This window comes from Ipomoea triloba, chromosome 6 (genome assembly GCF_003576645.1).
Source record: "Ipomoea triloba cultivar NCNSP0323 chromosome 6, ASM357664v1".
Taxonomy (NCBI): Eukaryota; Viridiplantae; Streptophyta; class Magnoliopsida; order Solanales; family Convolvulaceae; genus Ipomoea; species Ipomoea triloba.
This window is the reverse complement of record NC_044921.1, coordinates 22,775,449-22,905,161: the sequence shown is the minus strand read 5'-3', so window position 1 is coordinate 22,905,161 and position 129,713 is coordinate 22,775,449. Positions and strand designations below refer to the sequence as shown.

At 36.2% G+C, this 129,713-nt stretch overlaps 19 protein-coding genes and 3 long non-coding RNA genes across 39 annotated transcripts; 10 read left to right on the top strand and 12 right to left on the bottom strand.

The window, feature by feature from the left end:
• Nucleotides 1-8,090: 8,090 nt before the first annotated feature.
• LOC116023064 (probable nucleoredoxin 2) lies at nucleotides 8,091-10,765 on the top strand. The gene is made up of 3 exons (XM_031264024.1): nucleotides 8,091-8,435; nucleotides 9,306-9,806; nucleotides 9,908-10,765. The coding sequence occupies exons 1-3, from the start codon at nucleotides 8,241-8,243 to the stop codon at nucleotides 10,520-10,522; spliced, it is 1,311 nt and encodes a 436-aa protein (XP_031119884.1). The 5' UTR covers nucleotides 8,091-8,240; the 3' UTR covers nucleotides 10,523-10,765.
• Nucleotides 10,766-12,431: 1,666 nt separating this feature from the next.
• Nucleotides 12,432-16,638, top strand: LOC116021555 (calcium-dependent protein kinase 29-like). The gene is made up of 8 exons (XM_031261985.1): nucleotides 12,432-13,254; nucleotides 14,780-14,923; nucleotides 15,105-15,257; nucleotides 15,470-15,585; nucleotides 15,674-15,841; nucleotides 15,933-16,060; nucleotides 16,146-16,245; nucleotides 16,332-16,638. The coding sequence occupies exons 1-8, from the start codon at nucleotides 12,606-12,608 to the stop codon at nucleotides 16,404-16,406; spliced, it is 1,533 nt and encodes a 510-aa protein (XP_031117845.1). The 5' UTR covers nucleotides 12,432-12,605; the 3' UTR covers nucleotides 16,407-16,638.
• A 37-nt stretch (nucleotides 16,639-16,675) lies between these two features.
• LOC116021554 (LRR receptor-like serine/threonine-protein kinase FEI 1) lies at nucleotides 16,676-25,392 on the bottom strand. The gene is made up of 14 exons (XM_031261984.1): nucleotides 25,157-25,392; nucleotides 23,663-23,888; nucleotides 23,073-23,208; nucleotides 22,474-22,545; nucleotides 22,325-22,396; nucleotides 21,964-22,035; nucleotides 21,214-21,285; nucleotides 21,020-21,091; nucleotides 20,459-20,556; nucleotides 19,695-19,859; nucleotides 19,245-19,577; nucleotides 18,648-18,893; nucleotides 17,982-18,115; nucleotides 16,676-17,430 (listed from the first exon to the last, which is right to left on the bottom strand). The coding sequence occupies exons 2-14, from the start codon at nucleotides 23,754-23,756 to the stop codon at nucleotides 17,212-17,214; spliced, it is 1,785 nt and encodes a 594-aa protein (XP_031117844.1). The 5' UTR covers nucleotides 23,757-23,888; nucleotides 25,157-25,392; the 3' UTR covers nucleotides 16,676-17,211.
• Nucleotides 25,393-27,770: 2,378 nt separating this feature from the next.
• LOC116023685 (probable aspartic protease At2g35615) lies at nucleotides 27,771-29,103 on the bottom strand. Its single transcript, XM_031264688.1, has one exon. The coding sequence runs from the start codon at nucleotides 29,101-29,103 to the stop codon at nucleotides 27,826-27,828; it is 1,278 nt and encodes a 425-aa protein (XP_031120548.1). The 3' UTR covers nucleotides 27,771-27,825.
• Nucleotides 29,104-30,098: 995 nt separating this feature from the next.
• Nucleotides 30,099-31,556, bottom strand: LOC116023684 (aspartic proteinase CDR1-like). The gene has a single exon (XM_031264687.1). It carries the CDS (start codon nucleotides 31,455-31,457, stop codon nucleotides 30,099-30,101), a length of 1,359 nt encoding a protein of 452 aa, XP_031120547.1. The 5' UTR covers nucleotides 31,458-31,556.
• A 2,539-nt stretch (nucleotides 31,557-34,095) lies between these two features.
• On the bottom strand, nucleotides 34,096-35,409 carry LOC116023683 (aspartic proteinase CDR1-like). The gene has a single exon (XM_031264686.1). The coding sequence runs from the start codon at nucleotides 35,407-35,409 to the stop codon at nucleotides 34,096-34,098; it is 1,314 nt and encodes a 437-aa protein (XP_031120546.1).
• Nucleotides 35,410-39,331: 3,922 nt separating this feature from the next.
• Nucleotides 39,332-39,865, bottom strand: LOC116023682 (aspartic proteinase CDR1-like). Its single transcript, XM_031264684.1, has one exon. The coding sequence runs from the start codon at nucleotides 39,863-39,865 to the stop codon at nucleotides 39,332-39,334; it is 534 nt and encodes a 177-aa protein (XP_031120544.1).
• A 6,449-nt stretch (nucleotides 39,866-46,314) lies between these two features.
• On the bottom strand, nucleotides 46,315-47,715 carry LOC116023681 (aspartic proteinase CDR1-like). Its single transcript, XM_031264683.1, has one exon. The coding sequence runs from the start codon at nucleotides 47,713-47,715 to the stop codon at nucleotides 46,426-46,428; it is 1,290 nt and encodes a 429-aa protein (XP_031120543.1). The 3' UTR covers nucleotides 46,315-46,425.
• A 2,873-nt stretch (nucleotides 47,716-50,588) lies between these two features.
• Nucleotides 50,589-51,917, bottom strand: LOC116023680 (aspartic proteinase CDR1-like). The gene has a single exon (XM_031264682.1). It carries the CDS (start codon nucleotides 51,915-51,917, stop codon nucleotides 50,589-50,591), a length of 1,329 nt encoding a protein of 442 aa, XP_031120542.1.
• Nucleotides 51,918-53,754: 1,837 nt separating this feature from the next.
• On the bottom strand, nucleotides 53,755-55,083 carry LOC116023679 (aspartic proteinase CDR1-like). Its single transcript, XM_031264681.1, has one exon. The coding sequence runs from the start codon at nucleotides 55,081-55,083 to the stop codon at nucleotides 53,755-53,757; it is 1,329 nt and encodes a 442-aa protein (XP_031120541.1).
• A 9,242-nt stretch (nucleotides 55,084-64,325) lies between these two features.
• Nucleotides 64,326-64,822, bottom strand: LOC116023119 (cytochrome b5-like). Its single transcript, XM_031264093.1, has one exon. The coding sequence runs from the start codon at nucleotides 64,743-64,745 to the stop codon at nucleotides 64,341-64,343; it is 405 nt and encodes a 134-aa protein (XP_031119953.1). The 5' UTR covers nucleotides 64,746-64,822; the 3' UTR covers nucleotides 64,326-64,340.
• Nucleotides 64,823-69,193: 4,371 nt separating this feature from the next.
• LOC116023204 lies at nucleotides 69,194-70,590 on the top strand. The gene is made up of 3 exons (XR_004099377.1): nucleotides 69,194-69,592; nucleotides 69,976-70,046; nucleotides 70,339-70,590. It is a non-coding gene; the product is annotated as an uncharacterized LOC116023204 (long non-coding RNA).
• Nucleotides 70,591-70,816: 226 nt separating this feature from the next.
• LOC116023813 lies at nucleotides 70,817-72,334 on the top strand. The gene is made up of 2 exons (XR_004099427.1): nucleotides 70,817-70,982; nucleotides 72,008-72,334. It is a non-coding gene; the product is annotated as an uncharacterized LOC116023813 (long non-coding RNA).
• A 4,229-nt stretch (nucleotides 72,335-76,563) lies between these two features.
• Nucleotides 76,564-78,033, top strand: LOC116023310 (aspartic proteinase CDR1-like). Its single transcript, XM_031264300.1, has one exon. It carries the CDS (start codon nucleotides 76,571-76,573, stop codon nucleotides 77,897-77,899), a length of 1,329 nt encoding a protein of 442 aa, XP_031120160.1. The 5' UTR covers nucleotides 76,564-76,570; the 3' UTR covers nucleotides 77,900-78,033.
• A 2,156-nt stretch (nucleotides 78,034-80,189) lies between these two features.
• LOC116021606 lies at nucleotides 80,190-87,382 on the bottom strand. Of its 12 annotated transcripts, none has more exons than XM_031262053.1 (6): nucleotides 87,014-87,382; nucleotides 86,549-86,679; nucleotides 86,090-86,272; nucleotides 85,860-85,971; nucleotides 84,980-85,044; nucleotides 80,190-83,252 (listed from the first exon to the last, which is right to left on the bottom strand). In XM_031262053.1, the coding sequence occupies exon 6, from the start codon at nucleotides 81,352-81,354 to the stop codon at nucleotides 80,344-80,346; it is 1,011 nt and encodes a 336-aa protein (XP_031117913.1). In that variant the 5' UTR covers nucleotides 81,355-83,252; nucleotides 84,980-85,044; nucleotides 85,860-85,971; nucleotides 86,090-86,272; nucleotides 86,549-86,679; nucleotides 87,014-87,382; the 3' UTR covers nucleotides 80,190-80,343. The 12 variants fall into 12 exon arrangements, with proteins under 12 accessions (XP_031117913.1, XP_031117911.1, XP_031117912.1 ...); XM_031262051.1 differs by having other exon boundaries at nucleotides 86,090-86,191; XM_031262052.1 differs by having other exon boundaries at nucleotides 86,549-86,601.
• A 5,707-nt stretch (nucleotides 87,383-93,089) lies between these two features.
• On the top strand, nucleotides 93,090-94,706 carry LOC116021939 (D-inositol 3-phosphate glycosyltransferase). The gene has a single exon (XM_031262472.1). It carries the CDS (start codon nucleotides 93,109-93,111, stop codon nucleotides 94,561-94,563), a length of 1,455 nt encoding a protein of 484 aa, XP_031118332.1. The 5' UTR covers nucleotides 93,090-93,108; the 3' UTR covers nucleotides 94,564-94,706.
• Nucleotides 94,707-98,751: 4,045 nt separating this feature from the next.
• On the top strand, nucleotides 98,752-110,757 carry LOC116022308 (pectin acetylesterase 8-like). The gene is made up of 14 exons (XM_031262954.1): nucleotides 98,752-98,904; nucleotides 99,018-99,139; nucleotides 99,247-99,329; nucleotides 99,738-99,867; nucleotides 99,956-100,035; nucleotides 100,172-100,258; nucleotides 100,342-100,466; nucleotides 100,567-100,627; nucleotides 100,719-100,772; nucleotides 100,857-100,934; nucleotides 101,247-101,352; nucleotides 101,595-101,740; nucleotides 101,824-101,906; nucleotides 110,406-110,757. Exons 2-14 carry the CDS (start codon nucleotides 99,019-99,021, stop codon nucleotides 110,428-110,430), a joined length of 1,179 nt encoding a protein of 392 aa, XP_031118814.1. The 5' UTR covers nucleotides 98,752-98,904; nucleotide 99,018; the 3' UTR covers nucleotides 110,431-110,757.
• LOC116022309 lies at nucleotides 103,194-104,074 on the top strand. Its single transcript, XR_004099170.1, has 2 exons — nucleotides 103,194-103,404; nucleotides 103,494-104,074. It is a non-coding gene; the product is annotated as an uncharacterized LOC116022309 (long non-coding RNA).
• Nucleotides 107,252-110,757, top strand: LOC116022307 (pectin acetylesterase 8-like). 3 transcript variants are annotated; one of them, XM_031262952.1, is made up of 13 exons: nucleotides 107,252-107,460; nucleotides 107,661-107,792; nucleotides 107,906-107,988; nucleotides 108,339-108,468; nucleotides 108,557-108,636; nucleotides 108,787-108,873; nucleotides 108,951-109,075; nucleotides 109,167-109,227; nucleotides 109,319-109,372; nucleotides 109,452-109,529; nucleotides 109,842-109,947; nucleotides 110,051-110,196; nucleotides 110,323-110,757. In XM_031262952.1, exons 2-13 carry the CDS (start codon nucleotides 107,672-107,674, stop codon nucleotides 110,428-110,430), a joined length of 1,179 nt encoding a protein of 392 aa, XP_031118812.1. In that variant the 5' UTR covers nucleotides 107,252-107,460; nucleotides 107,661-107,671; the 3' UTR covers nucleotides 110,431-110,757. The 3 variants fall into 3 exon arrangements, with proteins under 3 accessions (XP_031118812.1, XP_031118811.1, XP_031118810.1); XM_031262951.1 differs by having other exon boundaries at nucleotides 107,253-107,460; nucleotides 107,671-107,792; XM_031262950.1 differs by having other exon boundaries at nucleotides 107,253-107,551; nucleotides 107,671-107,792.
• Nucleotides 110,758-113,603: 2,846 nt separating this feature from the next.
• On the top strand, nucleotides 113,604-118,492 carry LOC116022691 (pectin acetylesterase 8-like). 3 transcript variants are annotated; one of them, XR_004099260.1, is made up of 13 exons: nucleotides 113,604-113,850; nucleotides 115,813-115,966; nucleotides 116,099-116,181; nucleotides 116,395-116,524; nucleotides 116,622-116,701; nucleotides 116,777-116,863; nucleotides 116,970-117,094; nucleotides 117,177-117,237; nucleotides 117,324-117,377; nucleotides 117,492-117,569; nucleotides 117,691-117,796; nucleotides 117,894-118,032; nucleotides 118,117-118,210. XR_004099260.1 is itself a non-coding variant. In XM_031263520.1 (13 exons), exons 2-13 carry the CDS (start codon nucleotides 115,866-115,868, stop codon nucleotides 118,243-118,245), a joined length of 1,086 nt encoding a protein of 361 aa, XP_031119380.1. In that variant the 5' UTR covers nucleotides 113,615-113,850; nucleotides 115,813-115,865; the 3' UTR covers nucleotides 118,246-118,492. The 3 variants fall into 3 exon arrangements, 2 of the variants coding, with proteins under 2 accessions (XP_031119380.1, XP_031119379.1); XM_031263520.1 differs by having other exon boundaries at nucleotides 113,615-113,850; nucleotides 115,813-115,872; nucleotides 117,887-118,032; nucleotides 118,117-118,492; XM_031263519.1 differs by having other exon boundaries at nucleotides 113,615-113,850; nucleotides 117,887-118,032; nucleotides 118,117-118,492.
• A 266-nt stretch (nucleotides 118,493-118,758) lies between these two features.
• LOC116023678 (transcription factor bHLH52-like) lies at nucleotides 118,759-119,855 on the bottom strand. Its single transcript, XM_031264680.1, has 2 exons — nucleotides 119,112-119,855; nucleotides 118,759-118,929 (listed from the first exon to the last, which is right to left on the bottom strand). Exons 1-2 carry the CDS (start codon nucleotides 119,853-119,855, stop codon nucleotides 118,759-118,761), a joined length of 915 nt encoding a protein of 304 aa, XP_031120540.1.
• A 1,446-nt stretch (nucleotides 119,856-121,301) lies between these two features.
• On the bottom strand, nucleotides 121,302-125,808 carry LOC116022084 (rop guanine nucleotide exchange factor 14-like). 3 transcript variants are annotated; one of them, XM_031262642.1, is made up of 9 exons: nucleotides 125,643-125,808; nucleotides 124,682-124,810; nucleotides 124,334-124,444; nucleotides 123,318-123,710; nucleotides 123,022-123,176; nucleotides 122,874-122,948; nucleotides 122,505-122,774; nucleotides 121,999-122,346; nucleotides 121,302-121,917 (listed from the first exon to the last, which is right to left on the bottom strand). In XM_031262642.1, the coding sequence occupies exons 3-9, from the start codon at nucleotides 124,407-124,409 to the stop codon at nucleotides 121,678-121,680; spliced, it is 1,557 nt and encodes a 518-aa protein (XP_031118502.1). In that variant the 5' UTR covers nucleotides 124,410-124,444; nucleotides 124,682-124,810; nucleotides 125,643-125,808; the 3' UTR covers nucleotides 121,302-121,677. The 3 variants fall into 3 exon arrangements, with proteins under 3 accessions (XP_031118502.1, XP_031118503.1, XP_031118501.1); XM_031262643.1 differs by having other exon boundaries at nucleotides 124,773-124,810; XM_031262641.1 differs by having other exon boundaries at nucleotides 124,707-124,810; nucleotides 125,643-125,807.
• Between the last annotated feature and the right edge of the window lie 3,905 nt (nucleotides 125,809-129,713).

The window sequence follows — 129,713 nt, the reverse complement described above, 5'->3', positions numbered from 1 at the left end:
TATATATATATATATATATATATATATATATATATATATATATATATATATATATATATATATATATATATAAATTGTTTGTATCCACTTTTGACCAGTGGAAAGAGAGTGAGTTGCATAATACGACTTTTACTGATTTAGTGTACTCATGCTCTACTATTTTATATTGGATCCCTTATCTTTACTAATCTGGTTGCACAAATATTGGGTCTCTATTGCGTAATATACTTAAGTTATTAGGCCTATTTAAAGAAGAAAATGCTTCTTTTTTTTTTCTTTTTTTTTTCCTTCTTAAAATTCTCTCATAATTTTTGTTCGACATGACTTATAATAATTGTGTGTCATGAATTGATTAACCTCACTAACTTGTTATTAAATACTAAACTATCCAATGAAATAGTACTATGCCAAGAGAGGTGATTAATATGAAAAAAATTCTGGATAGGTTAATAGCATTACTCATTTAAATATTATAATTTAATACTATGTAATATAAACATTAATACAAATATTATGTTAAATACATTATAATTTGATAACATTGTTATTCAAGTTTAATTGACATAATTATTGTACATATATTAGTGATAGGTTAGTATGTATTAAAAAAATGTCAAAGTATGATCACATCATCGATCTTGTTTTTTGAATTTTTTTTATTTGTTTTTCTTGTGTTACGGAGTACGGAATAATAATTCATTGATACTACGTAATAAAAGAAAATAAATGGTCGTCGCAAAAAGGCAACACGTAGCGAGTTGTCGCATCCGACAGCTCATATAACAATCATAGAAAAAGTTAAAAATGGGGCGATGTCATGTGTTGGGTGCGGCGTTACGTTTCATTCCTAATCTGTTGTTTTTGTTTTTGTTTTTTTTTTAAAAAAAAAAATCTGACTCATTATTAAACTATATTTACTAGATAAATTACTTTTTCATGTATAATAATTTACGAATTACATATGAGATACAAAGTGAAAAGGTATTGACAAGAGTAATTTTTGTTTATAATTTTACGTTAAGTTGGTACTCTAGCGAGGAAGCTCATCTTCTCTAAACTGAGTCATTAAAATGCCAGTACAAATAGATTATGAAAAATATGATAATTCATCCCATCTAAAAATTATTATCACCTGACAGTGTGGGTGTCAGTTTATAGATTATAGCAGACCTTGTTGGATGACAGTGTGGGTGCCAGTTTAAGAAGAATTCGTGCATGTTAATTTTATCGGGTTAGTCTAACACTCTTAACATACATTTTAAAATCACGTTCTAAGAGTTTTCTTGTAATATTCAATACGGAGAAGGTGATGCCCCTTTCTTTCATCTCCTTGAATTTTTATACAATTGGTTATATTTAATATATATTGTTATTTTTATTCTTTAATTATTTTAAATTTGACACAATAAAGTAAAACGCAAAAGTACATATATTGTTACTTGCTCATAATAATACGTGTAAATAATGTTCAGTTAGAAGATTAATCAGTGCAAAATTCTTGCTTTCTATGATAGCTTGAGAATCCAACTCTCAATTGAGAATATGAGATTTAATGGAGAAGCTGAATAATCAACATGGAGGCCTAAAAAAATAAATATGTTTTTGAAGGACTTAATTAAATGGTTTAAGGGTCACCCTAAAAGTCTTACTCTAACGGTATGGTAGATTTTCTATTCCTATTAGGACTCTCTGAGTTTGAGTCACGTTAGGACTAGCTATTCTACTCTACCTGAGACTCCCCTTGTACATATATCTCCTATTCCTCATCATTGTAATTGTTCAATTGAATCAATACAATATTCAGTTCTCATCTGGTATCAGCTATCCTAGGTTTATTTTCCAATGGCTGACGGCTCTGTTAATTCTTCCGAACGGACCGTTTCTAATGCAGCTATTTCTTCTGCGATTTCTTCAGCAGCCGCTTCTCTGTCTGCTGCGCATCACTATGTTAGCATTAAGCTAATAAACAAGAATTTCTTGTTTTGGAGGACGCAGGTTATTCCGTTTCTTCGTGGGCACGACCTCATGGGTTTCGTTGATGGCACGAGCTCTTGCCCTAATCGTTTTCTTCCCGTTTCTGAAGGCTCCTCCGCTGCTGCTGCTCTACCCAACCCGCTGCATGCTCCATGGGTGCGCCAAGATCAGGCGGTCCTTAGCATGTTAATCTCTTCACTTTCGTTGGAAGTCATGTACCTCGCAATTGGTTGCACTATGTCGCGTGATCTCTGGTTGGCACTTGAGCAGGCTCTCGCCTCTTCCAGTCAAGCTCGGATTATGCATATTCTTGGACAGCTGCAAACAATACGCCAAGGTGATGCCTCCGCCGTCGACTACATTGCTCGTGCGCAAGTTATGGTGGAAGATCTAGCTCTTGCTCGCCGTGCGGTTCCTTTGGAGGATCAAAATATGTATATTTTCAGGAGTTTACGTCCAGAATATCACTCTGTCGTAGCCTCTTTGAATGTTCGAGGTCAGCCGGTGCGTCTTCCCGAACTCGCCGATCTCCTTGGCTCGCATGAGTTCGCTACCGGTGATAGCTATGGCGGTGTTCTAGCCCCTGCAGCTGCGGCTTTTGTTGGCCAGTGTGGTAGTGGAGGTCGGTCGCGGTCTTGGCGAGGCGGATCGAATCGTCGCGGTGGGACTCCGTCGCGTGGCGGTGCTGCTTTCGCCGACCAGCAGCAGCAGCAAGGCGGTTGTGTGCAGCGTGGACGTGGCTCGCATGGTGGTGGCAGGTCATGTGGGCGACGTGGTGGTAATTGGCAGCCTCAATGCCAATTATGGCCATCTTGCACCAGCCTGCTTTTCTTTAATTGGCCGTGGACTCCAAGCTCATTTAACATATGCTGAGGATGCGCCGAATCTTGTGTCTGACTCGCATCTTTGGATTCCAGACACTGGGGCGACAAATCACGTGACCCCTGATATTGCTGCGCTCTCTACATCTGAAGAGTACACTGGTGGTGATGCTCTTTGAGTTGGTGATGGTACAAGTTTGCTTATTAGTCATACTGGTCATGCTTCTTTTTCTACCCCGTCTAAAGTATTTAGGATGTCTGATATTTTACATGTTCCTGGTTTGTCTTCCTCTCTTTTATCTGTGCAACACTTTGCAAAAGATAATAAAGTCTTTTTTGAGTTTCATCCATCCTTTTCTGTTGTGAAGGATATAGCAACCAAGGCAATTCTTCTTCGCGGCAATAGTTGCGGTGGTCTCTACACGCTGCCCATTCCAAAAAACAGTCCCCGTGCGTTTATCTCATCCCGTGCTTCCTCTTCCGTATGGCATGATCGTTTGGGACATCCTCATCAACGAGTCTTAGATCGTATTGATCGTTTGGGACATCCTCATCAACGAGTCTTAGATCGTATTCATCGTTTGGGACATCCTCATCAACGAGTCTTAGATCGTATTCTTCGTTTGGGACATCCTCATCAACGAGTCTTAGATCGTATTCTTCCTTTTGGACATCCTCATCAACGAGTCTTAGATCGTATTCTTCCTTTTCGTTCTGTTAGTGGTTCTAGTCGCAATAATCGTTGTACTTCTTCTTTGTGTTCTCGTGTCAATTGGGCAAGTCTGCTCGTTTCCCTTTGCCACGTGTAGACTCTGTTAGTTCGAATATTCTTGATTTGATTTATACTGATATTTGGGGACCAGCTCCTGTTTTGTCTTCTTCTGGTTATCGTTATTTTGTTCTTTTTGTTGATGACCATTCTCGTTACACATGGTATTATCCTATGAAATTGAAGTCTGACTTGTATGCCATTTTTGACAAGTTTCGTGCCTTAGTTGAACGGTCATTCAATCGCAAAATTAAGGCTATTCAGTCTAATTTAGGAGCTGAATACAAAAAGTTACATACTGTTCTTCTTCAGTTAGGGATTAATCATAGACAATCCTGTGCCTACACTCATGAACAGAATGGTCGTGTTGAGAGGAAGCATAGGCATATTGTCGAAACTGGTCTTACTCTTATGGCTCGTGCGTCTGTTCCATCTCGTTTTTGGGACGTTGCTTTTGAAACTGCTGTTTACTTGATTAATAGAATGCCATCTAGTGTTTTGCAGAATTCCAGTCCTCATTTATTGTTGCATAAATCTTCTCCCTCATACTCTTTTCTTCGTGTGTTTGGTTGTCTTTGTTATCCTCACTTGCGTCATTATAATCGTCACAAAATGTCATATCGGTCATCTCCTTGTGTCTTCTTAGGTTATCCTGAGTCTTTTAGGGGGTACAGATGCATGGACTTAACGACTAATAAGATTTATATCTGCAGACATGTACACTTTGACGAGAATGTGTTTCCCTTTGTTAGTAGGGTTGCTGTGCCATCTCCTCCCTCTGTGCAGAAGCCGTGGGCTGAATCGGTTTTACAGGTATTGCCATCTTCTCTTGCTGATTCTGCTCAGGCTGATTCTCCTGTCACCACCACTGCTGCTCCTACTCGTCAAAGAGGACGACCCTGTGGCAAGTCCACACGTCCGACTGTTCTCTCCCATGCAATGGCTACGAGGAGTCGGTCTGTGGCTCCACTTTTGGCTCTCTCTGCTCAGGCTTGTCCTACCGAGCCCACTTGCTACACTCATGCAGTTAAATTTTCTGAATGGCGAGAGGCAATGGATCTGGAGTTCAATGCGCTTTTGCACAATCAGATTTGGGTTCTAGTTCCTCCTCGCCCAGGTATGAATGTGATTGGGTGTAAGTGGGTTTTTCGTACTAAACGTAAAGCTGATGGTTCAATAGAGAGGCATAAGGCAAGACTTGTGGCGAAAGGGTTTAATCAAGTTCCTGGTCAGGACTTTTTTGACACCTTTAGTCCGGTTGTGAAACCCACTACAGTCACATTGCTTTTGAGTTTGGCTATTTCCTCAGGTTGGGTGGTTAGGCAGCTTGACGTACACAATGCATTTTTGAATGGTGATTTGGCTGAGACTGTTTATATGCGTCAATCACCCGGGTATGCTGATGCTCAATTGCCTGATCACGTTTGTCTGTTGAAGCGTTCCTTATATGGCTTAAAGCAAGCTCCACGAGCTTGGTTTAATCGGCTGCATACTTTTTTACTCTCTATTGGGTTTATAGCTTCAAAGACTGATGTGTCATTATTCTATTACTCTCGTGGTTCTGCATGTGTGTATCTTTTAGTATATGTTGATGACATTTTGGTAATGGGGACTGATGAGCTACTAGTGTCTGATTTACTCTCTAAACTGTCTACTGCTTTCAAAATTAGAGATCTTGGTGAACCTGGTTTCTTTCTTGGAATTGAGCTAGTCAAAACTAGCAATGGTGTTATTCTTTCTCAGCAGCGGTACATGTCAGACATCTTGAAACGGGCTGGAATGACTGATTGTAAACCTCTCGCAACTCCTATTTCTGCATCGAAAACTCCATTGCTTAATTCAGATTCATATGAAGATCTAACGAAATACAGGAGTTTGGCTGGTGCTCTCCAGTATCTCACAATTACACGGCCAGACTTATCCTTTGCGGTCAATCAATTGTGTCAACATATGCATGCTCCAACATTGGCTCACTGGGAGCAGCTAAAACGAGTGCTCAGGTATGTCAAAGGCACCCTCTCATTCGGCTTGCGTATAACTCAGTCAAATTCTAGAGAGCTTCATGCTTTCTCTGATTCTGACTGGGCTGGTTGTCCTGAGGACCGTAAATATACTAGTGGGTATGCAGTGTTTCTTGGCACCAATCTTATCTCTTGGGTGTGCAAGAAACAAAAGATAGTTGCAAGATCATCCACGGAAGCTGAGTATAAAGCCTTGGCTGATGTTTGTGCTGGGGTAATATGGATCATGTCCTTGCTGCGTGAGATCAAAATTGATGGCATCCATACTCCCAAATTATGGTGTGACAATCTTGGTGCTACTTATATGTGTGTGAATCCAATTTTTCATGCAAGAACTAAGCACGTGGAGATTGACTACCACTTTGTTAGAGATAGGGTTGCCAATGGAGATATTCAGGTTAACTTTATTTCCACAAAAGATCAATTAGCTGATATCTTTACAAAAGCTTTGCCTAGTCCTAGATTTTCTTTTCTTAGGGACAAGCTTCAGGTTAGTAGTTTACCCTGCGCTTGAGGGGGGTATTAGAACTCTCTGAGTTTGAGTCACGTTAGGACTAGCTATTCTACTCTACCTGAGACTCCCCTTGTATATATATCTCCTATTCCTCATCATTGTAATTGTTCAATTGAATCAATACAATATTCAGTTCTCATCATTCCCACTGAATACATGATGAGGGATAGTTGGAGTATCCAAAGTCTAAAAATTTAATCAAAGGTAATGAAAACTCATTGTCCGCAAAATGTATAGGAAAAAGTGAAGATCTTTTTTAGTACTCATTACTCATTAGTTTGGCGTAACTGGAAACTTAATGTACCAAAATAAATAAATAAGGTAGCATACAATAGTAGAAAGGGGACAGGTGTCCGGCTAATATTGATAGCATCTAGCAGATAATTAAATAGATTTTGGAAGATAGCAGATAATACTCATAGTCACACTTTTGTTTGATGATTTCTTTCTTCTTCACATCTGTCCCCCATTACGTGGCCCAATCCCACGCGAACACCCAACACTTATCTTTTACAGTCAACTATCATGTGGTTCCCAATCTGCCATGCACAGTGCATCAGATCATGCACCGTTTCTCCGCTCGCCACGTTATCTATGCCTGCAACAATGGATTCAACCGTGAGGGTCCCAGCTGCTTCAATTCCTCTGTTCTGTAATTTTAGTAGCGGAGGTAAATCGTGGATATAAATCACAAAAAAATTCACAGTTTAAGTTGTCTGATTGATTATTTGATTCAAACCCACCATACCAATAGGCCGTTCTTATTGGGCTAAACTTGTAATTTTGTGTAGAGATTAATAAGTTAATAATACAAATTTATGTATAACAAACACCTTCTTTAAAATTGATTTGCTATCTCCTAAGAATATCATGAGCCTTGTAGCGTTAGTCTCTCAGAATAAAATGTATAACAGTAATATAGTTGAGCACTAAAGCTATATTACTCATCGTGAACTATAACACAATGAGAGTATATTTTGAATTTTTCGGAAATGTTGACATAATTTTTGAAGAAAAAAATAATTTTCTAGAGATAGAGAGGAAAATTAAAGTTTTGATGTTTTAAAATCAGCAATCAATTTTGCCGAACACCAAGATTTTTATAAGAGATGATAAAATAAATAACAATAAACAATGACATTAATTATTAAAAAATAAATTGAAATTAATTAACGCATCAAAAAATGACATGACCACTCCATTCGATCAGAATTTTATCTCTCGTTCCTGATGGAGCCTACAACTCCTTTTGGAAGGAGCAGAAATGGTGTGTTATAAGCACTTGCATGTGCTTAATCCTCAAAACTTAAGCTAAGTACCAAACTTAGCTCATCATTACCAAGATTAGGCTAATTGAGCTTAATCACAAACCACTACACCATTCAACTTCTCTTATTTTTTTTAGTTTCAAATAAGTCTACTTTAAAAATCAATTACTCATTCACCTATTAAATATTTTCAACATAAAATATATTAATTTTTCCGTCTCACTTCAAAAAATTCGAATCCAAAAACTCAACTCAAATCAGAAGTGAACCCCACATACATTTGTACATCAATATAACTACTTAAAATACTTATCTTTACTAAAAATTTATGACATCTTATAATTATCAAGTAACATCCTGACCAATTTAATTGAGTAAAAATTTGTGTGAGAGTCAATTTGTTACACAGGTCAAATCTTTAATTAATGAGTTAAATATTTAACCCATTAATTAAAGATTCAACTTGAAGTCTTGAGACCCATCTCACACAAGTGTTATCGGAGGTCCCGAACTTCATTTATCGTTTAGTTGAACTAGTAGGTGGATTGGGTGTGCGGGGTGATTGACAAGTGTGGCATACCAATCAACCTACTAAAAGATACGTCGTGAGGTCGTAGTTAGAGAGGAGTGTGGTGCATGGTACACGTTTATAATTTGTCATTATTTGGGCGTCAGCACTCGGCACATATTGGACTTTGAGGGGATGACTGGTGAGGTGTAGCTAATTAGAGGAGAGAGAAGAATGCTACGTGTTACATCCTCCTAAATGTTGATGGGGATGCATGCTTTGCTGCGCCCGCAATCATTCAGTGAACAAAAACAACATCAAAACTCTTGAGAGAGAGAGAGAGAGAGAGAGGGAGAGGCGTGGCCATGAGGGAGGTGAAGGAGCTTGAAACCAACGGCCATGGTTTCAACTTGAAGGTTGAAGAAGATGGAGAAATCAAGAAAATGTTGGTTGCAGCTGAGGCGGAGAAGGAGAAGGAGATGGTCTCTGCTGGGTCGACATTCTTGTCTCTTCTCGCCACCAAAGATCGCGACTTTCTCCTCTCCCCTTCTGGAACTCAGGTAGGTACAGAATAAAGCAATTTTGAAGCTCTGGGATTCACTTTCTTAAGTTGTTTAAAACCATTTCCCTGTTTTCGAATAATTTGCAGCAGGGAATAAGGTTTCCATCGGCTTGATTAATTTCTTGATTGAAATGGTTTTAGTTTGGATTAACAGTGTTATATTGATCTGTATGTATGTTTGTGTAGCTAGACCTCCAATCCTGCTAATGTTATGTAAGCATAAGGTGGACTGTAGCCCCCCAATTATCATTTCCAGAAATACTTTTCCTAAAATCATAGGTGTTAATAACAGGGTTATTTGTGATGGGTCTCACATTAGTTGCTGATTTTTTAGATCAATATATAAGAATTGAGTTAAACATATATGAGGGTTAGTACCAAATGCGTCCCACATTAGCTACTGATTGTCCGGGACAATATTAAGACCTGGGTTAAACTTTAGTACCAATGCATGGGTCCCACATTAGGCTAATATATAAGACTTGGTTAAATGTATAAGAGGATTAGTACCAGATGCGTCCCACATTAGCTATTGATTGTCTGGACGAATATATAGGACTAAGAGGATCAGTACTAAATGCGTCCCACATTAGCTATTGATTGCCTAGACTAATATATAAGACTCGGGTTTTATGGTATAATTATGTTTGGGTTTGTATCAGTACATTTGATATATTATGCTCCAAATGCATGATTCTATAACTTCACTTTAATGTGACTACTGGTTCACTTGGAAAATAACATGATTGAAACAAGGTTTCAGAACCAGGATGAATACAGTTTGGAAGGTAACACATGACATGCCTCTGAATGCCTTGAATCAACTAGTGCTTCTCACCATAATGAAAGTGGTTATTTGGTGCCACAGGTGAAAATTTCTGAGCTTCGAAGCAAAGTTATTGGTATATATTTTTCGGCTAACTGGTATGCGCCCTGTAAAAAATTTACCCAAGTGTTAGTCAGTGTCTACAAACAGTTTAGCCGCTATTACACCTCTGGGTTTGAGATAGTCTTTGTTTCGTCTGATGAAGACTCGGAGGCGTTTGCTGCTTACCGTGCATCCATGCCTTGGCTTGCAATTCCGTTTTCAGACCTGGAAACGAAGAAAGCCTTGAACCAAAGGTTCAACGTCGAGGGCATTCCTTGCCTGGTTGTTCTGCAGCCTAACAATAACAAAGATGATGATGCAATAGTTTATGATGGAGTTGAACTTGTTTATCGGTATGGGGTGGAAGCTTTTCCATTTACCAAAGAGAGGTTGGAGAAGTTGCGTGAGGAAGAGAGGGAGAAACACGAAAAACAGACTTTGAAAGACTTACTAACAAACAGCAATAGAGATTTTGTTTTTGGCCACTCCACAATGGAAAAGGTAAGTACATACTTAGCATTTAGCAAGAATGCTAAATTCCAGCTTGGGTGGACTTAATGCTAACACAAAATTGCAAATTGTATATCTTTGCGTTATTGCAGGTGCCTGTCAATTCGTTAACTGGTAAAACAATCGGGCTGTTTTTCTCAGCCAAATGGTGTGTCCCGGGGTTGAAGTTTACATCCAAGCTAATCTCGGTCTACCAAAAGATTAAGCAGGGGCTAGTATCGGGCGAGGATTTTGAAATAGTTTATGTCTCGAGTGACAATGGGGAAATGGAATTCGAAGGTTATTTCCAGTCCATGCCATGGTTAGCACTCCCTTTTGGTGATCCAAATGCCAAGAACCTAAGAAAGTATTTCGACATTCGAGGGATTCCCAGCTTGGTAATCTTGGGGCCTGATGGCAAAACTCTGAGCAAACAAGGGAGGAACCTTATATGTCTGTATAAAGAAAATGCATATCCCTTCACACGGGCCAGAATGGAGGCGCTCGAGAGGCAGATGGACGAAGAGGCGAAACGCCTTCCAAAATCGAAGCACCACGAGGGGCATCACCACGAGCTAAGTCTGGTCTCAGAAGGGACTGGCGGGGGACCTTATATATGTTGTGAGTGCGACGAGCAGGGGCATGGTTGGGCTTATCAGTGCCTCGAGTGCGGGTATGAAGTGCACCCCAATTGCGTGAGGACCGTCGAGGATAGCCAGACCTCCTAGAGGTAATCAAACTAGACCACCTTAGTGGACTGGTTTTAGCAGTTGTGCTTCTTAGAGTAAGTGGATAAAGAATGGAATGAATATGAGATGAAGAGAGGAGATGATGTTTGTTATCTTTGTTGTTTCTGTAATTGGGAAGATTAAGACACATTCCCTTCATGCAGCCATGGCGTTTTCAGCTTTGTTGTATTAGTACTCTGTATTATCTATCAATGGTTAAGTTTTAATTTGTTTAGTCTGATATATATTCTGTAGAAACGTGGTGTCGTTTTGTATGTGGCCCAGCCCAAACCAACAAACATCCCACAACCGTGACAAAACAAAGATCTTTGGGCTTCGTTTGAACAGCACATGTTTTCATATGAGAATTCGACCCCCTAACACGTTTCCATGACTTTCGGCAAATTAACAGCTACGTGGACCATAATCAAATATACATTATTTTTGTACTGAATGTACATTATTTTTATATTATAAAAATAATGTACATTCAGTACACAAATAATGTACATCCCCTGAATATAATGTACATTATTTTTATACTAAATGTACATTATTTTTATATTGAATGTGCATTATTTAATAGTATGGTCCAGAGCTGTGTGGACCATGATCCACACAATAATGATTGATGTCTTTAGTCTTTGTCTTTGAAGAGTAAAGAGTTAGTTTGATCCATCATTAAAAAGTCTTATTTTTTCTTTTTCTTATAAAAGGGGACGGACAGAGCGTTTGAGAATATGTAAATCATGATAATTCAATGAAGGTCGAGCTAAATTTCCCATCATTATAGCTGCCGAGTTTCAAATCTTACTTATCTTAAATACTGTCTACTGAATTAGTGAGTTAAATATGTACAGACATCTTAAAATCTTTCTTTAATAAGAGTGTGGGGGTTTGAATCTCACAGAAACCCCTTGTGCGCTATACAGGTAGAGTAGTTATACCATGGACCAGATTCACCTTATAAGGTGAATCCTAGTCCTAAATTGTGTATTTTTAGTATTGAAATTGTGAATTTTTAGAATATAAATTGAGTTTCTAAGTCAAATACATGACACCTGTAGAATGGAAGTTGTAAATACAATACCGGTCATCAAATCCTAATATATTAATATTGTGGTACTACGGTATTTGAAAGAAACTTGTGAATATAAAAGTAAATTATGAATATTTAGTATGTCAATTGTGTGGACCTGGGTTCATAGGATAATTTGCGGTACAAGTAAGGGGATGTTTGGTTGGGTGGAAATTGTTTTCCTTAGAATGGAGGAAAATATGATTTGTGGATGTTTGGTTTATGGAATTCAAATTTGAGGAAAACAAAATCCTTGTTGGACTAAAAATTTTGTTTTCCAGGGAAGATGAGAAGAAAAAGTGATATGGATGAACTATTTTACCCTTTGTGTCATTTGTTAATTTTTTATTATTTTTCTTAAGTTACAGGGGCATATAAGTCTTTATACTCGTTATTCCTTACAATTTTAAATCCAATCAAGCAATGGAATTAGTATTCATAATAATTTTTCTTTACCAATCAAACAATAAAATTCATTTTCCTAGTTACTTTTCCATGAAATTTCACTTCTATTTCCCTACAAATATTTTATGTGAACTAAACATGCCTAAGAGTGGAATTTGAGAACTAACGAGATGACTCACACAATTCACCTCCTATAGAGACTTTTAGGCAGGATTCTAACTTAAATAACAGTAAAATCGAGACCTAATCGCTGCAATGTTGTGCGGGTTAAACAATTATAACATTAGTAAAAAAACATAGATACCAGATACTGTATACAAACAAAGGCAAAGAATATTAGTAGAGAAAGCGTATGAAGTTGAAAAAGGTGCCAAAACCCATTATATATACATATATATACATATGAAGCTAGCAGCAGGACAACCGGAAAGAAAGAAAGAACACTCGAAAGGCAAAAGCAAAGCACCTTAAAAACCACAAGTTTCATTAACTTCACCCATTACACTTCCTTCGATAACCTATATATAAATCCCCCATTCTCTCATTTCTGTCCCTTCCATTCCATTCCACCCCGTTTCTTTCTCCTCCCTCTGCAAAAAAATGGGGCTCTGCTGCTCAAAAGTTCGCGAAATCCCAATACTCTCAAGCTCTTCCGCGTATCGCCCAGTCCCCATTGTAGAACAACAAACTCAACCCCCACCGCCGGCGCCGCAAAAGCCAATGGCGTCAGCTTCCGAGGTGGGGCCCATTCTGGGAAAGCCGTATGTGGACATTAGAACAGTGTATGATCTTGACCGTGAGCTGGGGAGAGGGCAATTCGGGATCACGTATTTGTGCACGGAGAAGGCGACGGGGTTTAAATACGCGTGCAAATCGATTTCAACGGCGAAGCTGGTGAGTCCCAAGGACATTGAGGATGTGAGGAGGGAGGTTTTGATGCTGCAGCATTTGACTGGGCAGCCCAATATCGTGGAGTTCAAGGGGGCGTATGAGGATGGGGAGAATTTGTATGTGGTGATGGAGCTTTGCTCCGGCGGGGAGCTTTTTGATCGGATTACGGCTAAGGGGAATTACTCCGAGAAAGAGGCGGCGAGGATTGGGAGACAGATTGTGAATGTGGTTCATGTTTGTCACTTCATGGGAGTTATGCATAGGGACCTTAAACCTGAGAATTTCTTGCTTGTTAGTAAAGATGATGATTCTCCCTTAAAGGCCACGGATTTTGGACTCTCTGTCTTCATTGAAGAAGGTAAACTTGAAATTTCCATAATCCATTCTTTTTTTTGATAGTACTATTGACTCTGTTATAACTGTTATAATTTAGTATGTGTTCATACATACTTTCTCAACCTATAGAAGCACGGAGAGTCAATGCCCATACTGGGGCTTGAACCTGAGACTTCTCATTTGAGAAGCCACAGCTATGCCGCTAGACCTTAAATTTATTGAGTTATGAATATGATTAATTGTTGAAACTTTAGAAGACATTAGTTTACTATGTTCAATTCATAGGACTTCATCATCATCACTATGTCCCCCATATTAGCATTGCCAGCTATGAATTTCACTCATTCTTGCCAATAATCCTACTTTACACTACAAGGATAGCTGGATGAAGATATCTTGTTTGTATGTAATTTCATTCAGTTTAGTCTTAAGAAAAAAAAGAAGAAGATATTTCCCCTTCTTAGGAGTGAAGTCGTCTCTCACATTTAATGCATATTGTTCGGTTTTCTCCATGTTAGTATTTTTTCTCCGGAAGGGATAGTAGTAATGGTCTTGTTCTCCGAGTCCAACATTCTACCATCGAAACGTGGTGTTGTTGCGTCCTCGCTACTAGTTATAACTTTTGGTGTAGTGATAATCGATTGGTCTTAACAAGTCTAGTTTGAATTAATCAAGACTTCAATGTGGATATTAGAGTGTGTAGTCCAATCGTTTACTTAGCTTATATCTTTAATAAGTTAATTAATGGGAACAGATAGCTTGCTGATAGTTTACTCGGTTAAGATGCTTGTTTGGCGTGGTTTTGTGGTTAAAGGATTAGAATGAAGAATTTCATTTGTAGTCAAGTGGAGAAAGGGATCAAAAAGGAAGAATTTTTGCATTTGATATGATTGTTAAAAAGGAGACTTTGATAGTGTTGGGACCTCTGTGACAAACAAAAATCATGTGTGGGTAGATTTTACTTTGGGCCAAGCATGACCGGGTCAATACGAGAGTGACAGGTCAACCAGGTCAAGGATTGTTTTAATTTCCTTGTCCCTATCCATAACCAGATGACAGTTACAACCCACAGTCTTAGGTTAACTTTTCCTGTGACTTTGTGTGGCATATGCTATCGTGTTTCATGGGCATGAGAATATCCTGTCACTTGGATAGACCAAAGTTATGATATGAAAAGATTCATAAAATGAAAAACTACTGGATGTTGTTGCTTTAGATTTGGTTCTGGGAGAAGAAGAGAGAAATGGAATGTTATCTTTCACAGCAGAAAATAGTATCTATACCTACTAATAAGCAAGTCACCATCTAGCTTTAAATCTGAATGTGGTCCCAAATGGTGAAAGTTATGATTTTTGAAATATCATATTTACATAAAAACTCATTCTGTATGTTCTAATGCAACAGTTAAAATCTAGTAAGCCTCTGTTAGTGATACTGTTAGTGTATAATAAGAAGGAATCAATTTCTGCCTGCTATTCAAATTTCGAAGCGGTGGCAATGAACATCAATTTTCATAACCGTGAATCTAAATGACAATCATTCTTCAGGTCAAATATACAAGGATATTGTTGGAAGTGCTTACTATGTTGCACCCGAGGTGTTGCGTCGTAAGTATGGCAAGGAGATAGATGTATGGAGTGCTGGAGTCATTTTATATATCCTTTTGAGTGGATTTCCTCCATTCTGGGCTGGTAAGTGGAATTTTTGCGTAGACTTACTGAGCAGTTCAGAGATTTACTGCATGTCTAGCCCCATAAATTGTAACATGTTATCGAGCTTGTTTGGCGCCCAGCTGACTAACCTTGGCCCAATCTTAGATTCTAACAACTTTATTTCTTTGTCTTGATAATCATCCTTGTAATGGTGCCCTAGAAACTGAGAAGGCCATATTTGAAGAAATTTTGAAGGCCCAACTTGATCTTGAAAGCTCTCCCTGGCCATCCATATCTTCCAGTGCAAAGGATCTTATCAGAAAAATGTTGACAGTGGATCCCCAAAAACGGATAACTGCAGCTGAAGCCCTTGGTAGGCGCATATTAACCTTAAATTTCTCTTACCAGATTTCTGTTTTGAAAGTTGTGCTGTCATCTTGTATTCAGAATACAAATGTACTAACTGGAAGTAGATAAATGAGTGTTAAATCTTGCTTAATGCCATAATTTTCAAATTTTCAAGTATTGGATTATAAATTATGGTGTTAATGATCAGTAAAGTTTAGATCGTGCTACATGATACAGAACATCCATGGCTCAAGGAAGACGGTGATGCATCGGACAAACCTATTCATAGTGCTGTTTTGATCAGAATGAGGCAATTTAGAGCAATGAACAAGATGAAGCAGCTTGCTCTAAAGGTACCAGTTTAATAGCCACGCCCCCTAAAGTTTGGTTGACAAGATTGAATATAGATGTAAGACGGAAATCACACCATGTTACTCGTAGGTCATTGCAGAAACCATGCCAGAAGAAGAAATAAAGGGGCTGAAAGAGATGTTCAACAACATTGACACTGATAGGAGTGGCACCATCACATACGAAGAACTTAAAACCGGGTTAGCTAAGCTGGGATCCAAGCTCCCAGAGTCGGAAATAAAACAGCTGATGGATGCCGTAAGAACTTCTAATACTCATATCTACACACACTGCACAAATCAGTTTATCGCTAAGTTGAGGTAGGTAACATAGTATCATACCATCTCAGGCTGATGTTGACAAGAGTGGGAGTATAGACTACATTGAATTCATTACTGTCACCATGCATCGGCATAGGCTTGAGAGTGAAGAGAACTTGCACAGGGCTTTTAATTACTTCGATAAGGATGGCAGCGGGTATGCTTTTTACTACGTAGTATTTTTCTTTTTTTGAAAATGTCATTTCCAAACGTTCTATAACTGTGCCATTTGTGTTCACCAGATACATTACCAGAGACGAGCTTAGGCATGCTATGACAGGATATGGCATGGGCGATGAAGCTACAATTGATGAGATCCTTAACGATGTGGATACAGATTTCGTAAGAAAAATTTATCCTCATTTCTATACTAGTTTCATCTGTCGAGGCACTAAAAGTTTTTACTGGGGATAAATTTCACCTTGTAGGATGGGAAGATCAACTTTGAGGAGTTTGTGCAGATGATGAGAAGGGGAACTGTGGACGACGGGCAACATGCATAAGTAATTTTCATACTGTTTTACAAGTTGAGTTATTTATACAGTCTCACATTCTGGCTTTCTTGTGTTGATTGTAGTAACTCATTCTTAATGCCATGTGAGCTTATTATTATTATTTAAAGAGAATTGTATATTGGGTTTATATGAAGTATGAGCACATTCTGCAGCTAAAACTCATCGACCAGTGTAATATACAAAAATAATGATGATGCATTGTAATTATGATTGTGCCAAATTTAGTGTTGCAATATATCAACGTGACAGCATGGATGTCTAAATCAAAGACAGATAAACTGCATAGTTCTCAAACGAATTGATGCAATGCCAGCAATCGTATTATGCAGTATAATTACAGAAATCATCCTATTAATCTAGAAAAGGGCAAGTTCCAAGGGAATGCAATTCTTTCATATACAAATAAATTTAGAGACATTAAACAACAATAAATTTAAAAGCAGAAAAAAAGTGAAGGCCTAGAAAGAAAGAAAAAGGGAAGTAGGAAATGAGATGAAAATTCTAATGCAGATGCTAAATCCCTAATGAACATTGCATACACGTGGAGGAAGAACACGCTTGATACATCCGACCAAAAACAAGGAACCCAAAAACGAGTACAAATACCTGAACCCCAACATGACATACCTGCTGCTCTGTATGGATCATAAATCTGAGTAAACAATTAAACAGAGCAGAAATTGATGATTGCAGATTGTGGGCTGATAACTTGATATCGACATTCGTGATTAGCTATGTGCATTTTGTTGAATGAAGCAGCAGAAGCATATCTCCCTTGCTTTTTGATACTCGTTCAATCAGAGTTTGAGTCATAGAAGTCACTGGGGCATGGCGTCATGACTTCAGATTCAAGTTTCTGGAGTACCCTGTGCATAGTGGGTCGATCCTCTGGGTTAGAAGAGACGCATTGTATTGCAATTGAAAGCAGGGCATCAAGGCTTTCTGGCTGCATGCCTTCACAGAGTGGATCAACTATGTCCTGTGGTCTGTTCTCAGTGACCAGAAAATTTAACTGAAATATGAAAAAGGAATGTATTAAACAAGACAATTTTATATAGCACTGGGAATCTTGTATCCTAGAAATGTGGGTTCCACAAAGGCTGAATATTTCACAACCAGAAATGGATTTAAGCAAGGCAACTGAAATAATCCTAGTTTGTTGATGGTTGCTCCACTTGTTGCCTCAAACTAGAGCTGATTACAATCAGTTTTTTTTTTTTTTTTTTTTTTTTTTTTTTTTTTTAATAATAATTTGAGTTTAATTTTAAACTGTTGTTGAGAGTTTATAGAATCTTTTTAAATTCAAACAGATTTAGTTTCTTATTTCCAGTAATAAGTTTGGGCTAGTTTGATTGTTTGTTGTTGTTGTAGTTGTTTTTGTTTTTTAATAATTGGGACAAATACTAGCTTTCTTCTTACCCTTCTTGATATCTAGTATGCAGTACTACTAAATACTAATATCTTTCAATTATGTGTTGGGATCTAGCAAGTAAATCTCCAAGTGGCAAAAATATTTTTAAAACAATAAACAAAAAACAAACTAAAAACAATAGAGAAGCATACCCAGCCAACAATGTTTAGGCCCTTCTCGATGAAGGATGCATCGGTTGGACGACTTCCACTTAATATTTCAAGCACCAGAACCCCAAAACTGTATACATCTGACTTTTCTGTGGCTCTACCACTCTGCATATATTCTGCAAAAGAAAGGGGGTATTAGAGAAAAACCCACATCACTGATGGAAGAATCAGAAATCTGCAAGTGCATTCCAGATCCAGATATTTGAAGGAAAAGAATACAAATTATGATGCAGAAGAGAAGACAATAAAATTTAAGTAGACCAATCTAGCAAATGTTCATATGTCCAAAAAATGACAAATGTGTGGATAAGGATCCGCATCAAAGGCCTTTAATGTTTTCTGGTGTCTCACATTCCTAGTGCATATTGTCTGTATGCCTAGCATGAAAATTATGCAGCAAGAATGCATGTCCTACAGTAGGAAAATCAAGGAACAGAGTTCAAAAGATTTTGTGCTACAAATCATGTAATTTCTATTTGCCTCTAGCAATCATCTCAATCAACCAGTCAAGGTGTTCATCATGCGTGTCTGCACATGAGATTACTAAAAGAATTGGAGTCGCCAATAGGAGTGTCTATGAGACCACATCCATATTTACCATAAGCACAATAAACAGAAAATGATAATAATGTTCATTCATCATCCAACCTGGAGCCAAATATCCAAATGTGCCTGCTACAATTGTTGTTTTGTGAGACTCCTCATCTTGTAGTAATTTGGCCAATCCAAAGTCAGATACACATGCTGCAAAATTACCATCAAGCAAGATGTTGCTAGACTTTATATCACGGTGTATTATCCGAGGTGAACAATCATGATGCAAATATGCCAGCCCTTTTGCGGCTCCCATGATTATAGTTACTCGTGTATCCCAGTCCAATTGCTCAGATTTCTCTGCACAGGAGTCAAGACACCAAGCAATTACTTCCACAAAAGTTTCACTCAAGAATGCCAAGAAAGGGAAAAAACGTAAACAAACAAACAAACAAACACACACCCACTTGACGAGGATACAATTAATCAGTTAATAGAAATCAACAAAAGAAATTACTATATTATATTGCAGTTAAAAATCTAAACAAAGTTGATTGATACTCAATTGTATCGGGAAAATGACAATTGCTACTAAGAACATAAAATATCTCCATTCCATTTCCATGTCATTCACCCGTGTTTATTATTTGATTTTAAAAAATAAATGCACATTATATGATTATGATATAATAGTGGAGAAAGTGTTCTTACCATGCAGAACTTCGTCTAGGCTGCCTCCAGGTAAGAAATCATATATTAACAACTTTGATGTTGGAGAATAGCAATATCCTCGCAGATTTACCAGGTGCCTGTGTTTAATGCTTCCAAGAATTTCAAGTTCCCTTTCAAAAAATCTATCTAAGCCCTCATTCATTTTGACAATTCTTTTCAAGGCAAACACCTTGCCATCATCCATTGCAAGCTTGTATACCATCCCAAATCCACCAGAACCAATAATGTGTTCTTCATTCAGTGTCTCCAACTTCTTTATAATATCCTTTGAAGAGTATGGCAAATCTCCATGGAACATTACGATTGAAGCACCTGAAAGCATGGGAACTTGTAAGGTCTTTGATAAAGGAACAAAATAAACTGCAGAGCAAAGGCCACAATAAAATGAACTTTAAATTCACTATTTATATTTAAGTGAAGGATAGACACCTGCACCAACATCCATCGCAAGGCTTCTACCGTCATTTTTACCCAGCCTCTTGTAGAGGAAGCAGCCCCAGAAACACATCAATGCAACCAAAAGCAAAGCACCCACAGTGGCCGAAGCACTTATAAGCATTCTCTCCGAATATTTTTTCTTATTTTGATTTTGGGCTGAAAAATAAGAGATAATAGATTTTGTTACAATGGTAAGAGACTTTTAAAGGTAAACAGGGAAATGAAAATAGATTGAGTGGTAAATAGATAAAGAGAGAGACAAGTGTGAAAGAGAGAGAGAGGAGATACGTGCAAACACTAAAACTTAGCTGTTAAATTAAAAGTCATTTGAGAGTTGAGCTTTTAATTAACTGTATACCAAAATAACAAATAAAACTCTAGTGTGTATCATAATTGAAATACTACTTGGCTGGGCCTAGAAATTCTCAGTAGAGTGTTAATATGAGACAAAGAACATAATTCATATACATAACCCAACAAATATACATGCAAAAGTCAAAATAATATTAGCACAAGGAAAAAGGTTTGTAGATATGAGGATGCCAAGTCTGTTGGCCAATGGCATTCGTACTATTTAATCGGATATGAATTAGTTTCCTTGCTTGAAATAGCATTTAGGTACTTCCTATATAGCAATAGAACGGACATCAAAAAAAAAAAAAGTAATCCTTCATAATGTATAGTTGTTGTAATCTGGCAGACAATCAGAAGATAACCTCATGGGAAATTTCACTAAATTTAAAATGATGATTTACCAGAAATAGGAGGCTGGGAAAATGGCATAGAACCTCCAGCACTACTTTTGCATAGTGCATTAATTTGCTGACCACACAATTTACGATTTCCAAGAAAGCTGCAAATAAGCATTAGAGATCAGCATTTAAAAGATACATCTTATGTGCTCTAAGTTGCAAACATCAAAATTCAAGCTTGTTAATAATACTTATATGAAGGCACTCTCTTTGTGGCCAAAATCCCTAACATACATTTTCTACCGTACCCAATTCTTTCAGGTTTTTCTTTATTCAATGGGAATCAACTGCACCAGAGTAGGCACACCATTATATATGCATTTCCACTACATAAGTTGTTATGATCAAAAGACATTGTGCATTGTATCTGCACTAAGTTAAAACTTGAAAGATAACTTAACAATCCCAACATTATTTGCAATTCTGTTTGGAAAAATGGCAAATCCATGCCATAATGGATGAAGTAACTGTTAACAGAAGAACTAAAATACAACAGATTGTAAAATGGCATTGCTGAAATATGTCGCACTTATAAATCATAATATTTTACTAGTTGTTACTTACGAGTCACTAGGGAAGTTGGCAAGACGACCATCAGAAGGTATTTGTCCAGTCAGGAAATTATTTGACACATTGCTGTCCACATTGTGTGAACAAAAAATAAAAATTATTATCAAGAGAAAAGAAAGATAAAAATGAAAATGAATTGTGGTGTTCAAACTTCAAAGTAGTAATCGATATGGAATAATTTCACTCACAATGATATGAGCTTGTCTAACTTCCCAAGTGATTGCGGAACATTTCCACTGAGAGAGTTACTAGAGAGATCCCTGCACAAAGCAAATTATCATTACTAAAGATCCCTGAAATTCATTGATTGGATTACCGAAAACTGCTCAGGCTACCAATCAGAATATATCATGATTTGCTGTTAATTGGGGACTGCTAAGTGCCACAGCTTTTGCTCATTCAAACAGGTTGGTCTCATTGCCATGTAATAGGTTATTATTATCAATATGTAATGCATGAATTTATACACAAACGTACATCAAAGAGAGATATATGAATGCTCTTTCTTTTGACAGTCAAATCAAGTGCATAAACAGAAGTAATTGACAAGAGGACCTACACAATTATACATCTTTGGGAAAAGAGTGCCGAATATTACTAGTACCAAACTTGGGCGTGATGATGATTGATGAGTGTCAAAATATGTAACACTCTAATTGGGAAATAAAAATATCTATCATACCCTCAAGAACATTGACAGTGAAGAACTTGATGCTTATCTCCATTATAATTTTAGAAATTAAATAAAAAAAAAAAAAAAAAAAAAAAAAAAAANAAAAAAAAAAAAAAAAAAAAAAAAAAAAAAAAAACATCTGCCAGTGCAGTACCAGACTACCAGGTCAGACTCAGTTAGTAACAGTCTCCCACACAAGAATGCTGAAACCAGCATGCATAAGCATAAAAATACCAAGCAACTGATGTGAGGAAAAGTATCTCACATATTTTCAAGATCAGGAAAGTTTCCCAGTTGATCAGGAATCAGTCCACTCAAATAATTACCCTGCAAAAACCTGTCATAAAGAGAGATTAATAATCCCGTACTTGAAATGAGCAAGTAATTAAGCAGAAGAATCCCTTATACATAATTAATCTGCACTAACTAGTGATCTTTGACTAATATCAATGGGCAAAAGAGGTATATAATTGTCAATGATCATTCAGTTGAAAATACAAAAGGGATCATTGCCTCCAATCTGTGACCAAAGAGAGTTTTAACTGTAATATAGCCATTCCTCTTCATTTAGCTTTCGGAAATATCAGAAAAAGAAGAGTCCTCACTGCACTGCAGCAGATACTTACAAAGACTTCAGCATTGTACAGTTTCCCAACTGAGGGGGTATTTCCCCATAAAAGTTGTTGTCATGAAGTGATCTGCAAATACAACATTGTGTTAGCAGATTTGCAACAACTGTAAGCATTTTAAAGAAAGTGGAGATAGGGATTCATACAAGAATTGCAACTGTTGTAGTTTCCCGATATCTGGTGATATAGATCCACTCAACTTGTGATTAGGTAGGCTCCTAGATAAGTAAATAACAATAACCATTAGGAGTTTCAATTTAAACTTCTGCATCCAACTAAAATGAATTGAAAATGCTTATAAATTTAAAAATGTGTTTGTGTGTACTCTTAAATTGACAGTGACTTTTCTCTATCAGGTAAGACAAGCAACTACAAAAGAAAGCCAAACACACAAGGCAAACAAGTTGCAATCTTTGAAAATGCTGGAATTATGTTTGAACAAATAGAAAACTTTTGATCTTGAAGAAAGTGGTGACTAAGTTGTCCAACCTTGGAACTCATCATCTGAGGTTGTCAAAACAGATGAATCTCATCCATCAACAATTTCATGGAGTAATATCAGGATAGGATTACTGACCCAACTATTTGAACCAAATTAATACATAAAACATTTTTTTCTAAAGGACATCAAACATATTAAGAAACCAACTTTTGTTTCTTAAGCAAATATGTCGATGAATGTCCAGACCCAAAATACAATATCAAAAAGGATTTAAAATATTTTCAGAATACAAAAGAAACTCACAAGGATGTAACTCGCTTTGATTTGGGGTCACATTTTACTCCTTTCCACCTACATGGGTCAGGATCTTCAGGTCTCCACTGGTGAAGAACATCATCTGAACTAATTATTGCTGTTTTAAAGTTAACAAGTGCTTGACCTGCAAAGACATGTGATGTTCTATATTAACTTGGCAAAAATAGAAAACCTGAGATTCTATTGATAATAGTTGTAGCACGAACTAAAGAGGCTGAAATGAGATGGCTGAGAGTTCCCCTTATGGATAACCAGTATATCACTATTCAATGCATTTCATCTATACAGAAAATGATTACAAACTGAAAAGAAATAAGAGATGATTAGGGAGAAAAACATATCTATATACTCCTGAGAATCTTCATCTATTAACTACTGAAATTTATATTGTATAATACACATGTAAAATCCCTTGTTTAAGGGTCTGATAATGGCACTAGACTTGGATTTTCATTGAATTCATTGAGTATTTCCTAACATGCTCCCAATTCCAAATGTTATAGTTCAATGGAGCTTAACTTCTGAAGTACATAAAGCAAGTAGGGAAGAACATATTTAGCATAGACTAGACATCTTACCATCAGGACTAAGAGGTTGCACTTCTACCAAAATGCAGAGTAACAGGGTGTATAAAAGCAATGGCTGCCCAGAATTCAGACAAAATCTGCCCATTTTGGCACTGGTCAAGCATAGGTTTATTGCAAATCATTTGAGGCAACAGGCTGAGTGATTGCTCCCGTGGACATAAAGTTAAAAACTTGATGATACAAAAGAGAAGCCACTTTACAAAGATATTTTAGCTCCCTGGGAGAACAAAAGCATATGATCATCATCTTGAAAATAGTGAAATGCAGAGAATAATAAGAACATGTTCAGATAAGTTTCTCAATGAATATACTAATTACAGATGCTTCCATTCAGCACCAGAATTTAGATTAAAATAACTGCAGTAAGGCAACTGTATCTACCCACTCAAACATTAACTGAATTTCACAAGCAAATATCATTTTCCAGTGAATTGCAAAACCTATTAAGTTTCAAAGAAATTCAATGGACTCTGTTCTGCACTCCCACTGCTTTTTTGTGGCTATATCTCAACAGATTTAAGGTTGTGACATTGCATAAGAATGCAATGTGGTTAAGTTGATGAAAAGTCAAATCAGGACAACTACTTAACTCAAATTTAACAATATCATAGGAGTACTGTACAGCCAAGAATTATGGGATGAAACATCATTGATGCTAAGTTAGCCTTTCAACTTAAGGAAGCACTTTTAAAAGATAATAATAAATAAATAAGTACAAGGAAGTGTTTACCAATCAAATCCAATAGAGCTAATGAGAATTCTATTCACGAGCAAGGGCTTGCTATGCAACTTAGCAGTTAATGAAACAATTAAGTTAAGCAATGAGAGGAAGTTGTGACATTTCTACACATCCTGTTCTTTTTAAGCACAATTTTCATAATTTCCAACTTCCATCCTTGGAGATAAACCTTAGATCATGTCCCACTGCCCACTCGTGCACATTAAGCAACATTAACCTCTTCTCAAGTTAAGTTCAGCAAGTGTCACTACATTCCTGAATGCATATACAACTTCGTCTTTATATGTGGAAAATTAAAAATAAAAAAACTATTCCGTTTATTGAAAAGCTTAAAAGCTCCATTATGAATTACAAAATCTGCTTCATAAAGGCCTCTATTTCATCAACAATCACTTTAAAACAAGTTAATACTATCGCAAAGTGTAAATTCATCTCACTGTGTAAACCCCCAAACACGGAATTTTACTTGTAGTAAAATTAGATAGCAAAAGAGTTTGCTCGATTACGCAGCTAAGAAATTCCCCCAACTGAAAACAGAAAGCTAAAAATACAAAAAATAAAAGCATACATTCACAGAAACAGACAAACTATCCGCGCAATTCAGATAACTGCTTCGAGAATCAAGCACTGATACGGCGGACAACAATCAAAGCAGTGAACCGTGCGTTTCGTTGAATCCTTTTTCCAATAACTCACATAACGTAAAGCGCGATTGATTTAAATACACGACTAACCAAAGCGAATACCTGGACAGAGTTAGATTCGATCTGTGAAGCAGCGGTGGGAGCTCATTTCAGGCTTTCAGTTCATGGAAAAGAAGAGAGAGAGAGAAGAAGAAGAGAGAGAGAGAGATGGAAAGTTTAGCTGTAAAGTTGAGTTGAGAGCTGTAGTGATAGAAGGGAAACAGTAAAGAACAGTGAAGCAATTTTTCTCTCTCTAGAGATTTTTGGAGATTGCGACAAGCGTTGTAGTAGTAAGTGTAGATAGAGAGAGGTAGAGGGAGACTGAGAATTGATGCTCCGATTGAAAGCCGCATCAGCCTTCCAGCGGAAACAGACAATCATTGTGGAGTGCCTTCGCACGTTACAATGGGTGACCCTCCGCACGTGCGACCGACGCTGCGGTTGTCATCAACTGCCCTCACATTCTGCTCCTTTTACGTTAATATATAATCAAATTCTGCTTAGTGTGTGTGAGTGTGACGCCGGAATTTCATATTCCTTGGATAATGTTTGGAAGAGTCTCATTAAAATAATAAAAATGATTGGATTGGCTCAAATTATTTGAATGAAGTGTGTGATTTATTTTATAAGGTTTTATAAGGATTTGTTGTTAAGCAATTTGGCATACTAATAGTTGTGAGATTATATGTTGGTTCAGTTAATCAGATTAGATTGAATTCTTTAATTTAATTTTTTATAAAATTAGATTTATTATTAATATATACAATTTATATATTGAAAGTAATATTATACATGAAAAATTAAATTTAAAAAATAATTAAAAATTACTCCATACTAAAGAAAATAAGTAAATAAGAAATATAATTAGTTTGACCAATAAATAGTAAACATGACATGTGAAATGTGACATAGTACATAATAAAGTAGATCAACGATACATATTTATTTTTAATATATTATAAATTAATTTTTAGTGTAATGTATGTCTATACAAAACTTTGCAATATATTAAAAATGAATTTGTAGTATATCTTGTAATGCATGGTATAACAATTGCTCTAGTCTAAAGGTCTCTTTATGCATTAATATTATGTTATTTTTCTTCCAAAAAAAATGCGTGTTGTTAACGCAATTAAAACAATTTACTTTCTCAATCACTATATATATGATTAATTAACACCAAGGTGCACAAAAATTTAATTTACACATCACTTAATATTAATCTTTTTAATATAGCATTTTGTATTTTTACCAACTAATCTGAATTAAACTACTATTATACTTGCAGAATTTGACTCTTAATTAAAAATTAAAAATTAAAAAAAAAAACTTAATAACATAATCCACACATACAAAAAGTCAATTATTCAACCTTGCAATCCATTTAGCATTAGCCTTGGCAGATCGTTATTGACTTATTGTACATGAAAATTTGAAGGGCCTACAGCCTACCAGGGAAAGCCGCCTCCCAAGTCCCAAGGGGTGTTGCAAGAAATTAAAACAAAAAGGGATGACTAAGTGAATTTTGCTTCAAGATAGACATTACGACGAACTTTGTGATTGAGTCTCTATTTGAGTATTTGACATACTAACTGAAAAATTAATTAAAATATGAAAGTTGAAAAGTTAGTAGTTAGTAAGGTAATTGATTAACAAAAATTAAAGTATTTGGTAAAATTAATTAATTGTTGAATTAGTTTATGAGTATAAGAAGACATAAAAGAATAAACTAAATATTAAAATTTTGATTAATGAATGGTAGATGGTGTCATTTTTGTAAATTAATAAAAATATATATAACAAGGAAAAAAGTTAAAAAGTTAGGAGTTATTTTGAAACACTATTTGGGATGATATTTTAAAATAATCTACTCCGTATTATTTTAAATTGCGCTCCTCATGGTGTTGGTTGGTTTGATCGAATAGACACTATATAGAGAGGATGGTGTAAGTTGTTAATATAAAAATTAAAGAAAAGAAGTCAATTCAAGAGTAACACAATTTGATTCAATAAGAGTAACGTATAAATTGTTGCAAAAAGATAGATTAACAATACAAATTTATATTCACATTCATTGAGAAATTAATTATTTTTTTTGCCAACTAGATTGCCTCATTTTGTCTGTGATTCATAACTTCTTTGACCCCCACCTTGCATTAAACCCTTCTTATGCGTGGATTTGTGAGAATTGCATAGTCTCATTTTATTTTTTGAGTACTATTGATTCTGTTACAATGTAATATCTATTCATATAGTTTCATTTTATTTAATTTCTAGTTGTTTTAGTTATGTTTTTTGACTTTTTGCATGTATCCCAAAAAAAAAACTCATTCTTAAAAGGATGAAATTGAATTATTCACAAATTTTCACTCAAATTTGAAACTGAAATTCTCAATTAAGAATTCAAAACCGAGCAAGCAATAAGTATTTATATTTATTAATTAATCGATCCTTTGTAATATGAATAGGGTAGTATTAATTTAGATCATTAAGTAAGATTAAGAATACCAATTTAGACTAATAATAATAAGTTAAAATGTGTACTAAATTACCAATAAGTCCAGCCGTTTTAGCATCTCTAAACAGTAAACGCGACGAATCCTTATCCAAAGTAGGTAGTAACTGGAAAAAGTAATTAAGTTGAATTAAACAAAATCCATAATATCCATTCATACTGCATTAATCTCACTACTTAAATCAAACTGGGACTACATCGAATCTATGCATCTCGATCAATACTTAGAACAGTCAGCGGGCTTGAAGCTAACAGTCTTCCCGACCAAATCATAAGCAACAATGTAGTCAACCTGCGCCAGGTTGCCGAAGATGGGATCAAACTCCGTCGCTGGGAAAAGCGTCAGACAAACCACGGTTTGTTCCACAAAAACGAATGTACCGTTGGGTGACAACTCGACATCGGCGCCGGTGAAATGTGCAACGATGGTTGGAACCTCCAAGCCGCCGGTAGTTTGGAAGCAGAGCTTAAAGAGGCCTTCCGGATCATTCACCGGAGTCTTGTTAATCAGGCGCTTTAACTCAGACTCCAAAAGGTCGTAGAGGTCGGGCGGGATATAAGTAAACGTCGTTCCCGAGTCAATGATGATGTTTCCGATTTCCCCGGGGTTAAGGGCGGGAATTTCATGTGACAGGTTCTTTAAGGTTTTGTTTCCAACGCTAATGTTTTCCAGGGTGAGCCAGTAAAAAGTCGCGGGAGATTTTAGGGTTAAGGGAGTCGACACGACGGAAGTATCTGAAGCCATGACGGCGGCGTCGGGGCCGAATGTGATGTGAGTGGAGATATTCAATGTTTGAGGCGGCGGCAAGCAGTAGGCGAATTTTCCGGCGATTGTTTTATTCAACTGTGAGATAAGGGAGACCGGGCCGCCACCTAGGCCGATAATTCCGGATGCGGCGTCGCTGAAGGTCCCACCATTTTGGTGGCCGCAACCGAACGCGAAGTTCGGGAAAGAAGCGTTACCTAGGACCAACGTTTCGGTGGCAATGACCCCGACGGTTTCGGATTGGTCCGCGTAACTATACTGATACTGACAAACATTCCCGGCGGCGCAGAAAAACTCGGAACATAGCGGCGAATCGCACGGCAATGATCTATAAGACGAGCTCTTTTGAGGTTCAAACAGCGGAAAGTCCTGGTCAAAGCAGCGATCGCACGGCCGGCATTGCGTCCACGTCAGATCACTTCCAGTATCGGCAATCGCGAAAGTCTCCATCGGCGGGGTACCCACCGAGAATTTCATGGTGTATTCCCCGGGGATAACCTCGATGTCAACCACCAACTTAGCGGAGCCCACAGCGGCGCGTTTCTTGAAGTAGGCGGCGCGTGCTTGGGAGCGGCGGAAAGAATCCCGTAGAGAATCGAATCGGGAGTTGGAAGCGTTGAAGAAAGGGGACAAAGGGGAGTCACGGTGGATGAGATCGACTGTGAAGCCATTGCTCTGAGCAGAAAACAGATAAAAAACTGCGAATACTGAAAAGATTTTGGAAGCCATTGGTGAAATGGGAAGCCATGGGTGCTTACACTTTATAGATAGTGAAAGCGTCGTAGATGCATGCATGAACGAACATGGAAAGTCGATTGAGTCTGGTGATCTGATGGAAACGTATAATCGCACCCTAAATGCATTGCGACTCATTAAATCCGTCCACACCAAATACAAATAATCGATCAAGTCACCAAATCGATCTTAAGATCATAAAAAAGAATAACATTTTTTTTAGGTGGAGAGAAAAAGACCAGTGGGGTGTGTACTGAATAACTGCCTTATGAGTTGTGACCTGACCTGAGCAGGTAAAATGAGATAAATTAATAGAGATAGGATTTCATAATTAATTTGCTTAAATCGAGAAAGTCAATAGACCGCTCTAGTTAATAAATCAAATTTGGTACATCTCAACCAATATTTGTTGCAAATTTTTTTTTTTACAAATTAAAGAATATTCTTTATCTGTGTTTTCACGTAATTTCTTATATTTTATGAAATCAAATCAGTTACTTTTTCAATAAAGAATTTAGGCATGATTTCACGCAATAATTTAATTTCACATTTTAAGTAATTAAACTTTATCTTCGAGATAGTTTTTAAATGGCAAGAACTTTGAAATTAAAACATTTTGGAAATAATTATTCTGGCCACTTTGTGAAACGATTGGTCAACCAAAAAAAAGTTTAAAATTTATTATTTACTTAAAGTGCATTGACATGTGCATGCCAACAGCCATTTCTCATAATTTTATCATAATTTTGTCTCATAATATATATTCACATTTTTATATGACTATATATATACATATATATATATATACACACTAAATGTATATGTTTTATTGTGTAAATAGAGGGGAATTAATAAGAATTGTAGTTCATTGGATCAGATACCACAGTATGAGTAAACATGAAATCGTAGTATTATTATAATAATAATAATTTATTCAAGTAAATATGATATTGAACGATACAAAATTATTCGATGAATGCCAAAAAAAATCAAAACTTAGAGCAATCAGCAGGTTTAAAGGTGACAGTCCCGGCCACCAAATCGTAACCGACGATGTAGTCTATCCCCGACAGGTTACCGAAGATGGCTACATCTGAACCAATTCTCACCTGCGAGATGACGGTCAAACAGAGCAATCCTTCTTCCACTTCAACGAAAGTACCTTTCGGCGACAACTCCACGTCAGCACCGGTGAAATGCGCAACAATTCTCGGGAACACAAGTTTGTCAGCAGACTTGTAGCACAACGGGAATATGTTTTGTGAATCAGTCACCGGCGTGGCGGGGATCGCGTCTCGTACGGCCGAATAGGTAAAGTTGTATAAATCGTACGGGAGTAAGGTAAGTGTGGTTCCGGAATCAATGATGACGTTGCCTTCAACTTTGGTCTGTTTAACGCCGCCCTCTCGCCGGCCGCTAATCTCGGAGGCAGGAGATTTGACCGTTAAGGATTTCCCGCCAACGGTGATTCGTTCCAAGTTGAGCCAGTAAAAGTTCGCCGGCTTGGGTTTTTTGATTAACGGCGTGGAAACGGCCTTAGCGCCTTTAACCACAGCGTCGGGGCCGAAACTTATACGGCTAGTGGAATTCGCATCCGGCGATAAACAATACACGAATTTCCCGCCGATTTGGCGGTCCAACTGGGAAATAATGGAGGTAACGTCGCCGCCGAGGCCGACAATCCCGGAACTATCGCCGCTAAACGTGCCGCCGTTTTCGAAGCCGCAACCGAACACAACGCTCTTAAACGACGTGTTACCTAACCTAAGAGTTTCCATAGCCACTTCCCCGACAGTAGAGGACTGATCACCGTACGCCACTTGATACCGGCAAATATCGTCAGCGTCACAACCCAAGCTAGCAAAGGAGGTACAGGTAGACGAATCACACGGCACCATTTTGTACGACCTACTCTTCTTCGGATCAAATATGGGGAGCGATTGGTTGAAGCAAGTTTTGCACGGCTTACACTGCGTCCACGTAATATCACTGCCGGTATCGGCAATCCCGTAGGTTTCAACCGGCGGGGTCCCGATGGAGTATTTCATCACATATCCTCCCCCAGCGGGCTTCACGGCGGTCTCGAACTTTGTACTGAAATCGCCATTAATGCGATGATTGATGTACGCCGCTCGTGACTGGGAATTGCGGAAGGCTTGGCGGATATATCCGAACCGCGACTGGGAAGGGTGGCGGAAGGGGTTAAGAGGAGAGTCGGGGTGGATAAGATCAAGGGTTATGCCATTGATTTCTGCAAAAAGCAAGGCAAAAACACAGAAGATCATGAATTTGGACTCCATTGTTGAGGATTGATGGATGGAATGGGAAGCTCTAACACTGCTCACCATTTATAGGAGAGAATTATATTGAAACTACATTGCATTTCTGCAGAAATGGTATGAAGTTTAAATTGGGATAATATCTTCAGTTATAGAAGAAATGTAATTGCTGTCATTATACCGCATTGATTCACGCATTATTGCCTTTTAGAAATTGAATTAGCTCTAGCCTGTAAGAATGATATAAAAACAATCAAATCATGTGAAGCAATGAAAACGTATGTATGTGATTAGAAATCGAATGTACATTCTATGAATGGTCGGAGGAAATTTAAATTACATTCCACTTAATTCCCATCTAATTTCAAAGACAACTAAATTTTGGTTGGAGGGAATTGCAATTCTGCGGAATTGTAATTCACTCATTTTCATGAAATTAGAATCACATGTACATTTGAGATTTTAATTCTATAGATTTTAACAATAAAAAAAAGTTACCACTCTCTTTTTTAACCTAAAATTGATGTCTGATTTTCTCTTTTAGCTAATACCGTGTATTATCTTCGACAACTATCAACAAGAAAGTCGTTCTTGAGCTACCAATAATCATTCTAGCTCAACCTTAATCAAGTATGTTTTTTCTCAAAACTCTCTAATATTTTTTACAATATGTATAGTTTAAGAGATATGGTATATGAGTGGTATTTGAATTTAATATGTAATATTTTTTTGTGTACTTGTCATTTAATAATAACTAGTAAATTACCCGTGCAATGCATGGATTAATTTTTTATATTATATATTTAAATAATAAAATTAAAGGTAAAGTTATAAATAATTATAATATTTGAGAGTTTTCTTATGTAACTTGTAATGATTATTTGATTGACTAGGTTCTTATTTTTATTATTCACCCCTATATATACACTATCTACCTTATTAAGAAACATACATGATTTATTTAATACAAAATAAAGGGTTTGACTTTGTAAAATATCTAATAGTATTTATAATGGTTTATAATATTTTCTACATGAAAGAAACATCCTAAAATCATTGATAAAATATAAAATACACATGTGATATATATACTTACTTGTAAATTATCCGTGCGATGCATGGGTAATCATAATAAACTGATTAATATATTAATCAGTATTATTAAAAAAAAAAAGGAATGGTAAGATATATTAGGAAAAAGTATCAAATAATTAAAATATGATAGGAAAATTATATTAGAGAAATTATATTAGGAAATTGATTACCTAGTATCAATCCTACTAATAAATTTTCCTAACCATATATTTGTAATTACCATTATACATGGATTTAATTGAAAAATTTAATTAGAACTTATATTAATATAGTTTTGGATTATCATCTTGTCTTCTCTCAGCCCCAAGGGACACGATCGGCGATGCCAGCAGAGGCAATGCCGATAAGTCTCATACCATGTATAAGCCGTGCCGTTGTAGACGACGAATCGAAAGTATAGTCACCATAGATGGTGGCCGTTCTCTTCAAGAAGTTCAGGGAGTCCACCAGCAAGAATTTACACAAAACCAATACCACTAGAGCATATATAATATGTAATAATAATTTATTGCTAATTTTATGAATATATATACCTTTCCATTCCCATATATACTAAACATTAGAATTGAAATTCCTAGTAATTTTATTCCTCTAACTAATTCCTTCTCTTCAACCAAACGCCCTGTTATATATAAAGAACTTTGGGTTTTGTAAATATGATTTTATTTTTAGAGCTAATAAATATCCTTGGACACAATTGTCTGCACTCAATAAATTATATTATTATCTTCGAGATAGTTTTTAAATGGCAAGAACTTTGAAATTAAAACTGTTTGGAAATAATTATTCCGCTTTGTGAAATGATTGGTCAAATAAAAAAAGGTTAAAATTTATTATTTACGTAAAGTGCATTGACATGTGCATATATATATGCCAACATTCATTTCTCATAAAGTTAGAGTTATATTTTTATCATAATATTCACATACACACACATATATATAACACTAAGGTAGATGATTTGTTACATTACGAGCTAAAATGGGAGATAAAACTAAAAATAACAAAAATTTTAAGTTGATATAGTTAGATTGCACATTATATTTATGTTTATATTTTATATATGCTCAAAAAATTAAGTCCACAAATAGCCCCTAATATCAAAGTGAAAATACTAAATCCCAACAAAAAAATAACACACACAACATGGTCTAGGGCGGCCTGGCAGGGTTTAAATCAATATACAAATGAGTTTCTTCACGAGTTTTTAACAAACAAGCCTACAAATGTTCACTATAATAGGTTTTAAAATTTGTTCATTAGTTTACCTTAATAAATGAACATATATAAACAAACGGTTATTGAACATGAATAAGAGAAAAAATGATACATCTATTGCTATAAAGTAAAACTATATGATTTAAAGAAAAAAAAAAAGAAATAATATATATATATATATACACACATGCACTACATGTATATGTTTTATTGTTATAGAGAGGGGAATAAATAAAAATTGTAGTTCATTGGATCAGATACCACAGTATGGGTAAAAAAATGAAAATTCGTAGTATCATCCTAATAATAATAATAATTTATTCAAGCAAATATGATATTGAACGATACAAAATTATTATAATGCCAATAAAGAAATTAAAAACAACGTAACAAATCAAAATTTAGAACAATCAGCAGGTTTAAAGGTGACAGTCCTGGCCCCCAAATCGTAACCGACGATATAGTCTATCTCCGACAGGTTACCGAAGATGGCTATATCTGCACCAAGACTCGCCTGCGAGATGATGGTCAAACAGACCAATCCTTCTTCCACTTCAACGAAAGTACCTTTCGCCGACAACTCCACGTCAGCACCGGTGAAATGCGCAATAATTCTCGGCACCTCAAGATTGCCAGATGATGAGTAGCACAACGGGAATGTGCCTTGTGGATCACTCACCGGCGTGGCAGGGATCGCCTCTCGTACGGCCGATTCGAAGCTGGTGTATAAATCGGACGGGAGAAAGGTCAGCGTCGTTCCGGAATCAATGATGATGTTGCCTTCAACACTGGCCTGTTTAACGGCGCCCTCTCGACGGCCGCTAATCTCGGCGACAGGAGATTTGACCGTTAAGGATTTCCCGCCAACGGTGATTCGTTCCAGGTTGAGCCAGTAAAAGGTCGCCTGCTCGGGTTTTTTGATTAACGGCGTGGAAACGGCCTTAGCGCCGTTAACCACAGCGTCGGGGCCGAAACTTATATGGCTAGTGGAATTCGCATCCGTCGATAAACAGTAAGCGAATTTCCCGCCGATTTGGCGGTCCAGCTGGGCAATGATTGAGGTAACGCCGTCGCCGCCGAGGCCGACAATCCCGGAAGTGCTGTCGCTGAACGTGCCGCCGTTTTCGTGGCCGCAACCGAACAAAACTCCCTTAAACGCCGTATTACCTAAGGTGAGAGTATCCATAGCCACATCCCCGACAGTAGAGGACTGGTCTCCGTACGTGACTTGATACTGGCAAACATCGTTAACGCCACAACTGAAGCTCGTGGATGAGCTACAGGTAGACGAATCACACGGCATCGTTTTGTACGAGCTGCTCGTCTTCGGATCAAACATGGGGAGCGATTGGTTGAAGCAATTCGTGCATGGCTTGCACTGCGTCCATGTAATATCACTGCCGGTATCGGCAATCCCGTAGGTTTCAAACGGCGGGGTTCCGATGGAGTATTTCATGACGTATCCGCCCCCGGAGGGCTTCACGGTGGTTGCGAACTTTGTACTGAAATCGCCATTAATGCGATGATTGATGTACGACGCTCGTGACTGGGAATTGCGGAAGGCTTGGCGGATATATCCGAACCGTGTTTGGGAAGGGTGGCGGAAGGGGTTCTGAGGAGAGTCGGGGTGGATGAGATCAAGGGTTATGCCATTGATTTCTGCAAAAAGGAAAGCAAAAGCACAGAAGATAATGAATTTGGACGCCATTGTTGAGGAGAAAGGAGTTGAGGATTGATGAATGGGAAGCTCTACCACTGCTCACCATTTATAGTAGAGAATTATATTGAAACTATGTAGCATTTCTTTTCTGCAGAAATGGTATAAAGTTTAAATTGGGAAAATATCTTCAGTTATAGAAGAAATGTAATTGCCGTGATTAGCATTGATTCAGGGATTCTTTCCTTTCAGAAATTTAATTAGCTCTAGCTAGTAAGAGTGATATATGTTTTTGAATATTGCCTTTTTTAAAGGTATAATTACTTCAATTCGTGCAAATCAATATGGCAATACAAATAAGTCAGAAATGAAATTATATTTTGCATTGTCAAAATGTTGTGAAGTGGATGTTAATGTTACAAATTCGCCTCTCAATGGAGCAGTTTATTGACCTTATTAATTTAATAAATGGATTAGTTATAAATCACACAACCTGATTTACATACTTATCGTTATAAGGTACGACATATTTTTAGATAGGCAAAAACTTGTGTGAGACCGTCTCACCATGATACGAGTCGGGTCTGGTCGGGTCAAGATGTAAATGTATCACTTATATGCACAAACGTCATACTTATATGCTCAAATGTAATACTAATCAGGAATAAAATTTTTGTTACTTATAAGGGTAAATGTAATATTTTTAAGGGAAAATACAATACTTTACATTTCGATTTAAAAGTATTACATTTTTCCACAAAAGTATTGTATTTGCTCTTATAAGTGGGGGGCACTTGTCAACATTACTTATTATGAAAAATGTATTACTTTTTCTCTAATAAGTAACAAAAATTGTATTCTTGATTAGTATTATATTTGAGCATATAAGTATGACAGTTGCACATATAAGTGTGACATTTGCATGGTGCCTTGACCCGACCCGACACGTCTCACGAATAAGGATCCGTGAGACGGTGTCACACAAGTGTGACCTTTTTAGATAATGATGGCGGGTTGATTTTCACTGAAAAATAAGACTCGACGTATGGACAAATTGACCAGATGTCAGACATTCAACGTACACGTGTAAGCAAAATAAAATCATGTGAAGCAATGAAAACGTATGTGATTAGAAACCGAATGTACATTAAGTTCTAATGTTGTATTTCAAGAATACAAAAAAAAAATACAAATAAAAATAGCTAATGGATAATTCATGTTTTACTTCTCTCAATTAAACTTTTACCATTAAATAAAAAACAATCAGTTAAATATAAAAATGTTCAAAATCAAATCCAATCCGTCTAACTTCAAACATGTTTGTACCTTTTCTCAAAAAAGAAAATTTAATTTTGATCACCAACTATCTAAAATCAATTAATCTTCATGATGGGTGATGATCGCACGAGTAGGCTAGTCACTAGTAGTTGTCTTTCGCAAATTACACAATGCATTGTGGACCATGATCATGGCTGATACTACAGTTGTGTTGAACGGATACTGCAGTTGTGTTGAAAAGATACTGCAGTTGTGTTGAAAGGAAACTACAGTTGCGTGGAACAGAGGACATTCATCCGTTCAACACAACTGCAATATCCTTTCAACACAACTGCAATTCCATACGGATGACACGGCCTCTGTTCCGCGCAATTGCAGTTTCCTTTCAACACAACTGCAGTATTCATTCAACACAACTACAGTATCAGTTCCACACAACTGCAGTATCAGTCACGATCCATGGTCCACAATGCATTGTAGACCATGGTCCATGGTATAACGGCTGGTTATCTTTGGTCCAGTTTGATCTGAAATCTTAGGTCACGATTTTCTAACACAACTTATTCTTATATTTGAGAGATTATTATTTTTTATATGTCAATTAATTTGTAATTAATGGCGTGATTATATATATATATATATATATAGAAATTTACTTTCCTATTTTGATTGATAGCATTAAATGCTTTTAATTAGGACTTGTAAAGTGTTGAAAAATCTTTTTTATTGAAAAGAAATACATAAATTTTGTGATCCTTTTAGCAAACTCTTGTAGAAATCAAGCGGGAGGAGTGTCAATTCGGTCCCCGAAGCGATGATAATATTGCCGTCGGCGATAGCCTGCTGGGACCCAATAAGGAGCCAGCAAATTAATTGAACGTCAAATTTTTATTAGTATTTTAAAAGTCAAATTAAATTGTACACGTCAATAGGATACTCCATTGTTACTTTTTTGAGTAAGAGACATCAGCGCCTTCGCCTTCATTGAGGGTCACCACCCATATGAGGGAAACGACTACATGCCATTTGAACACAAGACGCTTAGTTGTTAATATTGGATATAATTTAAATGAATTGGATGGAACAATGGACCTAGATGACTCAATCTAGTCGCTTTAGTCTAGTACAAATTAAAACCATCACAAACCAATTCATAAATAACACAATACATGATAATCAATCATGATCGGTCAACCCAACTTATCAAGGTGACCACCACATCCACATCCTGGTTGTGAGAAGCCTGCACATTAATTGGGAGTCAAGATCAACCCTACAATTATAACTCAATTATATAGCTAGCAAAAGGGGCTTCGCGATATTGAAGTTAAGTCTGATGCGAAGAATGTTGTTCAATGGATTCAAGATGGAACTTTGGGGCGGGGTCCAATTAGACCGTACATTAAGGAAGCTAGATGGTGGCTTAATAGAGATTGGAGGATCTCTATTCGAGTGGTCTACCGACAATCTTGCTTTGATGGGTGCATATCAACAAAACGAGGGGAAGATTCTCACCTGCCCTCCCGCAAGTGATGAGGCCTATCTCAATGACTTGGCGCATGTCACATGTGCTCGCAAAGTGAGGGAGACAACCTAGTGTCCGTCTACCCCAGGGTTCCCCTCCCTTTCTGATTAAATAAAAATTCAATTCTTTAAAAAAAAAAATCGATTCTTTTAGGAGAATTAAAACTATTTACCATACTTCTCGTGTAAACTCACACTGCATAAAGAGATGATTTAAGGCCTCAACATGCAAAGAACAAAAAGGGCAACCAAGGTCGACTCCTACACCCTTTATACTTACTCTTAATTAAAATTATATATAGATGTTATAAAACTTGTTGAATTGACAGCTACAGTCCAAAACGTACACAACGAATTAAAATGCAAACTCAAATGCTAAAGAGCAAAATTAAAACTAGCCTAGATAGAAGCTTAAAATTTGGAGCAATCAGCAGGCTTGAAGGTGACTGTATGGGCTTCCAAATCATATCCAACAAGGTGATCTACCTCAAGATGAATATACCCAAGTGTTGATCTGGAATTATTGCGAAACAAGAGATACCTTCTTCCACTACTTGGAATGATCCTCGAAGTGACAACTCTAATAATAATAATTGAAGGATATAAAATTATGTGATCAATGTAAAAAAAAAAAAAAAAAAAAAGCAAAATTTAGAGCAATCAGCAGGTTTAAAGGTGACGGTCCCGGCCACCAAATCGTAACCGACGATGTAGTCTATCTCCGACAGGTTGCCGAAGATGGCAATATCTGCACCAAGTCTCGCCTGCGAGATGATGGTCAAACAGAGCAATCCTTGTTCCACTTCAACGAAAGTACCTTTCGGCGACAACTCCACGTCGGCACCGGTGAAATGTGCAACAATTCTTGGCACCGCAAGACTTTCAGTAGATGAGTAGCACAACGGGAATGTGCCTTGTGGATCACTCACCGGCGTGGCGGGGATCGCCTCTCGTACGGCCGATTCGAAACTGGAGTATAAATCGGACGGTAGAAAGGTCAGTGTCGTTCCGGAATCAATGATGATGTTGCCTTCAACACTGGCCTGTTTAACGCCGCCCTCTCGTCGGCCGCTAATTTCGGAGACAGGAGATTTGACCGTTAAGGATTTCCCGCCAACGGTGATCCGTTCCAAGTTGAGCCAGTAAAAGGTCGCCTGCTGGGGTTTTTTAATTAACGGCGTGAAACGGCCTTAGCGCCGTTAACCACAGCGTCGGGGCCGAAACTTATATGGCTAGAGGAATTCGCATCCGCCGATAAACAGTAGGCGAATTTCCCGCTGATTTGTTGGTCCAACTGGGCAATGATGGAGGTAACGCCGTCGCCGCCGAGGCCGACAATCCCGGAAGTGCTGTCGCTGAACGTGCCGCCGTTTTCGTGGCCGCAACCGAACAAAACGCTCTTAAAAGACGTATTACCTAATGTAAGAGTATCCATAGCCACATCCCCGGTAGTAGTGGACAGGTCGCCGTACGTCACTAGATACTGGCAAACATCGTCATCGCCACAACTGAAGCTAGTAGAGGAGCTACAGGTAGACGAATCACACGGCATCGTTTTGTACGAGCTACTCTTCTTCGGATCAAACATGGGGAGCGATTGGTTGAAGCAATTCGTGCATGGCTGACACTGCGTCCGTGTAATATCACTGCCGGTATCAGCAATCCCGTAGGTTTCAAACGGCGGGGTCCCGATGGAGTATTTCATGATGTATCCTCCCCCGGAGGGCTTCACGGTGGTCTCGAACTTTGTACTGAATCGCAGCCATGAATGCGATGGTTGATGTACGCCGCTCGGGACTGGGAATTGCGGAAGGCTTGGCGGATATATCCGAATCGTGACTGGGAAGGGTGGCGGAAGGGGTTAAGAGGAGAGTCGGGGTGGATAAGATCAAGGGTTATGCCATTGATTTCTGCAAAAAGCAAGGCAAAAACACAGAAGATCATGAATTTGGACTCCATTGTTGAGGATTGATGGATGGGATGGGAAGCTCTAACACGCTCACCATTTATAGGAGAGAATTATATTGAAACTACATTGCATTTCTGCAGAAATGGTATGAAGTTTAAATTGATCTTCAGTTATAGAAGAAATGTAATTGCCGTGATTATACTGCATGCATTGATTCAGGGATTCTTACCTTTCAGAAATTTAATTAGATCTAGCTAGTAAGAGTGATATATGTTTTTGAATATATATTGCCTTTTTAAAAGGTATTACTTCAATTCGTGCAAATCAATATGGCAATACAATATATATTTCCTATTTTGACCGATAACATTAAATGCTTTTAATTAGGACTTGATTTTAATTTCTTATTAATTAGTAAATATTTGATATTTTATCTAATTAAATTAAAGGAAGACTATATTATTATTATTATTGAAAAATAATACATACTAAAATGGTTTAATTTTTTCCTTTTATAATTCTTATGTTAATATTGGATATAATTTAAATGAATATGACGGGACAATGGACCTAGATGAGTCAAACTAGTCGCTTTAGTCTAGTACAAAACCATCACGTACAAACCAATTCATAAATAACATAATGCATGATAATCAATCATAATCGGTCCAACCCTAATAACCGAACTTAACATACAAGGTGACTATTAGGACTATCTGAGTTTGAGTCACGTTAGGACTAGCTATCCTACTCTAGCTGAGACTCCCCTAGTATATATATCTCCTATTACTCATCATTGTAATTGTTCAATTGAATCAATACAATATTCAGTTCTCATCTGGTATCAGCTAGCCTAGGTTTATTTTCCAATGGCTGACGGCTTTGTTAATTCTTCCGAACGGACCGTTTCTGATGCAGCTATTTCTTCTGCGGTTTCTTCTGCAACCGCTTCTCTGTCTGCTGCGCATCACTATGTTAGCATTAAGCTAACGAACAAGAATTTCTTGTTTTGGAGGACGCAGGTTATTCCGTTTCTTCGTGGGCACGACCTCATGGGTTTCGTTGATGGCACGAACTCTTGCCCTAATCGTTTTCTTCCTGTTTCTGAAGGCTCCTCCGCTGCTGCTGCTCTACCCAACCCGCTGCATGCTCCATGGGTGCGCCAAGATCAGGCGGTCCTTAGCATGTTAATCTCTTCACTTTCGTCGGAAGTTATGTACCTCGCAATTGGTTGCACCACGTCGCGTGATCTCTGGTTAGCGCTTGAGCAGGCTCTCGCTTCTTCCAGTCAAGCTCGGATTATGCATATTCTTGGACAATTGCAAACAATACGCCAAGGTGATGCCTCCGCCGTCGACTACATTGCTCGTGCACAAGTTATGGTGGAAGATCTAGCTCTTGCTGGCCGTGCGGTTCCTTTGGAGGATCAGAATATGTATATTTTCAGAGGTTTACGTCCAGAATATCATTCTATCGTAGCCTCTTTGAATGTTCGAGGTCAGCCGGTGCGTCTTCCTGAACTCGCCGATCTCCTTGGCTCGCATGAGTTCGCTACTGGTGATAGCTATGGCAGTGTTCCAGCCCCTGCAGCTGCAGCTTTTGTTGGCCAGCGTGGTAGTGGAGGTCGGTCGCGGTCTTGGCGTGGCGGATCGAATCGCCGCGGTGGGAATCAGTCACGTGGCGGTGCTGTTTTCGCCGACCAGCAGCAGCAGGGCGGTGGTGTGCAGCGTGGACGTGGCTCGCATGGCGGTGGCAGGTCAAGTGGGCGACGTGGTGGTAATTGGCAGCCTCAATGCCAATTATGTGGCAATTATGGCCATCTTGCACCAGCCTGTTTTTCTTTAATTGGCCGTGGACTCCAAGCTCATTTAACATATGCTGAGGATGCGCCGAATCTTGTGTCTGACTCGCATCTTTGGATTCCAGACACTGGGGCGACAAATCACGCGACCCCTAATATTGCTGCGCTCTCTACATCTGAAGAGTACACTGGTGGTGATGCTCTTCGAGTTGGTGATGGTACAGGTTTGCTTATTAGTCATACTGGTCATGCTTCTTTTTCTACCCCGTCTAAAGTATTTAGGATGTCTGATATTTTACATGTTCCTGGTTTGTCTTCCTCTCTTTTATCTGTGCAACGCTTTGCAAAAGATAATAAAGTCTTTTTTGAGTTTCATCCATCCTTTTTTGTTGTGAAGGATATAGCAACCAAGGCAATTCTTCTTCGCGGCAATAGTTGCTGTGGTCTCTACACGTTGCCCATTCCGAAAAACAGTCCCCGTGCGTTTATCTCGTCCCGTGCTTCCTCTTCCGTATGGCATGATCGTTTGGGACATCCTCATCAACGAGTCTTAGATCGTATTCTTCCTTTTTGTTCTGTTAGTGGTTCTAGTCGCAATAATCGTTGTCCTTCTTCTTTGTGTTCTGCGTGTCAATTGGGCAAGTCTACTCGTTTCCCTTTGCCACGTGTAGACTCTGTTAGTTCGAATATTCTTGATTTGATTTATACTGATATTTGGGGACCAGCTCCTGTTTTGTCTTCTTCTGGTTATCGTTATTTTGTTCTTTTTGTTGATGACCATTCTCGTTACACGTGGTATTATCCTATGAAATTGAAGTCTGACTTGTATGCCATTTTTGACAAGTTTCGTGCCTTAGTTGAACGGTCATTTAATCGCAAAATTAAGGCTATTCAGTCGGACTTAGGAGCTGAATACAAAAAGTTACATACTGTTCTTCTTCAGTTAGGGATTAATCATAGACAATCCTGTGCCTACACTCATGAACAGAATGGTCGTGTTGAGAGGAAGCACAGGCATATTGTCGAAACTGGTCTTACTCTTATGGCTCGTGCGTCTGTTCCATCTCGTTTTTGGGACTTTGCTTTTGAAACTACTATTTACTTGATTAATAGAATGTCATCTAGTGTTTTGCAGAATTCCAGTCCTCATTTGTTGTTATATAAATCTTCTCCCTCATACTCTTTTCTTCGTGTGTTTGGTTGTCTTTGTTATCCTCACTTGCGTCCTTATAATCGTCACAAAATGTCGTATCGGTCATCTCCTTGTGTCTTCTTAGGTTATCCTGAGTCTTTTAGGGGGTACAGATGCATGGACTTAACGACTAATAAGATTTATATCTGCAGACATGTACACTTTGACGAGAATGTGTTTCCCTTTGTTAGTAGGGTTGCTGTGCCATCTCCTCCCTCTATGCAGAAGCCGTGGGTTGAATCGGTTTTACAGGTATTGCCATCTTCTCTTGCTGATTCTGCTTAGGCTGATTCTCCTGTCACCACCACTGCTGCTCCTACTCGTCAAAGAGGACGACCCCGTGGCAAGTCCACACGTCCGACTGTTCGCCCCATGCAATGGCTACAAGGAGTCGGTCTGTGGCTCCACTTTTAGCTCTCTCTGCTCAGGCTTGTCCTACCGAGCCCACTTGCTACACTCTGGCAGTTAAATTTTCTGAATGGCGAGAGGCAATGGATCTGGAGTTCAATGCACTTTTGCACAATCAGACTTGGGTTCTAGTTCCTCCTCGCCCAGGTATGAATGTGATTGGGTGTAAGTGGGTTTTTCGTACTAAACGTAAAGCTGATGGTTCAATAGAGAGGCATAAGGCGAGACTTGTGGCGAAAGGGTTTAATCAAGTTCCTGGTCAGGACTTTTTTGACACATTTAGTCCGGTTGTGAAACCCACTACAGTCAGATTGCTTTTGAGTTTGGCTATTTCCTCAGGTTGGGTGGTTAGGCAGCTTGACGTACACAATGCATTTTTGAATGGTGATTTGGCTGAGACTGTTTATATGCGTCAACCACCCGGGTATGCTGATGCTCAATTGCCTGATCACGTTTGTCTGTTGAGGCGTTCCTTATATGGCTTAAAGCAAGCTCCACGAGCTTGGTTTAATCGGCTGCATACTTTTTTACTCTCTGTTGGGTTTATAGCTTCAAAGACTGATGTGTCATTATTCTATTACTCTCGTGGTTCTGCATGTGTGTATCTTTTAGTATATGTTGATGACATTTTGGTAATGGGGACTGATGAGCTACTAGTGTCTGATTTACTCTCTAAACTGTCTAATGCTTTCAAAATTAGAGATCTTGGTGAACCTGGTTTCTTTCTTGGAATTGAGCTAGTCAAAACTAGCAATGGTGTTATTCTTTCTCAGCAGCGGTACATGTCAGACATCTTGAAACGGGCTGGAATGACTGATTGTAAACCTCTCGCCACTCCTATTTCTACATCGAAAACTCCATTGCTTAATTCAGATTCATATGAAGATCCAACGAAATACAGGAGTTTGGTCGGTGCTCTCCAGTATCTCACAATTACACGGCCAGACTTATCCTTTGCGGTCAATCAATTGTGTCAACATATGCATGCTCCAATATTGTCTCACTGGGAGCAGCTAAAACGAGTGCTCAGGTATGTCAAAGGCACCCTCTCATTCGGCTTGCGTGTAACTCAGTCAAATTCTAGAGAGCTTCATGCTTTCTCTGATTCTGACTGGGCTGGTTGTCCTGAGGACCGTAAATCTACTAGTGGGTATGCAGTGTTTCTTGGCACCAATCTTATCTCTTGGGTGTGCAAGAAACAGAAGACAGTTGCAAGATCATCCACGGAAGCTGAGTATAAAGCCTTGGCTGATGTTTGTGCTGAGGTCATATAGATCATGTTTTTGCTGCGTGAGATCAAAATTGATGGCATCCTTACTCCCAAATTATGGTGTGACAATCTTGGTGCTACTTATATGTGTGCGAATCCAATTTTTCATGCAAGAACTAAGCACGTGGAGATTGACTACCACTTTGTTAGAGATAGGGTTGCCAATGGAGATATTCAGGTTAACTTTATTTCCACAAAAGATCAATTAGTTGATATCTTTACAAAAGCTTTGCCTAGTCCTAGATTTTCTTTTCTTAGGGACAAGCTTCAGGTTAGTAGTTTACCCTNCATCGAAAACTCCATTGCTTAATTCAGATTCATATGAAGATCCAACGAAATACAGGAGTTTGGTCGGTGCTCTCCAGTATCTCACAATTACACGGCCAGACTTATCCTTTGCGGTCAATCAATTGTGTCAACATATGCATGCTCCAATATTGTCTCACTGGGAGCAGCTAAAACGAGTGCTCAGGTATGTCAAAGGCACCCTCTCATTCGGCTTGCGTGTAACTCAGTCAAATTCTAGAGAGCTTCATGCTTTCTCTGATTCTGACTGGGCTGGTTGTCCTGAGGACCGTAAATCTACTAGTGGGTATGCAGTGTTTCTTGGCACCAATCTTATCTCTTGGGTGTGCAAGAAACAGAAGACAGTTGCAAGATCATCCACGGAAGCTGAGTATAAAGCCTTGGCTGATGTTTGTGCTGAGGTCATATAGATCATGTTTTTGCTGCGTGAGATCAAAATTGATGGCATCCTTACTCCCAAATTATGGTGTGACAATCTTGGTGCTACTTATATGTGTGCGAATCCAATTTTTCATGCAAGAACTAAGCACGTGGAGATTGACTACCACTTTGTTAGAGATAGGGTTGCCAATGGAGATATTCAGGTTAACTTTATTTCCACAAAAGATCAATTAGTTGATATCTTTACAAAAGCTTTGCCTAGTCCTAGATTTTCTTTTCTTAGGGACAAGCTTCAGGTTAGTAGTTTACNCACAAAAGATCAATTAGTTGATATCTTTACAAAAGCTTTGCCTAGTCCTAGATTTTCTTTTCTTAGGGACAAGCTTCAGGTTAGTAGTTTACCCTGCGCTTTTCTTAGGGACAAGCTTCAGGTTAGTAGTTTACCCTGCGCTTGAGGGGGGGACAAGCTTCAGGTTAGTAGTTTACCCTGCGCTTGAGGGGAAGTATTAGGACTCTCTGAGTTTGAGTCACGTTAGGACTAGCTATCCTACTCTAGCTGAGACTCCCCTAGTACATATATCTCCTATTCCTCATCATTGTAATTGTTCAATTGAATCAATACAATATTCAGTTCTCATCGTGACCACCACATACATCCGCATCCTGGCCTGCACATTAATTGGCCTGGGAGTCAAAAATCAACCATACAATTGTAACTCAATTATATACCAAATTTCAAATTTTTTTAGGAGAATAAAACTATTTACCCATACTTCTCGTGTAAACTCTCACTGCATAAAGAGATCAGATGATTTAAGGTGTCAACATGCAAATTAAAGAACAAAAAGGGCAACACCCTTTATACTATTATTAATTAAAATTATAGATGTTATAAAACTTATTGAATTGACAGCTACAGTCCAAAACGTACACCAACGAATTAAAATGCAAACTGATGAAATGCTAAATAGCAAAAACTAGCCTGGATAGAAGCTTAATTAAAATTTGGAGCAATCAGCAGGCTTGAAGGTGACTGTCTGGGCTTCCAAATCATATCCAACAAGGTGATCTACCTCGGACAGGTTGCCGAAGATGAATATACCCAAGTGTTGATCCGGAATTATTGTGAAACAAGAGATACCTTCTTCTACTTCCTGGAATGATCCCCGAGGTGACAACTCTATATCCCCACCAGAAAAATGTGCAACAATTTTCGGCACTGTAATTTTATCACTTGTCGAGTAGCATAGCCCTCGAGGATCATCTAGGGGAGTCGCCGGGATCTGTTTCATAAGTTCCGATTTCAGACTATTGAACATATAGGTCGGGATGATAGTCATCGTCGTCCCTGAATCAATGATAACGTTGCCGCTGGCCGCGGCCTGATTGCCGATGTCGGAAGGGGAAGATTGCTTCACCGGGAAGTTTTTGTCGCCGGCGCTCATGCTTTCTAAGGTGAGCCAGTAAAATATAGTTTTGTCAAGGCTTAAAGAGAAGGGAATTGAAACTGCATCAGGACCGGTAACAATGGCGTCTTTTCCGAAACTTATATAGCTTTTGGAATCAGGCTGAGGAGACAGGCAATAAGCGAATTTTCCGGAGATTTCGTTACTCAACTGCTTGACGATCGACACGTTGGAGTATCCGAGCCCGAAAATTCCGGAGGTCACGTTCGGGAAGCCGGAATTGTTGTGGCCGCAGCCGAACATCACGTTCGTGAAGGAGCCGTCGCCGATTGTTAGGGTATCGGTAGCCACATCGCCGGCGGTATGGGACAGGCCGCCGTAGATCACGTAATACTGGCAAACTTTTTGGTCGGAACAGGGAGTGCCGAAGATAGAACATTTATCCGAATCGCACGACGTCGTCTTGTACGAATTGCTATTCTTCGGGTCAAATATGGGCGGGATTTGCGGGAAGCAATCCGTGCACGGTTGGCACTGAGTCCACGTGAAGTCGCTGCCGGTATCGGCGATGCCGTAGGATTCAAACGGCGGCGTACCAATAGAGTACTTCATGAAATATCCGCCCCCGTAGGGCATCATATCGGTCTTGAATTTGAAAGAATCGTTGACTCCGAGGCGATTCTGGATAAAGGCGGCGCGTGATCGAGTGTTGTTATACGCCTGTTGGATCCAATCAAATCGGTTGCTGGAAGGGTTGCGATTAGGGTTTGAAGGGGAGTTAGGGTGTATGAGCTTAACAGTGACGCCATTAATGGTTTGAGCAGATAGCAAAGCAAAAACAGACGTCAAAACCACAATTAAACCCATGGATTTAGACGGCATCGCTCGCCAGCTGAAGTATGAAGATTATAGTGGAATAACACAAATCTTACAACTCTGTCCAATTTATATATGGACATTCATGCAAGAATTTGGAAAACAATGTCGGCAATTAAACGTTTCAATTTAGAATATTTTCTATTTTCCTGTTGAGCTTTAACCAATTTCCATGATATTAGAAATTTTATCTAAATATTAACTCATTATCTTCGTATATGATTTCTTGTATTAAATATTTTGGATTCCACCAATTCTACCACCCAATTTGCCATGCTTTGGCTAGGCAGCTGGCTCTCAGTTTGACTTTCCCACCTGAAATGATATACCCGCCTAATTGTATTTGCTCTTTCATACAGTAATGTATTTTGAATTTTTGGCTTTCAAAAAAAATTGAAACTTTTTATAAAAAATCTCACAGTTTAATTGAGTATTTATTTCAGAATTGATTAATTAGAAGAGGGAATAAATTCAGTCACACTGTCAATTCATTACATACTCTAGGTTTTGTAACGACGACATTTATAAGGAAGAAAAAAAAAGATATCCGTGTATATTAAGGATATGCATACCATTATTGTTGATTCAAAAATTTATATTATCTATATATAGAGTTGTCAAAACTAACAAACTTGTTGAGAATGGCTCGTTTAATTAGTTTTAAAGCATATTGGCCTAGTTTTATATATTCTCAGCTTGGTCCGTTTAACCTATAAATTAAATGGACTAACCCATGTAACCCACGGGTGGGCTAATATAACCCATCCCCTCGTAATTAAAATTTTATATTTTAATTTTAATATGTAAAATTTTTCATTAAAGTAAAAATTTGAACCTCCTGAAGGTTAACTCATCCATATTATAACGAATTCTTCAAATAATACTGTCCAGTTTCATTTTGTATATATTTTTTTGTTTATATATATATATATATATATATATATATATATATATATATATATATATATATATATATATATATANTATATATATATATATATATATATATATATATATATATATATATATATATATATATATATATAACATTTAGACAAACATTACACACACAATTTATATATAAGGCAAAAGGGTCAAATAGACCCATGCACTAACACTGATTGTTCATCCAGCACCATGAACTAAAATATGGTCCATCTAGGTCATTATACTCCTAATTATTTTTCATCTAGCATTTTTAGCCTATTTCTAACAAGTAACCCATCTAATTTGATGACATGGAAAAATAAAATTAGAAAAAATGATGACATGTTATTTATATGGATGTTTTGGATGATTTCTACCATATTTCATTAATGAAAAAAAAAATTTCTTGCAATGAAATAGGGTAGAAATCAAAATTGTTATATAAAGTTTTAATTACATGAGTGTATGTATAGCGGGTATTCACTATCGTTCGGCAATAAGATTTCATGGAAATCGATATATGAAAAATTAAATTATTTTTATAATAACTTAAGATATATTGTATTGGGTAAATTTTATTTTATTTTTAAAATAAATTAATATTTTTGGATTTTTGGATAATTGAATAACATGAAAAATTAAATTATTTTTATAATAACTTAAGATATATTGTATTGAGTAAATTTTATTTTATTTTAAAAATAAATTAATATTTTTGGATTTTTGGATAATTGAATAACTTAAAATATTGTATTTTTGGATGATTTATTGAAAAGAAATAGGACAGAAATCAAAGTTGCTATATAAAGTTTCAACTACAGTGTACTGTGTATGTATAGCGAGGTATTCAATATCGTTCGACAATGAGATTCCATGAAAATTAATATATAAAAATTAAATTATTTTTTAAAAAATAATAAAATTTACCCAATATAATATCTTAAGTTATTATATTTAATTTTAATATATCGATTTTCATGAAATTTAATTGCCGAACAACTTTGAATATCCCACTATACATACACAGTCGTGCAGTACACTGTAACTAAAACATTATATAACAACTTCAATTTCTACCCTATTTCATTGCAAGAAATCATTTTCTTCATTAATGAAATAGGGTAAAATCATCCAAAACATTCATATAAATAACATGTCATCATTTTTTATTATTTTATTTTTCCATGTCAACAAATTAGATGGGTTACTTGTTAGAAATGAGCTAAAAATGCTAGATGAAAAATAATTACGAGTATAATGACTTAGGTGGACCATATTTTAGTTCACGGTGCTGGATGAACAATCAATGATAGTAAATGGGCCTATTTGACCCTTTTGCCTATATATAATTAAAATAATCAATTATATATATTAATATGATTAATATTACTTTATCTAATTATGAATTAATATATATTACATGTAGTACATATTAGATTATATAAAGTCTGTTATATATAATCTGTTCTATATAAAATTATAAACTACATATGTAATAAAATTTAAAACCCTATAATGCAAGGGTGAAAATCTGCGCATTATTATCGTGTTTGACCAGTCAACACAATGACTTCGGTACATTTTTTCTTACTTTGGTCTAACTGCCCAGTTTTATACCCCATGTACATACTAATTGTTACTAGCAGGAACCTCCTATTGATGATGTTATAAAACTTATAGAATTCACTATTACAGTCCAAAATACTATAAAAACCTATCACGGTTATAGACCAAAACATCTAATAGCCGCGAAAGGGATCTTCAACCCTACAATTGCAATCCAATTACATAGCAAAATTCATTGACTAGAATACAATAGTATAGCATTACTCTCAATTAAAATGACGTTATAAAACTTATAGAATTAAGGATTACCGTCCAAACACTGTAGGTATTAAAATGTAAACCGAAATGCTAAATAGATAAAACTAGCCTAGCTAGCTAGCTAGAGCTTAAAATTTGGAGCAATCAGTAGGTTTGAAGGTGACGGTCTGCGCCTCCAAATCATATCCAACAAGGTAATCTACTTCGAACAGGTTGCCGAAGATGGAGATACCCAAGTCTGTATGTGGAATTATAGTGAAACAAGAGATACCTTCTTCTACTTCTTGAAATGATCCTCGAGGTGACAGCTCTACATCGGCACCGGAAAAATGTGCAACTATTTTTGGCACTTCAATTTTATCAATTGTCGAGTAGCATAGATCGAATGAGCCTTGAGGATCATCTATCGGAGTTGCCGAGATCTGTTTCGTCAACTCCGATTTCAAACTATCGAACACATCAGACGGGAGGATTGTTAGCGTCGTTCCTGAATCAATGATAATGTTGCCATTGGCTGAGGTCTTCTTAATGCCAACGCGCCGACCACCAACGTTAGAAGAGAAAGATTGCTTCAATGGGAAGCTTTGGTTGCCGACGCTCATGCTTTCTAAGGAGAGATAGTAAAATGTAGGCTGGTCAGGGCTTATGGAGAAGGGAGTTGAAACGGCACCAGTACCCTTAACTATGGCATCTGTGCCGAAACTTATATGGCTTTTAGAATCAGGCTGGGAAGACAAAAAATAAGCGAATTTTCCGCCGACATCTTTACCCAACTGTTTAACGATGGAGATGTCGGAGTTTCCGAGACCAACAATGCCGGAGGCATTGCCCAAGAACGTACCACTATTTTGGTGGCCGCACCCGAACACCACGTTTTTAAAGGAAGCATCGCCAATGGTGACAGTATCGATCGCCACGTCACCGACGCTTTTGGAACTATCACCGTAGGTTAAATTGTACTGGCAAACGTTTTGGTCGGAACAGGCACCAACGCTAGAGCCGACAAGAGCACATGCATCTGAGTCGCACGAGGCCGTCTTGTACGATTTGCTGTGCTTCGGATCAAATACGGGCAAGCTTTGCCAGAAGCATTCAATGCATGGTTCGCACTGAGTCCAGGTGACGTCACTACCTGTATCGACGATGCCGTAGGTTTCAAATGGCGGCGTACCTATGGAGTATTTCATCACGTACGCTCCCCCATCTGACGTTATATCGGTCTTGAATTTGGCTGAACCGCCGCCAAGGTGACTTTGGATAGAGGCGGCGCGTGATCGAGTGTTGTTATACGCCTGCCGGATCCAATGAAACTGATTGTTGGAAGGGTTGCGATTAGGGTTTGAAAGAGAGTTAGGGTGGATGAGTTCAACCCTGAAACCATTAATGGTTTGAGTAGAAAGCATAGTAAAAACAGACAACATCAAAAACACGGTTAAATCCATGGATTTCAACGCCATCGCTAGCTGAAGTATGAGGATTGGGATGACAAAGATCTCACTACTATATTCATTTTTATAAACGAACATTGATTCAAGAATTTGGAAAGAAATCTCGAATATTTAGAGATTTACAACATTTTCTATTTTCTCTCTTCAACTTTAATTATTTTTCAATTATAAAATATGAAATTATTATAAATTTAATTATTTCCTTGTATTAAAACGCAAATGTTGACATCACGAGCACGATGAGATGATATTGAGTGGGGTAGACATGGGTAGCTAGGTTTCACAATTATGTAACTTATATGAAATTACGTTGACCTAGTAATTTTAACCTCGATTGTTAATGAGTTAAATAACTGATGAAATCGTCAATACACAAAAATTAATGGGTTTATATTGATCAACCACCATAGTTGGACAAAGAGCATGGTATAAATTCATCAACCTGTTAATAATGAGTACACTAGGTAAACCCTCTTCTTATGCCCCTATCCAACAATAGAGCACGAGGAGGCCAGGTAAACCAATGGGGCGGGTAAAAATTAAACTAGCTTAAACCAAAAAAAATTAACTTGTAACATTGTAATTTGCGATTACAAAGTTAACAACTTAACCAACTTGATTAGGATTGCACCAATTCGATCTATTGCCAATTTGCCATATATGATTATTGCACCACACACGGTATATGTTACGTGGGTTAAATATTGATCTATATTTAATACGAGTATCAATGCATAAAATATTAAAATTATTCACAATTAGATATTCTCCAAATTTGCCTTTTCGGCTTTGAGTATTAAAAATAAAATAAAAAACTATTAATGGCCTGGAATATATATAATGCTATTACGGATTACATCTTAAGTTTTGGCAAACGTGAATTTCTAGCTGTACTGGTCCATTCTTAATCCTGGCCAATTATAATAATGCTATTACATCTAAAAATGGTATTGCCGTAATTTGCCACACAAACATTATACACACACAATTTATATATAATTAAAATAATCAACTATATATGTTCATAATATTAATTAATATGATTAATATTACTTCATCTAATTATGAATTAATATAATTATATAATCAAAATATATTACATGAACTACATATTAGATTATATAAAGTCTGTTATATATAATCTATATAAAGTTATAAACTATATATGTAATAAAACTTAAAAACCTATAAATATTTAAATTAATAAGTTATGCTCATGATTATTACAAAATATAAATATGAAATATAAACTATACATATTAGTGTTTAAATATAAGTTAAATCAATTATAAGTATATTATAAATGAATATGTAAATATTAAATAAAGTTTGTTTATATATATATATTATTTGCATAATTTGTAAATATTAAATAAAACCATTTTCGCCAAAAAATTAAGTATTTTCGTATAACCCGCGTATTTATGGTATGTATAATGTATATTGCAATCATTATTTCTGCATATTTCTCCCAAGTTTTCCCTTTGGATGATTATCATCGTCTTTACCCAACACAAGAAGCATTGGGACAAAGGTGAGAAACACGACGGAGTTTATAATGCAGCCCGGTGAAAATCTGCCCATTATTATAGTGTTTGACCAGTCAACACAGTAACTTCGGAACATTTTTTCTTAGCAAAATTTATTGACTAGAATAAAATTATTATTTTTTCATTATTTCCCTTATGAGTTAATTTTACAACATCAATACAATCATATAGCATTACTCTCAATTAAAATGATGTTATAAAACTTATAGAATCAAGGATTACCGTCCAAAACACTATAGGTATTAAAATGTAAACTGAAATGCTAAATAGATAACACTAGCCTAGCTAGCTAGAGCTTAAAATTTGGAGCAATCAGTAGGCTTGAAGGTGACCGTTTGCGCCTCTAAATCATATCCAACAAGGTAATCTACCTCGGACAGGTTGCCGAAGATGGCGATACCTATCTCTGTATCTGGAATTATAGTGAAACAAGAAATACCTTCTTCTATTTCTTGGAATGATCCTCGAGGTGATAACTCTACATCGGCACCGGAGAAATGTGCAACGATTTTTGGCACCTCAATTTTATCACTTGTCGAGTAGCATAGATCGAATAAGCCTTGAGGATCCTCTATCGGAGTTGCGGAGATCTGTTTCGTCAATTCCGATTTCAAATTATCAAATGTATCGGATGGGATGAGTGTCAGCGTCGTTCCTGAATCAATGATAATGTTGCCATTTGACGAGGTCTTCTTAGCGCCCGCGCGCCGACCACAAACGTTAGAAGAGAAAGATTGCTTCAATGGGAAGCTTTGGTCGCCAACGCTAATGCTTTCTAGGGAGAGATAGTAAAATGTAGGTTGGTCAGGTCTTATGGAGAAGGGAGTTGAAACGGCACCAGGACCATTAACTATGGCGTCTGTGCCGAAACTTATATGGCTTTTGGAATCAGACTGAGAAGACAGACAATAAGCGAATTTTCCGCCGACATCTTTATCCAATTGTTTGACGATTGAGATGTCGGAATTTCCGAGACCAACAATGCCGGAGGCGTTCCCCGAGAATGTACCACTATTTTCGTGCCCGCACCCGAACACCACATTATTAAAGGAAGCATCGCCGATGGTGAGAGTATCGGTCGCCACGTCGCCAATGCTTTGGGAACTGTCACCGTAGGCTAACTGGTACTGGCAAATGTCTTGGTCGGAACAGGAACCAACGCTAGAGCCGACAAGAGCACATGCATCTGAGTCACATGAGGCCGTCTTGTACGACTTGCTGTTCTTCGGATCAAATACGGGCAAGCTTTGCCGGAAGCACTCAATGCATGGTTTGCATTGAGTCCAGGTGACGTCACTACCTGTATCGGCGATGCCGTAGGTTTCAAATGGCGGCGTACCTATCGAGTACTTCATGACGTACCCTCCCCCATCTGACTTTATATCGGTCTTGAATTTGGCTGAACCGCCGCCGAGGCGACTTTGGATAGAGGCGGCGCGTGATCGAGTGTTGTTATACGCCTGCCGGATCCAATGAAATTGATTGGTGGAAGGGTTGCGATTAGGGTTTGAAAGAGAGTTAGGGTGGATGAGTTCAACCCTGAAACCATTAATGGTTTGAGTAGAGAGCAAAGTAAAAATAGACAACGTCAAGAACATGATTAAATCCATGGATTTCAACGCCATCGCTAACTGAAATATGAAGATTGGGTTGACAAAGATCTTACTACTATGTTCATTTTATAAACAGACATTCATGCAAGAATTTGGAAAGTAATCTCCGATATTAGAAATTTACACCATTTTCTATTTTCTCTCTTCAACTTTAATTACTTTTCAATTATAAAATATGGAATTATTAGAAATTTAATTATTTTCTTGTATTAAAACATAAATGTTGACATCACGAGCAACGATAATATTAATATTGAGTGGAGTAAACATGGCTAGGTGTCACAATTATGTAACATAATGAAATTACGTTGACCTAGATAGTAATTTTAACCCGAATTGTTAATGAGTTAAATTACCGAAATCGTCAATACACAAAAATTAATGGGTTTAAATTGATCAACCACCATAGCTTGAAAAGGACACCCTCTCCTTATGTCCGTATCCAACAAAAAAACACAAGGAGGTAAACCAATTGGCCGAGTAAAATTCAGCTCAAACTAATAAGGTTTATTTGTAACCTTGCAGTTGCAAAGTGAATAATTTAACCAACTTGACTAGTGTTACCCCAATTTTATTACGAGATTATTGCACCATACATGGTATGTGTTAGGTGCATTAAATATTGATCTATATTTAATACGAGTATCAATGCATAAAATATTAAAATTATTCCCCTTTAGATATTCTCCAAATTTGCCTTTTCGGCTTTGAGTATTAAAAAGAAAAACTATTAATGGCGTGGAATTTATATATAATGCTATTACGGATTACATCTTAAGTTTTGGCAAACGTGAATTTCTAGCTGTACTGGTCCATTCTTAATCATGGTCAATTATAATAATGCTATTACATTTAAAAATGGTATTGCCGTAATTTTGTTAATTAGTTTAATGCTAATTTTTTTTCATTTAAATATTTAGGGAATCAATTTTAAAACTTTTTTTTAAACAAAAAGTCTCACATTTATAACACTAAATTATGATGTTATAAGCAATTTAATTAATTGAGTATTACTTTCAGAATTAATTCATTGGAAGAGGATTTTTTTTTTTTTTGAAAACAGATAACAAAATTAGTCATACTAGTCAATTCAATTCATACTCTAGATTTTCTAATGAGCTTTAATACTGGTGTATATTAAGGGTATATGCCATTAAAATTTGAGAATGAAAAATATTATTTTTAATTACTAAAATAACTATCTACTGTTGATTCACAAATTAATATATATTATTTATATCTCTTTAAAAATGACAAAAAAAAATATTTTAATGAACTTTTCGCCACAAACTATTAAAAATTTTGTAAGTAATAATTAAAAACAAAAAGAATATCTAATGAATATATAGCCATACTCTTTGAAATCATCGCTTTTACATTTTATGCAAAGAATATTATATTATACGGTATTGATCGATATGTATATACCTCTTAGGAAATATTACTACGAAAATAATATTTTCAGAAAAATAACAATGGCAAATAATAATTGATAGAACTAATTGGTTGGGAGTATTCGTATACTATGTTTGTATGTATGCATCTTAGCAAGAAGAAGGAGGAAATCAGCTAATAGGAAGCTTTTTATTCATTGTTTGTGTGTTGTAGAGAAAAATGTTATAGAGAGAGAGTAGAAAATGGCCCCTCTTATTTAATGTTCTAGAGAGAAGTCCAAAAGCCCCCTTTACTTGACTGTCTAATGACTCTTATATGGACTTAATATATTGACTGTTTGACTTTGATTCGACCACGTACAAGATCTTGATCCGAACCTGGACTGACTAGGATCGTATATTGTATAGTAAATCATATATTCAGGATATATTTCCTATCAATAATGTTATGGGGTCCAATTCCATTTGTCTAGATGTACACTCTCTAGTTTGTTATATGTCATTGTAATAATTCATAATTGGTGGTTACTATAATTTCACTAGCAGGTTAATGATAGGTCATTTTTCATTAAAAATCTATTCCCAATTTTGGAAGAGTTGGCTATATGTCATGTAAAAAAAGAACAAATATCAAGGGTAAACTTGTAATAAATTATAAATGTACAACATAAAGAACACTAAAGAAAATTATTTAATACCACTTATTTCATTAACAAATTCTTAATTATAATTAATGACTAATGTTAAAATAAAGATCAAAATAAAAAATATAAATGGTAAAATTGAAAATAAAGTTTAAAGAAACAACTCAAAGAACAAACACTTCATACAATTTATATTACCAACACAATTTTCATTACAGTTAAATATATTCTTTTTTTTTTCTAATTATATATTGAAATATATTAGATAATGAAACATAATCTTTTTTTTTAACAATGAAACATAATCATTTTCTTAAAATTTTTATTAAAAAAAAAAGGTACAAATAAGTCACTGAACTATTTGGGGATGACAATTAAGTCACCGAACTTGAATAAATTCCAAATTCATTCCTAACCTGGAAAAAAAAAAGAGAAATTAGAATTTTTAGCAGGTTAACAACAAGTTTGTGCTTATTATGATACCATTTGTAATTTTTATATTATTATTATTATTATTATTATTATAAGCATTTGACCCTAAAAAAAACTAATAAGTATTTGACCTACCCATCACTAACTAATACATAAATTTAACTACCAATCACACCTACCCATCACTAACTAATAAATAAATTTAATTACCAATCACATGTTGACACCTCAATAGGAGAAATGCTAATTGCTTAGTAGGAATTTTTTTTGCTTAGTTTTTTTGTTTTTGTTTTTGTTTTGTTTTGTTTTTGTTTTTGTTTTTTTAAGTGTGAAATGCTTAGTTGGATAATAATAATAATAATAGAAAATAAAAAAATATACATGACACCCTAATCAACATAAACTTGTTGTTAACCTGCTAAATGCTAATTGTTTTTTTTTTTTTCCAGATTCATAAATGAATTTGAAACTTATTCGAGATCGGTGACTTAATTGCTATCCCAAAATAGTTCAGTGACCTATTTGTATATTTTTCCTTAGTTAATTAAAGATGTTGTGACAACTCTTTATTAACAAAAATTTATAATCATTTGGCAAAAGGAAATTTAAAGCCTAGCAAACAAACTATGCAACATGTGATAGAAAATTCACCAAGTATAGCACTATAGCCCTTATCAGTTATCAGCTTCATCTCTATTCAACCAAACAATTAAAACCTATCTGCTGCGGCGCCGAGAGAGACCCCGCCGGATCCGACGGAGGAGGAGGAGGAGCACCGCCGGGAAGCCAGCTGCGCCACCCTACCATATTTTATGCCAGAGTGTCTTGTCTGTACTCCATTTGGTTACAACTACGATAATGGTATTTCTAAATCTGGAGAAAACAACACTAACAACACAAACCATTTCAATCCCCGGCCTTTTCCATATTCCATCCGGCTGTTGCGCTTCTTCGCGGTTATACGTCGCTCTTCGTCGTTATCCATGGGTGTAGACATGTAGGTAATAGACACTTGATTGGAATCCAAATCAATCATATCACTTGATTGAATCCCGCAAATTATTAGTCCACCAACCATTGGGGTAACCCAGCCCAGATGGTAAGAATGATCCACCTAAGATTGAAAGGTCGTAGGTTCAAACCTCAAACTCATGGGTTTGAACCGGTTAGTTATGTGTATTTATATACTCAATATATATTATTTGATAATATAAATAATGTATTTTTAATATACTACAAATATATTTTTTAGGTAAAAGCGTCAAATAGGCCACTTAACTTATTTCTGCAGTGTTATTGGATGCCAACAATTTGATCATTAATGTTATCCATAATTAGTTCACCATTTATTTAGATCTCTCTGTTTTTACAATATCCAATGTAGAGGGGCAAGATAAGAAAAATAAGTAATACTTGTTGAGCATATATGTAACGCACACAAGACGCACAAGCACTGCACACACAATGCACGCATTGATATAGACAACTACCATATTTTATGCCATTAGAAAACTAAACACGTCTTTAACATATTAAAAAATAAAAAATTTAAAACTTTGTCGCTATCAAATACACTTTCATTTTAATCATTTAGTATAAATAATTTGGGTTTTAGATAAAACTCGTGAAGTATAAAAAGTTGAATATATAATTACTCAATATAATTCAACAAGGGGAGGGAATTTTTTAAAAATTTCACATAATTAAAAAAAAAACAAAAAACAAAAAACAAAAACCATGCTACAAAAGCAAGCTAAGCTCTGAAAATACGCAATACTTGTTGAGCATATATGTATCGCACACTAGACGCACAAGCACTGCACACACAATGCACGCATTGATATAGACAACTACCATATTTTATGCCATTAGAAAACTAAACACGTCTTAACATATTGAAGAAGGAACCAAATCAGTTCTTTAGCTTAATGCTGCTACCTCTTTCAACAAAAACATATGCACTTTATGATCACCTCATCTCACTATATATATATAGGCCAGGGATGCTTTGGTTCAAGCCTCGCTCTCATCGTCAGCGATTATCATAACCACTATCAATTTATCATCAGATCAGCAATACCGCGATTTCTTCTCTCTGCATCGCCTCTGGCTCCCACTACATCGACACTTGCCACGCCGCTGTCGGTCCACCGCCTGTCCGCCTCTGCCTGACTGCCTCGGCCCTTGACACCAGCCACAGTCCATTAGGTTTGATCTTCTACTCTTCTTTGATTCTTCCCTTACTAATTAAGTAATTTTTATTTTTATTTTTGCATTAATTTCCCTAATTTTGAAGTTGCCCTACTTCAATTGATACTAGTTACGGATAGTTTTTGCCCCAATTGTCCCGACTCCCAATTTTGTGTGTGTGTGTTTTTTTATTTATTTATTATTAGTTGCTGCTGAATGCTCACTGCCGTCTTAGGGCCTTCAATTCACCTTTCTAGACTACAAATTCTGGTGCTCTGGTGTGGATAACAACTCCTCCTTGACTGTCGGAACCAGAGGTATTTTTATTTTTATTTTTATTTTTTTTAATTATGTATATGGTTTCATATCATACTTGCATTGATGACTTAATGCTCGTTGATATATTGTTATTTGGTTTCATATTTGGTGTGCAATAGCACAATATGTATATGGTTTCATAATAAAATGAAATCTGTTGCTATTTGTGTTTTAATCTGAACTATATTTCTGCTGTGTTATTGGATGCCAATAATTTGATCATTACTGTTATCCATAATTAGTTCACCATTTATTTAGATCTTTCTGTTTTTACAATATCCAATGTAGAGGGGCAAGATAAGGAAAATAAGTAATACTTGTTGAGCATATATGTAACGCACAAGCACTGCACACACAATGCACGCATTGATATAGACATCTAAAACCCAAATTATTTATACTAAATGATTAAAATGAAAGTGTATTTGATAGCGACAAAGTTTTAAATTTTTTATTTTTTAATATGTTAAGACGTGTTTAGTGGCAAAGACACAAAAAAAAAAAAAACACACAGAGAGTAATATCTTCATATTGTTCTTGGAATTGGTATTGCCGATCTGATGATAAATTGATAGTGGCCTGGTTATGATGATTGCTGATGATGAGAGCGAGGCTTGAACCAAAGCATCCCTGGCCTATTTATAGTGAGATGTGATGATAAAGTGCATAAGTTTGGTGGCCGGCCTTGGTTTTTTTCCTTTCTCTCCATGAAGCAGTTCAACCTTTGTTATTCAAGTGTAATCGATCTCTGCAATATGTTATTTCCCCTCTTCATCATCTCCATGGTCATGAATAAAATCTCTCTCCTCTGCTTTTCCCTTCAACATGCATAAACACTCTTAACTCATAGCTTAGCTCTTAATTTACGGCATGCTACTTTCTGAATTATGTATGTGCCTATAAATAAATTAATATTTATTTGTTTATAGTTAATAAATTATGTGATTTTAATTTATTTACATACAAATAAGTTATTAACTGAAAATACATAATATATTAATTGCAGAATGTAGACAAATGCATGATAAACTATGGTCCATGATAATGATGATATATCAATTGATTGTTGTCACAGGTTCCTTAATTCACAAATGTTCATTAAATTAGAGGTACTAGTTGGATGACAAAGAAGCCAACTAATCATATAGAGCCCTTCTATTATAGAAGTAGTTGTCTATATTATGCGTGCATTGTGTGTGCAGTGCATGCTCGTGCGTTTTGTGTGCGTTATATATAAAATCTTCAATTAGTTGAACACCAAAACTTGTAACATTGCTGGAGACAATGTGGAGAAAACAACACTAACAACACAAACCATTATCTCTGCTACACGTTTTAACATATGGAATTAGCAACCAAATCAGTTGCTTGCTTAATGCAAAAGCTAAGGCAGAGTTTTCAAACCTCTTATCCATCCGGCTGTTGCGCTTTGTTAAACGTAGCTCATTTAACATTTAGCATTAGATTAAATATTAAATACTTACAAATCTTTATTGTCATTCTTCCATTAATGATAAGATAAAAGTTTGTATTAAAAAAAAAAAAACAAAACAAATAAGCTCACATTTTGAAATGATAAGAATTCTTACTGCAAATGATAAAATTTTAGAGTTATTTCCACTTTTGATCCCACGAGTATGAGACCATTTCCACTTTGGTCTCTAACTATTAAAATTTTCAGATTTGGTCCCACGACTTTTAAATTCCTACCACATTTGATCCCACGACTTTTAAATCCCTACCACATTTGGTCCTTCCGATCAAAACTCCGATCACCGGTGGCTATCTTTCCGTCGAATGAATGAAGTTAAGGGCAAAATTGTCATTTCATTTTTTTTATTAAAAAGAAAAAAACACCGCCATCTTCCCCCAAACCCAGTTAGCAATTCCATAGCGCAAATCAAATTCATCATTTTCTTCATATTCAAATGGCAATTGTAAACAAGGGAACATAACTTGGATCGAAGAAAATGGTGACTCTGCAGAAATTCAAGTTGTTAGCAGCCCAATGTGCAATCGCGGAAGCCCGACGACCAGCCCGGTAATCCACCTCCGCCGTCCGAAGACGCTTCGCATGCTGCTCAGCCGCGGTGGCAGCGGGCGCCGGTATAACGGCTTGCCAGATCAGCTTGACGACTATAGCGATTCGCAATGGGAGGGAAGGAGTTGGTGGTTAGCCATAAGCTGAAGGATTTGTTCGTATCGTCTCCGCCGACCGCCGTCCACCGATGAAAAGTCGTCCGGAAGATGGCTACAGAACTCAGAAGGTTGGGGAAGATGCAGCAAGGTTGGGGTTTTCTTTTTATTTATTTATTTATTTATTTTTATAAATAAAAAATGAAATGACAATTTTGCCCTTAACTTAATTCATCCCGGAAAAATAGCCACCGGCGACCGGAATTTTGATCGAAATGACCAAATGTGGTAAAAATTTAAAAGTCGTGGGACTAAATTTGAAAATTTTAATAGTCATGGATCAAAAGTGGAAATGATCATATACTCGTGGGACCAAAAGTGAAAATAACTCTAAAATTTTATATAATAATGTTACCTAAAATTACAAATCCTTTGCTTTTGTCATTCTTCTATCTAATAAGAATTCGTACACTTGCAAAATTTTATGTAATAATGTAATAAGCTCACATTTACTACATGTTTTCATTTATTATATCCACAACAATGGATTAAAGTAATTAGATGTCACTTGCTCTCCCGGCTTAACATAGTTTATTTGTCGCCAACTTTAAAGATCATGACTGGAGGTGTTAGTGTGGGGTTTGAATTTCACTGGAAATTAAAAGTATGTGTAAAAAAAATACCCAAGGATGCTAGAAAGTCTATATTAGATTCTTTGTGCGCACATAAAAACTAGAATATGACCGGTGGACTTAATTATTTCATGACTCGCAAGTTGCCTTGACAATTACTCTAGGGCCAGGGTAAGGTGGGTTTAATATTAGTCATAGGATTATCTAAAAAAAAAAGTAATAGCTGTCACTTTTTTTTTTGTTTTTTTGTTTTTTTTTTTGAGGTATTAAGATGCTTTTATATAAATTGAAGGAAATCATTTATATGACTTTTATTATCATTATATTAACACAACATCTTTTCAAAAAAAAAAAAACACAACAAAATATACTAATTTTGAATTAAAAATAAATATTAATAAAGTTAAATTGTCAAAGATTTGACAAGTAAGAAATATATAAAATGTGATCCTTAATTTTGGCGGGATCATTGTTCTAAATTTATATAGATATTTTTTTTTGAAATCAAACAAATCTTTTCATTTATGTAAAGGAGACATTCGTAGAACACATTGGAGGCTCAAAGAGCCCGTGCCTAGATGGCTATTTATATCGTGCACCACGGTGCACAATGTATTATGCACCCCGTACCAAAATGTTAGGATATGAGTCTTGTGTATTCTAGGTAATCGTTCTGTGTATTCCCGGCAATCATTCTGTATATTCTAGGCAACCGTTCTGTGTATTCATGTTAGTAACACATGTGATGTATTTGCGCATTCGAATGTTTAGGACATTAGTACAAAACAAAGCAAAGAAATATGTCTTTAGACTATCCTTCGTTAGACAAGGGTAATGTATTCTTAATAAAAAAAGGATGGTGACAAAATTATAAATAAATGACTAAGAAACCGCTACCTTTTTAAAAACAAAGGTAGTTGTTTTCAAAAAATAAAAAAATGGATAGATTTTTCGCTACCCTTGCTCGTACCAATGGTAGCGGATATTTATATTAATATTTAATTAATATTGCTATCCGTTAACTTTTATAAATAAAGGCTGAGGAAAAGGATGTAGATATTTTTTTTTGAATACTAGTGATCCTGTTCCCATGACCTCCCCATTGGAAGAATCACTTCATGCTAAAGATGTAGATATAAAGTAAAATAAAATAAAGTAAAATCTCAAAACCATAGCAGATCTCAGGCCTCTCAAGTCTCAACCCTAGTCGTCGCCCAAATCAGATCTCACCACACCATCGCCTCTCTTCAACGCCATTTCCGTCGCCCTCCCTCATCCTCCCGCGACGCAGCTGACACCGCCTCTCTCACCGCGACTCCCTCAGCCTCGATCGTCATTACTCTTCAAATTGCAAATATAAGTAGAACACAGTAAAATGTCATATTTCAAATACACAGAATGGACGAACTCCAAACACATGACTAGACCAAAACATGGGAAGAAATCCACATTGAACTTTAATAAATTAGTGACTGCACTACTGCAGCGACCTGAACACGCAACTGTGAGAGGTTCAGAGTAAACTACTTCTCCTTGGTGTAGTGTCGGACAGCGAACGCCAATCCCAGTATCAAGAGGGGTACGAGGAACTGCAAGATCTTGATCACGAATTCCGGGGTCTTGTCGGGATTGTATGGAGCTTGTGGTGGTGGGATGTAAGTGCGCTTCAATGGAACTGTCGACTTGTCTATCACCCCAATCAAGTACTTGTCCATCATTTCTCTAGCGGAATCGCTGTGGCCAACATCCTCAAAATCATTGGTGGCATCCTTCCCGGTTGCTGAAAGCAAAACCTCATCGCCTCCTGGATGATCTTCCATGAACGGAGTGACATCATAAACCTTTCCATCGATGATTAGCCAGCAATCCTTAGTCTTGTTGTGCTGGGCGACTTCCTCAAAGACATGCACTTTCTGATCCGAACCCATTTCGAAATGGATTGTTCGAGAAAGTCAATGACGAGACTGCAGCTTTTTTCCTCCGCTATTCGCACCGCTCTTCTCTTGACTGAGTTCGCATTTTGCATAATAGTAGATTTGACAAAAGAGAAAAAATATTGAGTGGGATATTGCAGCACATTGGAGAAGAAAATTTGGTGGGATGGTGGGATGGAGGGTTTTTTTTTTTTTTTTTTTTTTTTTTTTTTTGTGATTTGGTGTCGCTTGGAGTTGGCCTAATAAAAGATGGAACTAAATAATTTTTTAAGTTGCAATTTTTTTTTTGAGTCTGCTGAGTCTATTATGTTGTAGTATTTGTTTATTTATATTTCTCAACTTCTTGAAGCACAAATAGAGTTATTAACGAACCAAACATAAACGAATGGAGGTTGTAACAAACGAACACGAACACTCCAAAATAGAGTTATTAACGAACCAAACATAAACGAATGGAGGTTGTTCGTGTTCATTTGTTAAGAATTTTGGAGTGTTCGTGTTCGTTTGTTAAGGTTTTTGAAAATCATGTTCGTGTTCGTTTGTTAAGCGTTCATTAGTGTTTGTTAACGTTCGCAAACACGTTCACAAATGTGTTCGTTAACGTTAACGGACACGTTCACAAACATGTTTGCGAGCGTTAACAAACATGTTCATGAACATGTTTGTTAACAATCACGTTCATGAACATGTTGGACGTTCATGAAAAATAAATAACCAAACACCTGCATATGTTCATGATCACAATTCCTTCGTGAACAACACGTAATCTACGTTCACGAACATTATATATGTGTGTGTGTGTGTGTGTGAACATGTTCGCGAACATTATTAAACGAACACTAGCTAAATGAGTTTGTTTTCAAACATTATTAAACAAATACAAACGAGCTTGTTCACAATCTCTTTGCAAACGAGCTCACGACTGTTCAGACTATGTTCGTTTATGAACTGAGCTCTAAATTTTGATTGTTAATACTTCGTATTTGTTTAGCTTAATAAGAACATCCTTAGTAGTGGAGTTATTCCGTGGTGCTTGAGAAGTTTAATTTTTGTAAGTGTAATTAGAAAAGAGAAAAATAGGATGGGAGGAAAAAAAAATAAAACAAATATAATTTTTTAAAAAATAATAATAATGTCATATGTCAAGCGCGCCTCTGCACGCGCCCGCATGGCCGCATGGGCGTTTCGCGCACATCAAATGAAGTTTGATAAGATATTATTGTGCTACTGTGCTAATAACCCCAATTTAGTAGAAGAACCACAAACCTTCTCTCTCTTGCCATGGTGGCTAAATTGTGGCTAAATTTCTGACATAAACTCCTAAATCACCATTGATGGTGATGCTCTAAACGAACATAAATGAACGCTTACCGAACACGAACACGAACACGAGTAGTTTGTCAAAAGCTCTGTTCGTTAACACCCTAAGTACAAACAGTCAATATCGTCTCCACTAACGCTCGTACTCATGACCTTCTATTTGGGAGAGTCACTATATGTCACTTGACCAACAAATATATAAATTGATATATATAATAATTATGAACAAAATAAATTGATTAAAAACTAATTTTGGGATGTGGGTCGGAACCAATATTTTGTAATGTTACAAATAAATTGGGTATTTTTCAAATTAAATATTAGACCACTCAAAATATTAATCAGTAAGATTTTTTATTATTTTTTTTTGGTGAAATTAATCAGTAAGACTTACTGAAAAATTACGATATTTTATGCCAAGGCTAATACTCGAATTGGTTACTCATTGTTAATTAATTACTACTAGCCACTCAAGTACATAGCCAAATGATGGAAAAGAAACAAAAGAAGTTACACAACAACCATTATGGCCAAATGATGCTACATAGCCGAATTGGTTACTCATTGTTAATTAATTACTACTATCCACTAAAGTACATAGCCAAAACGTTGAAGATCAAATATTTAATCGGGCTAAATTGGTCAGTAGAATTATTAGAGGCTACAACGACGAAGCAAGTAGAGGATGGTAGCATGCTGTAGACGAAGGACACTAATGCCATTTTGCATTTCCTTGTATCAGTTAACCGCCTTCTTCTCTCTGTATATAAAGGACTCATGCAAGCTGTAAGAACCATAACTCTTTGATCAATAATATCCTTTCCCTCCTTCCCTCACGTCGCACATGTAGCCCATATTAGACTAGCTTAAATTCGGCCTTGGGCTCCAGCCGTCGGAAAATATCTCCCACTAGCTGCTGCAAATCAACTAGGGCTCAACCATTATCTTCCAGTGAAGAAGATACCATAATAGGCATCTTGGGTTCAAGATCTGATCTTTAGCACCCACAATCCATCCCCATGGCCACAAAGAAAGATCTAGATGTCTTTAACCAGAATTCACAGGGTAAATCAAAGCTGACGTATGAGATTAGATCTCATCTAGGGATGGTGGTCAATTCAATGAAGCAGATGAATGAGGAATGAGGATTGAGGTGATTATATCACAACCAATCCTCATTCATCTGCTTCATTGAATTGACCACCATCTCTAGATGAGATCTAATCTCATACTTCAGCTTTGATTTACCCTGTGAATGCTGGTTAAAGACGTCTAGATCTTTCTTTTTGGCCATGGGGATGGATTGTGGGTGCTAAAGATCAGAGGTGGCCAGGTGGGCATCGGGTCATGGGACACTCACTGCATATCAAATGGAACATTGATCTCTCTGTTCAACGTTTCCCCGGAGATTATTTGGTTGTTTTTTTTTTGTTCTGATCAAAGAAATATTTTCAATTTTTTTTACCATTCTGTATGAATTAAGAAATTTTTAGAAATTATAAATTATGAAATTTTTAGAAATTTATTTATTTTCTATATTCAAACACGTGCATCATGAGTGACGATAATATTGAGTGTACAAATATGAAGATGATAAAATTTGTAGAAATATGTATGTTTATAATTTTAGAACGAACGGATTAGAGTAGGAATCACAATTCATTTAGTAATCCATTACACAAAGTGAGAGTCCTATTTTAATATAACACTAACCTCTCCTATTCTATAGGACTATTACCGTAGACTAAGTTACAACCACAAATACAAGTCTATATAATAAATAACAATAATAATAATAATCATAACAATACTAACAGAACGGATCATTAATACTTAATGAGTCAAATAAATTAATTCAATAAGACACAAATTATAGTTGTAAGTGTTCCATTTTTTAATCATGATCAATTATAATTTTTATTTTGGTATTCCATCCTAATGGGACAAATAATAATATTGTTAATATTAATATTAAATTTTATACATAAAATTTACAACAATACAAGAAGTCAATCACCATATTAGATGAGATTGCTCCCATTTTTCTTGTCCAAATTCTTTTATTCATTAGCTACCTTGAATAAACTGACCCATATGACATTTAAAAATCTACATATTAATAAAATATTACAGCATAAAAAGTTAAAATCAGAAGAGGAATGTAGCATTACTTTTTTAGATATATAGAAAATTAATTTCAAAACCTTTTTATAAAATGTCCCGTACAAACTTCACTAGATTACACAGTTTTAAGCAATTTAATACCAATTTAATTGAGTATTAATTTCAAAATTAATTAATTGCAAGAGTGGAAAAAAATCAGTGTCACTAATCAATTCATTCACTATCTACTGTTTACAACAACAAAAAAAAAAAAAAGAAAAGAAAAAAAAGATCAATATCTACTCACAATCACAAATTGATAAGTATTATCTAAATGCCTTTAAAAAGGGGACATTTTTATTTTAATGAACATTTAATAAATTTATCAACCCTACCGTAAATTATTATTAAATATTATTATTAAATATTATTATTGTTATTGTTGTTCCTTCCGTTAAATAGATTAAATTAAATTATTTTCCAACATAATTAGGACTTAATGATCTCCCCTCCACAAAAATAGCTCCCAATAATTTATTTATACTAATACAAAATTTGAACTATTAATCAATGAACCAACATATGCCAACAAAAATAAACTAAGTACTAAATTAATAAAATTATATTAATTTGAATACTATTGACCCTGTTACATGTAGTATCTATCCATATACTTTCTCAATCTATTGAAGCCCAACAAAGTCAACATTGCCCCCAATGAGGCCCAAACCCATAACCTCCCACTTGGGAGAATCACTTCATGCCGCTTGACCACAAGGCCTTTAGCATTTGATTAATTTTCTTACTAACCAGTTTCTCTATAAATGAAGTCAGTCAAAACTTTTTATTAGTACTAAAAAAAAAAACTTTGTATTAGAAGAGTATATATATATATATATATATGGCCCAACAAATGAAGACCATTATATGGGCCAGCCCAGTCATTGCAACCCATTACATCATATATAAATACCCACTCCCAAATCCCTATCGCTGGAACGTCGACCTTTCAGATTCCATCCCTTCCCCTCTGAATCATCCAGTCATTCGTCTTCTTTCTAACCGTCTTCGAGAATTCAATTCTATGCATGGCCATATTCACAGATGCTCCCCACTCTCTCTATCTTCAATCTACAAAGTTCACTCCAATTTGCCCAAACAAACACCCAATCGTTCTTCTTTTGCCCAAAAACTTCACATTTCCCATGTCTTTTCTAAATCTGTAATATGAAATTGGTCTTGAAACGGTGGAGCACGTTGCGGAGATTCATCTTGTCGGCGGTTCCGGTGGTTTTTCTACGAATCGCCTTCACAATCAAGCAGGGCAAGCACATGCGGTGCAGCGGCTCTTCTGGAGATGGAAGCTCTGGCGGCCACAACTCACGCAGTGAGTATGGGTCTTGTTCCTACTCTTACCGGTACTCCCTGTTCCCCTCGCCATTGTTGTGCAATTGCAGGCACCTTCACTTTCTTTTCTTGAGAACCTCTCCATGTTTTCTGTGAGACTAAGCATGCTGTTTAAAGTTTCATGAATTCCTCCTTAAGTTTCAAGACTAATCTGACTTAATATTCCATAGAAAATGTGGTAGATCAATGTTTCATAGTTCACAACTGGAAAATGTGGTGCTTTTGCACTTGAATTCGAAGCCTATTTAGACTCTGGTTCTAACTTTGACTGATATAATGTTATGTTCAATGATACTTCACCACTATTTATGATATTATATTAGTGTATTATTCATAATTCAGGATTTCTTAATTATTATATAGAAGTTCGAATAAAGTGTGCTTCATATTGCAGAGAAAAATCTATGCAGTTTCCCCCACCCAGCAGGATTGAGATATAAGCAATTAAGACTTGGCTTTCAAGAGGTAGTTATTCTCCTAAGAACCTTTCTGCATGATTTTGTTTAGCAATTGATAAACCTTTTTTAGGTAGTTGTTTGTGTTGGGTCCCTCCTATGTGAAAAGGAATAAATAAAATAACAAAAATACAAATTGTAGTGGAAGGAAAAGGGAAGTGGTTGGCAGCACACTTTGTCAGCATGTGAAGACAAGGAAACCAATTTCCTTGATATATGCATTATTCCCATTCCATTAAGGCAGTTGTGAGAAGGAAAAAGTGAATTTTTTTTGTTTTCCCATTCATTCCATTTTTCGACAGAAGCATAAGGCAGAAGAGGAAACCCACTTTCTTCCTCTAATTTTTCTTTCGGCAGCAAGAGTTCCAAGGAAGAAGAAAAATCATCTATTTTCTTTCTTCTTCATTTTTGGCGCAACTTTGTCGTGGATTTGCCGAAGCTCTTGGGTACTATTTTTATCAAATATTTTGAGGTCAGCTTGTATTTATTCCAGGCATCTTTTGAATATTCTCGTACTACTTGTATTCATTTTTATCATATTTGTGGTAGTTGAATATTTTGAGTACGAGATATTATTATGTTTAGCCTGTGAATGTGGAAGAATGTTTTGGCCTAGGAGTTGATATATTTGATGATTTGTGGATGTATGGCTCATGTGGTAGCCTAAAACTTTGTACCCGAGATTTGTGATAGTGGAAATTGTTGTTGTTGGTGGCCCGTGGTTTTTCCCCGTGGTTTTGGGGTTTTCCACGTAAATCTTGTGTTCCTTGTGTTCATATTTATTTTTGGACTATTGTGTATTATCTCGTATTTGTGTACCGTGTTGGTCTTGTGATTCTAATTGTCACAGGCAGTGGGATTTTTCCCAACAGTTTGTGGTCTGTATCGAGGAGGGAAGATATATTCCCACCCAAATGATGATCAAGTATTAGAACAAAGAAATAAGGTATGTACCTATTTGCTGCACATTACTGTTTTATTTTTCTGTCAACCAACACAAATAATTGATAGGACTTTCTGATGTAGATCCCTACACCTCCTGAATTTTCTTACTGTATCTGACAGATTGGGTTAGAAATTTACACTTCTGAGAAGAAACAATTTATTTCTTATAGGTCTACAATTATCAAAGTTGAGATATTTGGAACTATAAAATGACAAAACTGATATCTCAAGTTAAGCAGAGAAACTACAGCAGTTAATCCCAAATCTTAAACTTGTACCTTTATTTCTGCATAGTTCTATTATGGGTCTCAAGACTAATATTTTTTGTACAATACAAACTAATGTAATATTTATTATACATGATTCCTATACATAAAAATGTCCAATATCGACAACCAACTGCAATTTAGGAGACCATTTCTCATCTACACTTTCCTCAATCTGCTTCAACTACTTGCAAAACAATGAAAAAAACAATACAATGCAGCAAAGTAATACCCCTGCAAATCTGCAATCACATACTTTTAAAGTGTAGACGATTGAAAACCATGATTTAAAAAAGATATGTTCAAAAGCAATAGCAGAAGTTATATAGGTGATAAAGAATGGATAAAAATCAACAAGCTATTGCTTCACATGTAAAAGGTATTTACTATTCTTAATTAAATAGCTATATAGGTAGTTTCCCTTGTACCTTGATCTTACATTAACTGCATTCTTTTGCACCCTATGGTTATTGATCGCTTTAATTGCTTCATACTTGTTTGTTGTGATTTGAAATGGGCTAATTGACTCTGCCAGAGATTAGATGCATATATATGTTCAATCTGCTAGCCATTATTTGGTATACACTTTGGTTCTCTTTATGCTGAAGTTGTTAGTTAAAGATGAGAGATGCTTTTAAGAGAATTACAGTTTATTATGATTTAAGAATGGAAACATACTAATGGTCTTTCATGTCTGGCCCCATAATGTTTGCCTATTTCCATGATTCTTCTCTTTTTTTTTTTTTTTTTTTTTTTTCAGACGTGATTGTTAGAGCCTCCACATTCTACAATCTTCCGCCTTCACCTCCGCCACCGCGGCAGAAATATAGAATTGTTCTTCTACATCTCTGAACCATTTTTTCTAATGATGAACCCAGAGTGGTACCTATCAAGGCTTTATTTATAGTGTTGTCTGTAGTATTATAGAAGCCTATGTATATTGGTTAGTCTTGAAAATTGTATAAATCATTTCAAATTTAAATTTATTGTCTTGTAATTATGGTTTAAGTATACGAAGAGGCAACTTGAACGAGATTGTAAACAAAAAATCTGATATTCAAATAATTCAAATTTCAAGATATTTAAATCTCAATGTAATTAATAGATAGTAAACAAGTTTTCAAAAAAAAAAAAAAAAAAAAGATAGTAAACAAAATCTGCTTTGTTTGTTGCAGTAAATGTGAACACAATAACTATACAAATCTATCAGAATGCTTTCACACTTTGGAGGGAAAATTTTGTGGCCACGATTTTTCTTTATTATAGATATAAGATTATTATTATTATTATTGTTATTATTATAATATCAAACTTTTTTTTTCTTTTTGAAAACATAATATCAAACTTTTAGTATATGCAATTACCTTTTATATCTCCCTATACTTATTGGGAGTTGGCATTTACTCCTCAAAAATGACACCTTCCTTGACCGTTCATCACAAATCTTACGGCTGACAATTTCTTATTTAACATTTCAATTTATTTTTCTTTTCAATTGCCCTCAATGTTTAATCAAATTACAATATTGTCATTTTTCTTTTGTTTTCTTCTCCTTCCCGTAAAACCCTGACCTGTTGCCTGTTGGGTCCTTTAAGAAAAGAAAAAAGCATGTTTTCTTCCCCTTTTCAGTAAGGGTGCGTTTGGAAAGCAGAAAAATGACTTCTGGAAAATAATTTTTGGAAAATGAGTTATTTTTCGGAAAATGACTTCATTTTCCGTGTTTGGATGTACTCTGGAAGCATGTGGAAAAGGAAATAATTATTACTTATCATTTTGGTAGTGGAGAAAAAAAGTAGAAACAATACATATTCTATTCAGCAGAGGCAGCAAGCAGAAGATGAAAACCAATTTTCTTCTTCCTCTCATTTTGGCAGTAAGAAGGAATAAACCATTTTTCGTCATCTTTGGAATGTCCTGGGTTTGGTAAGCTTCTTGGGCAACAAGGGACTTAAATTGTCCAAATTAAAATTCGGGGACTAATTTTGGAAAATCAACATAGTCGGAGGACCATTGTTGGAATTAACTCTGTATTTAAGTATCACTAACATGAATACACAGAATTCTTGTCTAGAATACACAGAATGATTTAAGGGAATACACAAAATATTAATACAACTACACAGAAATCATCTCCTAACATTCGAATACACAAAACACATCACAACCTATATTTAATTACCCCTAACATGAATACACAGAATCATAGTCTACAATACACAGCATGTCTTCAAAGAATACACAAAATATTAACATAAATAATTAAATACACAGACCGACCAAAACGAGAAACATGATTTCCAAAAAAAAAAAACAAACCATTAATTAAAATGACCAAAACGACGTTATTTTTGTTTATTTAACTCTTATTAAATCTTTTCAAAAAAAAAACTCTTATTAAATTATATTCGAAAACAATTTTTATTAATTATTTTCATTTATTATTATTATTATTATGATTATTAAAAATGACAAACCCATCACCCATTGTTTCATCATCACTATTGTTATTATATATTATTATTATTATTATTATTATTATTATAAAATAACAAACTCACCACCCATTTAAAAGTAAATCTCATTGATTTCAAAGGATAAAATAGTCAATATACCCATTGATCCCAATAAGTTGATAAAAAAGCTACATTCATTAGCTTTCCAATTTTAAGCTTATTGGCCAAATAAGCCAAGACCAATAAGCCATTTACCAAACACTTCAAAATAGCTTATTGGTAGGTCAAATAGCTAAACTTGATCAAATAAGCTAAAATTTGGCTGATAAGCCAATAACCAAACACCCCTAGTATATGTGGGGTTTGACCTTATAACCTTTAAAATAATAGGCAAATTATTGTGTGGACCATAATCCACATAGCTCCACATAGCTGTGTAAATCATAAATATAAGATACATTGTTAAAATTATATTTATTGTGTACTAAATGTACGTTATTTGATAGTATATATAAAATAATTTATTTTCAGTACTTAAATAATTTTATTTCAAATAATGTACTTTACTTGCATAAATAATATACCTTTAGTATATTAAAATGCACTTTTTATTTATGGTCCACACAGAGCTGTGTGGACCATGGTCCATGTAATAACGATTGAAAATAATAATCATAAGACTAACATAACCAACTAAGCTAAACTGTGTTTCAATAATTTTAATGTATATCAAATAGTTATACCTAAAATCAATAATATATATGAAAGGCAGGGCCGGATTTTAGGGCGTGCAAGATGTGTGACCGCACAGGGCACCAAAATTTTGGGGGCTCCTAGTCCAGCACTGGCCTAATATTTAGTATATGTATTTGTGATTATTTTGCCAAAATTAGGTTTTTTGCATTTTTCACTTTGCAATTTTCTTCAATTCGCAGTTTATTTATAATTTGATAGGGCCTCACTTAGTTATTAGCACAGGGCCCCGCAAATCAAAAAATCGGCCCTGATGAAAGGTGATGGACCCCATTCAAGCGTGGGCTTTGGGCAAGGGCCCAGCCTACCTATAGGGGCAAATTATGTTGTGGACCCAGGTCCACCTTGCAAGGTGGACCTGGGTCCAAAACTACGTCGTTTATGTCTTCTTTTTTTTTAAATTAGTAAACATATTACTGAATATAAAGTTGTCAAAAATGTGTGAATGTAGAAGTTTCAAAGTGTGAATGTAGAGTATAGAAATCGTGAATGTAGAGTTGCACAGAAATTTGTGAATGTGGATGTTTCAAATTGTGAATATGGAGTATAGAAATCGTGAATGTTGAGTTATACATGTGTGAATCTGTAATACAGCTAAGAAGTTCTAACAACTTGTAGCCCTGTAACGTGTGAATGTGGAGTTCTCAAGTTGTGAATGTGGAGTATAGAACCTGTGAATATAGAATTTTGAATGTGTGAATGCATAACAGTGGTAATATAGTTACTAAACATATAATCCTGTAATGTGTGAATATGGAGTTTACAAATTGTGAATGTAAAGTATATTGTATGTGAATGTAAAGTATAGTATACGTGAATGTAGAGTGTATACCCAGGTCCACATTCACGGCATAACAACCCACCTGTAGGTAATAAATGTAGTCGCTATTGCACTTTGACATCAAGACCAAGCATTCATTAGGAGATCGGGACTAGTCAAATCTTAGGCTATAATCATGCTTAAATTGTAATGATTTCTTAAGCTAACGATGACACCTAAAGTCAACTCATTGTAAAATGTGCTAATATTAGTGTAAATAATTCGTTAATTTGATTACAGGGTATGAGATAGTGGTGGGGTTAAATCAACTTTAACTCTCTAAGTAATCTGCTAGGCGATTGCTTTTCGGTGAAAATAGTCTCTTAGTCTATGTGGTAATAAAGTAATACAATTATATATATAAAGAAAATTGTAGTAATTTATGGTAGGGTTGATAAATTTATTAAATGTTCAAAAAAATAATGATGTCCGCTTTGTAAAGGCATTTAGACAATATCAATCCGTGATTGAGAGAAGATAGTGATTTTAATAATTTAAAAAATATTTTTCGAATTTCAAATTCTAATGTATCGAATGAATTTATTAGTGAGACTGATTTATTCAACTCTTTCAATTAATTAATTATGAAATTAATACTCAATTAAATTGGTACTCCGTATCAAATTGTTTAAAATTTTGTAATTTAGTGAAGTTTGTACGAGACTTTTTATAAAAATGTTTTAAAATTAATTTTCTTTGTATCTAAAAGAGTAGTGCTACATTACTCTTGTGATTTTATCTTTTTATGTGGCAATATTTGATTAATATATAAATTTTTTTTAATGCCATGTGGGGTCGCCTTATTAAGAGTAGCTAATGAATAAAAGAAACTGGACAAAGAAAAATGGGAGCAATCCCATCTAATATGGTGATTGACTTCTTGTACTGTTGTAAATTCTAGGTATAAAATTTAATATTAATATTAACAATAATAATATTTTTCAATTAGGATGTAATCCCGAAATAAAAATTATAATTGATCATAATTAAAAAACAAAGCACTTAGAATTATAATTTTTGTGTCTTGGTGAATTAATTTGTTTGACTCATTAATAATCTATTTTAATAATTCTAAAATTATAGACAGACATATTTCCACAAACTTTATCATGTTCATATCTGTACGCTCAATATTATCGTCACTCATGATGTCATGCATAATGTGTGTTTTAATATAGAAAATAATTAAATTTCTAAAAATTTCATAATTTCAAAATGAAAAATAATTAAAGTTGGAGAGAGAAAAGAGAAAATGTTCTAGATTCTCAAAATTGTTGCCCAAATGTCGGTATATAAAATGAACATTGTTGTAAGGTTTTTGTCATTCCAATCTTCACCAGCGTCTAAATATATGGATTTAACCATGTTTTTGACGTTGTTTGTTTTTGCTTTGCTTTCTACTCAAATCATTGATGGTTTCACTGTTGAACTCATCCACCCTAATTCTCATTCAAACCCTTATCGCAACCCTTCCAACAATCGGTTTGATTGGATCCGAAAGGCGTATAACAACAGTCGATCACGCGCCGCCTCTATCCAGAGTCGATTCGGAATCGATGGTTCTTCAAAATTCAAGACTAACATAAAACCCTTGGATGGAGGATACGCGATGAGGTACTCAATTGGTACGCCGCCATTTGAAACCTATGGTCTTGTCGATACTGGCAGTGACGTCACCTGGACTCAATGCGAACCATGCATCGATTGCTTCCCACAAAGCTTACCCATATTTGATCCAAAGCATAGCAAATCATACAAGACAGTCATGTGCAACAATTCGGATACCACCTGCTCTCTCGATTACGAATTTCACTGTTCCAACGACAACATTTGCCAGTATCAGCTGCCCTACAACGACTATTCCTATACTTTCGGCGACGTTGCTACCGATACTCTCACCATCGGTGATGCTTCATTCAAGAACGTTGTGCTGGGGTGCGGCCACCGAAATAAAGCTATGTTCTCGAATAGCACTGCCTCTGGCATTGTTGGTCTCGGCTACTCCAACGTCTCGATAATCAAGCAGTTGCGTAAAGAAATCAGTGGAAAATTTGCTTACTGCCTATCTCCTCAATCTGATTCCAAAAGCTATATAAGTTTCGGCATGGACGCCATAGTTAAGGGTCCTGATGTCGTTTCAATTCCCGTCGTCACATCCTCTATAGACCCATATTACTGGCTCGTCTTAGAAAGCATGAGCGTCGGCGACAAAAGTTTCCCGATCCGGCCACCTCCCCTTCAATCCTACGGCAACACTATAATTGATTCAGGGACGACAGTGACAATCATCCCGTTATATGTGTTCGATAGTATGAAATTGGAATTGATGAATCAGATCCATGAGACTCCGATAGACGATCCTCAAGGCTTTTTCGGGTTATGCTTCTCAAGTGTACAAATTAAAGCGCCGAAAATTGTAGCACATTTCGTGGGAGGCGATGTAGAGTTGTCACCTCGGGGATTATTCGAAGAAGTAGAAGAAGGTATCTCTTGTCTCACAATAGTTCCAAATTATTTGCAGGGTATATACGTCTTCGGTTCTCAGTCCCAGGTAGACTACCTTGTTGGATTTGATTTGGAAAAGAATGCACTCACCTTCAAGTCTGCTGATTGCTCCAAATTTTAGGCATTTCAATTGCTTTTGTGTAATAAGTTTATAACATCATTTTAATTAAGAGCAGTAATGTTGCGCTATATTATAATACTGGTAATGTAAAATTAATGCATAAGTGAAATAATAGCAAAATGGCTTTATTCTAATGAAGGGATTTTGTTATGTAATTTGGTTATAATTGTCCTTTCTTCTATTGTGTGGTAGTGATCTATCACAAGTTTAATTTCTGACTTGCAATCAAGCTAAGGCGCCTCTGGAATCCAAACTAATTTGCATAGTGTACAAATTATTTTGTATGATTCAACCTTTTAAAATATTAAAAATGGTAATTAAATGGACAAAATAATTGAAATTGATATGACCTTTTAAAATATTTAAAATGGTAATTAATTTAATTGTAATTTGAATTAATAAATAACATATAACTATTTTAGTACAATTTATCATTTAAAAATTTAACTTTATTTGTTTTAACTTTTAAACAAGAAATTAAAAGTATATAGTATATCCACCAAAAACTTAAAAATACGTATATAGTATATAGTTTAGAAATTTAAACTTTTTTTTATCAACAACAATAGTATTGATGGGGTAATGAGATACGGGTCCAAATTTCTAGGTGGGGGCCAAAGAATGAGGGGTGTGAGACAAGAAGAAGTAGCATGGAAGTAGGGGCCTAGAATGAGGGGTGTGAGACAAGAAGAAGTAGCATGAAAGTATGGGCTTGGAGTAAAAGCCAAACAATGCTACCAAAGAAGATCAAACCTAGGACCTCAAGTTATCAAGCACCACCCAAACCACCAAGCCAAGCCATTTGTTCTTTACCTAAACGCTGCGTAGTGGATCTATTCCTATGTTTACGGGCAAGCTAATAGGACCCTTTGGTGCAAAAGACAAAGGGGAAGGCGGGCGAATGTGGCAACCGGCCACCGGCGGCTTGGCTCGCCGGCTACCTCCGTCCATGGCGCCCCCAGCGGGCCAGGGGTGCTCTGTGGAGTGCCGACGGTGCCCCACCTTCACCCCGCCTGAAGAAAAACGCGAAGGCCCAATGCATTGGACACCCTGGTCCACGGTATAAATTGCCAATCTCTAGTCTAGCTAAACAAAATGGCCCAATAAAAGCTAAACCAAATGGAACAAGGCCCCAAAAGTGGGCAAAAACAACATAAGGCCCCACATGGGCAACAAGATTAAATCTTAAAATCAAATGGAGGCCCAAGGCCTTCTATCTAGCTAAAGCTATCATTACCAATATGGTTTAAGCCCATATAATTCCACCCAAGCAGCCATTTGGCTATCACCATTTCTCCAGGCCCATACGGCCCATCTCATTTCAAATTATCATTTTAATTTCCAAATTTCCAGACTACGGCCCATATAATTCCTCATTCTGCTTTTTTCTTTATTTCATTATTAGTTATTTTATTGACTTATAATGTTATATTTTGAAATTATTATTATTATTATTATTATTATTAATCAAACTTTTAGTATATGCAATTACCTTTTATATTTATTGAATATTTATAAATTAATCAATTTATTTTCAAGCTAATTAAGACATATTAGATAAAATAATTAATAAAATATATTCGTCGGACAAACGCAACAAGCTTCAGCCCAATAAAGTTCACAAAATACCGCATATATTATAAATATTATTATAATTATAGAAGGTAAAAAAAATCACAAAGTTACAACTCAAAAAATTCAATTACAAAATCATATCCATTTCATGCATTCCAGCAACCTGAACTAACAGTAAGCAATAATATTTCGAAAAAGCTTAAGCAATCTACTATTCTACTATACTAATTAACTAATATCTAGTAGATTGCTTACTACTACACTAGCAGTAAGCAATAAGATTTCGAAAAAAAAAAAAGAAGCAGTAATAAGCAGTAAGTAATTTATCATTGAAGCAGTAGCTATGGAGATTGAAGTCGCAAGTCGTAGGCTATGGAGGTTGAAGTCGCAGATTGTAGGCTATTAGCAACTTTGAGTGAAGAATGAGGATAGTGTATTAGTAATTTAGTATTAGGTTATTATTATATATATTCAATGTGTTGGGCAGTTTGGGGCTTTGGACTAAGTGCCATTAAAAGGCTAAAAGCAATGTAACATACTTATAAAAATGAATATTGAAACTTATGGGCAGTGAGCTACTGGACTACATAAAAACATATGGTTTCTTCCTCGGTTTTTCGGTCGGTTTCGGTTTTTTTTGGCCCAAAACCAATAACCGACCGAAAAACCGAAATGACCGAATATTTTTTAAGGCCGTAACCGATGACCGACCGAAAGCCGAAATTTTCGGTCGGTTCGGTTATCGGTCATCAGTTTCTCGGTCGGTCCGGTTTTTTTGCTCACCCCTACTTGCTACCATTCCAGTAGCCTCATTTTACCGTAGCTACATTCCCATACAAAACATAGCTACTGCCTCACCTTTTGCAAGATCACTCATCATATCCCGGGCCTTGTGCCCTCCATGCCCATCTACACAATTTCCCCCCTAACCACTCTTGATTCGCTCTTAATTGGCGACCCAACTTTGTTTTCGTGCCTAGACACCCTCCCGGTGGATCGGCCTTATCCATTTCCATCAAAATGGTGCATGCTTTTCGAGCCACGGCATCCTCATTCTCCAAATGAATTCGCCGTACCTTACAATACACCACATCCATATACGATTTTATTTCCATTAGCACCCCATCCAACCATTCCACACCTGTCCATTCTTCTAATTCATCAATCCATGAATTGCTACTTTCAAGGTACCCCTCCTCCTCATCACTCTCATAATCCCCATTATTCCCGCATTCGTCTTCAATATAGGCAGGGTCACCTTCATCACCATTAGCAGGGGAGTCCTCTTCTACATAGGCAGGGCATTCCTCTTCTCCAGCTGTCTCATCTCCTTCTTTTAATTTTTTGCTAGAGGCATTAGACTCAAGCTCACCCTTTTGTTTCCCATTCTGAAGTTTGCTAAGTAGCAGCATGGCTGCCTTCAAGGCTAACTCATCTGTTTTCCTATCATACATCTCCCTGCCCATTTCCCCCAAAGATCTTTCAAAAAAAGCTAAGACATCTTGCCTAGCCTCATCTACTAGTTGAATCATCACCTCATCCTGTCCTAGTCTTTCCTTAATCCAAGTTTCAAAGCTCAATGACATGCTTGAGCTTGAACCATTGTTACTGCTAGAGGCCTTAGAAGCCTTCTTCTTCGCCCTTTTCTTTGCAGATTTACTAATTGGTGTAATGCTCAGCCCTTCCCCAACCTCAGGATCTTTCACTTGGCTAGTATCTTCTTCCCCTTCTAGCAGAACCTTGTCTGCTATCTCATCAGGCAATCCAGTTGTGGTTTCATCTCGAATTTCCTCTGCTAGACAAACCAATCCAGTCCCCTTCCCTCCCAGAATCAATCTCGACCCTTGGTCATGCTGATCCTGTGAGCTCGACGCTCTCATTCGCTCTGTTTCTACCTCCAAAACTCAAAAGAGGGATCTCTGCCATGGCTGTTGACTCTGCCAGCTCATCATCTCTCATTGGGGTATTCTTCTGAACATTAATAGGAGCAGTTGGCTCTCCAGCTCTCATACGGACATTTTCACAAGCAGTTGGCATGCATTCATTCCCATTCAGAGCTTTCATGTCGCCCTCAACTGGCTCTACCACCCCCACCGGAGCACCTTCACTCTCCTCAATCCTTCCACCAGCCTCAACTCCCTTTCCCCTCCTATCTTCCCCTGTTCTAACCCTCCTACAGCTCAGACTGTCATGGCCGAATCGACCACACTCTTCACAGTATATCGGCACCCTCAAAAATTCAACTCGTTGCCAAAAACCACTCACTTCTCCATTCACAAATTCAATCCATACTCTCTCTAATCTCGGTTTGGTAACATCAATTTCCAGTCTCACTTTAGCCACGCTTGGCCGAGACTTTCGAACTGTCGCCGAGTCCAATTCGATCGCTCTCCCAATCGGAGCACAGATGCGATGAATCAATTCAAAATTAAACAAGTGAAGTGGTAAATTTGGCAATTGAATCCATACCAATGATAGAGGAGAATCCCTTTTCGCACATCAATTCGGAGTCCATCGCTCGAACCACGCCCTAGCGCCGTCCATCAGCATGTGACCTTGGAACCACGATCTCTTGAAATCTGATTCCAGAACAAATCTCAGCGTGATTGATCGTCTATTCAAGGATCCAATCTGGACTCCTCCTTCCAGGCGCAAGACCTCACCAATTCTCGCCCTAATCAACTCCAGTGAAGGCCTCTCCTTCGCAAAACGGCCAACTAGCGTGCATCCTTCGTCAATTTCAGCCATCCGCCTCCACTCTGCTCCGGAGAATCGCACAGATGGCCTTCGATGATCCTCATCTGCCTTCAGATCCCTATAATTGGGAAATAAACAATCTGGATGCAATCTCGAATTTGTGCGATCGTAATCTAACCGATCTGAGCAGTCTAGCCTATCTGAATTTATCTTCAAAATTTCTGGGAAAAGATCATAATCTGGATGATCACCGCTCTGCCATAAATTTGACGCCGGAAAATCCCTGGACGCCGCCGTCACCGGGGGCGCCAACGCCGGGCCACCACCAACCGCCAGGACTATCGCTCACGAACTGACCGTAAAAATCTCTACTTGGTGTTTGTATGGAATCCATTAATTCACTTATGAGCTCTTCCATTTTATATCTCCCCTGTACTTATAATTGGGAGTTGTCATTTGCCCCTCAAAAATGACACCCCCAATCCACCATTCATTACAAATCTGATGACTGCAATTTTTTGATTTAACATTTGGATTTATTTTGTTTTTCTAATTGCCATTAATTTTTAAACAAATTACAAATCTACCATTATGCAATAAACAATGCCATTTGCCCGGGAAAATGTGCAAATAGGCCCCTAAACATTTCGTAAAAAGTTAATTAGGCCTACCAACTTTTTAAAAGTGCAATTGAACACATGAACTCACGATTTTGAATCGTCCGCCCCCTTACCCGGTGATGGGTAAATACCCCAAGGGACTACTGTAGAAATACAATGTATATAGTCCATGTATTATTGTACCCCTAAAAGGTCGGGTGTCCCTTAGGAATTGTTAAAGGGCAAGTGACCTTTGGGAAATATTATATTCCCGAAGGGTCAGGTCCTATTCCTATATAAAGGACCTGACCCTCCACTGTAATGGCATCCTTTGATCCTGGCCTCTCGGCCCTCTCTCTCTTGTTCACTATGGGGTTCTTGGTTCTTCTCCAGGGAGGAATCCATGGCTTTCCTTCTCAATCATACACACTCCATACACTACATCATACACAATCAAACAACACGTAGGAATAAGTCCAAACCTGTGATCAAGTAAAAACAAGTAGCATGAGGACTGTACAAAGCATAATTAGAGAACACTAGATATGCAATAACAAAACCAACAACAATTGTCGAAATCCTAATTTGATTAAATCAGTGAGATAGGAGGTTTAGTCTTGGTAATTTCAAGATTAAAAAAGACATGTCACAAAGGAAAACAATGGGTGACAGGGGCATCTACAAAGAAAGGAACAGCAAACAAATATAAGTTGAAATTTACCTGAGAAACTAATGCACCAATGTCTCTACTAACTTATCACTATCACCAGATGCCATAATGATTGGATATTACAAAGAAAAGAACAGCAAACAAATAGAAGTTACCAGATGCCATAATGATTGCACATTACAAATAACAAAACATTAAAACAATAAGCGACAAAATTTGGGAAGTATCTGTAAATAGGGATGCCAAATGGGCCAACCCACTAGGTTTAGGACTAGCCCTACAGGGTTGTTGGACTTATTAGTTTGGGCTAAATGGTTTTATTTTGTTTTATTTTTGAGTTGGGTTGGCCCTAACCCTAAAGGCCTAAACTATACACTATTATACTTATCCAGTGGGCTAAATCTACTACACCGTATTATATACTGTAAAACTAATATATCTACTATAAAACTAATATATATACAGTAACTTTTATATAACTAATAATATATACATACATATATATATATATATATATATATATATATATATATATATATATATATATATATATAAAATATTACTTGTGGATGCTCGGTTATTCGGTTAGAAGCTTATGTTCGGTCGATTTCGGTCGGTTATGGAGATTTAAAAAATGTCGTTGATTATTCGGTTATCGGTCATTTATTAACCAAATAACCGAGCATCCACAAGTAATATTATATATATATTTAGAGTTTTCAATTTCGTAAATATATTTTAAATAGTATATTTAAATATTACTGAAATAAACTTATATATATACAGTAACTAACTTATATATATACATACATTAACTTATATATATATACATACAGTAACTAACTTATATATATATATATATATATATACATACATTGTGGATTCCAAATTGAAATTCCAGAGACTAGAGATTTGAAATTGAAATTGAAATTCTGGAAATTAGAGATTTAAAACTAAGGATTTTGGACTTTGAAAAATTGTTAATATTTGACTTTGGACCCATTAAAATTAAAATTTTGATATTAAAGAGTCTGGCCCAACAATCCGGTGGGTTAGCCCAACTCAACTCAATAACCCTATAGAGCCAGCCCAATTATTTTACTTTTTTATTGGGTTAATATTTTTAGGTTTTAGCCTATAATTTTAAGGGCTTATTGGGCCAACCAGCCAACCCATTGGTTTAAGGGTTAAATTGACATCCCTACCTGTAAACGTAGCCTATCAACTTCAATCATTATAAGGGACTTTAGTTTACCTGAAAGAACTTAGGTGTAAATAAAAGATAAGAACACGAAAATGAAGAATATGGTAAAACCTATCTCAAACTAGAAGGATATGAGATTGAGGGTGTCATGGAAGTGCAGATTCAAAACTATGGGTATATGGTAGGGAAACCGGGAGACCTACCATTTTGATGATTTCTAAACTACAGAGAAACTAAAGTATGAAGCAACTCCTAACCCTCTAGGATTCCTGAACTTAAGTTTAGATGACCTTCCTAAACCCAATTTCAGAGCACTTTAACTATTCTAGCAGTACCTTACAAAAGTAGGCGCTTTGATTTCTTTTTCCTTGTTCGCAGCAACCAATTCAACCTCCTTATTCTGAATATACAGACTGTGTTATTGCTCCAAGGTCGTATCAATATAATTAATTAATGTCACACTGTACAATTTTGTAGAGTATTATTTGAGCACATTGCAGTAAATTCATTGCTTTGCTTTCTCAATTGGCAGAAGATCAAATAAAAAGCCAGGCCACTTGGGAAGGAACTGTCATATCTTCTACAAGAGATTTGCATGCACAATAAAGAAAGGAGAAGAATTAAAACCAAATAATAAACAATAAAGTAGGGAAAGGACGAACTAACATTCCCTTTGATTGGCAGCAGAAGAACCTGCACTTTTCCAATTGCTTTTTTATATATATAATTCCATGGATCTACTCAACATCATCATCATCTTCTTCTTCTTCCATTTAATTTTCTCTTTTTCATTTGTGGGATTCAAAAATGGAAATTCTCTTCCAATAAAAAAAAGAGTGATGTGTACATTTAGCAACAAAGAAGTTTTACAATGCTATGTGACTAGCTTCTAATCATAAGGTTGCAAAAGGAAATTTTAATAGAACAGTGCACTAAGTTTAAATTTTATAGCAAGATCACCCATGTCAAATAGTTCAGCATGTTAGGCAAACAAACTGAGTTTACAATAATAAGTTAACTAAGTACATACAAAAGACACCAAATCACATGTCATATATCAAAATTAATTCTTTACCACACATTGTGTTTCATGATAAACAAATTTAAGAAATGTAGTAGCCAAATATTTAAGAGAAACTTAGATGCAGATATTATTTGATGAAAAGAAGAAAGCAATAAAAAACAATAACATCCTCATTAGTATTCATCACTTACTAGACATAAATGACATTGCAGCTAGTGCTGCACCATGATGCATAGCCGTGCAACATATAGCCGCTTTTTGAAAGGATAACTCAATAATGGAACCAGAGAGTGCTAAGACTTCCTGAATTAGAGAAAGAGCATGTCCAAGAAAACTTGTGAAATATATAATGGGGATATGCTTACTTTTGTGCATATTAAAATTTCAGAGGATCTAAATTAAGCAAACAAGACATTCACACCTTTGGGGCACATCGGATGAAAGGGGATATGCTTTACTTTTGTGCTGATGAATAGAGGTCCATATTCTTCTCTAGTGCCAAATTCTTGAATGCTAATGGAAGCTGCAAAATTGTTGCAGATAAGGAAATGATACAAAACTGGCCAATATAAGGCCTTCATTCCCCTAGCATGCACATCAACCCCTGCCCCCAAACACACATAAAAGAAGGAAAAATAAATAAACAAAACAAAATAGTTTGCATCAACACCATTTTATGTTGCTATATTCTTATTATTATCATTAGTATACACTAAAATAGATATTATTATCATTATTATATTATTCTGTATTACATAGATATTATACAGTAAAATAGAAAACAGAACATTCATAGAAGGTAGAAACTACTTCATGAAATAACCATGCCAAAAGAAGAAGATGAAGGGGCCACAAGAGCAGCAAGGGAAACAAAGTGCACCTTCTGGTTCATGCAAACTATGAGATGTGATGTGTTTCTTGAGCACAAAGAACCTGTTGAAAGTTCAAAGCCATTTAGATGGGGTGCATTAACTCCCATTTCCACAACTCCAGCTCAAAAACAGCCTTTCTCTTCAATAAACCAATTGTGAGAGTACAAATCAAGAGAGCAATTTATCAAAACCAAACTCAATAACTGCATAATAGAAAGTGGGCTAAACTTAATCTTCTTGTACTCGTCTGGGAAATCTTCGTCCCAGAAAGGGTAATCCTCTGAGACCTTTTTATAATTTTGCTCCTCGCGGGGTCCAATAGCCTCGACTTCATCCTCGTCGACAAAACACCAGACTTTCGCCGGAACGAAGAGGTGGAGCTGCACACGACCACCTCCTCCACCGCAGCAGCATTATTCATACGGTGCTCGCCGCTTATAAAAAATAATTTTAACAAAAATAAATAAAAATACCTGCGTATACGGCTTCAGTTCGGCGGACAGCAGCATGCGGCGGTGGAAGTCGCAGAAGCAGCCGCGGCAGCGGCTAAGGAGAACTGTGTCGGTGGAGACGGTGGTAGCGGCGTCGTGGGTAGCTGATGAGACGGTGACGGTGACGGTGACAATGACGATGTTGGAGTCCTTACCTTGGTGTCGGCGGCGGCATTTGATCGAGGCTGAGGGAGTCGCGGTGAGAGAGGCGGTGTCAGCTGCGTCGCGGGAGGATGAGGGAGGGCGACGGCGGAGGTGTGGTGAGGGCGACGGAAATGGCGTTGAAGAGAGGCGATGGTGTGGTGAGATCTGATTTGGGCGACGACTAGGGTTGAGACTTGAGAGGCCTGAGATCTGCTATGGTTTTGAGATTTTATTTTATTTTATTTTACTTTATATCTACATCTTTGGCCTGAAGTGATTCTTCCAGGTGGGGGAGGTCATGGGAACAGGATCACTAGTATTCAAAAAAAAATATCTACATCCTTTTCCTCAGCCTTTATTTATAAAAGTTAACGGATAGCAATATTAATTAAATATTAAATATTAATATAAATATCCGCTACCATTGGTACGAGCAAGGGTAGCGAAAAATCTATCCATTTTTTTATTTTTTGAAAACAACTACCTTTGTTTTTAAAAAGGTAACGGTTTCTTAGTCATTTATTTATAATTTTGTCACCATCCTTTTTTTACTAAGAATACATTACCCTTGTCTAACGAAGGATAGTCTAAAGACATATTTCTTTGCTTTGTTTTGTACTAATGTTTTAAACATTCGAATGCACAAATACATCACATGTGTTACTAACATGAATACACAGAACGGTTGTCTAGAATATACAGAATGATTGTCAGGAATACACAGAACGATTACCTAGAATACACAAGACTCATATCCTAACATTTTGGTACGGGATGCATAATACATTGTGCACCGTGGTGCACGATATAAATAACCATCTAGGCACGGGCTCTTTGAGCCTCCAGTGTGTTCTACGAATGTCACATTTACATAAATGAAAAGATTTGTTTGATTTCAAAAAAAAAATTATCTATATAAATTTAGAACAATGATCCCACCAAAATTAAGGATCACATTTTATATATTTCTTACTTGTCAAATCTTTGACAATTTAACTTTATTAATATTTATTTTTAATTCAAAATTAGTATATTTTGTTGTGTTTTTTTTTTTTTTTTGAAAAGATGTTGTGTTAATATAATGATAATAAAAGTCATATAAATGATTTCCTTCAATTTATATAAAAACATCTTAATACCTCAAAAAAAAGTGACAGCTATTACTTTTTTTTTAGATAATCCTATGACTAATATTAAACCCACCTTACCCTGGCCCTAGAGTAATTGTCAAGGCAACTTGCGAGTCATGAAATAATTAAGTCCACCGGTCATATTCTAGTTTTTATGTGCGCACAAAGAATCTAATATAGACTTTCTAGCATCCTTGGGTATTTTTTTTACACATACTTTTAATTTCCAGTGAAATTCAAACCCCACACTGACACCTCCAGTCATGATCTTTAAAGTTGGCGACAAATAAACTATGTTAAGCCGGGAGAGCAAGTGACATCTAATTACTTTAATCCATTGTTGTGGATATAATAAATGAAAACATGTAGTAAATGTGAGCTTATTACATTATTACATAAAATTTTGCAAGTGTACGAATTCTTATTAGATAGAAGAATGACAAAAGCAAAGGATTTGTAATTTTAGGTAACATTATTATATAAAATTTTAGAGTTATTTTCACTTTGGTCCCACGAGTATATGATCATTTCCACTTTTGATCCATGACTATTAAAATTTTCAAATTTAGTCCCACGACTTTTAAATTTTTACCACATTTGTCATTTCGATCAAAATTCCGGTCGCCGATGGCTATTTTTCCGGGATGAATTAAGTTAAGGGCAAAATTGTCATTTCATTTTTTATTTATAAAAATAAATAAATAAAAAGAAAACCCCAACCTTGCTGCATCTTCCCCAACCTTCTGAGTTCTGTAGCCATCTTCCGGACGACTTTTCATCGGTGGACGGCGGTCGGCGGAGACGATACAAACAAATCCTTCAGCTTATGGCTAACCACCAACTCCTTCCCTCCCATTGCGAATCGCTATAGTCGTCAAGCTGATCTGGCGAGCCGTTATACCGGCGCCCGCTGCCACCGCGGCTGAGCAGCATGCGAAGCGTCTTCCGACGGCGGAGGTGGATTACCGGGCTGGTCGTCGGGCTTCCGCGATTGCACATTGGGCTGCTAACAACTTGAATTTCTGCAGAGTCGCCATTTTCTTCGATCCAAGTTATGTTCCCTTGTTTACAATTGCCATTTGAATATGAAGAAAATGATGAATTTGATTTGCGCCATGAAATCAGGGCTTGAGTTGGCTATGGAATTGCTAACTGGGTTTGGGGGAAGATGGCTGCAGAAGGGTTGGAGGTGTTTTTTTCTTTTTAATAAAAAAAATGAAATGACAATTTTGCCCTTAACTTAATTCATTCGCCGAAAAGATAGCCACCGGTGATCGGAGTTTTGATCGGAAGGACCAAATGTGGTAAGGATTTAAAAGTCGTGGGATCAAATGTGGTAGGAATTTAAAAGTCGTGGGACCAAATCTGAAAATTTTAATAGTTAGAGACCAAAGTGGAAATGATCCCATACTCGTGGGATCAAAAGTGAAAATAACTCTAAAATTTTATCATTTGCAGTAAGAATTCTTATCATTTCAAAATGTGAGCTTATTTGTTTTGTTTTGTTTTGTTTTTTTTTTTTTTAATACAAACTTTTATCTTATCATTAATGGAAGAATGACAATAAAGATTTGTAAGTATTTAATATTTAATCTAATGCTAAATGTTAAATGAGCTACGTTTAACAAAGCGCAACAGCCGGATGGATAAGAGGTTTGAAAACTCTGCCTTAGCTTTTGCATTAAGCAAGCAACTGATTTGGTTGCTAATTCCATATGTTAAAACGTGTAGCAGAGATAATGGTTTGTGTTGTTAGTGTTGTTTTCTCCACATTGTCTCCGGCAATGTTACAAGTTTTGGTGTTCAACTAATTGAAGATTTTATATATAACGCACACAAAACGCACGAGCATGCACTGCACACACAATGCACGCATAATATAGACAACTACTTCTATAATAGAAGGGCTCTATATGATTAGTTGATTTCTTTGTCATCCAGCTAGTACCTCTAATTTAATGAACATTTGTGAATTAAGGAACCTGTGACAACAATCAATTGATATATCATCATTATCATGGACCATAGTTTATCATGCATTTGTCTACATTCTGCAATTAATATATTATGTATTTTCAGTTAATAACTTATTTGTATGTAAATAAATTAAAATCACATAATTTATTAACTATAAACAAATAAATATTAATTTATTTATAGGCACGTACATAATTCAGAAAGTAGCTTGCCGTAAATTAAGAGCTAAGCTATGAGTTAAGAGTGTTTATGCATGATGAAGGGAAAAGCAGAGGAGAGAGATTTTATTCATGACCATGGAGATGATGAAGAGGGGAAATAACATATTGCAGAGATCGATTACACTTGAATAACAAAGGTTGAACTGCTTCACGGAGAGAATGGAAAAAAAAAAGAAGTTATAACAATCTAGACATTGTTGCGCGGTTATATGTCGCTCATTATTTCCGAGTTCGGGTACGTGGATACCCTCATGGCCCCGGGCGCCTTGGCCTTCTTATTCAACAAAAGCTTATGTATGCATGTAATATTGTTATATAAAATTACAAATCCTTCTTTCATTAATGATAAGATTATAATTTATATATAAAAAAAAAAGTTCACATTTTGAAATGATAAGAATTCTTACTGCAAATGATAAAAATGCATGTGATATTGTTACATAAAATTACAAATCCTTTTGTCTTTCTTCCATTTATGATAAGCAATTCCCTATCAAGTTTGGGTGGATCCCTCTTGGCCATCTGCTAGCTTGTTTAATTTGGTCTTCTTCTTACCTGGTAGTGGGATTTCCTTGATCCCACTTCTTTATTAAAACAAAAAATCTCTCCTTATTTTCCAATGAAGCAGATAGCATGCATAATAGGCTTTCTAGAAATGAAAAACCTGTAGGGGTGTCCATGCCGTCGACCCCTACTATCATAAGAAAACTAGTTATCTTAATACAATAAATTTGATAATGTCGGTGTTTTGCGTACACTGTGCGTGCGTCGTGCGTGCGTTGTACGTGCACTTTATTTGTATGATAAATAAACGACCCCATGTATCAATATTTTTGCATTTAACCATGGCTAAACAGAGGCGGACAAATGAAATTTAATATATATATATATATATATATATATATATATATATATATATATATATAACAACACAAAACAACGTCGTTTTGAGGCTGCCTAATTTTGAGCCGTGGAAGCTACCCCACTGCCCTCATGGCAGCTCCGTCATTGAGATCAGATGAATGGAGTGTTGGGATAAGCAAATTCCGAGTTTCGGTGGATACTCTTGTGGTCATCTGATCTCTTAGCTGATTCAACAAAACTTATTCACTTTGATCACTTCAGCTAACTATATATAGGGATATGTACTTCTTTGGTCTGAGCATTTCAACATCATCACTGCCAATCTCAATTAAAGAGAATATGCAATATGAAGATATTCATTGTAGTGTTTTTCTGTGTGGTGTGATGTCAACCATCTTCTTTCATTCTTGTATATGGTCATTAGACTCTTGGATGGCATGGGATAAAATTATTGTTTCTTCAAATCCACATTTCAAATTATTACTTTTATGAAAGACAATGCGAAATTGTACCGAGTAGTTAACAATTAATACTATAACTTTAATTTGGTACTCATTTGCACAACTTCCCATTGCCTCTAATTAAAATAATAATTTGGAATGCGAGTTTCGCAAACAATAATTTTTTCCCTTAACTTCCAAGGGTTTGAGTGGATGTCAAAGGTATACTATTAATTGTCAACTAAAGCGTGTTTCCATGCTCACACTATATTATATATAAGTGCTTCTGATCTTCATATATACCATCTAATATATAGTTGCTCTAGCACCAAAATCTCCCAACTCATTCTTTGTCAGGTTAAAATTAATCAAGTAGTGTACATATTTGTTCAAACCTTTTTAAATTTAAAAACATATTAAAATTAAGGAGATTTAAATTAAATTTCTTAAAATTAGGGAGAGACATAGTGCTGAATTAAAGTGAAAGCAAAGGGCAGCTGCAAATTAAGACAATGCATGGCCGCATGCAGTATATAACGAATTGTACAAAAATAAATTTTTTGATACATATATGCATGTGGACTCCATGCAAGTCCAGGACGCCACCCCCACATTCAAACGCGCCTGCTTCGCCAACCTTAATGGTTACGTACGTTGACTTTTAATCATATGCTACTCTACCTCCATTCATTCCAATTCTTTCAAACTCTCAATCAAATCTAACTAATTTAATTAAAATGAATTTTCACTTTAAAATTATTTTTTGAAAAAAAAAATATTATACGCACAATATCTTTGATTTATGGAAAATTATAGACAGCTCTAGTGATGAGTTGAACTTGAAACCTTATAATAAACAAATCAATTGTCCAATCAGGCGCTCTCATATGTAACTAATTTTGGAGTTACAAAATTTTATATCTATTGACGGTTTAATTAAACCAAAAACTTATATGTAATGCAAATTAAGCAATTTAGTATAAGTAATATTATCTTTATTTTTGGTTACATGATGATATGGAATGAGAATAATGAGGTAGCATTAGCATTAGCATGGTTGAGTTAAAGTCACATTATATTAATTATATCTTGAGAGAGACTAAATTGTATGGAAAGCTCACGCCAAAGTGTTCAGTGTATTGTTCAAAGAAGCGTGGGAAACGCACTAAAAGCGTCGCAGTTTGCTTCAGTGCGTGCCTAATTTCCCCCACTTTCCGTAGCTTTTCAACTTTGAACAAAATATATTATCACCTTTGTACTATTATGAAACTGAATTGTTTTGTTTTGTGACAAACAATACAATGGCCTTTAACAATGCAAAGCCCGCCAAGAAACCGCTTCTCTCTTTACATTCCGGCCTTTCCACCACCCTTTTCTTCGTCGTCCTTTTCACCGTCCCGGCGCTTTTCCTCCTCCACACCCCCACCATCTCCCTATGCACCGGCAGCTCCTCTTCCAAAACCCCGCCTTGGTCCGGCGATCTCCGCCGCGTTGAGTTCTCTTGGAACCGCCTAGAATTCTCCGGCGGGAAACCCCCGTTGAAGGCGCTCAAGATCGCGGTTTTCTCTAGGAAATGGCCGACCAGTGCCACGCCGGGCGGCATGGAGCGTCACGCTCACACGCTGCATACGGCGCTCGCCCGCCGCGGCCACGAGGTGCACGTCTTCACTTCTCCCCCGCCGGAACCCGCCGCGCCGGGAGAGAACGGCGGCCCTGCTCCGGTGATTCACTGGCACGACGGGGAACCGGGGCGGTGGCGCTACAACAAAGCGTGGGAACAGTTCGAAGCCGAGAACCGGAAATCCGCGTTCGACGTAATCCACTCGGAGAGCGTGGCGTTGCCCCACCACCTAGCCCGCGGCATCCCCAATCTCGCCGTGTCGTGGCACGGAATCGCCTTAGAGAGCGTCCAATCCGCCATTTTCCAAGACTTAACCCGCCGCCAAAACGAACCAATCTCCCCTGCTTTTAACCGCTCCCTCCAAACCATGATCCCCAAAGTCCTAACCGAAATCCGTTTCTTCAACAACTACGCCCACCATATAGCCATCAGCGACAGCTGCGGCGAAATCCTCCGTGACGTGTACCAAATCCCGACCAAACGAGTCCACGTCATCGTCAACGGAGTCAACGAGCACGATTTCCGTTACGATCCAACGCTATCCAGCGAATTCCGCTCCAAGATCGGACTCCCAAAAGATCCCCATTTAGTCCTCGGAATCGCCGGGAGACTAGTCAAAGACAAAGGCCACCCCATCCTTTACGAAGCCTTCTCCAAACTAATCCAAAAACACCCCAACATATACCTCGTCGTCGCAGGTTCAGGGCCGTGGGAACAGAGATACAAAGAATTGGAACCGCAGGTGGTCGTGCTAGGCTCAATGCACCCATCGGAGCTCCGCGCATTCTACAACGGAATCGATATCTTCGTGAACCCCACGCTCCGGCCACAGGGGCTCGATCTTACGCTAATGGAGGCCATGATGAGCGGAAAACCGGTAATGGCGTCGAGGTTTCCTAGCATCAAAGGTACAATCGTGGTTGAAGATGAGTTTGGGTTCATGTTTTCTCCGAATGTGGAGTCGTTGGTTGAGGCGCTGGAAACGGCGGTGGCTGAAGGTCCGGCGAGGCTAGCGAGGAGAGGAAAGGCGTGCAAGGAATATGCAGCTTCCATGTTCACTGCGACTAAAATGGCTTTGGCTTATGAGAGATTGTTTATTTGTATCAAGAATGAGACATTTTGTAACTATCCTTAGATAATTCTTTCTTTATATTCTTTTCATTTTCCTTTGATTTCAATGATGGATCGGAATTGCATAATCAGTAACAATTTAGGGGTCAAACTTAAGATTTTTTTTCTTGTAATTATTAGTAAAATTGAGTTTGGTGATGTGTGTCACGTACCGGAATTAGTACACAAAACTATAAAGTATTACCATTCACTCAAAATATTGTCATATAGACACACATGATCAGTGGACTCCATACAAGTTTTGATTTTGCGAGAAAAATCACAAAAAATTTCACCTCCCATTTGTTAAAAAACCATCTCTTAATTTTTTTTTTACTACAAAAAACCACCAACTCCGCCCTAATGAGGTTGCTCTAAGATCCATAACTAGAAAACATTAATTTTTTTTTTCTAAAAAATTGACCGTCTTTTCAAATTTTGATCATGTTTTATTTGATTATACATGTTCAGAGGTAGTGTACTCAAACTGGATTTCTCAATAAACATTATTACCCTAGACACGTTTCATGCCATAGAAAGAGGGGTCGTTGTTGTCTGTACCGTCGGAAACGCTGGCCCATATAGAAAAATATAAATATATTTGTAGACATGCAAATTTTGAAAATAACAAGCAGATTAAAAAATTATTATTCGGTCATATTTCGGGATTAGTTATTAGGTCAATTAATTATTTGGGCCATGATAATGTATTGGATTAAAATAATTGAGTTGATTTGATTGGCCTAAATAAGCTTAGATTTGGGTTGTTGAATTATCTAATTAATCAAGCCCCAATTATGATCTTATAGCCAATTGAGTGATGATAGGAGATAATTTGAATAAATCATATTATATTTGAATTTAAATAATTGTAACTAAATTCAAAGATATGATATAATCATGAACATGGACACAATTGTGGCATGGTTCATCTTGAATAATTATTGGAAGTTCTCTTAAAATCTTTGAGGTTTAAGACCCTTTCGCACAACGTTCAAAACGGATTTTACCCGCACTTTATTAATACTTATTGTAACCTGATTTCTTAAAAGTTTAATATATAAATATACAAATTCTATTCTTTAATGTTTACACTATTATATAGGGAAAAAAAAGTTTCAAGAGAATAAACTTATTTTCCTATTATTTCACTTACTTATGCGTTAATTTATAACATCAGTACAATAATAATAGAATAGCATTACTCCTCTTAATTAAAATGGTGTTATAAAACTTATTGAATTAACAACTACTATAACGAATTGAAATGCTTAAAATTTGGAGCAATCAACAAGGTTGAAGGTGATTCCATTCTCTTCCGTATAGAGTTCAAAACTGTAAACATAGAGTTTTAAAATTGTGAATATGGACCAGGGTCCACCTTGCACCTTACAAGGTGGACCCGAGTCCATGGCATAACAATCGTACCAAGGAGCAGGAGGAGGAGGAGGGTCCATCAGCCCAAAGAAGAAATTTCTGGTTCAGCAACCAAACCCAATTGGTTTCTGATGGGCCAAAAATACTCATGATCCAAGACCCAAATTGGTCCGTATGGCCCAATCAATTCAATTGCAAAAGTCCACACCATTCAGACCAATCAAAATTCTGAACAAGGCAAGCCCAACTTCAAATAATTAATATTTAATGAAATTGGCAGAGTACTATACGTTTCTGACCAGATGAAGTGGATGGTATGAATTTAATTTGTTTCAACCACTGACTCTCTACTATGGTCATTAGACCAACGGAATACATGGAATAAAATTATTGTTTGAGAAACTCGCATTTTAGGTTACGCTAATACTATACCTTTAGCCGTTAATACTATGCCTTTAGCCCTCACTCGCATAATTTCCCATTGTCTCTGGCTAAAGTAATAATTGTGCGGGTGAGTGCTAAAGGCATAGTATTACTCTCATTCACACTACTCTCAGTAATGAGAAATTGTGCGGGTGAGTGCTAAAGGTATAGTATTAACCTGTTTCACAAACAATAATTTTATCTCATGCCTTCCATGTGTCTAATGGTCATAGTAAACAGTCACTGGTCGAAACAAATTGGTCACTAACGTATAGTACTCTGCCAATTTCACGTAAATGCATGTATACCTTATAAGCTCATCAGTAGCATATTTAACAGACACCCTTGTTGCCAAGGGCATAGGGTCAAGCTGAGGACTACAGTGGATACCGCCACCCTAAAATATATATATATATATATATATATATATATATATATATATATATATATGAAATTGTAATTCAAAATATATAATTGTTTCAATAAATGTTATTTCTTATATCGTTATTGACTTATTGCCACAGAAAAAAAAAAAAGTATATATAACAGATCGATTTGCCAAGTCAACAAACCTTGACGGGGTTGACACGTCCTACCGGCCTACTGTGATAGTACTAGTAATGGACACTTAGGACTCATTTGGTTGGGGGTAATTTGCCTGTAATTAAATTTCAATTCAATGAATTGCCCAATTAAATTTCTTGTAGTATAATAAATCATGTATAAATTTGTTTAAAATAGAATAGTACGGAGTAGCAAATTTGAAACTAAATATATAAATACATATAATTTGAAGTTAATAAACTCTAATAGTATAAAATATTAAATACATAAATTTATTATTAATTTGAACTTTGAATTGATAGATTGATGTATAAATTAAAATAGAAGTAATAACGCCAGTTGGGACACTCCACCCAAACCCAACTGTTATGCATGGTTTAGTAATTTAGTTGGGCATGTGCTTCGTACTGTTGCGTGCAGTGCGGGGATAAGAGTTGGTTACACAAATGATTAAGTAATTACAAAATTTTTATTTTTTTTATTTGAGACAATCAATTATTACAATTTAAATAAAAATTGTTTATTATTATTATTATTATTAGTATTATTATTATTATTATTTTGTTTGAGACACTTAATTATTGCAATTTAAGTAAGTTTATCACGTTTTAATCTTTTGCTAGTTGGAGCTATTTCGAGTACTGGCTTCTTGTTTTCTTGTAAAAAAAAATATGTGGTGAACAACTTGAAGTCTCAATAAAATAGCATATGTATACTCCTCATAAAATATAAACTCGCACTAAGCAGGTCTCGTACAATAGATTTAATAAAAAGAATTATTGACAATGATCAATCTTATAATTTTCAAGTGTGATAATTATGATTTAACTAGTTGTCGCTTAAAATAGACTAAATTCATTAACCATGTGTGATTGTAATACTACAATCCAACCAACCTCCTAAATCCTAATAAGATTTAAAATGGGATTGTACAGGCTTCCAGCTAATACCACTCCAACATCCTAGATTCCCAGCATGTCTGTTATTCTTTTTTTTTATCCGTGTAACGGTCCAGGGTCCACCCATGTTCGCTCCGGGAGGCACGGGAGTTGGCCCAGGGGGAATCGTCACTTGTGGGAATTGAACCCGGGTTCTCCCGAAATTCCTCCCCACAAAGAGAGCTCACTTGCCACTTGAACTACCCCATTGAGTTCCAGCATGTCTGTTATGCTCTGATCTTCATTCAACTTTAAAAAAAAAAAAAAAAAAAAAAAAACCCGAATCGGTGCTTGAATTTATCTATCCGCCATCTCCAAAAACTAAACAAATTTTGTCAGTTGCCCCTTAAAGTTTCCATCTTTTGAAAGAATAAAGTTGTGCTACTATACCTATACGTGTGCATTCTTTTACCTGTATTATTACTTCATTATTAATATTAACTTTATAGGGTGTTTGGTAATTTTCCATTCATTTAAATTTTTTTTAAAATATTTTCAATAAATATATTTGAGATAAATAATGTTACTGGAAAAATAAATCAGCATGTTTGGTGTTACTTTGACTCTGTGAGAGGATGTTTGGTGTTACTTTACTTATTTTTAAAAATGTGTTCAATATGAATAACGTGGTAAAAATATTTTTTTTTTCAACAGTATAAATACGTTGTAATATTTTTATGAATGAATAAATTTGGAGTAAATTTCAGGAGAGTATGCAAATGCAATCCTCTTTTTTTTTTTTTTTTTTTTTTTTTTTTTTTTTTTTCGATAATAAAAAGTGATTGTTGAAAGCAGTTTGTCCTACCTCTACCTCGTCACTTCTCAGAAAAGCTGGTTGGTATCCTGCTGCATTTCTTGGAAACCTCCAAGACTAAGGATACTAAACCCGTGTAACTATGTTTTCAAGAAAAAGTTTCCAAACCTTTTGCCAAAAAAAAAAAAAAGATTTCCCCAAAGCCTTTAGCTTTCCGTGTCTTTCTTGCCATCCCAGGTGCATCACAATCCCAACTCTGGAATTCATAATTAACAACTTGAGTTCAACTAGTTTTGCTTACTAAATACAGGTAATGTGTTACTCTCTGCTCTCTCTCCTCTTCTCTTCTCCTTCCTATTGAATTTTTTTTTTTAACAAAAAAAATCTTGGGTTGATTGACTTTGGTATGTTAGAAAATTGCAGAATGGAGAATTTGGGAGTGCAAAAATGGGTGTATGGGTTGGCGTTTTTCATGATTCTTTTGAGAGCAGAAGGGTACTTTGTGGATATCACTTATGTTCAGAGTGCTGTGGCAAAAGGAGCAGGTGAAAATCAAACAAAGATTTATTTATTTATTTTATTATTGTTTTTGAAACTTATTTATTTATTCAAGAAAAAGTTTTGATCTTTTGATGCAATGATGGTTTTGCAGTATGTCTGGATGGAAGTCCACCAGCCTACCATTTTGACCCAGGATCTGGAGAAGGAATTAACAATTGGTTAATCCATTTTGAGGTTTACACTCACTTTCTTATTAATATAATAGCTTTACACTCATATTCTCAGGACTTGTAAGATTGAGTAGGAGTAATTGATCATTCAATTACTATATGCCGATTAGATTAGAGTTTCTTGCAATTAAGTGCTATGGAACTCTGGGATTCTTTTGGTTTTGGATATACCATTTTCAAAATCTTTACTGTTCATTAGGATTGTGAAAATTAGAGCTAAATTTCCTTTACAGAAATTGTGATGTTGAAAAGATTAGGCATTGATAAGAGAGAAATTAAACAAAGAACTTATTAGCTTGTTCAGTTCTTTGAATGTGTCACAACAGTGTTGATTAAGTACTGGATGGATGCCTCGAATGGCTTTCCCACTTTACACTCAAAAAGAAGTTTTCCTGTTTGGTTTCGAGTTTAGGGAGGAGCGTGGTGCAATAATGTCACTACTTGCCTTGCTCGTAAGGAAACTCGATTGGGGTCTTCAACCAAAATGGTAAAGCAATTTTCTTTTGGAGGGCTCCTGGGTAGCCATCCCAAGAGGAATCCCGGTAATTTTTCATTCTTCATCTGATCTACACGCTTCTTCTTATGGTGTATGCCCGTATTGTCCTAATTGATCATATTCTAAATTTTCAGACTTCTACAACTGGAACCGAATCAAGGTTAGGTATTGTGATGGATCATCGTTTACTGGGGATGTTGAGGCAGTAAACCCGGTATGCATTTGTGCCAATAGATCATTTGCTTTGCTCGAGCAATTGTCTTTCTTTTGAAAAGTTAGAATTCAAGATGGTTACAGATTCCTACCGATAATTTATGGGTGCTAATGGACATAATATATTATACTGCCAGAAAACCAATCTTCACTTCAGAGGTGCAAGAGTGTTTGTCGCTGTTATAGAAGACTTATTAGCCAAAGGAATGAACAATGCAAAAAATGTACAGTCTCTCGCTCGCTCGCTCACTCTCACATGAGCACAGCCATCTCATTTGTATCAGCTAACAAAAATTTTACGATGTAGGCTATTATTTCTGGATGTTCTGCCGGAGGATTGACTTCAATATTGCATTGTGACAAATTTAAAACTCTCCTCCCAGCTAGTACTAAAGTAAAATGTCTTGCAGATGCGGGTTACTTCATTAACGCGTAAGATTTCTTATCAAACATGTGTGTTTTTGTAACCATTACATCTATCTATGATTCTATGCTGCTAATGATGTCGGTTCTTTTTTTTTTTTTTTCATAGGATGGATGTTTCTCATGCGGCACATATTGAACAGTTTTACAATGATGTTGTTACAACACATGTATGTTTAATCATTTCTGTGATTTTATTTAGCTGGTTCCCACATTGAATTACGCAAGTTAGAAAAGAATTTGATATGTATCCTTTTTCAGGGGTCAGCCAAGAATTTGCCTACTTCGTGTACATCAAAGATGAATCCGGGGTTGGTAAGAGCAGTCATTTCTGGACTTCATTAGCCCCGGTTTGTAGCGCATCTAATACCAATACACCTTGTTGTGTTGCTGTTTCAGTGTTTTTTCCCACAAAATATGGCACCAACTCTTCAGACGCCTCTGTTCCTAGTCAATGCAGCTTATGATTACTGGCAGGTCGAATTTTTCTGTTCTTTTTCATTTATGCTTCTTTTGTTCAGCTTTCTATCACATAAACTATTTCACTAGTTGAGTATTTGTGATAGATTTTTCCCTATTTATCTGTCTTGAATATTTTTTTTTTGAAAGAATCTGTCTTGAATATAATCATTTTTTAGTAGATAATCTTAGAATACTAGGGAATATGTGGTCGATGTGCAGATTGCTCCTCTGTTATATGTTAAGCAATTCGCTGTTTCAGTCCTATGTTAAGAAATAATTCATTGGTATTTCTTTCGGCTTTCTGACTTGGAATTGTTGGAGTTTCAGATAAAGAACATCTTGGCTCCCGGGGTTGCTGATCCCCAGGGGACATGGCATAGCTGCAAGCTTGACATATTGAAATGCTCTGATAGTCAGCTTGGCATAATGCAAGGTTACTTATCTCTAATTAAAGCATGTGTTTCATCTCAACTAAAAGCCTAAGCTGATAGTTGGATTGCATATGTTATATTTATGCGATACCAAATTAAAGCATGTGTTCCATCTCAACTAAAAACCTAAGCTGATAGTTGGACTGGACATATTATATTTATGCTCACATCTCTATCAAGCTAACTCGTACTATCATTATTTCGAATGACCAATTTTACACTCGACTTTTTGAGTGGTTTCCAGGTTTCAGGCTGGAGTTCCTGAAGGCATTAGGTGCAGTAGCCAATTCTCCATCGACAGGATTCTTCATCAACTCCTGCTACGCCCACTGTCAGACCGGAGTCCAGGAGACATGGCTCAGGGACGACTCTCCAATGTTGGATGGCAAGGTAACCTCGACATCAGCTAACCTTTTTCCTTAGATTTCCCATCGAATTTCTTGCACCCTATAATTGCAATTAACTGTTTGCAGAGCATTGCCAACGCAGTTGGAGACTGGTACTATGACCGAAGCCCATTCCAGAAGATCGATTGCCCTTATCCTTGTGACAAAACATGCCACAACCGCGTATTCGAATAACCATTCTTAATTAATTAATATATCATTACACCTCTTAATTAAAATGATGTTATAAAACATATTGAATTAACGAATAACGACTACTATAGTCCAAAACACATAACAAATTGAAATGCTTAAAATTTGGAGCAATCAACAGGCTTGAAGGTGACGACATTCTCTTCCATATCAAATCTAACAGTCGAAGATGGATGTACCATCCTTGCATATTAGTTGGAATAAGAGATGGCCTTTTTTTATTTGTTCGAATAATTTATTATGAGTTGACAACTCTACATCACCTCCCACGAAATGTGGGACAATTTTTGACACTTTTAATTTTTACACTTGTTGTCGAGTTTCAAAAAGTCTAGAACTGAGGATCATATGATCTATCAGAATTCCCGGATCTATTTCATCAACTACGATTTCATACAATCGAACACATTTAACGGGACGTGTGTGACTGTCGTCCTTGAATCAATGATAATGGTGTTGTAGGATGGAAGGGGATCGAGATCGATGGACCATTATATTGAAATGATCAACATACTTGTTAATACAATTCGTACACATACATTTTTCAACCATTATAATCCAAAAACAAAAAGAAAAAAAAAGATGATTTTACTCTTTTTCAACATTTTCGGGATCATGTGACCTAAAAGCCACAAGAAAGTAAAACATTCATTTTCAATTCATTTAGTGCACTACGCTTAGTACCTTAGTTATCTTACCAAATTGTCATTTAATCTAGCCACTTTGGTGAGTAATAGATTATATAAGAAAAGATAAAATTAAACAAATTAAATTTAGGAGAAATAACTTTTAACTATGCAAATAACAAAAATGGATATGATTATTCTCCCACTACATTTAATATATCTACCATAATTTAATACCTCAACCAAGGATACTAAAAGTGAAGCCCAATATACTTTAATGATTAAATATTTAATCTAACTAATTAAATTATGATTCAAAAATCAGTTTTAAAACATTTAACAGTGCAAAACAGATTAAAAGATCATCTGTCCAAATTAGCTCAAAATACATACAAATGTTACATAAAATTACAAATGTTTTTGTTATTCTTCCATATTTGATAGAGTTTTAACACTACAAACCACCACCACCACTGCATCAATAGAGTGGTAGGATAAGCTACGCAATTTCCACTCTTGGCTCTCTGCTACCTCATTCAACAAACCTCAGCTGACTATATATAGGGATACTTGTTTGCATGGTTCAAGAACCTCATCATCATCATAATTATGATCAATTTATCACCAATTTGTCCATTTCGTTTGTGATGATAAAAAGAAAAGAAAAAAAAAAACTCAAAAGGGTATATATATATGTAGCTACTCAGATTTCTCAAATGATCCAATCGCCATTACTGGTTCTTTGCATGCTGTGGAGATCGAGAGGCATCGCCGTTGTCTGTGTGGAGTATCCACTCTAGTCTTCACTTGATGGTATGAGCTTTAAAAGGTATACATATACTTTTCAATTGTTAAATATAAGTACATGAAATTGGTAGAGTACTCCTTACTAAATAATAATATTACGTTGTTGTGTAGGTGTTTTGCGTGCACTGTGCGTGCGTCATGCGTGCGTTGTGCGTGCACTTTCCTTGTATGATAAAAAATGACCTCATTTATCAATATTCTTGCATTTAACCAAGCGGTGGCCAGACAGAGGCGGGCAAATGAAATTAAGTACTACTAGGGGTGCCTTCCCCGGTTGCTGAATTGCGGTATATAAAGTGTGTAATGTTCTCGGGTGTCCTGGATCCTCTATTCTCAAAGAATATTACACACTTTATATGCTGCAGTTCGGAAACCGGGAGAGGCACCCCTAGCAGTACTGAACCGGCCAGCGGCCGTGGATGCAACATGGCTACCGTGGCCTATCGTGTCCGTGACTCACCAAAATGGCACTCCAGAGGCATCATAGTAAAATCTGGCACCTATTATTTTTCTAATAAGGATCCACCAAAGTTTATATAAGTTGATAAACTACTAACTACTCAAATGCAGCGAACCTTGTACATGAAACTAGCTTGTCTTCTCGTTTATTACTTATTACAATTGATATAGGACTCTGCCAATAAAAAAACAAAAATATATATATATGACAGAGTACTGTACTATACTGTAAATGTATCTTGATGTAGTCCAGGCACTGTATGGGATAATATACACAGGGCCGGCCCTGAGGGGGTTCAGGGTGGGCGCCTGCCCAGGACCCATCACTATAGGGGGCCATAAGCCATAAGATATATGGAGTATTATGGGTTGACTTCATGTGAGACAACATCTTCCCGTGAGATGGTGAGACACAACGTGAGTGCACACAGTTTACTTTATGAATGCACACACCTTAAACTGTGTGTACTCATGTTGGGATAAGTGCACATACTCTAGGCTGTGTGCATTTGTGTAGTAAACTGTGTGCACTCACGTTGTGTCTCACCGGACCTATATACACCCACACCCACCGCTTACGCCGCCCAACCGCCCAGGAGTATAAGGGTCGCCGGTCGGGCCTACGCCACACCAACCACTCAAATACTTAAAGATTTTCGATTGATTTATTCGGATTGATTGATTCATATAAGTGCCAGCTACTTTTGTTCCTTTTTTTTTTGTTAAGATCGAATTTATAATAATTTTTTTTATACAATATCGCCTAAAAAATATTCATCCGGAAGTGAAAAAAGAAAAAAGAAGTAAACAAATTGATCATCCGAAAACAAATTCTTCATATAGGGGCATGGTTGAAAAAATTGCTAGGTGCTCCTCGGGCGCTCGGGGAGCGCTTAGCGCCTAGGATGCCTAGGCGGGAATTAATTGGCGCATAGGCACCCGTGTATTTGTTTTTTTATTTTTTTAAAATTTATATAAGTACTTTTAATTTTTTAAAGACTAATAATTATACATTATATAATACTTTAATAGTTAATACTAAAATATTGAATATTAACCTAAAACATATCTAGAGTTTGTACAATTTAGAGTTATTTCGCTCAAAACGATGCTGTTTTGAGTGAAATAACCCATTAAAAAGAAGAACAATAGTTAATTGGTCAACTAGGTGGCCTATAAGGCCTAGGCGGTTAGCGCTTAAGCGGCCTAGGCGGTCAACGCTTAAGCGGTCGCCTAACCAGCCAGGCGCCTAGACCACTATTTAAGGTAATACGCTAGGCGGTCTACCAACACCTAGCGCCTAGGCGGGGATTAATTGGCGCCTAGGCGGGATTTTTGTAACATTATATAGGGGTCCTTTTTTAAATTTCGCCCAGGGGCCTACAAAACCTTTGGACCGGTCCTGAATATACATGCATCATTTTTCATTTATGTATTATATTATTTATCCTCAAATTGACAATGGTTTGGAATTATTGAGAGTAATGTGGATGAGATGTTCACATGACATTTCTTATATATGTCTCCTAATGTTTGTTTTCTTTTTTTGACCGTAATTAAGAGAGAATAGATGGGCCAACAGAAATTTAATAATGCTATAAAATACACTGCACATATAACATGCATGGGTCCAACACGCCCCACTATCAACCTTACAAGAAAAAAAAAATTATTGAAATTTATAGATATTTGTAATTATTTACTGCATAACTATATGTTGGAAGTATATTTTTTTTTTAAATATTCTTGTAGTATAATAAATCATGTATAAATTTGTTTAAAATAGAACAGTACGGAGTAGCAAATTTGAAATTAAATATATAAATACATATAATTTGAAGTTAATAAACTCTAATAGTATAAAATATTAAATACATAAATTTATTATTAATTTGAACTTTTAATTGATAGATTGATGTATAAATTAAAATAGGAGAATTTTTTTTTTTTGAAATGAAAATAGGAGAATTACTAACGCCAATTGGGACACTCCACCCAAACCCAACAGTTTTGCAATGGTTTAGTAATTTAGTTGGGCATGTGCTTTGTACTGTTGCGTGCAGTGCGGGGATAAGAAAAGAAATTAAGAAATGCAACTATCTATGTAGAATGAAACATCTAACCTACAAAACTAGTGTTTGAATGGATCCACACATACACTTACCATTGTCTTCAACTCTTCTGGGTGGCTGACAGCTCACTTCACTACTCATGGTTCTAAATTACTTGTGTGCCCCGCGCCCTGGTTATGATTGGTAAGTTGCATTTAACGGCACAACTCTAAGAAAGTTGGTTGTATAATTGGTTAAGTAATTGCAAAGTCTTTTATTTTTCTTGGTTTGAGACCGTCGGTTATTGCAATTTAAATAAAAGTTGTTTATTATTATTATTATTATTATTATTTTGTTTGAGACAATTTAGTTTATCTTATTGTAATCTTTTTGCTAGTTAGAATTACTTTGAGTAGTGACTCTGTGTTTTCTCGTAAAAAAAATATGTGGTGAACAACTTGAAGTCTCAATAAAATAGCATCCATACCACACATAAAATATAAATTCACACTAAACAAGTCTCGTATAATAGATTTAATAAAAAAAAATATTGACAATGATCAAAACCATAACTTTCAAGTGTGATAATTATGTTTTGACTAATTGTGACTTAAAATAGACTGAATTCATTAACCATGTGTGATTGTAATAATACAATCCGACCAATCAACCTCCTAAATCCTAATCCTCGTTAAATTGAATGCAGAACGCGTAGAACGATAAGATTCAAAATGGGATTGTACAGGCTTCCAGCTAATACCACTCCGACATCCTAGATTCCCAGCATGTCTGTTATGCTCTGATCTTCATTCAACTTAAAAAAAACAAAAAAAAAAAAACAAAAAGAAAAAAAAAAAAAAAAAGGAATCGGTGCTTGAATTTATCTATCCGCCATCTCCATAGTCAACAAATTTTGTCGGTTGCCCCTTAAAGTTTCCATCTTTTGAAAAAATAAAGTTGTGCTACTATACCTATACGTGTGCATTCTTTTACCTGTATTATTACTTCATTATTAATATCAACTTTATAGGGTGTTTGGTAATTTTTCATTCATTTAAATTTTCAAAAAAATATTTTCAATAAATATATTTAATGTAAGTAATGTTACTGAAACAATTAATCAACATGTTTGGTGTTACTCTGAGAGAGGACATTTGATACTTTCTCATCAATTAAATTTTAGGAAAAATTATTATTATTATTTTACTTATTTTAAAAAAGTTGTTCAATATAAATAACGTGGTAAAAATATATATTTTTTCAACAGTATAAATACGGAGTAAAATTTATTATGAATTAATAAATTTGGACTAAATTTCACGAGAGTATGCACTATGCAATACTTTTTTCCGTTAATAAAAAGTGATTGTTGAAAGCACTTTGTCCTCGCTCTACCTCGTCACTTCTCAGAAAAGCTGGTTCGAATCCTGCTGCATTTCTTGGAAACCTCTAGACTAAGGATACTAAACCCGTGTAACTAAGTTTCCAAAGCCTTTTGCGAAAAAAAAAAAAAAAAAAGGTTTCCAAAGCCTTTAGCTTTCCGTGTCTTTATTGCCATCCCATCCCAGGTACATCACAATCCCAACTCTGGAATTTATAATATTCATAATTAACAACTTGAGTTCAACTAGTTTTGCTTACTAAATACACTCAATACAGGTAATGTGTTACTCTCTGCTCTCTCTTCTCTTCTCTTCTCTTCTCTTCTCCTTCCTATTTAATTTTTTTTAAAAAAAAAATCTTGGGTTGATTGACTTTGGTATGTTAGAAAATTGCAGAATGGAGAATTTGGGAGTGCAAAAATGGGTGTATGGGTTGGCGTTTTTCATGATTCTTTTGAGAGCAGAAGGCTTCTTTGTGGATATCACTTATGTTCAGAGTGCTGTGGCAAAAGGAGCAGGTGAAACTAAGACTCTCTAACAAAGATTTATTTATTTTATTATTTTTTTTTTGAAACTTATTTATTTATTCAAGAAAAAGTTTTAATCTTTTGATGCAATGATGGTTTTGCAGTGTGTCTGGATGGAAGTCCACCAGCCTACCATTTTGACCCAGGATCTGGAGAAGGAATTAACAATTGGTTAATCCATTTTGAGGTTTACACTCACTTTCTTATTAATATAATAGCTTTACATTCTCAGGACTTGTAAGATTGAGTAGGAGTAATTGATTATACAATTACTATATGCAGCAGATTAGATTAATGTTTCTTGGAAGCGCTATGGAACTCTGGGATTCTTTTGGTTTTGGATATACCATTTTCAAAATCTTTACTGTTCATTAGGATTATGAAAATTAGAGCTAAATTTCCTTTACAGAAATTGTGATATTGAAAAGATCAGTTCTTTGAATGTGTCACAACAGTGTTCATTAAGTACTGGATGCATCAAATGGCTTTCCCACTTTACACTCAAAAGAAGTTTTCATGTTTCGTTTCGAGTTTTAGGGAGGAGCGTGGTGCAATAATGTCACTACTTGCCTTGCTCGTAAGGAAACTCGATTGGGGTCTTCAACGAAAATGGTAAAGCAGGTTGCTTTTTCAGGGCTCCTGGGTAACCATCCCAAGAGGAATCCCGGTAATTTTTCATTCTTCATCTACACAGTTCTTCTTATGGTGTATGCCCATATTGTCCTGTCCTAATTGATCATATTCTAAACTTTCAGACTTCTACAACTGGAACCGAATCAAGGTTAGGTATTGTGATGGATCATCGTTTACTGGGGATGTTGAGGCAGTAAACCCGGTATGCATTTGTGCCAATACATCATTTGCTTTGCTCCAAATGATACCTCTAGCAATCTGTCTTTCTTTTGATGAGTTAGAATTCAAGATGGTTACAGATTCCTATCGATAATTTATGGGTGCTAATGGACATAATATATTATACTGCCAGAAAACCAATCTTCACTTCAGAGGTGCAAGAGTGTTTGTCGCTGTTATAGAAGACTTATTAGCCAAAGGAATGAAGAATGCAAAAAATGTACAGTCTCTCTCTCGCTCTCTCACATGAGTACCGCTATCCCTTTTGTAGCAGCTAACAAAAATGTTACGATGTAGGCTATAATTTCTGGATGTTCTGCGGGAGGATTGACTTCAATATTGCACTGTGACAAATTTAAAACTCTCCTCCCAGCGAGTACTAAAGTAAAATGTCTTGCAGATGCGGGTTACTTCATTAACGCGTAAGATTTCTCATCAAACGTGTGTTTTTGTAACCATTACATCTATCTATGATTCTATGCTGCTAACAATGTTGGTTCTTTTTTTCCATAGGATGGATGTTTCTCGTGCGGCACATATTGAACAGTTCTACAATGATGTTGTTACAACGCATGTATGTTTAATCAATCCTGTGATTTTTTTTAGCTGGTTCCCGCATTGAATTACGGAAGTTAGAAAGGAATTTGATATGGATCGTTTTTCAGGGGTCAGCCAAGAATTTGCCTACTTCGTGTACATCAAAGATGAATCCGGGATTGGTAAGAACAGTCATTTCTGGACTTCAGTAGCCCCGGTTTATATTGCATCTAATACCAATACACCTTATTGCTGTTGCAGTGTTTTTTCCCGCAAAATATGGCACCAACTATTCAGACGCCTCTGTTCCTAGTCAATGCAGCTTATGATTCCTGGCAGGTTGAAATGTTTCTGTTCTTCTTCATTTATGCTTCTTTTGTTCAGCTTTCTATCAGATAAACTATTTCACCAGTCGAGTATTTGTGATTGATTTTCCCCTATTTATCTGTCTTGAATATAATCATTTTTTATATATTTGCACAAAATATCTAACCTCACCTAAGATAATCTTAGAATACTAGGGAATATATGGTTGATGTGCAGATTGCTCCTCTGTTATATTTTAAGCAATTCGCTGTTTCAGTCCTATGTTAAGAAATAATTCATTGGTATTTCTTTCGGCTTTCTGACTTGGAATTGTTGGAGTTTCAGATAAAGAACATCTTGGTTCCCGGGGTTGCTGATCCCCACGGGACATGGCATAGCTGCAAGCTTGACATATTGAAATGCTCTGATAGTCAGCTTGGCATAATGCAAGGTTAATTACCACTTATCTCTATCAAGCTATAACTCCCTACTATCATTCTTTGTTCCTTTATCGAATGACCAAATTTACACTCGACTTTTTGAGTCGTTTCCAGGTTTCAGGCTGGAGTTCCTCAAGGCATTAGGTGCAGTAGCCAATTCTCCGTCGAGAGGATTCTTCATCAACTCGTGCTACGCCCACTGTCAGACCGAAGTCCAGGAGACATGGCACAGGGACGACTCTCCTATGTTGGCTGGCAAGGTAACCTCGAGATCAGCTAACCTTTTTCCTTAGATTTCCCATAGAATTTCTTTCACTGTCTGCACCCACCCTACAGTTGCAAATATGCAATTAACTGTTTGCTCGAAAACCTTTGATCTGCTGCAGAGCATTGCCAACGCAGTTGGAGACTGGTACTACGACAGAACCCCATTCCAGAAGATCGATTGCCCTTATCCTTGTGACAAAACATGCCACAATCGCGTATTCGAATAAGCCTTCTTTGGGAACCTTTTACTCCAAGTAGTGAAGATTCCCAGAAGGAGATGTGGGAAAGTGTTTGTTGTTGTTGATGATGATGATATATCTCAAGTGTTCAGAATAAAGGAATCACACCATTGCAGAGGTATCTTGGTGTCTTGTCTCTAATCCTCAAATTTGTACCTTAATAATTGTAATTGAGTAGTACTTGTTTCAATGGTATCCTGCCTACAAGTTAGGAGATTTGGATACAATGAAGAGGAAAGGAAAATGTTATTTGTAATTTTTAATCCAATCAACTTTAGCACAAAAATAATATAATGGCCTTACTATTTTAGAAAAGTGGTATTGAGTATTTATTTATTTGGATAAAGAAAATTGTTCCAACAAGACAGACAGGATAACATGAATTTCATTATCAACTTTAAAATTTCAACTTAGATCTATCCTCCATCCTCATCTTTCTGATAGATGCATGCATATATGCTGTATGAGTATGATCGCTTTATTTTATTGAGAGAAGGGCCCCCCCAACTCCCAATTTCTTAATTATGTATTACAAAATAAACCACATAAAATGCTACATTTTTCTAATATTATATTATTATCGCAAAAAAAAAAAAAAAGACGTCTTAAAATTCTATTATTGTTACATATATTGTCGCCTAGAGCCCTAGACCCCATTTGCTCATTGACTAAATATGGATTAGTCATTGGATAAAACTAATTATACATCACCATAGCTATGGCCTTATGGGTCTCTTTTTTTCTTTTCTTTTTTTAATTGAATTGAATTGAAAGGAGGAGTGTACCTACCCGGCTTAGTGATTTCTCAACCAACTCTTTTGTTTCTCACAAAGCCTAGTGGCCTTATAGGTCATTGATAATATTATATTTAAAACTTGTCAATTTCATCCGCATATAAATTTAATTTGATCATTATTCATTAATCTCAAAACTTGACTCATCACGTATTAAAAGACAATTTTTTAAATAAAAATAAAAGACCTGGACCATAGATACATTATCTATATGGTGTCATTATTGAAAATATTTTTATTTAGATTATGTGACAAATTTATATATAATAATGAATAATATTAATCACAGCATTATTCAGTTGTTTAATAAGACTCTCTCTTGCCATATTCAGTGTGAATAGTCTTCAATTATATTCTTCAATCTTTGGTCTTACTAATTAACACTTTCTCACCTACCTATGGCCTGCAGCTTCAGTTCCACTATAAATATTTTTTTTTTTAGATGTCCAGAGATCTTTCAATTTTATTATGCATCATGCAATTATTTGTATATCCACTTGATTTTATATTTAGGCCGAATGCCAAATAAGCTCCCAAATTATTTAAGAAATTATAGTCAATTATACTTTTGAATTACAAAAGTCTTTAAAAAGTACAATTAAAACATTTTTATTAGTAATTACATGTTATTGTAAATTATGTTAACGTAACTTTTCCGTGTAATTTTCTTAGTCTATATAGATGTCATTACACAGGAGCGGGGCTTACCTAATGCATGCGTTCGAGTAGTGGCTGCGGATTGCGCATTTCCTTCGTTGTCCAAAAAACATTACATGTGAAAGCCATACATTAACATAACCTACAATAGCTAGCTTACTGACTTTTTTATTTTAATAAAATTAAAGAAAATTATAAGTTATATCGACATGACTTCCACATGGCATCCATGTGTATAAATAAATTTACACGTGAAAGTCAAATCAACATAACTTATAATTATTCCTGGGCCAGCTCCCGTGTCTGATTTCTTGGAGCGAACATGGACCGTTAAATGGAGGGAGAAAGACCTGGTGGATTTAAAAAAATTAAAAAAAAAAAAAGAAAAAAAAGAAAAAAAGGGACATATCCCATATGTGAACATTTATAACAAAGTCCATACGATTTCAAGTTGAGGTGGGGGTTAGTTGGAAATGAATTAAAATTCTAAACATGGTAAGGTAAGGTGACGTATATAATTATCCTTAGAACTCAGACCCATGCGCGGTCCATCTCTATTTGTATTATGATTATCATTTAAAAAAATTTAATAATAACAGTGCAATTTGGAATAGTTGATAATTAAACTATAAATGTAATTGTAATGGAAAAATTTAAAAAATTATTACAAAATTGGTGATGATAGTGATAAATTTAAGAAATGTTGTATACAAACTGAAATACTCCGTAATAATTTTGCTCAATGATCCTCCGATTCCTCCCACTTAATGAACCCTGAGTCGTAGTTTATCCTTTCACTTTCATTCTTCTCTCAATAGGTTGAATTTTCAAGCATAAGACGCGTCGAACCAATAGAACATGTGAGAAGAGATAAATCACGGTAACTCAGTGACTCAGTAGACAATGCAAATAATAATTTTGCATTGATTTGGTGCCACCCACCTATATCCACATGCAGTCTAAAGGATCATGGATTGAGCATTATTATATTCTAGCTATCTAACCAACAATCCATATGTATAGGACAGTACAGATAATAATGATATACCAAATTTTGTGGAAGATCACAGATATCGATTTAGGTCCTCCCAACTGTGTCGGTTTGCCCGTTTAGGATTATATGACAGACATATATACACACATGCATCGTGCATATAGATGGTTGGATTTTCCCCTTTTCACCTAATCATTCACCATGTGCTTTCTTTTCACCCGATCAGACACTTTATACCTTTATATATAAAGAGAATTAATACCAATTGAGAATCATTCGAGAATAGTAATACTACCCCATTTAATTCTAAACTTTCAATTAAATGACTCATGATCAGGACTAATTAAACTAACAAAAGGATCTTGACTGATTATATTTAAAAGTTGGATATGAAGAACCTACAACGAGTATTATTTAAATTGAAATTTGAGATACATACATACCTAGCTTGTATCTATACAATCAAATGTGGTTAAGAATTGAGAAGATGAGAGTGAAACAAGGGGGGAGAGAGATAAAACAGACATCATATCGTTGGTACTGTAGAAGAAGAAGGATGTGAGTTTGGATATATATGTATAGGTGTATATGTATAGACTCCGTGTAAAACTGATCGACTTGTTCGATCCAAGCCGGCCCACAAAAGCGATGTGAATTGGATCGCTAGCTTAATCATTAATGACGCCACCACATACACATTACATACGTAACTTTCCTTCCTATCCTAGCCACCAATATAACGCTCTTACTCGATCCGCCATGGCAGCCTTTCATTTCTCTCCACCTCCAACAATAATAATTCTCTCTTCACTTTTCTGTAAACATATATGTCCTCCGATCCTCTTACACCTGCGCCGCCCTACCTGGTGTCGCCGTCAGCCGCACTCGTTTCTTCAATCTCCGATCACTGCACCGTCGTCGGTCTCGCTCGCCGCCCCGCCGCCCAACAAGCTAGCTAAGAAGGTCAGTTAGTTGCATTATATATATTTTAGTGGATCGGATTTATATGTAATTAAACGCCCGTATATATATATATATATATATATATATATATATAGGCTCTGTTAGCTGATTGGGTTAAAATGTATGATTAGTAGATAAAATTGTAAAAAATTGTTGAATAGCTGTTTGGTATAATTTTTTTGAAAATGTTGCTTTGAGTAAACTTTTAAATTTTAGTATTTTGAAGTTACAAAAAGCTTATTAATCAAACCACTAATAGTAGTCAAATAAGTTAAAATTGACTGATACCTTGTGGTCTAGTGGCATCAAACCCTTCCCCTCTCGTGCTTCAATAGGTTGAGAAAGTAGTTATAAACATTGTAATAGAGTTACTAGTATTCAAAAAAAAAAAGCTGATTATTTACCAAACAAGACCATAATCTTAGTTTTGAAACAAAAATTTTAATTTGTTCGTTCTAATTTAAGCATTATGTTGTTCTAAGGAATTTGGTTTTCGTGTTGGTTTAGCTGCCTGAATCTTTACGTGTTAGTAGTTCGCTAATAAGTAATCATGAATTATAATCACACAAACAGCTTAGTTAAGTTTCTAAGGAGTAAATTATGACAAGTACAAGTAATCATGAATTACATGTCTTCATTATTAAATACGTAGTAATTTTTAATCTTCTTATTCTATCCAAAATGATGTACATCTATTATAATTAAATATGCTATATTTGGTATAGAAGTTTTTTTGTTTTTTTTTTTTTTGAGTACCAAATATTGCCTCCACTGAGGCTCAAACCCACTCCCATCATCCATGTGGGAGTGTAAACGAGAACATCGGGTGCCACTAGGTTACAAGGTATTTGACTGGTATAGAAGATTTGATACATATAAAATTACATAGTTTTTATTATTAATAAAAATAACATATTATTACAAGTTTGACCCTGATGAGTCATTGATATTCTTAGTTTGAACTAGTCAGTTATATGTGCAACCTAAATTAGTTTACCTTCATGTGATCTTTTGTCAGTTAGGGTTACAAGGCAAAGTCTACCTAGTAGACACCATTAAGTACTGGTGACAGGTTTTTCTTTGTCATCCAAAAATAAAATATTATTTGAGTCAATTTTTCCCAAATATAATACTGAGTAATAAAATTATAACTTGTAACAATCAAAAAGTAGCAAAAATATTAAGTTTAATTTTTTTGAGTACAAATATTAAGTTTAATTAATTATTATATACGTAACATTTTTTCAACAATTAAAAACAAAAATTGTCATTTTCTCTGACATTTTTCATAATAAAATTTTTCCAAGTGTATGAAAAAGATGACCAGCAAAAGCTAAGCCACCGCAATTTAATTATTTAATTATTTTTGTCGCTATAGAGTATAGTCAAATCCAACAAAATATTCCACGCAATTATTTCTAATAAAATTTACTATTTATGAAAACGACGGGTGAAACTAGATTTGGTATTTTAGTTTATTCAAATGTTTTTATTTCCATAGTTTTTTTATTTGCGTTATATATGATTTTTTTTATTTGCAACAATGATGTCTAAATTTAAAAAAAATAAAAATATTACGGTTTATATGTATATTTTACTCAACAATCTAAAATATTTATTGTACTAAAATTACTCCATAATATTTATACATGTAGTGTTATTATTGTAGTTTTTTTTTTTTTTTTGGGTATTTGATTCTTGGTATATAGACTATTTATTAATTTCCAATAAAGTTTATCAATTTATGGGTGGTTTTCATTTTAGGAAAGAAAAATAGCGTGCTTTTAATAACTTTATGGGTGGAAGTTTTCCAAAAATAAACAACAAGCACCGAATGCTTTTAGTAACATCTTTAAATTCAATTAATTCCTCTTCAATAAATTATATTTTCTTTCTTGTATTTAATTACATTCCAATTATACATTATCATGTAATTTTTTTGTTTTAATATATATGTATCAGTTGCATTGGGTCAGACAGTATTGATTTGCGATGGAAGAAAGAAGAATGCAGCTATGGCTGGTATGTGTGTTAGCCTTTTCGCTGATTCTTGTCGCAGTTGAAGGGTTGCTTGTCAACATTACAATTCTTGAAAGCGCCGTAAAATCAGGAGCGGGTAAGAGACTGATTTACTTCGTTGTGATCCTGAGTTACGAGGCGGTCTGGCTTCATCACATTAATTAAGTTGGAATACAAATAGATTTTAAATCTTTTAATTTAACGATTTTTGTTTGTTGATGTTTTGTAGTTTGTTTAGATGGGAGCCCACCGGCTTATCATCTTCACAGGGGCTTTGGTAGTGGCATCAACAATTGGCTAATCCAATTAGAGGTTGGTTTAAACTGTTCTCATACCATACTCACTTTATATTATAATATTGAAAAGAAGAAAAATACTTTAATTTAATTTGATTCATCATATATATATGACTTTTTAAAATTGTTTTAAAAAATATGAACTTTTTAAATTAATCTACAATATTATATGATGTTATATTATTATTTTGAGTGTAGATTAATAAATTTTAAAAGTTGTTATTACCAGGGTGGAGGATGGTGCCATAACATTACAAATTGCCTTGCTCGAAAGGAGAGTCGTTTAGGATCCTCCAAGAATATGGCTTCACCACTAGCTTTCTCTGGGATTTTGCACAACAAACCTATATTTAACCCGGGTAGAAAAAAAAATTATGTTCAATGATTTCGTCTCTCACTTCCTTTTTCTTCTTTTTTGAGAGATTAAGAACAATCGAATTTCATTAAAATTTATAGATTTCTACACATGGAATAGGGTCAAAATCAGATATTGTGATGGTTCATCGTTTACTGGTGATGTTAAGAAAGTCAGCCCGGTTAGTAATATTGATACTTTTGTCTTTTATTGGATCTATTTGATGTATTGTGAGAGAGCACATTGATGTTTTCAGGCTACCAATCTTCACTTCCGAGGTGCAAGGATTTTCCCGGCCGTCATCAATGACTTATTGGCAAAGGGAATGAAGAATGCCAAAAATGTAACAATTTGATTGAGCATTTTAATTTCCACCCTTCATTTCTTCTATAATGCCACAAAATTGGCATTTTCATGGCGGCTAATCACAAATTAAACTGTCTTTGGAGGCTATTCTATCTGGATGCTCAGCTGGGGGATTGGCTTCAATCTTGCACTGCGATCAATTCAGAGAGCTCTTACCAAAAACCGCTCAAGTAAAATGCTTTTCAGATGCCGGTTATTTCGTTAATGTGTAAGACTTCTTACACGCTATATAACCTCTCAAGTATCAAGTTTGTAATTTTTTTTGTTAGTAAAGTTTTTTGATTTTACAGGAAGGCCATTTCAGGAGAACCAATTTTTGAAAAGTACTATGATGATATTGTTACATTACATGTGAGCATCTTTAATTCTTCAATATTATTGAAGTAGATTTTGTCTCTTATTTATTTTTATATTAATTTGAACTTGGTTAATTTCAGGGATCAGCTCAGAATTTGCCCAAATCATGCACCTCAAAGCTTAAACCAGGCTTGGTAAGATACACACACACACACACACACATATATATATATATATATATATATATATATATATATATATATATATATTTAATTTTATTGATGTTGATAAATTTGGAATTTTTGCAGTGCTTCTTCCCTCAAAATGTGGTTTCAGACATTAAGACACCACTGTTCCTAATAAATTCAGCCTATGATCATTGGCAGGTTTGAATGTAACTCAAAATAATGTAGTAAAACATTCTTATTTTTATGATCAGATAATTATGGACAACTTAATTAATTTATTGATTTGTATTAATTTTCAATAATAAAAACAAAACTTCAGGTTAGAAATGCCTTTATTCCTGGCGTCGCCGATCCCTCGGGAAAGTGGAGCAAGTGCAAGCTCAACATACTTAATTGTCTGCCTAACCAACTCAAAATTCTCCAAGGTAGTTAATTCTCGTTATTTCCTCATAACAATTTTTTTTTAATATAAATTTTTGTATTTCTGGGATGAGATTAATGTACTCGAATTGTAGAGTATAGGTTGGAGTTTTTAAAAGCATTGTTCGGACTAAAACCTTCTCCGGAAAGAGGGTATTTTATCGACTCTTGCTATCTACACTGTCAGACTGAACTGCAGATGTTTTGGCACATGCCTAATTCTTCGAGGTTGTCTAACAAGGTAGTTAACCAACTAACACTATACAGTTAATCATTGTCACATGCCGATCGAATCACTAATGTTGTTATATGAATGGCGGTGCAGACGGTGGCGCAAGCGGCGGCGGATTGGTTTTTCAACAGAAATTTGTTTCGGAAGATAGATTGCCCTTATCCCTGCAACAAAAGCTGCACGAAAACACCCACTTTATTATTGGACAGTGATCTACTATGATCCAGTGATATTTTCTTAGTAATTTTACACAGACATATAGAAGGAAAAGTGCTACAAATAAAAAAAAAATAAATGGGGGAATAATATTTTCTAAATTGAAAAACAAATAGGAAAATTGGTATAGGGAAATTAGACAGTAGTGGAATAGATTACATAGGTTTTAGAATATAGCTTTGTACTGTGTAATTTTATTGTCTTAGATATCCATTTCATTTCAATATATCCCGCCATTGTTGTTGAAACTTTATTTTTGTGACCAATTGAGCTGTCCATGTAATCGGATTTTACTAATAATTGACAAAACAAAATTGGATTCAATTAACAAACAACACTTGCTCATTCCTTGTAAAAGAGGAATTTACAAGATCCCTATCACAGAAAAAAATGGAAAAAGAAAACCGTACTTTCTATAAAAGAAAACTACGTTAGCAAACTATAAAATGTGCAACATAAAAGAAAAGGAAAAAAAAAAACAATAAATTGCTTTAGCTTCCTAAATTGGAGTTTGATGTTCTATGAAGACTTGTTGGGTTGATAAAGTTGACACAGTTCATGGCCATTTGGCAGTGAGTGAACGAACTTTTCTGGAACCAAACACTTGTCATTTGAGTACAACTTTTCTTGAATCAACGATGACCCAACAAGAGTCTCAAGTTCTTGATTCATAAATGTCTCCCCAGTTTCCTGAAATATTACGAATGCAGAATAATATAACTGTCAAGGCATATGATTAATATGTATAATTGGGATGTTAATGATCATTAAGAGTGGAACTCAAGCATTGTAACATCTAATAATTAATCGATTAATGCGAAATTTCTAACCCAGACTTCGCATTCTGGCCCGACAGAAAATTGATTAATTACCTGGGACGAGTGGTGGCAGGATTGAAGCACTGAAAGTTGAGTTTGCATGAACTTAATGTACTTATAAGCGGCCTGAAACATCTCGGCGGTGTTCATCTTCTGGCCGCCGGGAATGAGCTTCCCCAGCTCCTGCGTCTTCTCCGTGATCCTCCGTCTCCTCTCCCTCGCCGCGATGCTCTGAGCCGACAGCGTCGTCTTCGCGCCGTTATCGTTCTTCTTCACCGCCACCTCACTCTCCGCACAATACGCCGGAAAAGGAGCAGTCGCAAGCTCCGGGAACGTCGGCAGAACGCTTTCTAAAGGCGGCGGAGGAGGATTCAAGTCATGGAGCAGAGGAGGGTTGGGAATGAAGACACCGAAACAATTCTCCGTAATCTCCGGGAAACGGTTATGGTAGAGCTTCTGGCGTTTCGGGTGGGTTCGGAACTCCACTTCTTGCGGAATGGAATATTCAGGCGGCGGCAGGGAAACGTAGTTGTCGGAGAAAATGAACTCGCCGGAGTTGAAAACAGGATCAAAAGGAGACACCGCCGGCTCCGGGAGAACAAAAGTGTGGTTGTTTAACCCGAAAAGAAGCTCAGCCGCCGGAGCTTCAAGCTGATCATTATTATCCACCATTTGCGGAGGCTGCGCGAAGAAAGGCGGCGGCGCCATAGCTCCAGAACCTTCCAAGGTTTCGCAAAAGTTAAGGTGGTGATCATGATGAGCAGTTCCCCAGTTGGAGCAGTAGCTTAAACTCGCCATTTCAAGAATTTTTCAAGTTCTTCTGAAAATGATCGATAACCAAAATATGAAAAATACAGTTATTAGTGTAATAAGCAGACAAAACAATGGATAAATATTGTTTCAAAAAAAAAAAAACAATGGATAAATATAATTGACAGATAAATATAGAGAGAGAGATACCTGCGACAGAAGATACTATGTTGTCTTTAAGGTTCCTAGATATGATAATATGTTGTTGAAGGACAGTAGACAAAAAGTGAAGAAGCTTCTATTCAAGATTCTACAGTTGCTTAGCTAATGCCTATTTTACAGAGAGAGAGAGAGAGACGTGGGCAGTTACAGAGAGAGAAGGAAGGGCAGTTATAATTTTCAGGAGTAACTAACTCCCCCTAATTATGAGGGTACTATTCCACCAATTAATCCCTCATCTTTCTTTCAATGCTATATTCTACCCTAAACTTTTGGTATTGTTAATTCAATTCCATCATAGATCGGGAATTAATAATTTCTAATGGTTGTTACTTCCACTCATAAATAAATTATGGGTAAATGTTCTTTTTTGCTATAAATTTTTAGTGCACAAATTATACAAGCTAAGTACAACAATGATCATATTTCATTTTTCAATAGGAAAATAGTAAATGTACTCCATGGAGTATAACTTCCCGTCTCCCACCAAATTTTATTAAACAATAAAAATATGATGCATTATGAGTAAAAAATTGGAGTAGAAAATAGAAATATCTGTAAAATTAATATTTTCAATATGATAGATAAAAGAAGAAAAATACAATTAAAAAAAATGTTCATTAAACTTTTTTTTGGTCAAAAGTTAATAATATTTTGCCTTATTTTCTTTATTTTTGTTATCTAATACTTTTGTAATACATAATTATGACCAATTAAATTATTTAAGTAGACTAAAAGGTGCAAGGACATTAAATTGGGAGTAACTAACCTATGGACTAAACACAAATAATCAAAAGTAAAGGGGGCGAGAAATATATAAATTTTCGCAATTAGCATGGACATACTGTAATTTATGGTGAATTTAGGGGTTTCTTTTAATCCTTCGAGCGTTATGGCCCCTTTTCCTTGGCAAATGGCGGCTACATATTATCCCAAACCGTTACTTCTTCCAGATTTTATCCTATTTATTTTATTATTTTATTTATTGATTTTTGGTCCATTTTATTTATTTCTTTGCCTGCAAAAAACGAAATCCTCTATAGTGAGTTTCGTCCCCGCCCCTCATACTTCAACCTTACAAGATAACAGACGGATAAATTGTGGTGATTACTTCAACCTAACAAGATAATAGACGGATAAATTGTGGTGATTATATTCTCCGACACATTAAGTGGGATGATGATTAACTATTAATTAATTAATTATTGTCGCTAGTAGATTATATTTTAATAGAAGTGTGAATTTCTTTAATTGTTTTTTATTCATAGAATTCAATTTATTCATACAACTAATGGATGGGAAGATTTTATTGAAATATAAAGTGGATACTAAAAATGTAACTGAAGTAGTTGGCGAGGATAGCCTATTTTACATAGTATTTTCAACAGATGAGAGTTGAAAATATTGTATACCCTCCTCCTCCTCCTCCTGAGGCCTCATCATCATAACTTTGGAATAATGGAACCCTACATCGAGCCACAGTGCAAAAATATGGCAACTAATTTTAGTATAATTACTTACAAAATTACTTAGATCTTAACCTTCCAAATTAAAAGTTAAAAAGAAAATAATAACATATATTATGTTCTTCTTCATTTTTTTGTTTTTATTATGAAGCCATAGCCATTGGCATGCAAGAGAAGATGAGAGATCAGAAGAGACAAGTTCCAAACTCAGGAGCTTCATTCATCATATCCACTACAGATGAGTGCCTCAGACCTTCGCTGTGCACGGTCCAGTCCGACATTCCCGGGAAATGGTATGCCACTGCAGGCGAGTTCGGGTTGATCAGTATATCTTCCTGCATTATTTCCCCAATTCTCGTGAGTGTGCTGTACGCCAGGCTCCCGAGAATCCGGGAGTATGCTTCCACGATTGAGTGCCCGATGTCCTGCATGCGCAAACATATAAGGACTACATATTGATAATGCATGCAGTGCTTATATACGTACTCGATGGCTACTCTACTCACTTTGCTGTGTTGGATCTTCATGGTGTCGACGAATGTGTGTGGGAGGTTTGGGTATCGGATTTTGATCTGCAGCAGGAGAGCTTCGGCTTTGTTGCGTAAATGCTCCATTCGGTCCACCTCTGCTGATGGATCTTTCATGAAAGACCACGATGACCGGGGAGGAGGCCCGTTTTCTGCTTGCTCCGCGATTCTCTCTTTCCACATCAGAATTGAAGTTTCCAGCTTGTTTATCACCTCGAGAGCAGCAGTCTCGGATTTCAGCTTCAGGGAATTGAAATTGTCCACTGATGACGATGGTTCTGTCGTCAAAATCTTGTACAGCTCGTCTCCCAGGCATACCCTACTTGACTGTAATAGTGAAAACAAAAATGTAAAATAAAGGTTGTATAAACTATAAAGTTTATGAGTTATTGCAAGGTTGTAAATGCAATCAATGGTTATACTTATTTCATCGTGTATTCACGGGGAAAATAAGTAATAACTATAGCAACAGCGAGGTGACTTGCCTTAGGTAGTGAATCCGTGATGATCGATGGAACGGGCATTTCATACAACACATTCTCATTGATCGCGGTGGCTGCCTTGAATATTTGATTGACCAATTTACCCCCGTCCAGCAGTTTCTTTCTTTCAGCATCAGATAGACCGCTTTGTGGTATCTGGGGCATAGGATTATACCACCTTTTGCTCTGGCCAACACTTTTACTTTGGCCATCGTCACGGCTACCAACTTCAGCATACCAGAACTCAGAATCAACCATTGAATCCAAGGTATCCTATCGCCCAAAGACACACGAAAAACTGTTGTCAATTTGGTGATAAGTCAACGCGGGGCAAATTGTTTTTAACTTTGTTGGAGTAAACAGACCACCTACAATAAGCATTGAATCCAACTTCTGGAGAGCTGGAAGATTCATATGGATGTCTTGACGAACTTGTGATGTCATTATCTGCTCAAATAAGAAATAGAAACTCGGGATTACATCGTTGTTTTTACTGTAATGAACAAATTACGAGAAATACCTCGAATGTGATCCCATTGGCGCCACTCTGCCTTGCAGGAACCAACTCAACCATATATTTGGTAGGGGAAAGCAACCAATCCATTTCCGTTTGCCATTTCCTTTTGTTTTCCTCAGAAAGTGGCTCCAATTTCAACATCTCGCCAAAGACATTCGCTGTAGATCAATATATACAATATTAACTCGGAAAGGATTCACATCGAAAAGGAAATAGAAGACATGCTAACGAGTGAATGCATCTTCCACGTATCAATATTGTTTTTACTGGCAAATTAGTGTGTAACTGTGTAAGTATACCCGCAAGATTTGATATAGCATTTGACATTGCTAATGCAGTCGAAACGCCCTTGCTTCCTCCCGTCATATCCTCCCCTAGCAACAGCTTTGAAAATTCTTCTTTCATTTTATCCACTTCTGAACACCCGGTTCTATAACCTTCGTCTTCCATGTCCCAGGAATGCTGAGGGCTTTCTGAGGATTCCAACTTGTCAGGTCCCGGATCATCTGTCTTTGCTTCTGTCCAATGAGAAGAGAATGATCCAAGGCCGGTATTGCTTGAAACGCTGCTTGAGTCATCATCAAACAAAGAGTCTTCTGTAACACATTTATCACCTCTGCTACTTGGGCTTTCATTGTCATTGGACTCGCTTTGCTTGATGCAGCTTTCAAGACCGTCGTAAGTTGTAACTCCTGAAAGTTTCAATTTTTAGTCTACCCGATGTTGCGGGAATGCTTTGAGAATGATATAAAATCAATAAAAAAGACAAAACTAACAACGTTACTGTTCCATCAAAGCACATAATGTTCCATAATTGCAGTTATTAACCAACAAACCCAACATGGAATACATAGTTACAATTCTAGGAGGTGGTAGTCCAAAGAAAATCGAAACATGAAAAATGTGAATTAACCTATCACTGTGCAAGTGAATCTGAACAGGAGAAATGCCCAAAGAAAAGACGAAAAGCATTTCAAAATACAAGTCCCATAGATAACGACTTCTCAATAATTCAAGGCCCACTTGTAATTCATTGCTTTGTGCATCAATAATGAGATTGATAAGGTCCCATACCAACCATGGCAGCACAATAATTCAAACCATCTTGAAAACTTGTCACGCATAAAAGCCTTCAGGCTCACGCTTACAGAATGGCATTAATATTACTGCAGTCATAGTGAGATAAATGTGACTGACTTAAATGTGACATGGTCAATAAAAACCTGTGGTGCCACCTGCTAATGGTGGGGCTGCTTATTTAAGATAGAGCTAACTTTTCCATCTAAAGAAAAAAAAAATGGAACAAAGTGCTTACCGTTTTGGTCATCAAAGTCAATACTCATCTCTCGTTCTCTTGAACAACAAGGTATTCTGTTTCGCATCATTACCATCTTTCCACTTAAGCAGCAATGGCACGCTACAATGTCTTCAAATATAAACCAACAGTAAAATGTCAACAAAAAGAAATAGCAAATGGATGGCCTTTTACAATAATTGTTAAACATGTAGGTCAGTCTACTAGAGAATTGTCAATGCCCACCCAAAGATCACCAAAAGTTTAGACCCACTGGCAAAAGAATCACTTTTCTTTTTGGTTTAAAAGTAAGTTTATGAGGATAAAGTTTGAAAAGAGGCAATTGTATAAACATAAACATAAACAGACCAAAAAGAAATTGGTGAAAATGTACATAAATATTGGTGCCTTTGTGTAAGTCACTTGTTGCTCTCAGGTGCCCCTTTTTGCATAATAGTACCTGATTGGCCCCCTTCCCGAGTCCTCACTCCTCAGCCACTGTGCCAAAAGGAATATTGCAAACGAATATTAGTATTAACAATAAGATGGCCCATACCCCATTAGCTTCAAGATTTCATAAACTAAGGAAGAAGTTCCAATAACTCAGCATTGAGACTCCAAGTTGAATCAGAGCCAAATGACCAGAAAAAAAGTATAAAACAAATAAATCTGAGCCCAGGGCAACCAGTAGCACTTCTACTCTACCTCTTGAAAAAGTGGAGTCAGGACAAAATTTTCATTACCATTTACCAGTAAAGCTTAGAAAGTGGCAAAGAAAAAGTTAAAAAAAAGTGTCAGAAAAAAAGTATACATTTTAATAATTTCATGGGAATTTACAGAGAGAGGCAAATATATATATAAATAAAATTTATTTATTAAAAAAAACCCAGGACAAGAGGAAAGAATCTATCTTTTTTGTTTTTTTTTTTGTTTGTTTGGTGATTCTACAAATTTACCTCAATCTGGATTTCACATTCTTCTTTTATGTTCATTTTTATTTCTGGGTGTTCATAGATTTCAATGATCATACCCTAGCCCGATGGCCTGATGTGGCTTGGATAAGATTGGATATGGATGAGGCAGTGCCATTTCTAAAACGATTAGGCAAAATTGAGAGAGAAAACATGGTTTAAGGAACAAAACAACAAAAAGAAAACACGAAACACATAACAATTACGTAAAATCAGAAATCCAAAGATTAGAGATGGCAATTCTGGATCAAAAAGAATGATGAAGAAATGAATGAATCAATAATGCAGTTGAATATACAGGCGGGGAAAAAAATTGAAGAAAGGAGAATTGAAGGAAGAGAAATGGGGGAAATGCAGACCTGGATGGGGAGCTGTAAAATCTTGAATCAGCAACGGCGCATGCACCTTGGAGGGTTGGGAGGGGGGGTTGAGGGTGGTCTGGTGATTACGGTTGAAGGCGAAAGTATGGGGGGCAGCGGGCAGAGAAGATGGCTCCGAAAATAAATACGACATCATATTATGGGATATAAGGAAAGGAAAGCCAAACATGAACAATGCGTGTCTTCTATTCAATTATATTCTCATCTCAATTCTCACTCGCACTAGGGACTGTCGCGTGTCTCCTACTACTATATATATATTTCCCACTACTCATTAATGTTTATCATTTTTAATTATTTTAGTAACGCCCCACGAATATTACATCTTATGAATTTTCTACGATATATAATATCAAATATATATATATAATTATGTATGAAATTTATGAATGTATTAAACGATAATATTAGTATCAATATAATGCTCGTGATATCCCATGTTGGGACTATGAAAAATAGCCACAACATAAGCTCAATATATATAGCCAATACAACCAAATCTAGTCGTCTTCTCCATGAAGAAGGTGATCATTTCTGGTCGCCTTCTTCGTGGGAGAAGGCAACCGAAGTTCTGGTTGCATTTTTCACGGAGAAGGCGACAAGAACACTGGTCGCCTTCTCCGTGAAGAAGGCGACTAGTCGTCGGAGATGGCCGGCTTCATTGTCTCAATTTGACATATTTGAAAGTTTAATTGCACGTTTTAAAAGTTTATGGACCTAATTGACTTCTTATGGAATGTTTGGGGCCTATTTGACCATTTTCCCTAAATTAATTGGTTTTATTACATATTACTCTTTTTATTATAATAAATTGTGTAATTAGTTAAATTTTTGCACTAATTTTTATTTTAAATAATTATCACTTTTATGAAATATGTTTTTATTTTTAGAAATCATCATTATAAAATTTAATTATATACTACGTATTATTTATTTCAAAATTTTTAAAAAATATATTTTAAAGTAATGATTAATATTATATCGGGTTGACCATCAAGAGGTGTAACTTAATAGTGTGTTATATATAGAGGTATTCCTTTCAAAAAAATATATATATAGAGAGAGAGAGGTAGTAATTAATGTACTACATATATAATATGACACAAGATTTTGTAAAAATGATTTGAGGCAATTATCTTATTACCAAAATAGCAATTATGTTTGATCAATTGTATGCTAGGTTTTTTTTTTTTTTGTTACTTTTTATATTCATTAACAATTAACAAACCTCATAATGAATTACTCAAAATAAACTCGCATTAATAAGTATTAATTTATATACAAAATTTTATATATGTGGTCTAAGAATTACTTCAATATGGTGGGTACCAAATCCTACTTAAGTTCGCAAGTAGGATAGGGTTATTAATGGCGATGAATTAACTCATAGTAAATTAACAAGAAGACTTATATGCCTAAAAGGGAATGCTGGATATATAATACCCACTCTAAAACTTTTAGCCCGAGAGGTGTGACTCAGACTTAAGGCAAAACATGCGGATCAAGGATTATTGATATTGGGGTGAGCCTCATTGGGAGGTCTAGTTAGCTAGGCGTTGGTTTGATGAGCCTAATCCTTATTATATTATGAGTAATAAGTCTAATCTTTATTAACTCTTAAGTTGTTCTGTATTGTATATCCTTCTTGAACTTCTTTGATCCAATTAGGTCTAGTATAATATCTATCACTAGGCATGAGCTCGAAGGATGTATTACTTAGAATATAATTTCTTTTATGAGCTATCTACTTACGTTATTGTGACAGTATAATTTTATATATTAAAGAAAAAATATTCCATATTATCTATCAGTAATGTAGTAATTAATAAATTAATTACCACCAGCTGGATTAACTACAAAGGATAATTTAAATGGAAGTGAAGCAAGGAGATCGAGAAAAGGAGTGGCCACCTACTCCACCATCATACTTCCTTCAAATCCCCATGCGGCCACCGCAAGTTCTCGAGCTCGGATCCTTAAGAACTAAGAAGAAGATGTTACATAGAAACTTGCAAAGAAAAAGAAAAGAAAAATTCACAGAAACAGTTGGATATTGACTGCGTCTGTGCCTAGGTTGTAACAGTGTTTTCCCACCACATTTAAGCAAAATGGGCGCCGGAGGAAAGGGGAAAATGTTTGGCTGTCGGTCGGTCCTGTCGGGATATGGAAAAGAGGGTCGTACCCATCATTGCTGGCTGCCACTCACGCTAAGTTCTTCTTGAATTCCTAATCCAAGAGCAGAATGTAAATCATGATAATTCAGTTAAACATAACTCCACCACAAAAGCTAGCTCATGAGTGAAGGTTTAGCCCCAACTTAAGTACCACTCCACAATTTCTTGTGGAGCCGATGTGGGATCGTATCATTGCAAACCCCTTGAGAAAGGGACGTCCACTCCACAATCTCTTGTGGAGCCGATGTGGGATCGTATCATTGCCCACCCCTTGAGAAAGGGACGTCCGCGGCGGCTTACTCTAAACGACTCACACTCTGGACTCTTCTCGCGACTCACACTCCGGACTCTTCTCGGCACCAGGTCCTTTGGATGGCTTCACTCTGGACCTTATCAAGCCTTTTCTAGGTTGCCCCCTCCGCTAGGCCGGCACCGGAATAGTGGATGGCTTCACTTTGGATAGTTTTCACTCCGGACTCTTCTCGGGTCGCTTCCCTCTTTCCCACCACACTCCGACCTCAAGCACCGGGTAGCCCTCTTTCCCCTCTTTCCCACCACACTCCTCTTCTCGGGTCGCTTCCCTCTTTCCCACCACACTCCGACCTCAAGCACCGGGTAGCCCTCTTTCCCCTCTTTCCCACCACACTCCGACCTCAAGCACCGGGTAGCCCTCTTTCCCCTCTTTCCCACCACACTCCGACCTCTCAATGAAAGCACCAATGATATTCCCACCACACTCCGACCTCTCAATGAAAGCACCAATGATACGGTACCTTATCAAGCACCGGGTAGCCCTCTTTCCCACCACACTCCGACCTCTCAAGCACCGGGTAGCCCTCTTTCCCACCACACTCCGACCTCAAGCACCGGGTAGCCCTCTTTCCCCTCTTTCCCACCACACTCCGACCTCTCAATGAAAGCACCAATGATATTCCCACCACACTCCGACCTCTCAATGAAAGCACCAATGATACGGTACCTTATCAAGCACCGGGTAGCCCTCTTTCCCACCACACTCCGACCTCAAGCACCGGGTAGCCCTCTTTCCCCTCTTTCCCACCACACTCCGACCTCTCAATGAAAGCACCAATGATACGGTACCTTATCAAGCACCGGGTAGCCCTCTTTCCCACCACACTCCGACCTCTCAATGAAAGCACCAATGATACGGTACTCAAGCTAAAACCCTAACTCCACCACAAAAGCTAGCTCATGAGTGGAGGTTTGGCCCCAACTTAAGTACCACTACACAATCTCTTGTGGAGTCGATGTGGGATCGTATCAGATCTCTACACTGTCATCTACACTGTCACTGATGGAACTCAATTCATTGTTTTTCTTTTCAAACTTCATCTTGGAAATTTTTTGGATTGTTAAGAAGGCTGGCAATGCCATAATATAATAATAGTGCGGTCTGTTGTGTCGCCATCTTGGCTTTGTATCACCATTTTCCGATTTGGCATTTTTCCCCATCGCTTTTGCTAGGAAACAAATGGCATATGTGCGTACAAGGAAAAAGTTGCATACGATGAATGCCACCCCCCTTCTGTCTCTATGCTTTGTACTGTATAATGTGCTAATAATTCCCCCTACCATGGGTATGTATGGAGGTACCACTCTAGTAGCTAGCTACATGCCATGCACTCCTATCTCCCTATATATGCACATGTTGTGTTACTGACACCATCTTACTATTACACAGTTGAAAAAAAAGTACCTTAATTCATGTGTTGGTTCGAGGATTACACATGACATTTAATTGTTACTTATGATTGATTTGATAGTGTGTTACCTATTTTACAATGAATTAACTGGTTTTTTTTTCTTATGTATAATATATGTATGATATAAATGTTTTGTTTGATATATGTATGTA

Excerpts from the sequence above, each read along its gene's own strand:
- LOC116023685 (XM_031264688.1), bottom strand. The coding sequence starts at position 29,103 with ATGGCTTCCAAAATCTTTTCAGTATTCGCAGTTTTTTATCTGTTTTCT.
- LOC116023682 (XM_031264684.1), bottom strand. The coding sequence starts at position 39,865 with ATGAAATACTCCATCGGGACCCCGCCGTTTGAAACCTACGGGATTGCT.
- LOC116021555 (XM_031261985.1), top strand. The coding sequence starts at position 12,606 with ATGGGGCTCTGCTGCTCAAAAGTTCGCGAAATCCCAATACTCTCAAGC. Across the intron at positions 15,258-15,469 it reads AACTGCAGCTGAAGCCCTTG|AACATCCATGGCTCAAGGAA; the intron begins GTAGGCGCATAT and ends TACATGATACAG. Across the intron at positions 16,246-16,331 it reads ACGATGTGGATACAGATTTC|GATGGGAAGATCAACTTTGA; the intron begins GTAAGAAAAATT and ends TTCACCTTGTAG.
- LOC116023683 (XM_031264686.1), bottom strand. The coding sequence starts at position 35,409 with ATGGCGTCCAAATTCATTATCTTCTGTGCTTTTGCTTTCCTTTTTGCA.
- LOC116023678 (XM_031264680.1), bottom strand. The coding sequence starts at position 119,855 with ATGGCGAGTTTAAGCTACTGCTCCAACTGGGGAACTGCTCATCATGAT. Across the intron at positions 118,930-119,111 it reads CCTGCCACCACTCGTCCCAG|GAAACTGGGGAGACATTTAT; the intron begins GTAATTAATCAA and ends GTAATATTTCAG.
- LOC116021606 (XM_031262053.1), bottom strand. The coding sequence starts at position 81,354 with ATGAGAGCGTCGAGCTCACAGGATCAGCATGACCAAGGGTCGAGATTG.
- LOC116022307 (XM_031262952.1), top strand. The coding sequence starts at position 107,672 with ATGGAGAATTTGGGAGTGCAAAAATGGGTGTATGGGTTGGCGTTTTTC. Across the intron at positions 109,530-109,841 it reads CAGCTTATGATTCCTGGCAG|ATAAAGAACATCTTGGTTCC; the intron begins GTTGAAATGTTT and ends TTGGAGTTTCAG. Across the intron at positions 110,197-110,322 it reads CTCCTATGTTGGCTGGCAAG|AGCATTGCCAACGCAGTTGG; the intron begins GTAACCTCGAGA and ends GATCTGCTGCAG.
- LOC116022308 (XM_031262954.1), top strand. The coding sequence starts at position 99,019 with ATGGAGAATTTGGGAGTGCAAAAATGGGTGTATGGGTTGGCGTTTTTC. Across the intron at positions 99,140-99,246 it reads TGCTGTGGCAAAAGGAGCAG|TATGTCTGGATGGAAGTCCA; the intron begins GTGAAAATCAAA and ends ATGGTTTTGCAG. Across the intron at positions 100,259-100,341 it reads GAATGAACAATGCAAAAAAT|GCTATTATTTCTGGATGTTC; the intron begins GTACAGTCTCTC and ends TTTACGATGTAG.
- LOC116022691 (XM_031263519.1), top strand. The coding sequence starts at position 115,843 with ATGGAAGAAAGAAGAATGCAGCTATGGCTGGTATGTGTGTTAGCCTTT. Across the intron at positions 116,525-116,621 it reads CAAACCTATATTTAACCCGG|ATTTCTACACATGGAATAGG; the intron begins GTAGAAAAAAAA and ends TAAAATTTATAG. Across the intron at positions 118,033-118,116 it reads CTTCGAGGTTGTCTAACAAG|ACGGTGGCGCAAGCGGCGGC; the intron begins GTAGTTAACCAA and ends ATGGCGGTGCAG.
- LOC116022084 (XM_031262642.1), bottom strand. The coding sequence starts at position 124,409 with ATGGTAATGATGCGAAACAGAATACCTTGTTGTTCAAGAGAACGAGAG. Across the intron at positions 123,711-124,333 it reads TGACTTTGATGACCAAAACG|GAGTTACAACTTACGACGGT; the intron begins GTAAGCACTTTG and ends TGAAACTTTCAG. Across the intron at positions 121,918-121,998 it reads TGAAGATCCAACACAGCAAA|GACATCGGGCACTCAATCGT; the intron begins GTGAGTAGAGTA and ends TTGCGCATGCAG.
- LOC116023681 (XM_031264683.1), bottom strand. The coding sequence starts at position 47,715 with ATGCCGTCTAAATCCATGGGTTTAATTGTGGTTTTGACGTCTGTTTTT.
- LOC116023119 (XM_031264093.1), bottom strand. The coding sequence starts at position 64,745 with ATGGGTTCGGATCAGAAAGTGCATGTCTTTGAGGAAGTCGCCCAGCAC.
- LOC116023064 (XM_031264024.1), top strand. The coding sequence starts at position 8,241 with ATGAGGGAGGTGAAGGAGCTTGAAACCAACGGCCATGGTTTCAACTTG. Across the intron at positions 8,436-9,305 it reads TCTCCCCTTCTGGAACTCAG|GTGAAAATTTCTGAGCTTCG; the intron begins GTAGGTACAGAA and ends TTGGTGCCACAG. Across the intron at positions 9,807-9,907 it reads GCCACTCCACAATGGAAAAG|GTGCCTGTCAATTCGTTAAC; the intron begins GTAAGTACATAC and ends GCGTTATTGCAG.
- LOC116023680 (XM_031264682.1), bottom strand. The coding sequence starts at position 51,917 with ATGGCGTTGAAATCCATGGATTTAACCGTGTTTTTGATGTTGTCTGTT.
- LOC116023684 (XM_031264687.1), bottom strand. The coding sequence starts at position 31,457 with ATGGTGAGCAGTGTTAGAGCTTCCCATTCCATCCATCAATCCTCAACA.
- LOC116023679 (XM_031264681.1), bottom strand. The coding sequence starts at position 55,083 with ATGGCGTTGAAATCCATGGATTTAATCATGTTCTTGACGTTGTCTATT.
- LOC116023310 (XM_031264300.1), top strand. The coding sequence starts at position 76,571 with ATGAACATTGTTGTAAGGTTTTTGTCATTCCAATCTTCACCAGCGTCT.
- LOC116021554 (XM_031261984.1), bottom strand. The coding sequence starts at position 23,756 with ATGGGCAGATTTTGTCTGAATTCTGGGCAGCCATTGCTTTTATACACC. Across the intron at positions 21,286-21,963 it reads TTTCCTGATCTTGAAAATAT|GGATCTCTCTAGTAACTCTC; the intron begins GTGAGATACTTT and ends TGCTTTGTGCAG. Across the intron at positions 19,860-20,458 it reads TTCCCAGCCTCCTATTTCTG|CCCAAAATCAAAATAAGAAA; the intron begins GTAAATCATCAT and ends CTTATTTTTCAG.
- LOC116021939 (XM_031262472.1), top strand. The coding sequence starts at position 93,109 with ATGGCCTTTAACAATGCAAAGCCCGCCAAGAAACCGCTTCTCTCTTTA.